The 110,478-nt window shown below is 39.2% G+C and overlaps 1 protein-coding gene and 1 long non-coding RNA gene across 2 annotated transcripts; one reads left to right on the top strand and one right to left on the bottom strand.

Annotated features, from left to right (window-relative positions):
* The first annotated feature begins 2,880 nt into the window (after positions 1–2,880).
* Positions 2,881–8,885, top strand: LOC113898720 (protein LEG1 homolog). The gene is made up of 5 exons (XM_027552130.1): positions 2,881–3,196; positions 4,537–4,623; positions 5,740–5,924; positions 6,409–6,545; positions 8,612–8,885. Exons 1-5 carry the CDS (start codon positions 2,881–2,883, stop codon positions 8,883–8,885), a joined length of 999 nt encoding a protein of 332 aa, XP_027407931.1.
* Positions 8,886–9,326: 441 nt separating this feature from the next.
* Positions 9,327–110,198, bottom strand: LOC113898405. The gene is made up of 3 exons (XR_003512636.1): positions 110,155–110,198; positions 109,277–109,369; positions 9,327–9,738 (listed from the first exon to the last, which is right to left on the bottom strand). It is a non-coding gene; the product is annotated as an uncharacterized LOC113898405 (long non-coding RNA).
* Between the last annotated feature and the right edge of the window lie 280 nt (positions 110,199–110,478).

The raw sequence follows: 110,478 nt of genomic DNA, 5'->3' as shown, positions 1-110,478 counted from the left end.
ACACTCAATGCAGAAAAGACAATGTCTTCAATAAATAGTATTGCAATAATTGAATAAATATAAGTGAAAGGATGAAACTGGACCTACCTTACACACTTATAAAAATTAACTCAAAATGAATCAAAGACTTAAATGCAATACTTGAAAACATGAAACTCCTTGAAGAAAATTCTAAAAAAAAATATAGGAACAAAGCACACCGTTATGAGTTTTGTCAATACTATTCTGAAATGATACAAAAAGCACAGGAAACAAATCCCAAAATAAACAAACAAGACAACATCAAACTAAAAAACAGAAGCAATCAGCAAAGTGAGAAGACAGTGTACATAATGGGAAAAAAATATTTGCAACCCATGTATCTGATAAGTGACTAATATCCAAAATATACAAACAACTCATATAATTCAGAAAAAAGATAGCCATTTCCCCAAAGAAGATGCACAAAAGATCAACACGTACATAAATAGATGCTCATTATTGCAATTTATTAGGAAAATGCAAATGTAAAACAAAATGAGTTATCACCTCACACTATTAGAATATGAACTGTCAAAAAGACAAGAGATAACAAATGGTGGCTTGAATATGAAGAAAATGAAACTCTGTGCACTGTGGGGAGCAGGGATTGTAAATTGGTACAACCACTAGGGAAAACATTATGGAAGGGCCTCAAAAAATAAAAAATAGAGCTACCATATGATCCAACAAATCTACCTCCAGAAGTATATCCAAAGGGAAACAAAAACACTAATGAAAAGATATCTAAAACCCCAACTTCATAGCAGCGGTGTTTACAATAGCCAAGACAGGGAAACCTAAATGTCCATGGAAGGATGAAAGGCTAACGAAGTTCTGGTAAATACATACAATGGAATATTATTTAACCTTAAAGTGCAAAGAAAAGCAAACATTTGCTACCACATGGATAGAGGATCTTTAAGGCATTATGCTAAGTGAAATAAGGCAGAGAAAGACAAATACTGTATGATCTCACTTATATCCAAAATCTGAAAAAAAAAAAAAAAAAACAACAATACTTGTAGAAAAAGTATTCATAGTACCTTTAGAGAGAGTTCCAGAAAAACCTCTACTACTGCTTTATTGACTATGCCAAAACCTTTGACTGTGTGGATCACAACAAACTGGAAAATTTGTAAAGAGATGGGAACACCAGACCACCTTACCTGCCTCTTGAGAAATCTGTATGCAGTCATGAAGCAACAGTTAGAACCGGACATGGATCAACAGACTGGTTACAAATTGGGAAAAGAGTACCTCAGGGCTATATATTATCCTGCTTATTTAACTTGTATGCAGAGTACATCATGCGAAATGCCAGACATTTTGTACAAGCTGGAATCAAGATTACCAGGAGAAATATCAATAACCTTAGATACGCAAATTATACCACTCTTATGGCAGAAAGTGAAGAGGATCTAAAGAGCTTCTTGATGAAAGGGGAAGAGGAGAGTGAAAAAGCTGGCTTAGAACTCAACATTCAGAAGACTAAGATCATGACATCTGGTCCCATCACTTAATGGCAAATAGATGAGGAAACAATGAAAATAGTGACAGACTTTATATTTGGGGCTCCAAAATCACTGCAGATGGTGACTGAAGCCATGAATAAAAGACACTTGCTCCTTGAAAGAAAAGCTATGACCAACTTAGACAGCATATCAAAAAGCAGAGACATTACTTCCCCAACAAAGGTCCACCTAGTCAAAGCTATGGTTTTTCCAGCAGTCATGTATGGATGTGAGAATTGGACCATAAACAAGGCTTAGCATCAAAGAATTGATGCTTTTGAACTGTGGTGTTGGAGAAGACTCTTGAGAGTCCCTTAGACTGAAAGGAAATCAAACCAGTCAATCCCAAAGGAGATCAGTCCTGGGTGTTCATTGGAAGGACTGATGCTGAAGCTGAAACTCCAATACTCTGGCCACCTGATGTAAAGAACTGACTCATTGGAAAAGACCCTGATGCTGGGAAAGATTGAAGGCAGGAGGAGAAGGGGATGACAGAAGATAAGGTTGCTGGATGGCATCCCCAACTCAATGGACATGAGTTTGAGCAAGCTCCAGGAGTTGGTGATGGACATGGAAGCCTGGCGTACTGCAGTTCATGGGGTTGGAAAGAGTTGGATATGATAGCAACTGAACTGACCAACTGTAGAAAAAGAGCTAATACTTGTGGTTACCAGAAGAGGCAGTTAGGAGGATAGAGAACAGAAGGAAACTGGACAGAAAGTACAAACTTCCAGTTACAAGATAAGTACTAGGGATGTAATGTTCAAGATAACTATAGCTAACACTGCTATATAATATATTTAAAAATTGTGAAGACAGTAAATCTTAACAGTTCTCATCACAAGAAAAGTGTTTTCCCTTTTTGTCTTCCTTTTCTTTTTATTGTATTTAGGTGGGAGGATGGATGATGGCTGAAACTATTGTGATAATCATTTTACAATATATGTAAATCAAACTGTAATGCTGTATGCTTAAATTTAGGCAATGATGTATGCCAGTTGTTTTTCAATAAAACTGGAAAACAATGAAAGAATTTGGGTTAAATTTAATACAATGTTTTAGGAAAACTGACAATGTTTAGGTAATTTAAGCCACAGGAAATAATTGTCTATCAGCAAAACATAATCTGTGCAAATGATCTATTTGAAGTGTTTTGTAACAGCCTCTAACAGTTTTAATCACTAAATCTATATTGGCAGATGCTCATTTATTTGCTCATTAATTCAGATTCTAGTTGAACCTGCTCAGGTATTCATAATTCTCTAGTTGGCCCAAGGACTTCCTCCCGTCTGCTATATAACTTGCTTTTGTTTGAGACTTATGCTTAAGTACAACAGGCAGTGAGAGGATGTGGTCTTCTTTGGTGATCCCCATTTTTCTCTTCCTGAGCTTTTCTTCTGTGGGATTGGCCCCAGATCCAGGGTCAACCACCCATGAAAATGACAACTACCCACCTTTTTGGGACCAAATTGATGGAGACATAGCAGAATTTCCAGTGCAGAATAACAAGATAATTGTTGATCCCTGGAAATATATGGATCGACTAAGAATATTTAAGATCCTTATAACAGAATCAAACAAATATTTTGCTTCATTTGGAAAAAACAATACAGGCAATGTGTTTTGGGCATTGACTTTATTATACGGAAGGCTATTTAAAACAGGTATGTACATTTGAATTATTCCCAAGGAAAATTGCTTTTCTCTTTCTTTGATGCTAGGAGTGGCATTACAGCTAATCTATTTAAGTGTTACTGTCTGAATGCTCATGCAATCAGTCAATATAACCAATGCAGTCAATATAATCGTTTAAGTACTCAGACTTTCGTAATACCTAATCAAATACTTCTCTTAATTAGTAAAGTTATTTGTCACACCTTTGTTTTACATTTTACAGACTTTCTGGTTTAAACATAAATTCCTGCAGCTTTTAAAATAAATTCCTGTAAACTGAAAAAGCTTATTGTTTGAAGAAGAAATGTCCCCTTCTAGATGAAAAAAATCTTGTTTTTTACAAAGCCTGACAGGCTACTCAGATAAATGTGATACTATAAATATCTCTGTTTCATGGGGTAAGCTTATTATAGGAAATAAGACAGAATTTCTTTTAGCTATGAAATCCAAAGTGAGGTTTCACACAAACTAAGGTAAGGAACATATTTTCCCTTAAAAGCCTGGGCTTTGCCTCATAAATATTAGTGGAAAGAGTAATAAGATATGGCCCTCACTGCACAGTCTCTTTCCTGTTAGTTGTTAGGTTCAAGCAGAAAAAAAGGGCTGAAAACAGGGAAGAACTGGTCCAGAATGCAGCACGCTCTTCCTGCACTTAAACAAGTAGGATGGGGAGTCAAGTGTGATGTTCAAAACTCAGCATCCTCTCTGAGAAAGGGAGAAAGCTTCTCTCTTTTCTGCCTCAATTGGGGTGAATTTCTGCATCTGTATTTTGCTCTCACTACTTCTTCAATCAATTATCTTATTATTGAGATTCTGGAACTGAATCAGCTTCCCATTCTCATGAAATTCTTTTTTAAATTGTCTTCTTTGGATGTTACTAGATGGAGTCTGGAATGAACCAAGGACTAGAAAGTGGTGCTTTCATATAGGAAAAAAAAAAAAAAAAACCTTTGCACATTTGAATTATTGCAATGAAGTCTTGATTGATTTAGGAAGAAAAGAAGGACCCACAGAGACTGCCTTGTGAAACACTCTGCAGGTCCAGCTTAGTCAAGAAGGAGTTGGTAAAGAAGATAAATATGGTATAAAGAAAATAATAAAGAAAAATAAAAAAATAGAAAAAAATTCAAGAAAGGGTATGTACAGGCTGGAATTTCTAAGAAGCTTTGAGCTCTCAAAGTGAGTGAAATGCTATTCATATGAATGGACCATATCATTAACAGGCATAACCCTCTTCTTACTCTTTGGGGGGGAGCATATGAGTCTTTTCCTCTCTTATGACTTTCTATTCAAGGTTTAACTCTTTTCACCTACTCTGTTTACTCTGTAGATAGATTTGCAGAGCCTCCCAATAGTTCGCGCTGTGCTTATGAGTCTGGAATCTCTAGCTGCATATCTATCAACAGTGGCTGGGGAGGTAAGTGTTATATTTCACCATGCTTCTTTATTGATCTGTGGTTGTGGGCCTTGCTACCTCTGCTTTTCTATAGGATAGGCTAAGTTGGGTTAAATCTCGATATTTCCTTTGTAAACATATACAATTTTCTGTGCAATCTCCCAGGAAATGATCAATTAAAAAAAAAAAAACATGAATGATAAATCTGCTATGGTGATATTTAAATTAATGATGTATAGCACATTATCATTTTGTGTCAGACATGTGGACATACGCTCAGTAGTGTCCAACTCTTTGAGACCTCATGGACTGTAGCCCAGCAGGCTTCTCTGTTCAAGCAAGAATACTGGAACGGATTTCCATTTCCTACTCCAGGGGATCTGCCTGATCCAGGGATTGAATCCCCATCTCTTGCCATCTCCTGCATTTGCAGGCGGATCCTTTGTCACTGCACCACCTGGGAAGCCACTGTTCATTTTAGATAGAAACTGGACTGTGAAGAAGGCTGAGCGCCGAAGAATTGATGCTTCTGAACTGTGGTGTTGGAGAAGACTCTTGAGAGTCCCTTGGACTGCAAGGAGATCCAACCAGTCCATTCTAAAGGAGATCAGCCCTGGGAGTTCTTTGGAAGGAATGATGCTAAAGCTGAAACTCCAGTCCTTTGGCCACCTCATGCGAAGAGTTGACTCATTGGAAAAGACTCTGATGCTGGGAGGGATTGAGGGCAGGAGGAGAAGGGGACGACAGAGGGTGAGATGGCTGGATGGCATCACTGACTCTCTGGACGTGAGTCTGAGTGAACTCTGGGAGTTGGTGATGGACAGGGAGGCCTGGCGTGCTGCAATTCATGGGGTCGCAAAGAGTCGGACATGACTGAGCAAGTGAACTGAACTGAACTGAAGTAAATTCATATACAACTTTCTGCACCCAGAATGTGCCCCTAATAGAAACTTTCCTGACTGTGTTTAACCCTAAGTTCTCATAATCATATGCATCTCCTAGAGCCAACAAATTCAACATGATAGTTCAGAGAATAAAGAAGATAAATAATATAGATTAAGCGTTAGTCATTTGGTTAACTCCTACTTTGTATATATAGTTAATGGCTCCAGATGTCTCCATCTTATTTTTTTACAGGCATTAGCTACTATGTGGTTATGATGTATTTCCTTGCTGCAATTGAATCTGAGTTTTTGGGTAGTTTGCCATATGAGGTAGAGTTACTATCTCGAGAGGAGTACAGATCTAACTTCTGTTACTCAATTGAGGAATGCCGTGCAGCGCATCCACAAATTATGGATATAGCCAACAGGTTTTATAAGGTAAAAGAATGCAATGATATTTTTATGAATGGAATGAATGAAAACACTGAATGAAGTTCTTCTGTTGGGATTTATGATTTAAAAATAGACTAAACTTCACATTTATAATTATTTGAAATTATGTTAGAGTTTTGTCCCTTCCCCCTGTAATCGTTCTACTTAGTATCCTGAAGTGTTCCTAATGGTTAATAGCAAATTGGCATAATTGTATTTATAAAAACATTTTTCAATAGAATTCAGGTAATAATCACCAAATTATGTTTGCCTTGGCAAATAGAACAGCATAAATCTTTCTACAAAGCAAACAAAGTTAAATGACATCTTTAAGTGTTAAAATCTATTCTGAAAATAAACTTCACTTCTAAACAATCAGCTAGATGAGGATGTCACATGTTCTTTCTCAGGAATTCATGATACTGGTAATTAAATGTATTTTAATTTACTTTAGAATCTTTTAATGACATAGATCTTATTCATTCTGCAGTATCTGCTGTCCAGAAAGATAGTTTCCACTACCAGCGGTATTCCTCAGTATGACACAGATGAGGACACAGCGATCTTTAAGATGTGGGCAGCCCATCAAGCTGCCATTGATGTGGCAAAACCGATGTTCAGTGATGTGTAAGACAATTGCTTTATGTGATGTAACTAAACTCTGTTTGTTTTTTTTTTCTGGCATAGTAAAACATAATGTTTAAGTTTTGGTTGCCTCAAATGTTCATTGCTCATATTTTCCATAATATCAGGAAACAGTTTTTCCATTTTTATTTGCAGTTCATCTAAGAGTCACATATCACATATCTTGAATGTAGCTTTTCTTAGTTTATACTTGTCAGTTCACTCTTTCAATGATGTCTCCTTAATTTGAAAAGTTTTCAGTGTAGACCAATTTCTTAATTGTTTTCCTTTAATATTTAATTCTTTTTCTGGTTTTAAAGAAAAAACCTACCCAGTGATTTTCAATGGCTTGGATTTTTTTTTGTATGTTTCTCTGTGTGTGTAGAGTCCTATTTATTAATAGTTCATCACTAACTGTGATGTTTCTTCTCTCACTCTACAATATTATCAAAGACTCTTCTCATCATGTCAACATTAGAGCAATACCTCTCAAAATCAATCATTGCCTTGAGTCTTCCCTTCTTATTAGGAACTTGGGCTGCCATCAGCAAATACTATAAATTAGTTGGTTTACATCACAGAAATTTATTTTCTCACAGTTCTGGAGGCTGCAAGTTCAGAACTAGGGTGCCAGCATGGTCAGCTTCAGCTGAGGGCCCTCTTTCTGGCTTGCAGATGACTGCCTTCTTGCATCATAGCATCTGTGGCTTCACATGGAGAAGAGAGAGAGAGAATCTGCACTCTAATCTCTCTTCCTCTTTAATATGAACTTCAACATGTAAATTTTCAAAATATCATACCTTTTTTCTTAAATTTTGAATTCATGATTTCTCAGTATTGTTGTCCACTCTGACATCATAGAACATGTTTTTAATATTTTATTCAGTTTTTATGGTTGTTTTCTGCAAGAGAGAATTGAGCATGCCATTTAAGTCTTTAAATTAAATGAACTCAAGAGAAACCATCTGTTGTTTGTTTGTCCCCTGGCCTTGGTCCCTGTTATGTCCTATTCAAGAAGGTGATTTGATTACTATGGCAAATTTCTAGTCCACTTCTTATTTCCTAGGAATTAGGAACAATTATCAGAGAAGGCAATGGCACCCAACTCTGGTAATCTTGCCTGGAAAATCCCATGGATGGAGGAGCCTGGTAGGCTGCAGTCCATGGGGTCGCTAAGAGTCAAGACACGGCTGAGCAACTTTATTTTCACTTTTCACTTTCATGCATTGGAGAAGGAAATGGCAACCCACTCCCGTGTTCTTGCCTGGAGAATCCCAGGGACAGAGGAGCCTGGTGGGTTGCTGTCTTTGGGGTCGCACAGAGTCGAACACGACTGAAGTGACTTAGCAGTAGCAGCATATAAGCATATACACACAATAAACATGAGTCAATGATGTATGTTGTTGAAGGATTTTCAGAAATTGCTATTAGATAACCTATCTTTTATACTGGCTTATAGTATCCAGCCCCTGAACTGTGTTTGTGGAAAACAAGTGACGTTAGACATTAGTGGCACAGAAATTAGATATAGGAGAAACACAACGAGAAAGCACCAAGAGTAAATCTAGTGGAAGTAAGAGTTGGTTAAGATGCTACAATTTTTTTAAAGTTGTGATTCAAAGTTTTGCTGTCTCTGCTGCTATGTAATAGATTCTTCCCTGTGGCTCAGAGGGTAAAACATCTTCCTGTATCCAGGAGACGAGGGTTCACCCGCTGGGTGGGAAAGATCCCCTGGAGAAGGAAGTGGCAACCCACTCCAGTAACCTTGCCTGGAAAATCCCATGGAGGAAGGAGCCTGGTAGGCTACAGTCTTTGGGGTAGCAAAGACTCGAACATTACCGAGTGACTTCACTTTCACTTAGATTCTTCAGCTAATGTAGGCACAATGTAGAAGATAGTGTGAGGATTAATTACAATATAATGAAACTGTAGGTTCAGTTCAGGCAACTATTTAATAAATAGCATAAAATTCCTAAGGAACATGGGAGAAAAGACACATTTAGAGTTTAATTTGCGTTTAAATGAAGTATTTTGTCACTCATGCAGCTAACTTTGTGTCCTTCCTTTAGCTCATTCTATTCTTCTGAAACTGAACGAGACTTCACCATGGACTTTCTACTGGCCGCAGAATTTTTTGAGGCAGCATTATATCGCCCATACTTTCAAAGTTCAGCAGAATTCCTAGTGGGTTTCCCACACAGGCTACTCACAGATCAGGATCGCAATGTTCTCATGAGTAACTTCAGCAGACGGGAAAAAGCATTGATTACTGTAGCAAAACTCACTACAAAAATAAACAAAAGCACAGGTATGATTATGAGTTATACGATCCATGAAGCCTAAGTGAACCAAAGTCATTTGAGAACAAAATATATTTAATAACTTGTTAAACAGGAATGATTATCTGCTATATTATAGATATATTGAGTAATATTACGACAGTTACTGAAAACTACCCTTCCAGGACCTCACATATCATGTAGCTTCTGAAATAGTGACAGTTTTAAAATCGACACTTTTATATGTCTCTTCCTAAAATTCCTATTGCTACCCCCAAGATATTCTGGATTCTTGCTTAGGATTCAAAATTGCTAGTCTGTGAAAATCTGGCTCTTCATTATTGTTGTGTCATTCTCCCTAGTGCAAAGTGTGCTCATCCACCAAGACAGAGAAGATAAGAAACAGAGATGGTTGGGCTGGAAGTAGGAAGACTGGGTGCAGACAGACAGTTATATAAAATTTTTGAGCATCAGTTAAATAATGGATATTAAGCTTTCTGTCTTCACACATCATTTTATTTGTTGTCCTTAGGTACAGTATGAATTTCATAACATTGTTTACATTTTTAAAGAAAAAGTTCATTTGACATTAAATAACATGTCCAAAATGATATACTTTGTAAGTAGCTGAAGCAAACTTAAACTACAGCTTGTTTAAATTCAGTTTTTGAGGTTTTCATTTTTCTTCACTATCTAATATAACCTGCGTTGAAAATATGAAAGTTTTGATGAACTAGTGAATCTTACACATTTAAATCTCAATCATTTAGGATTAGAACTGTGGAGTCTCTTCAGTACCAGCCCATTTTTTCATGGATTAATCCTAAGGATCAGGGAAGCTAAGTTGCAAATATCACTTAGTTTTAGGGACAGTTGAACAGCAACCAGGTCTCCTCCCTCGCAGGAAAAGGTTCATTCTAGAAACAAAACAGTACAAACAAGAGTAAGAAAGGAGTTATGATGGGTCTCAACAATTTGTGCTTAACTTATTCCATAAAATATTGTGGTTATTACATTGTGTGAGAATTTTTTGAATACATCTCATTCTCAAATAAGGGAAACAGCTCATCATTTATTATATATGCTGCCAAATGAGCAGAAGAGAAATAGCCCTTCTTTTATGCTGTTAGATTGTCCAACACAATGCATTTCCCTGTATCCTTTGACAAGCCTAATGGTCAGACAGTGTTACTAATATATTACAAATCCTGTAATTAGGATTTTTATCTTATTTTGTATATTTTTAGATTTCAAAGTTGCATTCATAATTTTACTAACTGGAAACATAAATGTTTTGATTTTCACAGGAGGTTTATTATTAACAATTTGGAAGAAGCTCATGACTTCAAAATTTGCTCGAGCTACGGGACGTTTCTTCATTAAAAGGCTACTCTTAATACCAATTGAGTAGCCTAAATTTATGTTATTATGTGTAGATTAGTTTAATTCTATGAATAAAAGCAATCAAATGTTATAATGACTGCGAAAAGTTTGTTATTCTTATTATCCCTGCTTCATCTTTGTATTTTCAAATTACCAGCCAATAATCCCCCTGCCAACCTCCCCTCAGAATTGAGCTACCAACCTGGTTGAAGCTAATTAGTTTCATAGAATGCCTGAGTTACACATGAATAGGTCAATATCTGTGCCAAAGACAGGTTACACTATTGATATTTAAGATTTTGATACTATCTTCAATGCTCGTTCATAGATTGCCAGGTAAGCAGGGAAAATTCTCCTCTGAGATATTATTCTTATAAGATACAACTTTGGGCATTGAAGACACATTTTAAGTAATTTATATGCTAGGACTGAACTCCAAGTACATTGCCATATGAGCACATTTTTCAATTCATGTAATGAATAAGGCTGCTGTTTTAGTATTTGAGCACATGGAGAAATCATTTCACCATCAAGTAGAAAATTTCTGAGCTACTCTAGTGTAAGACCCAGTTCCCCCCTCAGTCAGTCTCTCCAGTGAGGGAGCTTCCATAAGTCTCTTATCCTTCTCTATCAGAGGGCAGACATACTGAAAACCACAATCACAGAAAACTAACCAATTTGATCACATGGACCACAGCCTGTGTTAATGAAACTATGAGCCATGCTGCGGGGAGCCGGTGAGGCATTCTGCTCATGACAAAGGTCATGAGGAAGGAGGCTCGGCATACGCAAAGGCGGGATCGAGCCTCAGGAGTCCCCCCGGATATTCTCAAGCATTTTCCCCCAAAAAACCAGAGTCTGCCTACTTTATTGCTTTGTGCTCTCACCTCTGACTTTACTGGGGGCTGTCCCCTACCACCATCTCTCTCTCTCTGTCAAAGAGTTAACTTACAGCTCCAATTAATAAAGTTCCTGGGCAATTAGGAGTGTTTAAATCCAAACCCCTCAGATGGCTCTCTAACTCGCCTGACAAGTTTACCCGGACTCCTGCAGCTATGCATACGATTGTTTACAGTCTCCTAGCCTCCAGAGGCACGGGAAGCTTAAGATATTCAAATAGCTTAGAGCCTCTCAGAGAGTTAAAAACTGTCAGAATAAACTAGTAAAGGATTTCATTGATGAGTCAATGCTTGTTGCCAAGTTTTCACATCCCCTGAATTGTATCCTTGAATGTGTATTAATTAATAGTTGGTATATAGTAAAAAATAAGTAGTGGCCTTGGTGTTAGTAACTTTAGACCCTTAAGGTAATAAATTCTTTCTTTGTTGTAAACCCATTACACATCCGCCCTATAGGAATGCAATTTTATCTTTGGAAGATGGTGCCAAACCTTAAAATAATTACTCTTAGAGAAAATAAGTCTTTGTTGATAAGTCCTTGTCAAGAGTCATAAAATGTTAGTAGGCCTTCTGGCCAGAAGATGATGTAAATCACCTAAACCATTTGTATACGATAAATTTGCAGGAAAGAAACCCTGGTTTTTGATAAGAATCAAAGACTGCTGACTTTGCATCCCCTATTATCCTCTATGTGTAACTTAGGGTATAAAAGCCCCTGTTAAAAATAAAGCTACGGGCCTTGTTCACCAGCGCTTGGTCTCCCCATGTCATTCCTCCCTTTAACTTCCAGCTGAGTCTCCATCTGGAGCGCGGAACCCACCACGCTTACTAGTTATGCCTGGGCTTCTAAGACCCACTCGAGAAGGTGTCTAGGGTGAGGCACCTTCTGCTATTCGAGAGGGCGCCTGCGGCCTACGTAAGTGGTGCAAACTTCTTGTCTTGAAGTTTTATTGGTCTCCCGCGTAAACCAAGCTACTCAGCTTCTTTTCTCCACTGAATTTTCCTACTGAGCTATCCTCATTCTATTGTTCTCTATATCTCTAATTAGCATATAAATAGTCGCCTAGGCCGTCTCTCCTTCGAATACCCTGGATCAGCTGGGGCTGGTCCCCAGCACCATGCCATGTAGGGTCACCCAAGATGGATGGGTCATGGTGGAGACTTTTGAGAAAACATGGTCCGCTAGAGAAGGAATGGCAAACCCCTTCAGTAATCTTGCCTTGAGAACCCCATGAACAGAATGAAAAGGCAAAAACATAAAACACTGAAAGATGAACACCCAGGTCAGTACATGCCAAATATGCTATTGGAAATCAGTGGGAAAATAACTCCAGAAAGAATAAAGAGACAGATTCAAAGCAAAAACAACACCCAGCTGTGGATGTGACTGGTGATGGAAGTAAGGTCCAATGCTGCAAAGAGCAATATTAGGTCCATGAATCAAGGCAAATTGGAAGCGGTCAAACAGGAGATGGCAAGAGTGAACATCAACATTTTAGGAATCAGCGAACATGGACTGGAATGGGTGAATTTAACTCAGATAGTCATTATATGTACACTGTGGGCAAGAATCCCTTAGAAGAAATGGAGTAGCCATCATAGTCAACAAAAGAGCCTGAAATTCAGTACTTGGATGCAATCTAACAAACGACAGAACATCTCTGTTTGTTTCCAAGGCAAACCACTCAGTATCACAGTAATCCAAGTCTATGCTCCAAACAGTAATGCTGAAGACACTAGAGCTGAATGGTTCTATGAAGACCTATAAGACCTTCCAGAACTAATACTCCCCCCCGAAATATCCTTTTCATTATAGGGGACTGGAATGCAAAAGTAAGAAATCAAGAAATACCTGGCGTAACAGGCAAATTTGGCCTTGGAGTACAGAATGAAGCAGGGCAAAGGCTAATTAGAGTTTTGCCAAGAGTATGAACTGGTCATAACAAACACCCTCTTTCAACAGCACAAGAGAAGACTACACATGGACATCACCAGATGGTCAACACCGAAATCAGATTCATTATATTCTTTGCAGTCAAAGATGGAGAAGCTCTATACAGTCAGCAAAAATAAGACCAGGAGCTGACTGTGGCTCAGATCATGAAACCTATATTGCTGAATTCAGACTTAAGTTGAAGAAAGTAGGGAAAACCACTAGACCATTGAGGTATGACCTAAATCAAATCCATTATGATTATACAGTGGAAATGAGAGATAGATTCAAAGGATTACATCTGATAGACAGAGTGCCTGATGAACTATGGATGGAGGTTCATGGCATTGTATAGGAGGCAGGGATCAAGACCATCCCCAAGTTAAAGAAATCCAAAAAGGTAAAATGGTCATCTGAGGAGGTCTTGCAAATAGCTGTGAAGAGAAGAGAATTGAAAGGCAAAGGTGAAAAGGAAAGATATACCCATTTGAATGCAGCCTTCCAAAGTATAACAAGGAGAGATAAGAAAGCCTTTTTCAGTGATCAATGCAAAGAAATAGAGGAAAAGTATAGAATGGGAAAGACTAGAGATCTCTTCAAGAAAATTAGAGATACCAAGAGAACATTTCCTGCAAAAATGGGCACAATAAAGGACAGTAATGGTATGGACCTAACACAAGCAGAAGATATTAAAAAGAGGTGGCAAGGATACACAGAAGAACTGTACAAAAAAGATCTTCACGACCAAGATAATCACAATGGTGTGATCACTCACCTAGAGCCAGACGTCCTGGAATGTGAAATCAAGTGGACCTTAGGAAGCCTCACTACGAACAAAGATAGTGGAGGTGATGGAATTCCAGTGGAGCTATTTCAAATCCTGAAAGATGATGCTGTGAAAGTGCTGTGTTCAATATGCCAGCAAATCTGGAAAACTCAGCAGTGTTCACAGGACTAGAAAAGTTTAGATTTCATTCCAATCCCAAAGAAAGGCAATGCCAAAGAATGCACAAGTCCACTCATCTCACACACTAGTAAAGTAATGCTCAGAATTCTCCAAGCCAGGCTTCAACAGTACATGAACCATGAAATTCCAGATGTTCAGGCTGGATTTAGAAAAGGCAGAGGAACCAGAGATGAAATTGCCAACATCTGTTGGATCATCAAAAAACCAAGAGAGTTCCAGAAAAACATCTATTTCTGCTTTATTGACTATGCCAAAGCCTGTGACTATGTGGAATATAACAAACTTGAAAATTCTTAAAGAGAAAGAAACACAAGACCACCTGACCTGCCTCATGAGACACCTGTATGCAGGTCAGGAAGCAACAGTTAGAACTGGAAACGGAACAATAGACTGGTTTCAAATGCAAAAGGAGTACATCAAGGCTATAAATTGTCACCCTGATTATCAAACTGATATGCAGAATACATCATGAGAAATGCTGGGCTGGATGAAGCACAAGCTAGAGTCAAGATTGCAGGGAGAAATATCAATATGCAGATGACACCACCCTTACTGCAGAAATTGAAAAAGAACTAAAGAGCCTCTTGATGAAAGTGAAAGAGGAGAGTGGAAAAAGTTGGCTTAAAAATCAGCATTCAGAAAATGAAGATCATGGCATCTGGTCCCATCACTTCATGGCAAATAGATGGGGAAAGAGGGGAAACAGTGGCAGACTATTTTCTTTGGCTCCAAAATCACTGTAGATGGTGACTGAAACCATGAAATTAACAGATGCTTGCTCTTTGGAAGAAAAGCTATGACCACCTTAGCATATTAAAAAGCAGAGACATTACTTTGCCAACAAAGGTCCATCTAGTCAAACCTATGGTTTTTCCAGTAGTCATGTATGTATGTGAGATTTGGACAATAAAGAAAGCTGAGTGCTGAAGAATTGATGCTTTTAAACTGTGGTGTTGGAGAAGACTCTTGAGAGTCCCTTGGACTGCAAGGAGATCAAACCAGTTCATCCTGAAGGAAATCTGTCCTGAATATTCATTGGAAGGACTGATGCTGAAGCTGAAACTCCAATACTTTGGCCACCTGATGTGAAGAACTGACTCGTTGGAAAATACCCTAACGCTGGGAAAGATTGAAGGCAGGAGGAGAAGGGGTGACAGAGGATGAGATGATTAGATGGCATCACCAACTCAATGGACCTGAGTTGAGTTAAATCTGGGAGTTGATGATGGACAGGGAGGGCTGATGTGCTGCAGTCCATGGGGTCGCAAAGAGTTGGACACGACTGAGCAAATGAATTGAACTGAACTGAACTGATGCTGAGAAAGTTTGAATGCTGGAAGAGAAGGGAATGCCAGAGGATGAGATGGTTGGATGGCATCACCTACTCAATAGACATGAGTTTGAGTAAACTCCGGGAGTTGCTGATGGATAGGGAGGCTTGGTGTGCTGCAGTCCATGGGGTTGCAAAGAGTCAGACATGACTGAGCAACTGAACTGAACTGAACTCTAGTGTAAACTAAACAAAACTAAAAATTTCCTTTTAAATATAATTTTTGTTATAATTGGAGCCCTTAAATGAAAAATGCACATAATAAAAATGAGTTCAAATTATCTGAAACTCACCATATTTAAATCAATGCTAATGGCACTAATCAAACTATGTAAGCTAATTATCTTCTGGTATTTCTGACCACCTGTCACACCTTTTCCCAATATTGTGCCACTTTTTAATTTCCCTTCAAAACCCAGTATTCCTTAACTACCTCTCCACCAAAGCGGCCTCCTATGAAAATAAATGATGTTTTATATTATCTGTTGTTCCTGATGAGAAGGACATATTAAGCAAAAGCCACTTTTTGAAAGTCAAAATAGGTTTATTTTGTATTCAATGTCTCAATACAAGTGAGATATCTTTGAAAGTGAGAGTGAAAGTGAAGTCACTCAGTCGTGTCCTACTCTTAGCGACCCCATGGAGGTCACCAGGCTCACCAGGCCCTCAATCCATGGGATTTTCCAGGCAAGAGTACTGGAGTGGGGTGCCATTGCCTTCTCTGTTAACAGTGGCTAGGCACATTATATTTACTTGGAGCTGGTATACTTGGTGACAGCCTTAGTGCCCTCGGACACGGAGTGCTTAGCCAGCTCCCCAGGTAGCAGCAAGCGCACGGCAGTCTGGATCTCCCTGGGTGTGATAGTCGAGCGCTTGTTGTAATGCGCCAGGCACGATGCCTTGCCAGCTACGCGCTCGAAAGTGTCGTTGAGGAAGGAGTTCATGATTCCCATGGCCTTGGACGAGATGCCGGTGTCCAGATGGACTTGCTTCAGCACCTTGTACACGTACACGGAGTAGCTCTCCTTGCAGCTGCACTTGCACTTCTTGCCATCCTTCTTCTGGGCCTTGGTCACAGCTTTTTTTAGATATCTTTTTGTAAAAATAAAACTAATAACTGAAGTGACAAAATGTATCAAACCCTAAAAATACCCAAATCACCAAAACAAACTTGCGATAGAAGAAAAAGGTAGAAGTATCACACTTTCTAGTTTAAAACTATAAACTGAAATCAGTAGTGGCCACAGTACTGGAAAAGGGCAGTTTTCATTCCAATCCCAAAGAAGGACAATGCCAAAGAATGTTCAAACTACCATATAATCATGCTCTTTTCATATGCTGCTGCTAAGTCACTTCAGTCATGTCCGACTCTGTGCGACCCCATAGACAACAGCCCACCAGGCTCCCCTGTCCCTAGGATTCTCCAGGCAAGAATGCTGGAGTGGGTTGCCATTTCCTTCTCCAATGCATGAAAGTGAAAAGTGAAAGTGAAGTCGCTCAGTCCTGTCTGACCCTCAGTGACCCCATGGACTGCAGCCTTCCAGGCTCCTCCATCCATGGGATTTTCCAGGCAAGAGTACTGGAGTGGGGTGCCATTGCCTTCTCTGCATTTCATATGCTAGCAAGTCAATATTCAAAATCCTTCAAGATAGGCTTCAACAGTATATGAACTGAGAACTTCCAGGTGTATAAGCCAGGTTTACAAAAAACAGATGAACCAGAGATCAAATTGCCAACATTCATTGGATCCTGAAAAAAGCAAGGGAATTCCAGAAAAACATCTGCTTCTTCTTCATTGACTACACTAAAGCCTTTGATTGTGTGGATCACAACAATCTGTGGAAAATTCTTAAAGAGATAGGAATACCAGATAACCTTAACTGTCTTCTGACAAACCTATATGCAGGACAAGAAGCATCAGTTAGAACCAAACTTGGAACAACAAACTGGTTCAAAATTGGTAAAAGAGTATGACAAGGTTGTCTATTGTCAGCCTGCTTATTTAACTTCTATGCAGAGTGTAGCATGCGAAAAACCGACCTGGATAACACAAGCTGGAATCAAGATTGCCAAGAGGAATGTCAATAATCTCAGATATGCAGATAATACTACACTAATGGCAGAAAGTGAAGAGGAACCAAAGAGCCCTTGATGAGGGTGAAAGAGAAGAGTGAAAAAGTTGACTTGAAGCTCAACATTAGAAAAACTAAGATCATGGCATCCAGTCCAATCACTTCATGGCAAATAGAAGGGGAAACAGTGGAAGCAGTGGCAGATTTTATTTTCTTGGTCTCCAAAGTCATGGCAGACAGTAACTGCAGCCATGAAATTAAAAGACGCTTGCTCCTTGGAAGGAAAGCTACAAAAAACTTAGTGTATTCAAAAAGCAAAGACATCACTTTGCCAACATAGGTCTGTCTAGTCAAAGCTATGGTTTTTCCAGTAGTCATGTATGGATGTGAGAATTGTATCATAGAGAAGGCTAAGTGCCAAAGAATTGATGCTTCCTAACTGTGGTTCTGGAGAAGACTCTTGAGAGTCCTTTGGACAGGAAGGAGATCAAAACAGTCAATCCTAAAAGAAACCAACCCTGAATATTCACTGGAAGGACTGATGCTGAAGTTGAAGCTCTAATACTTTCACCACCTGATGCAAAGTGTTGACTCACTGGAAAAGATCCTGACGCTAGGAATGATTGTGGACAAGAGGAAAAGGAGACGACAGAGGATGAGATGGTTGGATGGCATCATGGACTCAATGGACCTGAGTTTGAGCAAACTCTGGGAGATAGTGAAGAACAGGGAAGCCTGGTGTGCTACAGGTCATAGGGTTCAGAGTCAGACAGGACTTCGTGACTGAACAATAACAACAAACCAAAAATGTATGGTATTGCCATACAAAGAGGCACATCAGATCAGATCAGACCGGTCGCTCAGTCGTGTCCGACTCTTTTCGACCCCATGAATCGCAGCACGCCAGGCCTCCCTGTCCATCACCAACTCCTTGAGTTCACTGAGACTCACATCCATCGAGTCAGTGATGCCATCCAGCCATCTCATCCTATGTCGTCACATAGATTAATGTAAATAGAGAGCCAGAAATAAACCCAAACAGATACAGTCAATCAATTTACAACAAAGGAGGCAAGAGTTACATGGGGAAAGGGCAGTTCTTTTCATATATGGAGTTGGGAAAACTGAAGACTCATGTGTCCAAAAAAAAAAAAAAAACAGACTGGATGACTATCTTACAATATACACAAAACTTAACTCAAAATTTAAGAAAGACTTGAGAATAACACCTGAGCTATAAAAGTCCTAAAACAAAATATACATTGCAAGTTCCTTGACATTGTAATAGATGCCCAATGCAGAGGCAACAAAAGCAAATTCAACAAGTGGAAACACATAATCAAAGTGTTAGTCGCTCAGTCATGTTCAACTCTTTGAGACCCTATGGCCTGTAGCCTGCCAGGCTCCTCTGTCTATGGGGATTCTCCAGACAAGAATACTGGAGTGGGTTCCATTTTCTACTCAAGGGGATCTTCCCGCAGGGATTGAACAGGGGTCTCCTGCATTGCAGGGAGATTCTTTACCATCTGAGCCACCAGAGAAGCACATAATACTGAAGTGGGCTGCATTTCCTTCTCCAGGGGATCTTCCTGATCTAGGGGTCGAACCCACATCTCCTGAGTCTCCTGCAATGAAGGCAAATTCTTTACCTCTGAGCCACCAAGGAAGCCCAGTCAAAGCTGAGTCAATAAATCATAAGCTTGGTATGCAAAATTTCTTCAGGACAAATTCTGTATAGGCTTGTACACATCTGGGACAGGGAATACTGGCGTGCTTCAGTCCCTGGGGTTGTGCAAAGTCAGACATGATTTGATGACTGAACAACAACACTTCTAAGGAAGAATGTAAAGAATGTAATTTTAACTACTACTTCCCTGTGAGATTCCCTGTAAAATTCAATGGTGGCTCAGACGGTAAAGCATCTGCCTACAATGCAGGAGACCTGGGTTCAATCCCTGGGTTGGGAAGATCTCCTGGAGAAGGAAATGGCAACCTACTCCAGTACTCTTGCCTGGAGAATCCCATGGATGGAGGAGCCTGGTGGGCTACAGTCCATGGGGTCGCAAAGAGTTGGACACGACTGAGTGACTCCACTTCATCCCTGTGAGAACAGAATAACACAGTCCTTGGCATGAGAAGACATTTTGTAAGTATGTACCAAATTATTGAAATTACTCAGAAAAATACTAAGTGTACAATTTCCTATGACTTTGCCTGATATAATAGCAAGAATTTGTGAAAAAATTCTTAAATAAGCATGAATGGGATGGGATTTCATAGTCAGAACTCTCTCACATAAATCTTGGATGTTTTTGTCTTGGCCATTCAAAAATGTGACCAGAATTATTTAAGGATTCTTTAAGCTTTCTTGGGAGATTCAGTCAGTTCAGTTCAGTTCAGTCGCTCAGTTGTGTCTGACTCTTTGCGACCCCATGAATTGCAGCACGCCAGGCCTCCCTGTCCATCACCAACTCCTGGAGTTCACTCAAACTCATGTCCATGGAGTAGGTGATGCCATCCAGCCATCTCATCCTCTGTCATCCCCTCTCCTCCTGCCCCTAATCCCTCCCAGCATCAGGGTCTTTTCCACTGAGTCAACTCTTCGCATGAGGTGGCCAAAGTATTGGAGTTTCAGCTTTAGCATCATTCCTTCCAAAGAACACCCAGGGCTGATCTCCTTTAGAATGGACTGGTTGGAACTCTTTGCAGTCCAAGGGACTCTCATTATTAGATTATTATTCTAATGTGACTCTTAGCCATATTGTTAATACTTCTTTGCAATATATTTCTCAAGGGTATGATCATAATTCTTATAAAGATAACTCCATAGTCTCTTGTGCACAAAAGATAACTGTGATTTATGTAGTCATTGGAACCTACATTATCTGAAAGAAAGCTTAGGTTTTCCTAAAATAGCACATTAGCCAATATCATAACACTCTGGATATCCTTATATTTCCTTGTTTTCTTATATTTTTTTTCCCTTACCATCCAACACCTTCTCAAGCTGTTGATGGAAATAGCTGTATATATTATCTTTCAAAGGTAAATTTATATATTTTCTTATATAATCAGTCTCTATTGTTGTTATATAAATTTGGATATTTTAGATTGTTCCCCAAGATACCTGGTGATGTTACAACAACAGGTTTTTCTACTTCCCAGTGGTGCGGTGGATAGGAACTCACCTGCCAATGTAGAGGTCACGGGTTTGATCCTTGGTCTGGGAAGATTTCACATGCCACAGAGAAGTTAAACCCAAGTGCCAAAATTATGTGGACTTATTAGGTGGTATTAGTGGTATATTGTCACCCTGCTTATTTAACTTTTATTCAGAGTTCATCATGAGAAACGCTAGGCTGGAGGAAGCACAAGCTGGAATCAAGATTGCCGGGAGAAATATCAATAACCTGAGATATGAGGATGACACCACCCTTATGGCAGAAAGTGAAGAGGAACTAAAAATCCTCTTGATGAAAGTGAAAGAGGAGAGTGAAAAAGTTGGCTTAAAACTCAACATTCAGAAAACAAAGATCATGGCATCTGGTCCCATCACTTCATGGCAGATAGATGGGGAAACAGTGGAAACAGTGTCAGACTTTATTTTTGGGGGCTCCAAAATCACTGCAGATGGTGATTGCAGCCATGAAATTAAAAGACACTCCTTGGAAGGAAAGTTATGACCAACCTAGATAGCATATTCAAAAGCAGAGACATTACTTTGCCAACAATGGTCCATCTAGTCAAGGCTATGGTTTTCCCAGTGGTCACATATGGATGTGAAAGTTGGACTGTGAAGAAAGCTGAGCACTGAAGAATTGATGCTTTGAACTGTGGTATTGGAAAAGACTCTTGAGAGTCCCTTGGACTGCAAGGAGATCCAATCAGTCCATTCTGAAGGAGATCAGCCCTGGGTGTTCATTGGAAGGACTAATGCTAAACCTGAAACTCCAGTACTTTGGCCACCTGATGCGAAGAGTTGACTCATTGGAAAAGACTCTGATGCTGGGATGGATTGGGGACAGGAGGAGAAGGGGACGACAGAGGATGAGATGGCTGGATGGCATCACTGACTTATGGACATGAGTTTGAGTGAACTCCAGGAGTTGGTGATAGACAGGGAGGTGTGGCGTGCTGCAATTAATGGAGTGGCAAAGACACGACTGACAGACTGAACTGAACTTATGGCAGAAAGTAAAGAAGAACTAAAGATCCTCTTGATAAAAGTGAAAGAAAAGAGTGAAAAAGTTGGCTTAAAGCTCAACACTCAGAAAACTAAGATCATGGCATCTGGTCCCATCACTTCATGGCAAATAGATGGGGAATCAGTGGAAACCGTGGCTGACTTTATATTTCTGGGCTTCAAAATCACTGCAGATGGTGATTGCAGACATGAAATTAAAAGTCACTTAGTCCTTGAAAGGAAAGTTATGACCAACCTAGGCAGCTTATTAAAAAGCAGAGGCATTACTTTGTCAAAGGTCCATCTAGTCAAGGTTATGGTTTTTCCAGTGGTCATGTATGGATGTGAGAGTTGGACTATAATTCTTTGGCATTCAACCTTCCTTATGGTCCAATGATCATATCCAGACATAACTACTGGAAAAACCATAGCTTTGACTAGATGGATCTTTGTTGGCAAAGTGGTGTCTCTGCTTTTCAATACACTGTCTAGGTTTTTCATAGTTTTACTTTCAAGCTACAAGTTGTCTTTTAGTTTCATGGCTGTAGTAACTGTCTGCAGTGATTTTGGAGCCCAAGGAAATAAAATCTGCCACTATTTCCATTGTTTCCCCATCTATTTGCCATGAAGTGATGGGACCAGATGACATGATCTTAGTTTTTGGAATGCTGAGTTTTAAGGCAGTTTTTTCACTCTCCTTTTTCACCCTCATCAAGAGGCTCTTTAGTTCCTTATCTAAGGTTGTTGATATTTCTCCTGGCCATCTTAATTCGAGTTTGTGAATCAGCCAGCCTGAAATTTTGTATGATGAACTATGCAAATAAATTAAATAAGTAGGGTGACAATATATAGCCTTGATATACTCCTCTCCCAGTTTTGAACCAGTTCGTTGTTCCATGTCCAGTGCTAACTGTTGCTTCTTGAACATGACATGCATAGAGGTTTCTCAGAAGGCAGGTAAGGTGGTCTGGTATTCCCAGACTTTTCCAGAGTTTGCTGTAATCTGCACAGTCAAAGGCTTTAGCATAATCAATGAAGCAGAAGAAGATGTTTTTCTGGAATTCTCTTGCTTTATCTATGGTACAGCAGAGGTTGACAATTTGATCTCTGGTTCCTCTGCTTTTTCTAAATCTAGCTTGTACATCTGCAAGTTTTTGGTTCATGTATTGTTGAAGCCTAGCTTGAAGGATTTTGAGCATTACTTTCCTAGCATGTGAAATGAGCTCAATTGTATGGTAGTTTTTACATTCTTTGGCATTGCCTTTCTCTGGAATTGGAATGAAAACTGACCTTTCCAGGTCATCTTATAGTGGTGACAGAAAGGTTAACATAATGTTTATAACACCTCATATCAGTTAGTCTCCTATTTTTTCCTAAGTCTCCTAACTCACCAAATCAATTTGCTCTATATACTAATTATATACCATTTATATCCTGTTATCAAGATAACCGCCAGAGGTACTGCTTAGTAAGTTCTGGTTCCATCTGACCTGGGAGGATAACAATAAGCTAGACCCTAAGCAATAAGTTTTCACAACACAGGTACTCATGTATCATTGTGAAGCACAAGCCATGGGCACAGCACATGGTTCTGGCTTAAAACTGTGGGACTTAGATACCACAGGGTACGTAGTTTCATTTTTAATTCATGATATCCTGGACATGACATAATAGCAATATAATAAACCCATTTTACAGTGATAGTATATTAAACTGAAGCTTGTACAATGTTTCTACATGCCAAGGAATGGCAGATTGCCAACAAATTACCAGGAGCTAGAGGAGAGGCATGAAACAGACTCTTCCTCACAGGCCTGGAAAGGAATCAATCCTAGCAGCACCTTGATCTTAGGTTTCTAGACTCTAGAATTGTGAGAAAATAAATTCTGTTGTTTAAGTCACTCAGTTGGTGGTATTTTGTTAAGACAGCCCTTGGAAAACTAATATTAATACAATATCCTAAACCCTGAACTTGAGAATATGTTACACTTCATGACAAAAGAGACTTAACAGATGTGATTAATTCAGGGATCTTGAGATGGGGTCATTAAGCTGAATTATCAGGTTCAGCCCAGTGGACTCACGAGATCCTTATAAAGAAGATGCCTGATGATCCGAGTGAGATGTGAGGACCAGACCACAGGTTGCAGTGATGAAAGGGAGGGATCGCAAGACATTTAAGTGGCCTCTAGAAACTGTAAAATGCAAGGAAATTGATTTTGCCTTCAGAAGCTTCAAAAAGAATCAGTCCTGTGAACACCTCGAATTAAGTTCAGTGAAGCCAATATTTGGGCTTTTGAAACCAGAAGTATAATATAATAAATCTGTGTCTCTTGAGTCACTAAGTTTGTAACTTTTTTTTTTTTTTTTTGCAGTGCAATAGGAAACTCTGTGTGTCCTGGCATAGACCTGATGGCAAGTGTGCTGCCTCAGTAACAAACAGTCCATTTGCTAACTACTTCTTTCTAGTAACCAAGTGCTAGCAGATGCTTGGAAGAAAATCCTTCCAGTGTCTGTGAGTTAATTAGGCCCTATTGTCTGACAGATCGTATCCATCTCCCAAGACCAGCAGTTCTCTTTTTTATACTGGGCAGAGTAGTGTTCAAACCCCCAAGAATACTGTTTTTACTGAATATTACATCTCCAGAAGACATTTCTTTTTTCTTCCTTCCACTACCCCACCTTCTCCCAGCAATACCTGGAAAAACACCTCTCTTATTTGTTCCAGGATTCTCTTATATGTTCTTCTGACAAGATAGGTAATTAAGATTGATGCAAGTTTGGGGCCAACTCATCAAAACAAGCCTAGGACAAGTCTCAGAGAAACCCACTTCCCCCAAACCATTGTGTTGAATCTCAGAACTTTTCTATGAAGCAAGATGATTAAGTGCATGAAATGATATTATGACAACACAATCTTTGTAGAAAACTGAATCACTTCACAGTGCAAACTAGTGAGGATATACAGTTGGAACAAGAAGAGATATGAGATGCAGGCAATTTTTAGAATTTAACATTATTTGATATAGTCTACAGATTAGAAGAAAAGTAAATGAAAGTGGTCAAATAATGTGTTTTCCTTTCCTTGTGGTTGACATCAAAGTGAGTTCACTAGTTCTTTTATTTTTCCATAAAATGATAGTCATTCTATCAAAGAATTCAAATATCATTGAGATGGTCATCATAAAAGTGTCAATACATTTTCTATTCTGCTACTGTATATGTCTGTTCTATTGAACGGATTTTACTCTTATGATGAGTTCTTTTATTCCTTAAAACTTTACAGAAAAATTGGAAGATAATTTACAGCTATGGTTAGCTCCAGAAAACTGTTGCATTGAAATGCATATCCAAAGATAGGCATCTATATATGGCTTTTGCTGGGGTAAACTGAGAACCCCTAAAATATCAAACTATATCTAAAAGACATAAAACAGATAAGAAATACCAAGAAAGTGAAATATAAATGGGGATAATGATGGTTTGTGGATAAGATTTTTACCATGAATATTTTAAAATTTATATTATATAAATATTATATAGTAGCAATATTGCTTGTTTGCTTAGCCAGTCAGGCTTAAAAATTGTACTGATGTTCATTAAGGGAGTTTGGACTATATTCGTGAGGGAGGAGACCAGAATCAGTTAGAGTCCTTATGCTTCCATTTTCAAGAATCCATTCCCTGGAACCACTATTAAGAAGAAATTTTTGCCCCAGAAAACTGTAAAAGGGGTGTAAAACAGTACATGAAGTGACAGAACTCAAAGGCCTCGTGTCCTTTAAGATGAAATTCACAAACGTACGGGCTTCCTCATTTGTAGCTAATTAACTAATATAGACTAGAGCACCAGGAACTATACAAAAAAATAAAAAGGCAACATAAAGATATAAGAATTCCTATTTATACAAGAATTTCCCATTCCACGTCATTTCAAAATTCACCTAATATTACTTTAAATATTTTGTACTAACCTACCCAGAATTCCTTCCCATCCTTGACACTTTTCTAGCAAGCACTTAGTTGCACTTAGTGTTCCAGGAATGTGTGCTCAATTGTTAGATAAAGGGATTTCATCTGCAACTTTAAGGGTATGCTGGTCAAAGGATAGAGGTTTCTTTTTTAAGTCACACTAACTTGCTTCTCATCTCACACGCTAGTAAAGTAATGCTTAGAATTCTCCAATCCAGGCTTTAGCAATATGTGAACTGTAAAATTCCAGATGTTCAAGATGGTTTTAGAAAAGGCAGAGGAACCAGAGATCAAATATGCCAACATCCACTGCATCATCAAAAAAGCAAGAGAGATCCAGAAAAACATTTATTTCTGCTTTATTGACCATCCCAAAGTCTTTGACTGTGTGGATCACAATAAACTGTAGAAAATTCTGAAAGAGATGGGAATACCAGACCACCTGACCTGCCTCTTGAGAAACTTGTATGCAGGTCAGGAAGCAACAGTTAGAACTGGACATGGAAGCACAGACTGTTTCCAAATAGGAAAAGGAGTACATCAAGGCTGTATATTGTCACCCTACTTAATTAACTTATATGCAGGTACATCATGAGAAATGCTGGGCTGGAGGAAGCACAAGCTGGAATCAAGATTGCCAGGAGAAACATCAATAAGCTCAGATATGCAGATGACACCACCCTTGTGGCAGAAAGTGAAGAACTAAAGAGCCTCTTGATGAAAGTGAAAGAGAAGAGTGAAAAAGTTGGCTTAAAGCTCAACATTCAGAAAACTAAGATCGTGGCATCTGGTCCCATCACTTCATGGCAAATAGATGGAAACAGTGTCAGACTTTATTTTGTGGGGCTCCAGAATCACTGCAGATGGTGACTGCAGCCATGAAATTAAAAAATGCTTACTCCTTGGAAGGAAAGTTATGACCAAACTAGACAGTATATTAAAAAGCAGAAACATTACTTTGTCAACAAAGGTCCATCTAGTCAAGGCTATGGTTTTTCCAGTGGTTATGTATGGATGTGAGAGTTGGACTATAAAGAAAGCTGAATGCCAAAAAATTGATGCTTTTGAACTGTGGTGTTGGAGAAGACTCTTGAGAGTCCCTTGGACTGCAAGGAGATCCAACCAGTCCATCCTAAAGGAGATCAGTCCTGGGTGTTCATTGGAAGGACTGATGTTGAAGCTGAAACTCCCATATTTTGGCCACCTGATTCAAAGAGATGACTCATTTGAAAAGACCCTGATGCTGGGAAAGATTGAGGGCAGGAGAAGAAGGGGACGACAGAGGATGAGATGGTTGGATGGCATCACCAACTCAATGGACATGAGTTTGGGTAAACTCCGGAAGTTGGTGATAGACAGGGAGGACTGGCGTGCTGCGGTTCATGGGAGTGCAAAGAGTCGGACACGACTGAGTGACTAAATTGAACTGAACTGAACTTGCTTCTGACATCAGATCTCTTTTTCTTAGATTTTTGAACTTCAACAATGTTTCTGGACTTGCAATTACTAGAGAATTTTAGATAATGTGGTCCATATTTAAAGCACTGAGAAAAAAGTCATCTCTTTCTTTATATATTTCTCTTCTAACCTTCAAGAATTTATACCATCCTCTTGATGTGTATCTAAAATATTTTTATGGGCAAAAGTCTTTTTAGTAAGGTTTAGTAAGGTTCAGAATATTTACTTTGTCTATGATATTTTTTTCTTAATGTCAGTAGTGTTCTGAGGAAGAAAAAATTGTCCTCCTGATTGTTCCTGCAGGAGTAACTGGTTTCAAGTCTAGGAAAAAAGAATTATCAGATTGGGCCTTTTGCTCTTGAATAGTTCAGAGCTGACTTCTAAGATAGAAATGCCACTGATAGGACCCAAACACTGAAACCTTGCCTCTTTTATGAATGTTATGCCAAGATCTGTCACTATTGTCCCTGAGGATAAAGAATTTGGAAACTCTATTCCAGATGCTCAAATCTTTTAGGTTTAAGAAATTCTGCTTCAGCCTATTACAAAGGTACTCCAACTGGAATTGCTGCTTGCATAAAAACTAAAAACCAGGATAAAATATATAAAATTTATTTCCAGACAGGAGAAAGCAATCAGGAGAGGGAAGTAATGGTTTAGAAAAAAGGAAACAAATCTAGTGAGTCCTAAAAGCCATAATTTTCTGCCATTTGCTAAGCTCAAGAGGCAAAAACCCAAGACTCCAGAGCTTATCCTGAATTGAGGAGAAAAAAGTTGGACTTTAGGGAAATTAAAGCTATCAGAATTTGCAAAGTATAATGCCAGGATAAAAAGGAAAGCATGCAAAGACAGAACTTCAGAAATTTGCTTAGAGTTCTCCTCCCCTCCAATCTTTTGTTTGAATAGCAATCGGCATAGGTATAGAATGAAACTCTACAAGACAAAAGGAAAAACATTTTCCGGGGGTGCATAAGCCTTCAAATTCCCTAAGTTCCTAGAAGGCCATCATTCATTCAAGTTTCCTCCAACCATATGGAGGAGTTTTTATTGAATAAGTACAACATTCAGTAAACACTCCATGAATGTCACTTTTTAGTAGTAAATAAAACTAGTCCCAGGCAAAGGTGACTCTAGAGTTGCTTCAGGAACATTCTTTATTTATTCTTGAAAATAGTTGACATACAATATTATGTTAGTCCCAAATGTATTACATAGTGTTTTGACATTTGTATACATTATGAAATAATCAGCACAATAAGTCTAGTAATCATCTGACCCCATACAGTTATTATAATATCATTGACCATATTTCTTGTGCTGTATATTACATCCTCATGGCTTATTTATTACGTATCTGGGAGATTGTGTCTCTAACTCCTCACCTATTTTCCCCACCCCACCCCCAGCAATAATCTGTTCCCTGTATTGTTGTTGTTGTTGTTTAGTCACTAAGTCCTGATGGATTCTTTCTGACTCCATGGACTGTAACCTGCCAGGATCCTCTGTCCATGGGATTTCCCAGGCAAGAATACAATATCTATGAGTCTGTGGAAAATAGTATAGAGGCTTCTCAAAAAATTAAAAGTAGAACTGCCATGTGATTCAGCAGTTTCACTTCTGGATATTTACCCTAAGAAAAAAATAATTCATAAGGATATTTGCATTTTAGAGTTTATTTTGGCATCATTTACAATAGCCAAAGTAAGGAAGCAAATGTATTGTCCATTGACAGATGAATAGACAAAAATCACACATAACTCATTGGAAAAGACCCCGATGATGAGAAAGACTGAAGGCAAAAGAAGAAGAGGGCAGCAGAGGATGAGATGCTTGGATAGTATCACCAGTTTGTGCATGCTAAGTCACTTCAGTCTTGTCTGACTCTTTGCCACCCTAGGGACTGTAGCCCACCAGGCTTCTCTGTTTATGGGATTCTCCAGGCATGAATACTGGAGTGGGTTGCCATGTTCTCCTCCAAAGGATCTTCCCAACCCTGGGATGGAACCCAACTCACCAACTCAGTGGACATGGATTTGAACAAACTCTGGGAGATAGTGAAGGACAAGGAAGCCTGGCATTCTGAAATCTGTGGGTATGCAGAGAGTCAGACATGACTTAGTGACTGTAAAACAATAACCTGGCCCAATCTGACCAGAACATCGGCAACAACTCCCTGAAGCTGTGTGGTCCAATAGCACTTGAGCTGAGAGAAGGGCAGACGGAGTTGATAGTTTGCAGAGCAAACCCAGTGGCCTTGTTTGTGGGGAGCGAGCTCCGCCCATGGCAAAGTCATGAGGAAGGAGGCTTGGCATACACAAAGGCGGGATCGAGCCTCAGGGTCCCCCTGGAAATTCTCGAGCATCTACCCCCAAAACCAGAGTCTGCCTACTTTCTGCTTTGTGCTCTCACCTACACCTCTGACTTTACAGGGGGCTGTCCCCCACTACCTTTCTCTGAAGAAAGAGTTAGGTTACAGCTCCAGTTAACAATTCCTGGGTGTGACAGTGTTCCAACCTACAAACTCCTTTGGAAGTCCTCTAGCCTGCCTGAATAGGTTTTTTCCGGCCACATGTGATTGTTCAGAGACTCCCAACTGTGAGAGGCAGGAGATGTTCTAAACTGTCTAAACACAGATTCTTTTGAGTAGTTAAAAGATTGATTAGAAATTGTATTGGTGAAGGGTTTTTCACTTGTTGGGCCAATGTTTGCTGCTAAGTCTCCATACCCCTTACCTACTGTGTCCTTGGCAGTGTATTGATTGATATAATGGGTGTATAGAAATGTAAGTAGTAGCCTCAATGTTTGTAACCTTGGACCCTTGAGTTAATTCTTTTCTTGACTGAGCCCACCTCACCTTTGTCCTATAGGAATGCAGCTTTGTCCAATGCTTTTTTGGAGGCTGGTGCCTGACTTTGGAATAATCACCTTTAGAGAAAGATAAGTTTCTTAAAATGTTAACAGGCCTCCTGGCCAGAAGATGATGTAAATCACCTGAACTTTTGCATATGATAAGTTTGAAAGCCTGGCTTCGATTAGAACCAGGAACTGCTGTCCTTGCATGACTCTACCCCTTCCCCCATTATCCTCTATGCACAACTTAAGGTATAAAACTACTTTGGAAAATAAAGTATGCCCCTTTTTTTTGTTCACCAAAATTTGGTCTCCCCATGTCGTTCTTTCTTTCACCTTCTGGCTGAATTTTTCCTCTGAGGCGGGGAAGCTCATCAAGCCTACTAATTTTGCCTGGGCTTCTAAGATCCGACCAGGGAGGCCTTAGTGTCTCCTCTCCTTCGGGAGAACGGGAGGACGCCTGCGGCCTTCGTAGGTGACGTTAATTCCCTGCTTTGGAATTTTATTCAGCCTCTTTTCTTCACTGAATTTTCCTACTGAGCTATCCTTATTTCAGCCGCTTTTCTCTACTGAATTTCCTCACTGAGCTATCCTCATTCTATTACTCTTTATATCCTTAATTAACGTTTAATTAAGCAGTTGTTTCCTGATCCTTGCCGACACCGTCTCTCCTTCGAATACCCTGGATCAGCTGGGGCTGGACCCCAGCACTTGTTCATCAGGAAAGTTGGAGGGCAGTACCACTTGACCAGAGGATAGCCCACGGCTCCCCGCAACTGCAGAGCAAAGCTGGTGGCCTCAGCAGAAAATTCAGCACACACTCAGGCTGAATCTGGACCAGAAAACAATGAGCTATACAATCCCTGTGTCCTGGTCTGCTGCCCTGCCAGAGTAGGGAAGCTAATTCATAGTCCCACCTACTACAGAATATACTACCTGGTCCTGACCAAAGAACTCATGCAGTCGTAGATTCCATTCTGCAACCTCATTTGGGTAGGAAACCAAGCCAGAAGTCCTAGCCAACTGTCCTCAGCCAGTGGTGCACCCCATCCCATCTCCATCCTCAAAGGTGGAACATGTGTCTTGCCCCAGAATAGACCATAATAGCAGGCTCCTCCTGCCTTAAAACATTACCAGCAGACACACCCAGAAACCCAAACTGAGCTGAACAGTAAAGAAAAATATCTGCAAGAACAAACTTATAAGGCCTGGAAAAGAAATCCTATTACTCAAATACACAGAAAAAATAATCAGATAAATATGACAAGACCAGTGGAATCTAATAAAGATCTAATAACTGACTCCAAATAAATGGGGAACTATAAACTGTCAGACAAAAAACTCAGACTAATTCTCTAAAAGAAGGTTTAGTGAACTATAAGAAAACACAGAAAGAGAACTTGACAAAATTAGGAAACCAACGCATGAGCAACAGAATGAGATGTTTGATAAAAAAATAAAAAAGGAGCAACTGTTAAAAAAAGAAACAGAAATCCTAGAGAAAACGAATACAATAACTGAATGAAGCATTTAATAGAGAGCAACAAAGCAGACTGACTGACTATGCAGAGAAATAGTCCATGAACTAAAGTGATAGGACAGTGGAAACTACTGAGACAGGAGAGAAAAAGAAAAAATAATAAAAGAGATTGAAGACAGCTATGGAATTATGGGGCACAATGAAACAAAACATTTGCAATATGAGAACTTCAAAAAGAGAAGAAAAGAAGAAAGGGAGAGAAAGTACATATAAAGCAAAAATGACTGAAAACTTCGGAAATCTGGAGAGAGAAATAAACATTCAGATTCGTGAGGCTAAAAGAATCTCCCGATAGGCTGAATTCATGTAGAGCTACACTGAAGCACTGTTAGATGCAAAAAACAAACAAACAAACTGAAAAAACCTGTTAGATCTATCCTGGGAATTCAGGAAAGTTGGAAAATTAACAAATTAACAAAATTTACATACACTAATCAGTAGCAACACTGTTCACTAACAAAATTCTTAAACAAAGTGAAGATTCAATTCCATTTATAACAATATAAATAAAACAAAATACACAGAAGTAAATTTATAAAGGTGCTAAAGATCTCTACTCTGAAAATCATAAGACACTGATGAAAGAAATCAAAGAAGACATAAATCAATGGAAAGATACATTATGCTCATGGATTGGAAAAAATAATGCTGTCAAAAAATTGATACTACCAAAACCACCTTTAAGTTCAAACTAATCCCTATCAAGATTTCAAAGGCATTTATACAGAAGTAAGAAAAAGCACTTCTGAAAATTATATGGAACCACAAAAGACTAAGAATAGCCAAAAAATATCCTGAGGAAAAAATAACAAGGCACTTATATAGCAAGGCACACTTTCTGGTTTCAAGCTATATTACAAAGCTCTAGGCATCAAAACACTAGGTTACCATCATAAAAACAGAAACATAGACCACTTAAACAGAATACAGAGCCCAGAAATAAACCAAAGCATAATCAATCAACTAGTATCTAACAAGGAAGCCAGGAATACTCAATGCAGAAAAGACAATCTTCAATAAATAGCACTGGGATAACTGAATAAAAACATGTGAAAGAATAAAACCAGACCCATATTTAACACACTTACAAAAATTAAATTAAAATGAATTGAACACTTACATTTAAGAACTGAACATATGAAACTCCTAGAAGAAAACATAGGAACAAAGCTCATCAATAGTCTCATTAATGTTTTTTTGAATATAATTCAAAAAACCACAAGTAACAAATTTAAAAATAAATCAGCAAGACTACATCAAACTAAAAAGAGGAAGAAACCATCAACAAAATGAAAAGACCACCGGGACAATGGGAAAAAATATTTGCAAAACTCTTATCTGTTAAGAGTTTCCCTGGTGCCTCAGACCGTAAGGCGTCTGCCTACAATGCGGGAGACCCGGGTTCAATCCCTGGGTCGGGAAGATCTCCTGGCGAAGGAAATGGCAACTCACGCCAGTATTCTTGCCTGGAAAATCCCATGGATGGAGGAGCCTGGTAGGCTACAGTCCATGGGGTCACAAAGAGTCGGAAACAACTGAACAACTTCACTTTTACTTTATCTGATAAGGGTTTAGTATACAAAACATACAAAAAACTCAAACAACTCAGGGTAAAAAACAAAGATATTTTTCCAAAGAAGAAATACAAAAGATCCATAGGTACATAAATAGATGCTCAACATCACAAGTTATTAGGAAAATGCAAATGAAAACCACTATGAGATACCACCTCACACAGTTATACCACCTCACAATGTCTATTATCAAAAAGACAACAGATAACAAATGCTAGCGGAGAAAGCAATGGCACCCTCCTACTCCAGTACTTTTGCCTGGAAAATCCCATGGACGGAGGAGCCTGGTAGGTAGGCTGCAGTTCATGGGGTCGCTAGAGTCGGACACAACTGAGCGACTTCACTTTCACTTTTCACTTTCATGCATTGGAGAAGGAAATGGCAACCCACTCCAGTGTTCTTACCGGAGAATCCCAGGGACAGGAAGCCTGGTGGGCTGCTGTCTATGGGGTCACACAGAGTTGGACACGACTAAAGTGATGTAGCAGCAGCAGCAGCAACAAATGCTAGCATGAATGTGCACGTTTGGTGGGATTGTAAACTGGTATAGTCATTATGGAAAACAGTATGGAGCCTCAAAAAATAAAAAATAAAACTACCATATGACCCAGCAATTGTACTTCTGGAATTATGGAAGTGTTAGAGTATGAAAGAGTCATGTCTGACTCTTTGAGACCCCATGGACTATAGCCCATCAGGTTCCTCTGTCCTTGGGATTCTCTAGGCAAGAATACTGGAGTGGGAAGCCCTTCCCTTCTTCAGGTGATCTTCCTGACCCAGGGATCAAACTGAGGTCGCCTGCATTTCAGGCAGATTCTTTACTGTCTGAGCTACCAGGGAGACCCACTGGGAGTATATCCAAATGGTAACAAAAACACTAAGAAAAGATATCTGCACCCCATATTCATAGCTGCTTTATTTACAAGAGCCAAGTCTTGAAAATCTAAGTGTCCACTGATGGATGAAAGGATAAAGAAGTTGTGGTAAACACATACAATGGAATATTATTCAGCCATAAAATGCAAGGAAATCCTGACATTTGCTGCAACATGGATGGACCTTTAAGGTATTATACTAAGTGAAGTAAGTCAGAGAAAGAAAAAAACTATATGATCTTACTCATATGCAGAATCTGAAAGGAAAAAAAAAAAAAAAGCGTGTAGAAAAAGAGATCATATTTGGGGTTACCAGAGGAGGTGGTCAGGAGGATAGGGAAATGAAGAAGCTGGTCAGAAAGTACAGACTTCCAGTTATAAGATAAATACTAGGGATGTAATGTACAACACGATGACTATAGCTAACCCTGCAGTGCCTGTGCATGCTCTGTCATGTACGACTTTTTGTGGACTATAGCCCGCCAGGCTCCCCTCTCCTTGGGATTTCTCAGGCAAGAATACTGCAGGGGGTTGCCATTTCTTTCTCCAGGGGACCTTCGCAACTCATAGATAAAACCCAGGTCTCCTGCCTTGGGAGTCAGATTCTTTACCACTGAGAAACCAGGAAAACCTAACACTGTTGTATTATATATTAAAAAGTTGTGAGGACAGGAAAACCTAAGAGTTCTCATCACAAGAAGAAAGTGCTTTTCCCTATTTTTTCTTTCTTTTCATTGTATTTAGATGAGAGGATGGATATTAGCTGAAACTTTTGTGGTAATCATTTTACAAAATATGTAAAGCAACCTTTCATGCTATATGCCTTAAACTTAGGCAATGGCATGTCAACTATTTCACAATAAAACAGGAAAACATGAAAGTATTCCTTTGGGTTAAATTTAATATGTTGTTTTAGAAAAACTGACAATGATTACATAGTTTAAACTATGGGAAATAATACCTATTTTCAATAAATTATCTGTGCAAATAATTTATTTGAAGCATTTTACAATTATCTGAAGCCTTTACAATTTTAGTTGCTAAATCCGTGTTGGCAGATGTTCATTATTTACTCATCAATTCAGGTGCTTGTTGGGCAGTTTATTTGTCATTTTCTAATTGGCCAGAAGACTACCTCCCATCTGCTATATAACTTGCTTTTGGTTGAGACTTACACTTAAGTACAACAGGCAGGGAGAGGATGTGGTCTTCCTTGCTGATCCCTGCTTTTCTCTTCCTGAACTTCTTTTCTGTGGGATTGGCCCCAGATCCAGGGCCAACCACCAATGCAAACAACAACTATCTCCCTTTCTGGGACCAGATTAATGGAGACATAGCAGAATTTCCAGTGCAGAATAACAAGATAATCATTGATCCCTGGAAATATATGGATCGACTAAGAATATGTAAGATCCTTATAACAGAATCAGACAAATATTTTGCTTCATTTGGCAAAAACAATACAGGGAATGTACATTGGGTGGTAACTTTAATGTATGGAGAGCTATTTAAAACAGGTATGTACATTTTAATTAAAGGCAAGGAAAGTTGTTTTTTTCTTTCATTGTTATTGAAAGTCATAATATCTAATCTGTTTTACTCTCTGAATGCTGATTGAGTATGCAGTCAATATAATCATTTATCTTCTAGTATTCAGGCTCTCTTAGGACCTATTAAACACTTCTTTTGATTAGTAAAAGTATACGGTATACCTTTTCTTTACATTTTATAGACTTTCTGGCTTAAAAATGCAGTTTTTATATAAATTCCTGTAAACTGAAAAAGCTTATTGTTTGGAAAAGCAAATATTTTTTGTTGTTGTCTTTGTCCCAAATTCTTTACTGCTGAGACTACTGAGAGCCTGGGCTTCCCATCTGGCTCAGTGGTAAAGAAGCTGCTTGCCGTGGCATGAGACACCAGAGACCCAGTTTCCATCCCTGGATCAGTAAGATCCCCTGGGGAAGGAAATGGCAACACACTTCAGTATTCTTCCCTGGAATATCCCATGGACAGGGGAGTTGGCCAGCTAGACTCATGGGTTCCCACAGAGTTGGACACGACTTAGCCACTGAGTAGACACAGCTTCTCAGGGCAAGGTGGTAACAAAATATCTCTGCTGCATGAGGTGAGATAATTAGAGGAAATATGACAAAATTTCTTTCAGCTATGAAACCCAGGGTGAGGTTTCACACAAACTAAAGTAAGGAACATACTTTTCCTTGAAAGCCTGAGTTTTGCCTCTTAAATATTAGTAGAAAGAGTAAATAAGATATGGCCCTCACTGCACAGTCTCTTTCCTGTAAGTTGTAAGGTTCAGGCACAAAAAAGGGCTGAAAACAAGGAGGCATGGGCCCAGAATACAGCAGTCTCTTCCTGCACTTAAACAAGTAGGATGGGGAAATGGAGTCAAGTGTGATGCTCGGAATTCTGTGCTTCCAGAATGCTCCTCTCTTTTCTGCTTCAGTTGGGGTGAATTTCTCCATCTGTATTTTGCTCTCACTACTTCTTAAATCAATTATCTTATTACTGAGATTCTGGAACTGAATTAGCTTCCCATTCTCATCAAATTCTTTTTTAAATTGTCTTCTTTGGATGTTACTAGATGGAGTCTAGAATGAAACAAGGACTAGAATGTGGTGCCTTCATATAGAAAAAAAAAAAAAACAAATTCTGCACACTTGAATTATTGCAATGAAGTTGATTGATTTAGGAAGAAAAGAAGGACACACAGAGACTGCTTGTGAAACACTCTGCAGGTCCAGCTTAGTCAAGAAGGAGTTAGTAAAGAAAATAAATATGGTATAAAGAAAATAATACAGAAAAAAAAAAAAAACAGAAAAAAATGCAAGAAAGGGTCTGTACAGGCTGGAATTTCTAAGAAGCTTTGAGCTCTCAAAGTGAATGAAATGCTATTCATATGAATACACTGTATCATTAGCAGGAATAACCCTCTTCTTACTCTTTGTGGGGGAGCATATGAGTCTTTTCCTCTCTTATGACTTTCTATTCAAGGTTTAACTCTTTTCACCTACTCTGTTTACTCTGTAGATAGATTTTCAGAGCCTCCCAATAGTTCACAGTGTGCTTATGAGTCTGGAGTCTCTGGCTGCATATCTATCAACAGTGGCTGGGGAGGTAAGTGTTATATTTTCACCATGCTTCTTTATTGATCTGTGGTTGTGGGGCTTGCTCACTCTGCTTTTCTATAGGGTAAGCTGCTGCTGCTGCTGCTGCTGCTGCTAAGTCACTTCAGTCATGTCCGACTCTGTGCAACCCCATAGATGGCAGCTAAGTTGGGTTAAATCTTGATATTTACTCTGTAAATATATACAGTTTTCTGTGCACTTCCCTGAGGTGGGGGCTAGTCAATTTAAAAAAACAAATATGAATGGTAACTCTTTCTATGGCTATGTCTATGTTAAGATCTACAGCACATCGTTCTTTTTAGATAGATACTGAAGAAGAAAATGATCCTTACATGTACCTAGTTTTTCAAACTTTCTGTTGCTTATTTCCCCTACTCCCAGTCCCTTTTCCAACTAGTCACTCTTTATTTCTCACTGCATCCCAGCCTCACGCTAGCCTTTTAGAGAGATAGTTTAATTCAACCCTTACCATGATCTTAAAATTAATATCCTCATAATACAGATAATCAAACAGAGTTGAGAGAAGTTGAGTAATTTCCCTTTTATTACAAAACTCATAAAGTGTCAACATTTATCTATCTCAAAAATTCATTTTCTTAATCACTGTTCTAGTTTAACTCCCTAAGCCACTAACGGAGAAGGCAATGGCACCCCACTCCAGTACTCTTGCCTGGAAAATCCCATGGATGGAGGAGCCTGGAAGGCTACAGTCCATGGGGTCGCTGAGGGTCAGACATGACTGAGTGACTTCACTTTCACTTTTCACTTTCATGCATTGGAGAAGGAAATGGCAACCCACTCCAGTGTTCTTGCCTGGAGAATCCCAGGGACGGGGGAGCCTGGTGGGCTGCCGTCTATGGGGTCACACAGAGTCGGACACGACTGAAGTGACACAGCAGCAAGCCACTAATATGCAAAAAAACCAAAAACTTGTCATGATTTCTTATTTTCAATTGCAATCTTATTTTAGGCCATAAAGATGAATTTCACTATAGGTAATATCAACATATATGCTTCTTCCAACATATCATGTGAAGAGTTGACTCATTGGAAAAGACTCTGATGTTGGGAGGGATTGGGGGCAGGAGGAGAAGGGGACAACAGAAGATGAGATGGCTGGATGGCATCACTGACTCGATGGACGTGAGTCTGAGTGAACTCCGGGGGTTGGTGATGGACAGGGAGGCCTGGCGTGCTGTGATTCATGGGGTGGCAAAGAGTCAGACACGACTGAGCAACTGAACTGAACTGAACTGAATGTTTTATTGAGAAATATAACTTCACTAGTTACAAAGTTTTGAAAAAGTGGATCTTGTAAATGTACATTTCAAAATAAAGATTGTACTGGGTAATTAACAAAATTCTTCTAGTCCTAGTATAGACAGTCCAAGGTAAAGTTTATATTGACAATCATACACTCAAATTTAAAAATTAAGGTTAAGAGTAGAAATAAGTGGAATGAGTTCAACTAGTGCACCAAATTTCAAATAGTAAGAAAATGATTTGTCATTAAAAGGCTTGAAAATATTCCTTCAAATACCTATCAATTGTGTCTTCTTCTCACGTTTTGTATCACTATTACCTTACCTTCTTTTTGACAGCTAGATTAACAATCAGAATAGTCCTCTGAATGTCAAGCATGATTGTGGGGGGATGTGTTTCAATAATAGAAGATGTAGATTCATTCCTATGATGGAAGCCAAGCTGAGGAGTACACCTAGGAATAACCCTGTCCTGGGAGCCATCAGAATCCTGGTGGACAAGATGAACCCAGGAATTGGAAGTAGATAAATAGTCCTAAGACAGAATATACTAGAGTGAGGACTTGGTTGAAATGAGTGAGTGCCAAGAAACAGAAGAAAGATTGTTATTGCTTAGTCCCTAAGTCATGCCCAACTCTCTTTGTGACCCCATGGACTGTCTTTCACCAAGTTCCTCTGTCCATGGGAGTTCCTAGGCAAGAATACTGGAATGAGTTGCCATTTCCTTCTCCAGGGTCTCTTTGAACCCAAGGATAGAACCTAAATCTCCTGCAATGGCAGGCGGATTCTTTACCACTGAGCCACCAGAAAGACCCAGAAGAAAAATAGCAAGTTACAACAGAAAATGTATTCAAGGTTGTGTGGAAAGAGAATTGGTTGGGCTTCAGAACCATCCCTAAGGTAGCTGAGAGGATAGAAGAAGATGGTTAAACCAAAATCTCTTCCACAATATAGGCAAAGAATCTCCACATGTGACATATACATGTATATTTAGCAGCATCTACATGTATACACCTGGGCTTCCCCAGTGGTTCAGATGATAAAGAATCTGCCCACAATGTGGAAGACCAGAGTTGAATACCTGGGTTGGGAAGATCCTCTTGAGAAGGGAATGGCAACGCACTTCAGTATTCTTGCCTGGAGGATTCCATGGACAGAGGAGCCTCACGAGCTGCAGTCCATGGTGTTGCAAAGAGTTGGACACGACTGAGTGACTAACACACACACACACACACATATATATATATATACCCAGAGCCTCCCTGGTGGTAAAGAATCCACCCGCCTAATCAGGAGACTCGGGTTCAATCCTGTGTCTGGAAGATCCCCTGGAGAAGGAAATGGCAACCCACTCCAGGATTCTTGCCTGGGAAATCCCATGGACAGTGGAGTCTGGTAGGTTACAGTCCATGGTGTTGCAAAGAGTTGGACAAGACTTAGGGACTAAACAGCTACAACATATATAACCAAACTGAAGGGAGTACTTTCCTGAGTCAAATCTTATTCTTTACTTCCTATGTGAGGGATAAATAAATATAGGACATAAATAATTTGGAACTGAATTGCATTAATTGTATGTGAATGTAGACCCATATACAAATAACTGCACCAAGAGTGTGTCCCCAGTGGAAACTTTCCTGACTGTGATGAGCCCTAAGTTTTCATAATCATGTGCATTTCCTAGAGCCAACAAATTCAACATGGTTTGTAGAATAAAGAAGATAAATTATATAGATTAAGCATTAGTCATTTGGTTAACTCCTACTTTCTATAGACAATTAATGGCTCCAGATACCTCCATCCTATTTTTTTTACAGGCTTTAACTACTATGTGGTTATTATGTATTTCCTTGCTTGCAATTGAATCAGAGTTTCTGGGGAATTTGCCATATGAGGTAGAGTTACTATCTTGAGAGTACAGATCTAACTTCTGTTATTCAATTGAAGAATGCCGTGCATCCTATCCACAAGTTATGGATGTAGCCAACAGGTTCTATAAGGTAAAAGAATGCAATGATATTTTTATGAATAGAATGAATGAAGACACTGAAGTTCTTCTGTTGGGATTTATGATTTAAAAATAGACTAAACTTCACATTAATATGCATATGAAATTTTAAGTTCAAAGTTTTGTCCCTACCTCCTTGTACTGTTCCTATTAGTAGCCTGAAATATTACTAGTTGATAGCAAATTGGTGTAATTGTATTTATAGAAAGGTTTTTCAGAAAATTAATGTAATAATTACCAACTTACTTCTGTCTCTGCAAATAAATTGGTATACATCCATCTGTAAAGCAAATAGGTTAAGCTAAATAACATCTCTAAGTGTTAAAATTTATTTTGAAAATAAATTTCATTGGTAAACAGTCAGCTAGATGAGTGTATTACAGTGTTCTTTTTCAGGACTTCATGACACTGGTAATTAAATTTATTTTAAAATCTGTTATTGAAGTAAATCACTTCTCATTCTGCAGTACCTGCTGTCCAGAAAGATAGTTTCCACTACCAGCAGTATTTCTCAGTATGACACAGATGAGGACACAGTGATCTTTAAGATGTGGGCAGCCCACCGAGCTGCCATTGATGTGGCAAAACCGAAGTTCAGTGATGTGTAAGAGAATTGCTTTATGTGATGCGATTAAACTCTGGCTTTCTTTCTGGAATTGTAAAATTTAACGTGTAAGATGTGGTTGCCTCAAATATTCATTACTCATAGTTTCAAAAGGTATCAAGAAATAGTTTTTCCATTATTATTTGCAATTCATCAGTCATCTGGTCTATCAAGGAAGATATACATGAAAAGATAGGTGGTTGCTTACAGGTTTTTTGAGAGGACGTTCCATACATTATTTGACAGTATATCTCATAGCAAAGTCATTCTTCATGTCCAATCATTATTTTTTAATTGATGCAATGTGCAATTAATTTCTACTTGTTTATATAAGGTAGCTATGAAATAGTGTGGTAAAAAATTCTCACTGGGTTTCAATTTGCAATGCCAACCTTCATCCTCCTAAAAAAAATGGTTTAAAATACATAGCATGTTGTTTGGTAATTTTATGGGGTTCATCTAGTTATCTGATTCTCGTAATAGTTTAAGTAATTTCTTAAAGAGAGGTCATTTTCTCTTTTTTTACAGATAAAAATGTAGTAAGATAAACTATGTGAAACTTACATGCTTAACATACACCTAGGTAAATATAGTAAATTTCATTTAATAATAGACAAAGACTACAATGAAGTCTGCTGCTAAGCATGGTCAGCTTTCTCTAGGTATTTGTAAAGTAAGGGCTTTTTGTGGGAGAAGTCCAGGATCCTGGTCCTGCTCTTGTTTCTCTTCTAGGCTTCTTGTCTCCCTGGTTCTAGGTCATCCTTGAATCCAATTGTCAACTTCTGTCCTCCTGCCTATTGTACTGTTCATCACCTCCTTCAGTTCAAAGAGTTATTTCTTAATATAAATGTGAGTTTAGATGCAGTGACTTCAATGATCTACATTCAGTCATTAACATGAGTTTTTGTCCCAAAACAGCCTTGAACAAAATTTTTGGTGTTTTTATACCTCTGCATGCTCAGGTGCTCAGTCATGTCTGACTCTGCAATCCCATGGACTGTAGCCTGCCAGGCTCCTCTGTCTGTGGAATTTTCCAGGCAAGAATACTGGAGTGGGTTTCCATTTTCTACTTCAGGAGATCAACCCAAACTAGGTATTGAATCTGTGTCTCCTGCAACTCTTGGCAGATGTGTTTGTTATCACTGAGCCACCTGGGAAGCCCTGAGAATTCCTCTATAACAGCACCTAGATATGGAATCTCAGAAAACCCTGAAGAGAGCCTTCTTTTCAATTGTGAATATCTCTGGGAACTTCCTTTTGTAAAGTTTTTTTTTTTATTGATTTTCTGAGTGAAATATCTTTGGATTCAAATGCAAAAAATTATATACTCAAAGGTGAATGGCCTTGGCAAAAAAATCTTCTCACCTATTCATAAAAACGCTTACTATTTTCCTCTTTAGGCTTCCCTGGTGACTCAGTAAAGAATCTGCCTGCAATGCAGGAGACCTGGGTTTGATCCTTGAGTTGGGAAGATACCCTGGAGGAGGGTATGGCAACCCACTCCAGTATTCTTGTCTGGAGAATCCCCAGGGACAGAGGAACCTGGCGGGTTACAGTCCATGGGGTCGCAAAGAGTCAGACACGACTGAGCGACTAAGCACATTTTCCTCTTTATCACTGCAGATTCTTTTTTTTCTCCATCCCTCATCACTCTATGCTTATTCCAATGTCTTTTAGTGTTAAAGTCGCCCATTTACAATAAACATTGACACTATGCACTTTTTTAGACTTAGTGATGCCATGCCTGTTGCATCAACATATTTTAAATCAACACCTCCAGACTTACTTTATAAACATCTTAACAGTACAATATATTAGCCCCTGCTGTCTCCTTTAGTCATTTACTTTTTTGAGTGCTTCTGTGAGTCAAGCGGTGTGTAGTACTTTGCATGCATTATTTCATTTAAGCTTTTCAAAAATCTTGTTTCAGAGAATTGAACAATTTTAGATTATGTGCATTTTGGTTTTTAAGCATTATAGTCAAAACAGGAATAGTGAGATTTTTGTAAATAATGAATCCATTAATTTAATTGAATTGATTCAGATTAGAAAAATATGTTTAGTGTTCCAAGTCCATTAACCATGTTTTCTATCACTGAGTTCCACATGTATAAAGAAATATTTCCGTCACTCTAACTCCTATGCCATAATAGAGAAGAAAGGTAATTATAATAGCTTTTTATTGACAGATTACAAGTATGCAGTGAAGTACACAGATCCTAAGTAATCAGTATAATGAGTTATCACAAAATAAAAGTCCCATGCTACCAATCCCAGGGCAAGAAACAGAATCTAACCATACTGCAGGACCAGCCCCTGTCCTCATTTCATTTGCTATTCTTTCCCTTCTACCCAAAAGGAACTACTATTCTAACACCATGGATTATTTTTGCTTGTTTTCAATCTTTGTATGGATGGAATAGCACAATACCAATTGATTTCTTCCACTGAAATTTTAATCGGTCATCTATCTTGTGTGCAGCAATAATTTTGTCTTTTTCATATCTGTGTAATGACAGATTAGTATATGATAGTTTAAATAGCCATTCTACCATAAAAGGACCAGCGTGTTATTTCTAATTCTTGACTCTCACAAATACTTGTTGCAAGCATTCTCATTCTGGTCTTTCAGCAAGCATATGTCTAAATGTCTGGTGAAGAGATTTTCTGCGTCAAAGAGGATATATACCAAATAATTTGTATTGAACACAAATTAATATTCATTCCAGCAGTGTTGATAGGTTCTTTTGCATCATATTCTATCTTATACTTGATAATGGTCACTTTCATGCTTTTATCCATTCTTTTGAGTAGTAGTATCTAAATGTGAAAATTGCTTACAAATCCTACATTACTAAATAAGGTGGCAATTTTTTTGATATTTAGCAAACTATACGGATGTCTTCTTTTGTGAAGTTCCCAGACTTAAACTTTTTAATTGAAATTCCTAGCTTTCACTTATCAATTTGGAGGAATTTACAGTGATTAAATATTAACACTTTGTCAGTTATATATCTTGAATGTACCTTTTCTCAGTTTATGCTTGTTGGCTCACTCCTTTAATGAAGTCTTCTTAACATGGAAAATGTTCAGTGTAGATCAATTTTTTCTTTGCTATTTAATCCCTTTTTCTGGTTTAAAAAAAATCTACTCCATAATCTTCAATGGCTTGATATTTTGTATGCTTGTGTGTGTATGTGTGTGTAGACTACCATTTAGTTATTCATTAACTCTGATGTTTCTTCTCTCAGTTGCACAATTTTGTCAAAGACTCTTCTTATCATGTAAACATTAGAGCAACAGCTTTCAAAAGCATCCATTCCCTTGGGTGGAAAAATCTCCTCGTATGTGATACTTACCACATGTTCTCCCTTCTTTTTTTAGTATAAATTTATTTAATTGGAGGCTAATTACTTTACAATATTGTATTGGTTTTACCATACATCAACATGAATCCGCCACGGGGGTACACGTGCTCCCCATCCTGAACCCCCCACCCACCTCCCTCCCCATCCCATCCCTCTGGGTCATCCCAGTGCACCAGCTCTGAACATCCTGTATCATGTTCTCCCTTCTTATTAGTGAACTTGGGCTGCCATAACCAAATTCCATAGACTGGGTGACTTAAATCACCAAAATTGATATTCTTGCAATTCTGGAGGCTATAACTTAGGAATTAAGGTGTCAGCATGGTCAACTTCTGGTGAGGGCCCTCTTTCTGACTTGCAGATGGCTGCCTTCTTCTGTCCTCATGTGGAGAAGACAGAAAGGAGAGGGAGAGAGAGAGTCTGCACTCTGGTATTTCTTCCTCTTTAATATAAATGTCAACATGTAAATTTTCAGTCCATCATACTTTTTTTCTTGGATTTTGATCTTACAATTTCTCAAAATCATTGTCCACTCTCTCATTAAAGAACATGTTTTTAATATTTTGTTCAGTTTTTATAGTTGTTCACTGAAAGAAAGAATTGAGTCTTCCATTTCAGTCTACAAATTAGATGAACTCAGATGTAACCCTGATCCTCTGTTTGATCTGTTTGTTTGTCCCTCGGCCTTGAGCCTCATTGTGTTTTATTCGAGAAGATTATTCGATTACTGTAGCAAAATCCTAGTCCATTTCTTATTTCCTATGAATTAAAAAATTATATAAGCATATACACACAATAAACATGAATCAATTATGTATGTTGTTGAATAATTTTCAGAAATCCCTGTTAAATAATCTTCTATTCATTAAACTGGCTCATACTACCCTGTCCCTGAACTGTGCTTGTGGAAAACAAGTGATGTTAGACATTAGTGGCACAGAAATTAGATACAGGAGAAATAGAATCAGAAATCACAAAGAATAAATCTGGTAGAAGTAAGAGAGCGGTTGCTTAGGATGCTACAGTTTTTAAAAATTGGGATTCAAAGTTTTGCCATCTCTGTTGCTATGTAGTAGATTCTTCAGCCAGGCACAATGTAGAAGATAGTGTGAGGATTAATAACAATATACTGAAATTGTAGGTTCACTTCAGTCAACTATGTAATATATAGCATAAAATCCCTAAGGAACACGGGAGAAAAGACACATTTAGACTTTAATTTGCATGTATAATGAAATATTTTGTAACTCATGCATCTAATTTTGTGTCATTTCTTTAGATCATTCTATTCTTCTGAAACTGAATGAGACTTCACCATGGACTTTCTGCTGGCCGTAGAATTTGTTGAAGCAGTATTATATCGCCCATACTTTGAAAGTTCAGCAGAATTCCTAGTGGGTTTCCCACACAGGCCACTCACAGATCAGGATCGTAATGTTCTCATGAGTAACTTCAGCAGATGGGAAAAGCACTTATGACTGCAGTAAAACTCATTCAAAAGATAAATAAAAGCACAGGTATGATTATGAGTTATACTGTCCATGAAACCTAAATGAACTAAAGTCATTTGAGAACTAAATATATTTAATGATCCATTCAACAGGAATGATTGAATACCTGCTATATTATAGATATATTGAATATAATTATAACAGTTAGTGAAAACTACCCTTCTAGGACCTCACATATCAGGCAGTTTCTGCAATAGTGACAGTTCTAAAATAAACACTTTCATATATTTCTTCTTAAAATACTTATTGCTACCCTAAAAATACTCTAAGTTTTAGATTACATTTCAAAAGTGCTAATCCATGATAAGCAGACCCTTCATTATTGGTGTATAATTCTCCCCTGTGTAAGGTGTGCTCATCCACCAAGACAGAGAATATAATAAGAAACAGATGGCTGGGGTGCAACTAGGAAGACAGAGTGCAGAGATACAGAGTTATATAAGATTTTTGAATATCAATTAAATAATAGATATTAGGTTTCATGTTTTCACACATCAGTTTATTTATTGTCCTTAAAAACAGTATGTTGATGACAGTGTTTACATTTTGGAGTAAAAAGATCCACTGAAGACAAATAACATGTCCTAAAGGATATTCTGAAGCAAAATAAAACTGCTGCTGCTGCTAAGTCGCTTTAGTCGTGTCCGACTCTGTGTGACCCCATAAATGGCAGCCCACCAGGCTCCCCCGTCCCTGGGATTCTCCAGGCAAGAACACTGGAGTGGGTTGCCATTTCCTTCTCCAATGCATGAAAGTAAAAGTGAAGTCGCTCAGTCAGGTCCGACTCCTAGCGACCCCACAGACTTCAGCCTACCAGGCTCCTCCGCCCATGGGATTTTCCAGGCAAGAATACCGGAGCGGGGTGCCATTGCCCTCTCCTGGGTTGTGTTTTACTACAATTTTTGTTGGTGTGTTTTTTTTTTTTTTACTATCCAGTATTGCCTGCCTTGAAAATACAGAAGTATTGATGAACTAACAAACACTTAAATATCAATGTTTTAAAATTAGGACTGTGGAGTCTCTGCTATCCTAGTCCATCTTTTCATGGACTAACCCTATAGTTCAGGGAGGCTAAGTTGGCAAATATCACTTAGTTTTAGTGCCAGTTGGACATCATGAGATCTCCTTCCTCCAGGGAAAACATTCACTCTAGAAAGAAAACATTGCAAACAAGAGTAAGAAAAGGGTTAACATGGGTCTCAACAATTTTATTTGTAACACAGTGATGATACATAGTAGGTGCATTTAATTTATTCCATAAAATATTGTGACTGTTACATTGTGTGAGAATTTTTGAATGCATCTCATTCTCAAATAAGGGAAATAGCACTTCATTTTACTGTTAGATTGCCCCAAACAATGCATTTTCTTTTATACTTTGACAAGGCTATTGTCTCACAGGACTACTAATATGTTACAAATCCTTTAATTAGAAATTTTACCTTACTCTGTATACTTTTGTATTTCTAAGTTCTTCATAATTTTATTAACAAAAACATAAATATTTCTATTTTCACAGGAGGTTTATTTTTAACAGTTTGGAAGAAGCTCATGACTTCAAAATTTGCTCGGGCTATGGGACGTTTCTTCATTGAAAAGCTCCTCTTAATACCAATTTAGTAGCCTAAATTTATGCTATTACAGGTTGATCAGTTTAATTCCATGAATAAAAGCAATCAAATTTTATAATGACTATGAGAAGTTTGTGGTCCTTATTATCCCTGCTTCATCTTTGTATTTTCAAAGTTATCAGCCAATAATCCCCTCAGCCAACCTCTCCTTAGAATTCAGTTACATGTCTGGTGGAACCCTAATTAATCTCAGAATGCTTGAGTTACATATGAATATGTCAATATCTGTGTCAAAGGAAGGTTGTTGTTGTTATTTAGTCATGAAGTCGTGTCCAACTCTTTTGTGACCCCATGGACTGTAGTCTTCCAAGCTCCTCTGTCCATGGGATTTTCCAAGTTTTGATATTTCTTTCAATGCTCATTTATATATTGCCAGATAAGCAATGCAAATTCTCCTGTAAGAGATTATTCTTACAAGATACAACTTTGGGCACTGAAGAGAGTTTTTAACTAATTTATATTCTAGGACTGAACTCAAAGTACTTTGCCTTATGAGCACAATTATCAATCCATGTAGTGAAAGAGGCTGCTTTCTTAGTGTCTGAGCACTTGGAGAAATCATTTCAACATCAAGTAGAAAATTTCTGAGCTATTCTGGTGTAAACTAAACAAAACTGTAATTTTCCTTTTAAATACAATTTTTCTTTCTATTGAAGGCGCTAAGTAAAAAAGCACATATTAAAAATGAATAAAAAAGTATCTGAAACTGTATTTAAACTACTGCTAATGGCATGAGGACTGATGCTGAAGCTGAAACTCCAGTACTTTGGCCACCTCATGCGAAGAGTTGATTGATTGGAAAAGACTGATGCTGGGAGGGATTGGGGGCAGGAGAAGGGGATGACAGAGGATGAGATGGCTGGATGACATCACCAACTCGATGGACATGAGTTTGGGTGAACTCCGGGAGTTCGTGATGGACAGGGAGGCCTGCTGCTACTGCTGCTAAGTCACTTAAGTCGTGTCCGACTCTGTGCGACCCCATAGACGGCAGCCCACCAGGCTCCCCCGTCCCTGGGATTCTCCAGGCAAGAACACTGGAGTGGGTTGCCATTTCCTTCTCCAGTACAGGGAGGCCTGGTGTGCTGCAATTCATGGGGTGGCAAAGAGTCAGACACAACTGAGCAACTGAACTGAACTGAACTGAATGGCATGAGTCAGACTAAATAAGTAGGCTAATTATCTTCTGATGGTTCTGGTCACCAGTTGTACTTTTCCCCTATATTATGTCACTTTTTCGTTTCCCCTGCAAACCCCAGTATTCTTTAACTACCTCTCAACCAAATGTGTCCCTTATGAAAATAAATGATTTTTTATGTTGTGTGCGTTTGCTAGGGGAAGGTCTTATTAAGGAAGATCTATTGTTCAAAAGTAGAAAACAGATTGGTCAATGTCTACATACAGGTGAGACATTTTTACATTACAAAAATAAAACTAATAAGTGAAGTCAAGTGACAAAGATATATCTAACCACAAAAATACCCAAATCACCAAAACAACCTTGAGACAGAATAAAAAGCTGGAAGGCTCACCCTCCCTGGTTTTAAACTGTGTAATAAATCTATAGTAACCAAAACAGTATGATATGGACATATAAAGAGGCACATAGATCAATGCAAAAAAAAAAAAATAGAGCCTAGGAAAAAACCTAAAAATATTTTGGTCAATTAATTTACAACAATGCAGATTAGAATATACATGGGGAAAGGGCAGTCTCTTTAATAAATGGTGTTGGGAAAACCAGAGACCCACATGCCAAAAAGCTGAGACTGGACCACTATCTTTTACCGTTCTAGTGCTCAGTCATGTGTGACTCTTTGTGGCCCCTTGAAATGTAGCCTGCCAGGCTCCTCTGTCCATGGAATTTTCCAGGCAAGAATACTGAAGTGAATTATCAATTCCTTCTGCAGGGGATCTTCCCAACCCGGGGACTGAACCTGAGTATCTTGTGTCTCCTGCGTTAACTGGCAGATTCTTTACCCCTGAAGCACCAGGGAAACAGTATAGGATTTCCTCAAAAAATTAAAAGTAGAACTGCCAGTGATTCAGCAGTTTCACTTCTAGGTATTTACCCAAGTAAAACAAAAACAATTCAAAAGGAGATTAGCACTTAACTGTTTATTTCCACATTATTTACAATAGCCAAGATGCGGAAGCAACTTTAGTGTCTATTATCATGAATAAACACAAAGGCACACACACAAACACACACGCAGAGGACTTTTGCTCAGTTATAAAAAAAATGAAATGCTGCTATTTGCAAAAACATGGATGGACTAGAAGTCATCATGTTAAGTGAAACAAGTCAGACATAAAGACAAATACTGTAATGTCCCACTTTTATGGGGATTCTAAAAAACATAACAAACAAACAAGCAAAACAAAATGAAAGCACATTCATAGATACAGAAAACAAATGGGTGGTTTCCAGAGAGGAGAGTGTGAGGGATTGTGTGAAATAGATGTCAACTGTAAACAGGGACTTGCCATCTACCTCTGCAAAGATTAAATCATGTGCTGCTGCAGCTGCTGATTTTTAACACCCCTTGAAAGGAGTTCGGAGTAGAGAGCAGAAATGAAGCACTCTGTGTTCATAGTTAAGATATTTTCTGAAGCCGATTTGTGAGTCCAATTCTCCTATCTCCTCATATCTAGAAAAGCTCTAAAATCCTTCATGGTGATAGCCACTCCTTGTGACAAGCAGAAACGTTCTGAAAGAAAATATGTGCTTGACCACATGTACCCTCTCTTCACTGAAATCACATATATACCAACCTTCCCCTCTACCTCTTAGCAGCAATTTCTCAGAGCTATCTGAGGTGCTGTCTCCTGGGCTGCAGTCCTCATTTTGCCCCAAATAAAACTTAACTTGCAACTCTGATACTGTGCATTTTTTTAAGTTGACACAGCTAAAGGAGATTAAGAGGTTCAGACTTCCCATTATGAAATAAATAAGTCAGAGGAATATAACATACAGCATAAGGAACATAGCCAATAATATTGTAATTACTTTGCATGGAAACAGATAATTACTAAGTTATGATGACCATTTCATAATGTTTTTATATGGTGCATCTCCTGTTGTACAGTGGAAACTAATATAATGTTGTAGATCCATTGTTTCATTAAAAAGAAAGAAATTTAAAAAGACTATCAAAACTGGTATCTGTTAAAGTCGCAAATATTTAGAAACAAAACAATAAAGGAACAAATAATTCATAAATAACAGAATATATGACAAAGAACACTTTTAAAAATTTACTGAATGAAAATAAAAATCTGACAGTCCAAAATCAGTGGAATGCTCCTAAAGCAGTGCTACAAAGGAAATTTATATTTTTAAAAAGTTAGATTGAAAAAAAAAATGGGGTCAAAAGTCAATAATCATCTTCCATGCTAAGAATCAAGAAATAGAAGACAAAAGTAGACTCAAGATACAATGAGAGGAAGAAAAGAATGAGTGGAAATCAAGGAAATAGAAAAAGAAGAAGAATGGATCAGCAAAACCAGTTTCAAGTTGTTCAAAAATGCAAGTAATGTTGATCGAGATAGAAAGATAAAGACATTAGATTAATGAAGGAACCTCACTACACATCCTATAGACATTTAAAAAATAATAAAGAAATAATATGAGCAAAATGGTGCTAATAAATTTGACCCCCAAAAAACAGATTCATGGAAAGACATCCTTTACCAAAACTGATTTGAGCAGACTTCCCTGGTGGTGTGGTGGTAAAGAATTCACCTGCCAATGGAGGAGATGCAAGAGATAAGAATTTGATCCCTGGGTCAGAAAGATCCCCTGGAGAAGGAAATGGCAACACACTCCGGTATTCTTGCCTGCAAAATTCCATGTACAGAGGAGCCTGTCAGATTACAGTTCATGGGGTAATAACAGTTCCAAAAGTCTTAATTCATTTCAACTTTAATTCTAAAGTCTAAGCCCAAAGTCTCATCTAAATCCTGTATGGATGAGACTCAAGGTATGATTCATCATGAGGCAACTTCTTCTCTAGCTATGAACCTATGAAACCAAAGAAAGTGTGTATCTCCCAAGATAGAACAGGCATAAAATAGGCATTCTGATTCCAAAAGGAAGAAATAAGAAAAAGACAGAGGTATCTGGTCCCACGGAGAAGGCAATGGCACCCCACTCCAGTACTCTTTCCTGGAAAATCCCATGGGCGGAGGAGCCTGGTAGGCTGCAGTTCATGGGGTCGCTAAGAGTCAGACACGACTGAGCAACTCCACTTTGACTTTTCACTTTCATGCATTGGAGAAGGAAATGGCAACCCACTCCAGTGTTCTTGCCTGGAGAATCCTAGGGATGGGGGAGCCTGGTAGGCTACTGTCTATTGGGTCACACAGAGTCAGACATGACTGAAGTGACTTAGCATAGCATAGCATAGCATCTGGTCCCAAGTTTGTCTAAAAGGGCAAACATGAAGTCTGAAGGCTTTTAGATTTGATTCTTTGTCATCTGCACCCTTCAGAGAATCAACATTACCCCAACAGCTCGGGAAGGAGGTCCTTGCAGCAGCTCTGCTTGTTTATCACTTATCACACATAAACAGAGAAATTTTAGATTTTTTGGGCAGAGCTGGTGATGGGATTTAATCTTGTAGGGTATTTTTAAGTCTGTGTAAGTATAAACTAGCATAAAACTGGGGAGCCCCCAAAGTAAAATAACTGCCTTCGAAAGCAGTGTATTTGCATACATTTTTCAGATGACATCTGTTAATCTGAATTCAAATTGCATATTACTGAAGTAGAATGAGACAAGCAGGGTGCAGTGTCTGAAGATTTCTTGCCCTTCAAAAATAAAATCTGTCTCCATCTGCTTCTTACTTATATCCTTAAAATCATTAATTAAGTTTGGGATTGGGAAAGATTTACAGTTCATGTGAATATGCTTTGACAGCGATATTCTTTGTCATAACACATTCATAATAAGAGAAATGCAAATTAAGCACATGCTGGAACACCAGTTCTCTACTCGCCTCTGAAATTAGCAAAGCTAATTTATGAAACATGAAATCTTTCATACCAGTGTGTGTCTGCTTAGTCGCTCAGGCATGTCCAATTCTTTGAGACACCATGCAGTGTAGCCCACCAGGCTACTCTGTCCATGGGAATTCTCCAGGCGGGAATTCTCCAGGCAAGAGTTCTGAGTGGGTTACCATGCCTTCCTTCAGGGGATCTTCCCAACCCAGGGATTGAACCCAGGGCTCCTACATTGCAAACAGATCCAGGGAAGCCCCCTCAAAATATGGAACGTCTCATGAATTTTTGTGTCATTATTATCAGTTCAGTTCAGTTCAGTTCAGTTCATTTGCTCAGTCGCATCTGACTCTTTGAGACCCCATGGACTGAAGCACATCAGGCTTCCCATCACCAACTCCTGGAGCTTGTTCAAATGCATGTCCATCGAGTCACTGATGCCACCTCATCCTCTGTCACCCACTTCTCCTCCTGCCTTCAGTCTTTCCCAGCAGCAGGGTCTTTTCCAATGAGTCAGTTCTTCACATCAGGTGGCCAAAGTATTGGACCACGGCAAAATAGTACAAGCACAAAATAGTACAAGACCAGGGCAAAATAGTACAGAAAGGATCTGGCCATGTATAGCAAGACCACATGCATTCTCACTTTTCAAAAGTATATTTTGCTACAACCATAAATTAATTGCTATTCAGTCACTCATTCAAGTCCAACTCTTTGCCACCCCATGAACTGCAGCATGCCAGGCTTCCCCTTCCTTCACTATCTCCTGAAGTTTGCTCAAACTCATGTCCATTAAGTCGATGGTGCTATCCAACCACCTCTTCCTCTGTCGCCCCTTCTCCTCCTGCCCTCATCTTTCCCAGCACCAAGGTCTTTTCTAATGAGTCGGCTCTTTGAATCAGGTGGCCAAAGAATTAGAGCTTCAGCATCAGTGCTTCCGATCAATATTCAAGGTTGATTTCCTTTAAGATTGACTGGTTTGATCTTCTTGCTGTCCAAGGAATTCTCAAGAGCCTTCTTCAGCACCACAGTTTAAAAGTATCAATAATTTGTTGGAAAGTGCAAAAAAATGTACAGGGAATTCTCCCAGGCACCCATTACCTAAATTCCCTCAATGTTAAGATTTTACATTATCAAAACCAGGATATTGATGTTGACATTGTTTCAATCCATACAACCTGTTCAGATTTCACTGGTTACAGCAGTACCCATGTGTGTACCTGTATGTACGTGTATCTCCGCAAATTTATCACATTTGTAGCTTTGTGAAATTATTACCATAATTAATACACATAACTGTACCATTAACACAAGGCTGGGACATCATTCTACCTCTTTACATGACTTTCCTGATGGCTCAGTGGTAAAGAATCTGCCTGACAATGCAAGAGACACAGATATCATTCCTAGGTCAGGAAGATACCCTGGAAAAGGAAATGACAACTCCCTCTAGTAGTCTCCCCTAGGAAATCCCATGGACAGAGGAGCCTGGCGGGCTACAGTCCATGGAGCCTCAAAAGAGTAGGCCATGACTTGGCAACTGAACAACTAATATTCTTTGCTATAGGTGTATGAATTTGTTTATTCATTTATCCACTAATGCTCTTCAGGCTTCTGGCTATTATAGCTTTTGGCTACTACAAAGTAAGCCACAAAAAATCTCTGTGTACAAATGTTTTGCATGGAAATAAGCTATCATTTCCTGGGGCTGTATATCTAAGAGTTTAATTGCTAAGTCATATGGTAAGTCCATTTTAATATTAAAAGGAACTGCCAGATTATTTTCCAAAGTGGTTTTGCCATTTTACATTTCTGTCAGAAACATATGAATGATCCAATTTCTTGCATCCTAACTAGCATTTGTATTATCTCTATTTATTTTTTAGCCATTCTAATAGGCATGTAATGACCATTCACTATGGGTTTTAATTTCCTCAATAGCTAATTTTGTTAACATCTTTTCATGTCCTTATTTAACATCCATATCTTTTCTTACCTAAAATGGTGTTTTGCTCATTTTTAAAATTTAAAAAAACTTATTTAAATTGAAGTATAGTTGATTTCCAATGGGGTTTGATTCTAAATGCAATTTCGTCCCTCCTACCATCTTGCTGGGACTTCTCCTTTGCCTTTGGATGTGGGGTATCTTTTTTTGGTGGGATCCAACATTCTCCTGTCAATGGTTGTTCAGCAGCAAGTTGTAATTTTGGAGTTCTCTCAGGAGAAGATGAGCGCAAGTCCTTCTACTCCGCCATCTTAAAATACATCCTAAAGGAAATCAGTCCTGAATATTATTGGAAGGACTAATACTGAAGCTGAAACTCCAATACTTTGGCCACGTGATAAGAAGCACTGACTCATTGGAAAAGACCCTGATGCTGGGAAAGATTGAAGGTAGGAGGAGAAGGGGATGACAGAGGATGAGGTGGTTGGATGGCATCACTGATTCAATGGACATGAGTTTGAGTAAGCTCTGGGAGTTGGTGATGGACATGGAAGCCTGGCATGGTGCAGTCCATGGGGTAGCAAAGAGTCATATATGACTGAGCAACTGAACTGAACTGATTTTCAATGGTGTGTTGGGCTCTGCTTAGTCACTCTGTCACATCTGACTCTTTGCAACCCATGGAATGTAGCCTGCCAGGCTCCTCTGCCCATGCAGATTCTCAGGCAAGAATACTGGGATGTGTTACAGTGCCCTCTTTCAGGGAATCTTCCCAGCTCAAGGATCAAACCCAGGTCTCCTGCACCGCAGAAGGAATCTTTCCATCTGAACCACCAGGGACGATCTCACCAATAAGCCTCAAAGATAAGATAAGGACGCTAAGTACAAGAATAGCTCAGAAAAGAGTGTCAACCATAGGCTGAGATTAACACATTATTGGCTGGAGATGTATCAATACTTTTTTAGAGAATGATAGAATAAACATCACCTTGTGAAGTTGTTACAGCTTAAAATTGATCAAAAGTTCATTATATAAGAGTACATTATACAATGTACAAGAATTCATTGCACATTTTACAATATACATTATGATTGGTGTTAGCGTTCACAATTCACTCCATTAGGCTTTTGTTCCAATCTCATGTATGTTAGACAGTCCATGGAATTCTCCAGGCCAGAATACTGGAGTGGGTAGCCTTTCCCTTTTCCAGGGGACCTTCCCAACCCAGGGATCAAACTCAGGTCTCCTACACTGCAGGTGGATTCTTTACCAGCTGAGCCACAAGGGAAGCCCAAGAATACTAGAGTGTTTAGCCTATCCATCTCCAGTGGATCTTCCCAGCCCAGTACTCACACCAGGGTCTCCTGCATTACAGGTGGATTCTTTACCAACTGAGCTATCAAGTGAAGTGAAGTGAAGTAGCTCAGTCGTGTCCAACTCTTTGTGATCCCATGGACTGTAGTCTACCAGGCTTCTCTGTCCATGGGATTTTCCAGGCCAGAGTACTGGAGTGGGTTGCCATTTCCTTCTCCAGGGGATCTTCCTGACTTAGGGATTGAACTCATGTCTCCTGCATTGCAGGCAGATGCTTTACCCTCTGAGCCACCAGGGAAGCCCTTCAATTCAGTTCAGTACAGTCACTCAGTCATATCTGACTCTCTGTGACCTCTAGGACTGCAGCACAACAGGCTGCCTTGTCCATCACCAACACCCAGAGCTTGCTCAAACTCATGTCCATCGAGTCAGTGATGTCATCCAACCATCTCCTCCTCTGTCGTCCCCTTCTCCTCCTGCCTTCCCTTCTTTCCCAGCATCAGGGTCTTTTCCAATGAGTCAGTTCTTCACATCAGGTGGCCAAAGTATTGGAGTGTCAGCTTCAGTCATTCCTTCTGATGAATAATCAGGACTGATTTCCTTTAGGACTGACTGATTTGATCTCCTTGCAGTCCAAGGGACTCTCAAGAGTCTTCTCCAACACCACAGGGTCTTCTCCAACACCACAGAGAATCCCCTACATAAGAAGAAAGTAGGGACCAAGGAACATGGTAAAGGCATAGCCAGAATATTACAGAAATGGCAATGACAGAAGGTTGTATCAGAAACAAGACTACCACGTTGGTGGGAGAACTGGAATGTAAAACAAGTAATGGATAGTAAATTTGGGAAGATCAGTTAGGGCCTGTTTAAGAAATATCTTTAAATTTAGACTGAGGCATTTTAATTGGGCTCTTAAGGTTTAATTTAACAACAAGGATATAATGCTTGTGCAATAGGACTTCTGAATGTTTCCTTCTTGCTTATTTAGTAGAGTTTTTAATCACTCTATTAATATATAATAAGCATACAAAAATTTCCACATTTAAAAGTGTATTTACTGATAAATCTGATATGTTTTGTGGCTTTGGACCAATCATCATAGATAATGACTGCATGCATTACTCTAAAAAATTTCTTTTCTCCTTTGTGTTCTTACCTTCAAGAACCTCCCTACTCTGATGTCCACTCTCTCCCTGACCCCCACATACCACTAACTCCTCACCCCACCCCACTCCCCAACTTCACAGGCACCACTGATCTGCTTTCTATCACTGCAGATTAGACATTAGCTAGAGATTTCAAGCTGTTGTGTGCTCTTTTTTGTCTGGTTTATTTCAGTTATAATTATTTTGAGATTCAGCAATCTACTTGTACATGTTAATATTCATTCATTCTTATTGCTTAGCAGGATTTTAATTGAAAAGGATGTTGGAATTGGAAAGAGACTATTGAAAGTCTGAGTCAGGATAATGCTTTCCCTTGAAGATCTTCCAATTGGTTAAGAAGAGTTAGAACTGATACAATCAGAGGACAATAAGAGGCTAAGGCATAAAATATTGGACAAAAGTGAGTGTGTTGTGAGCTGGAATAATCTGGGAATAGAATAAGATAGGAAATGAATCTTGAAAAAAGAGTAAATGTTGATGGACTGAAAAGAAAAATATCCATGAATAAAGAAATAGAATGAGTTAAAGGATGGAGTTTGAAATTAGTATGTACATGCTAAGTTGCTTCAGTCATGTCCAACTTTTTGCAATCCCGTGGACTGTATCCCACCAGGCTCCTCTGTACATAGGTTTTCTCCAAGTAAAAATAATGGAGTGGGTTGCCATGCCCTCCTCCAGGGGATCTTCCTAACCAAAGGATTGAACACACATCTCTTATGTCTCCTGAAGAAGTTAGTTTGAATAGTAAAAGATATAACATTAATTTTATTCTGGAAAAAATGGATACCAAAAAAAAAAAAAAGGAAATAACAGGTTTTGGTCAATGTTATTGGGAATGATGTAGTTCCTGCCGTCGAAGCCAAGAAAAATATTCTTCAGAGGAAAAATCAACAGGAAGTGAGAACAGTTTGGCTATAAAGAAGGAGGCACTTTTTGTGATCTTCTTAATGTTTCTTCACCAAAACTGATTCATGAAGTTTATCATTTTGACAATAGATCAGTAGTTTATTGCATGTTCAGTGGGGAGGACTGGGAATTTTAGAGTCTCCAGTATGACTAAGTTGTTGTTTGGTCAAATCAGAGCTTTCTCTTTTTAACAAATGAACAATTGTGAAATTTACAACCTTGTATTTCTTTTCCTGAGGCCAACTGTTGGGCTTCTCAAGTCATTTTTCTACGTTATCATTTGGGAAAATATCCCTTTGGACCATAATGGAGATTTGGCTGCTAATGGTACCTTTAAGGGCAGCATTCCTTGTGGAATTATTGACAGGGTGATTTTCTTTAGCTAACAGGATTTTGTGTGCAAGCCTGAATTTTGTTCCAATCAGTGTTTTGGAAAAACCCTAGAAATTGTTTGATGAAGTCACCTAGAGATTGCTCGAGACTGAGCATGTAGTAGGTTAGTGGGCTGATCTCCTAGAGATCTTTCAGGATTTCCCTATTAGCAGGTTTTATGCAATTATGGGCTCCCCCGGTGGCACTAGTGGTAAAGAACCGGCCTGCAAATTCAGGAGACAGTCTTCTCTGTTAGAAACAATATTAAATAATATTATTTTTAGCTGACAGGCAGGTGGATGGTAGGTGAATTGAAAGAGGAAACTGAAAGGTGGCTGTCAGGTGTTTGGTGTGGCTTGAGACACATGTGGGTTCCCAAGACCACATTCATCCAGTCATAGAGGAAAGGTTTAACTGTTTTCAGACTGATCCTTGGAATGGCAGCCACTTGCCCCTCTCCTCTTGAACTAAAGACTTTTTCCAACTTCAGTGTGTTTTTGCCTTGAGATAACTACAATAACTCAGAGTTCAATGCAACTCATCTTTGTACAAAGGTGGATTAATATTTATTACTCTTTTTTGACATGTTGCCAGTTCTAAGCTGCCAGGTCATTGAACCAACTTATTTATGTACAATTATGTTGATTCTCCTTTCTTTACTAGCCAAACAAAAATTTTTTTCAAGGTCTTCACGTCCTTTGTTGATCACAATCAACAGCTAGAGACATCACTCTGTCAGAAAAAAATGGGGAGGGGTAATTGTATCAAATATTCTCAAGCACAAATAGTTTCCTTCAAAATGCTTGAACCTTGGCTCACCTTTCTTCTGCTACACTGAATCTTCTTTGAGCTCTTTCCATTGTGTCCCCTGATTCATTTTAAATAATCAACAAATATAGTCCTCACTCCCTTCATGGACTGTCCCTCCTTTTCCATTGCTTTATCTTTCCTTCAACACTTTTTTCCATGGAGAATAGTTTCTGGGTAGACTTGTTCACTTACAGCTCATAAACTACAAAGCAGACTCCCCAAGATGGAAACTACCTCACTGAACACTGTTCATAAATTCCTACAACATCACCATTTCTATTTACTTTCATCTCTATTTCTCCATCATTAACAAGAATTGATTGCTGTACATTCTTAACAATAATTCTTCTTTTAAAATTATCTATTAAAAACCTTACTGCTGGTATTTCTCCTTATTTTCTGTCATTCGTTATCTCAAAATGAATTCTTAGAATTAGACACTCCAGTAGAAACAGAATATTTTCCTTGATAAGCTTGATACTCACCCTCTTGGGATTAAGCAGATCCATAATCCTATATGGATAATATCACTGTGCTAGATATAAAATGGCCACACGATCTGTGCAGCTCCGCCCATAAAGGGCTAGAGTCTACCTCTCTACTTCTTAAACTGGACTGGTAGGCGATTTGCTTTGACCATAGAATATAGTAAAAGCATTGCTGAGTGAATTCCCAGCCTAGACCTTAAGATGCCTTCTGCTCTTGCCCTTCAAGAAAGCACACGTCTTGTGAACAAGCTCCATCTACCCTGCTGAAGAGACACAAGGTAGAAAATTAGATTACAGAAGCCAATCACCAAAATTGAGGTTGTTCTATATCATCCATCTTCAATCCAGCCTCCAGATTACTAAAATCACATTAGTGAGCCAAGGCAAGATCAACAGAAAATCTGTCCAGCAGAGCCTAACACAAATTGCTGGCCCACAGACTGAGTTCACCATGAATGTTGTTATAAGCTGCTAAGTTTAGGGGCGATTTGTAGCATGGCAATACACAACAGATAGAAACACATTAGTAATTTAGAAAGCAAATATTTTTCAGGTTTTAGAAAGGTAAGTTCAAAAATATAAAAAAAATCAAGTACATTCTAAAAACTTGCAGATAGGAAAATCAAAATCACACACAATAATCAAACGACTTAGATATTTTACCAGTAATTGAAAAAAAGGACAATGGAGTAGAGTTTTCAAAGAATTGAAGGAAAAAGCCTTAAATCTTAGGATTTTATATCCTATCAAGTTGTCATTTACATTTCAGGATATAAAAAAATATATATGCATTCAGTTCAGTTCAGTTCAGTCGCTCACTCGTGTCTGACTCTTTGCGATTCCATGAATTGCAGCACGCCAGGCCTCCCTGTCCATCACCAACTCTCGGAGTTCACTCAGACTCACATCCATCGAGTCAGTGATGCCATCCAGCCATCTCATTCTCTGTCATCCCCTTCTCCTCCTGCCCCCAACCCCTCCCAGCATCACAGTCTTTTCCAATGAGTCAACTCTTCACATGAGGTGGCCAAAGTATTGGAGTTTAAACTTTAGCATCAGTCCTTCCAATGAACACCCTGGGCTGATCTCCTTTAGGATAGACTAGTTGGATCTCCTTGCAGTCCAAGGGACTCTCAAGAGTCTTCTCCAACACCACAGTTCAAAAGCATCAGTTCTTCGGCGCTCAGCTTTCTTTATAGTCCAACTCTCACATCCACACATGACCACTGGAAAAACCATACCCTTGACTAGACGGACCTTTGTTGGCAAAGTAATATCTCTGCTTTTCAATATACTATCTAGGTTGGTCATAACTTTCCTTCCAAAGAGTAATTGTCTTTTAATTTCATAGCTAAAATCACCATCTGCAGTGATCTTGGAGCCCCCAAAAATTAATACATCAGTTTTCCTTAAATGATGACTTAATGGCAAACTTTTTCATCCTTAATGCTTTAAAATTTCACTATAATAGATCTCTTGATTTCTTTCCTCTTGGGACTCTAATTAGATCTTTTGTTGCAACTCCATGTTTTAAGTTTTAAAGACCATTTCTTTATTCTTTTGCCAGAGAACTTCTTAGCTTACTTCCAGATCACTTGTTTGATTAGCTGTGTTTATTTGAATATTCAGCCCATTTGTTCACTTCAGTTTTTCCAAGATATATAGTTGGTTCCTTCTCATGATCATTTATCCTTGTTTCAAACAAGATTATTATAAGATTAAATGTATTAAGATTCTGGCTTAATTTCAGTGATTTGTTTTCTTACTGTCTGTGCTTCTGTTATGTACTGGCTTTCCATATGTTTAAGCAGTGACACCATTTATTGTACAAATAGCAGAATACATAATCTGAGCAGGCACTGTTTTTAGATACTTTATATAGTCCTTAATCCTTTTATTTGGACAGTTCAGTTCAGTGTCGGCCCCTTTTCCTCCTGTCCCCAATCCCTCCCAGTATCAGAGTCTTTTCCAATGAGTCAACTCTTCACATGAGGTGGCCAAAGTACTGGAGTTTCAGCCTTAGCATCATTACTTCCAAAGAAAACCCAGGGCTGATCTCCTTTAGAATGGACTGGTTGGATCTCCTTGCAGCCCAAGGGACTCTCAAGAGTCTTCTCCAACACCACAGTTCAAAAGCATCAATTCTTCGGTGCTCAGCTTTCTTCACAGTCCAACTCTCACATCCATATATGACTACTGGAAAAACCATAGCCTTGACTAGATGGACCTTTGTTGGCAAAGTAATGTCTCTGCTTTTTAATATGCTATCTAGGTTGGTCATAACTTTCCTTCCAAGGAGTAAGCATCTTTTAATTTCATGGCTGCAGTCACCATCTGCAGTGATTTTGGAGCCTAAAAAATAAAGTCTGACACTGTTTCCACTGTTTCCCCATCTATTTCCCATGAAGTGATGGGACCAGATGATATGATCTTAGTTTTCTGAATGTTGAGCTTTAAGCTAACTTTTTCACTCTCTACTTTCACTTTCATCAAGAGGCTTTTGAGTTCCTCTTCACTTTCTGGCATAAGGGTGGTGTCATCTGCATATCTGAGGTTATTGATATTCCTCCCGCCAATCTTGATTCCAGCTTGTGCTTCTTCCAGCCCAGCGTTTCTCACGATGTATTCTGCATATAAGTTAAATAAGCAGGGTAACAATATACAGCCTTGACGTACTCCTTTTCCCATATATGCATTATATAACTTTAAGTAGAGTCTGAGCCAAATCCTATAATCAAACACAAAGTTTCTGTAATGAAATCAAAGGCTTTAGATTTCAGAAGATTGAATGAGTTTTCAATGAGGCATTCTAGTGGTAAAGAACCATGCTAGTGGTAAAGAACCCAACTGACATTGCAGGAGACATAAGAGATCCCTGGGTCAATCCCTGGGTCAGGAAGATGCCCTGGAAGGAAGGTATAGAAACCCACTCCAGTATTCTTGCCTGGAGAATCCCCATGGACAGAGGAGCCTAGTGGGCAACAGTCCATGGGACATGACTGAAGAGACTTAGCATGCACACACTCACATCCTAAACAAGAGAAAGAAGAAGTTTAAGAGATGACACAATAGATCTATGAAGTTTATGCAGTCAAATGAATAAGACTAAACACCTTGGTAAAATTTATTTTTGTCTTAGAAAAATACCAAAGGTAAAGTATGTGAACCATAAAATTGAGGGTAGTCATCAATTAGATCCATTAAACTATGATTTACTTAACAAATAATGAACTGTAACTTGCTTTCAATGATCAAGCTCACTATTTTTTTTTTTCTTTTACAAAAACTTACATGTCCTCAAAGCCTCACACAGCCTAAACAGTAAGATGTTTGTTTAAGTTGTTTTTCGGAAACTTGGAGTCAGCTGTTTCCAGTTTGAACTTGAGTCTGTTAAGACAGGTTGACCACCAACCTTCCCACTGGGCAATTGTAGTTCCTCAGCCCTGGTAGTTTGAAAGAGGAAAGGCGAGGATGTGACTTCCAGAAGTTAATCCATCTCCTCCTGTTTTCCTTCAGTTCAGTTCAGTTCAGACTCTTTGCGACCCCATGAATTGCAGCACGCCAGGCCTCCCTGTCCATCACCAACTCCAGAGTTCACTCAGACTCACATCCATCGAGTCAGTGATGCCATCCAGCCATCTCATCCTCTGTCATCCCTTTCTCCTCCTGCCCCCAATCTCTCCCAGCATCAGAGTCTTTTCCAATGAGCCAACTCTTCACATGGCCTCGCATGAGGTGGCCTGTTTTCCTTAGCTACTTCTAAACAAGGGCTTTTGCACTGCTCTGATTTTCTTTCTTAAAAAGTGGCAGGAACTGACACTGTGTTTTGTTTTGTTTTTCCTCACCTCCAGGTTGGATCCTACTCCAGGTAAAAGCCACACCATCTTCATATAGTCACCTCAGGGATTTCTCCGATTTTCTATTTTTTCCTGATGTTTTTCCTATGGGCTAGCTAATCTTGGAGAAGGGAATCAGGAATTATCTGAAATCAGCATTTGGACAGGAAGAGAAAACAAAATTAAAATTCAATTACAACTTTCTCCAGCTTTTCTATGTGCCATTCTATATTGTCACTCTTGCTCCATTAGGTTTCTTAAACTTACTTCTCTTATTGAGATTTCTGGACACAAGGTTATGAACACATTTAAGGCTTTTGATACACACTGTCAAATTGCAATGAAATATTTAAATTTATAATATAGCTGTTAATGAAAGTGTTTATTTCCCCAGTCTAGGGCTAACATTGGACAGGTAGTATTTACATTTTTTTCTGATTTGATAAATCATAGTTTTAGTTTTTCCTTGTGATGACAAACACTTTTATAAGTTTATTGTTTAGTCACTAAGTCATTTTTGACTTTCACAACCCCATGGACTCTAGCCTGCCAGGAACTTCTGCCCGTGGGATTTCCTAGGTAAGAATACTGGAATGGGTTACCATTTCCTTCTCCAGGAGATATTCTCAACCCAGGGATTGAACCCACATCTCTTGTGTCTCCTGCATTGGCAGGTGGATGCTTAACCATTGAGCCAGTGTTGGAAAGCCCTATAAATTTATTGGCCATCTGTGTTCTTTATTATTGCATTTTCACATTATAAGTTTTGCCCACTCTTTCTTTGAGAATATTATCTTTTTCTTATTGAATTAGCAATACTAATTTATAAACTAATTAATATTAATATCTAATTAATAAATTAGAAAGTACTAACATTATCTCTTGAGAAACCTATATGCAGGTCAGGAAGCAACAGTTAGAACTGCACATGGAACAACAGACTGGTTCCAAATAGGAAAAGGAATACGTCAAGGCTGTATATTGTCACCCTGCTTGTTTAACTTATATGCAGAGTACATCATGAGAAAGGCTGGCTGGAAGAAGCACAAGCTGAAATCAAGATTGCTAGGAGAAATATCAATAACCTCGGATATGCAGATTACACCACCCTTATGGCAGAAAGTGAGGAAGAACTAAGAGCCTCTTGATGAAAGTGAAAGATAAGAGTGAAAATGTTGGCTTAAAGCTCAACATTCAGAAAACGAAGATCATGGCATCTGGTCCCATCACTTCATGGGAAATAGATGGGGAAAGAGTGGAAATAGTGTCAGACTTTATTGGGGGGGCTCTAAAATCACTGCAGATGGTGATTGCAGCCAGGATTAAAAGATGCTTACTCCTTGAAAGGAAAGTTATGACCAACCTAGGCAGCATATTAAAAAGCAGAGACATTACTTTGCCAAGAAAGGTCCATCTAGTCAAGGCTATGGTTTTTCCAGTGGTCATGTATGGATGTGAGACTTGGACTGTGAAGAAAGCTGAGCGCCAAAGAACTGATGCCTTTGAACTGTGGTGTTGGAGAAGACTCTTGAGAGTCCCTTGGACTGCAAGGAGATCCAACCAGTCCATCCTCAAGGAGATCAGTCCTGGTGTTCATTGGAAGAACTGATGTTGAAGCTGAAACTCCAATACTTTGGCCAACTGATGCCAAGAGTTGACTCACTGGAAAAGACCCTGATGTTGGGAAGGATTGAAGGCAGGAGGAAAGGGGATGACAGAGGATGAGATGGCTGGGTGGCATCACTGACTTGATGGACATGGGTTTGAGTGGACTCCAGGAGTTGGTGATGGACAGGGAGGCCTGGTGTGCTGCAGTTCATAGGGTCTCAAATTTGTCAGACACGACTGAGTGACTGAACTGAACTAAACTGAACATTACCTAGGAGAAGGCAATGGCACCCCACTCCAGTACTCTTGCCTGGAAAATCCCATGGATGGAGGAGCCTGGAAGGCTGCAGTCCATGGGGTCACTGAGCGTAGGACACGACTGAGCAACTTCACTTTCACTTTTCACTTTCATGCATTGGAGAAGGAGATGGCAACCCACTCCAGTGTTCTTCCCTGGAGAATCCCAGGGATGGGGGAGCCTGGTGGGCTGCCATCTATGGGGTCGCACAGAGTCGAACACAACTGAAGCAACTTAGCAGCAGTAGCAGCAGTAACATTACCTAGTGATAATTTCTTTGCTTCTTCTGGTTTCTCTCTACAACTCTCTAGCAACAAAAGGCACATGGTGACAACTGAGAATGTGTAATACTTTGAAATGTCCTTGATCTTAATTACAAATACATTTTTTAATATTTTCACTTTTTCAAGCATTTGTTCCTGTTCTGTAAATAGATTTTACCAATCACCCTATTAACTCTTTTTTTCAATAAAATATATGAATTGACGCATTTAAATTTATCTCCTTGATCTTTAAACTGAGCGTTTTTTTTCTCTTGCTTAAATTATTTGTAACTTTACCTTATGTTATTATGTTCTAACATCTTCTATACATCCTACTGTGCAGGCAACAGTGTTTCATTGTATTTTGCCTTCACTTGTCCTTGTGTCACAGGAAATGCTGTACTATTCATGGTTTCATAGCCTGAACTACCTGAAATATCTTGTTGATGTGAGGAACTGTTATATGAAGAACAATATAGTCTGCTCGTTTACTGATGGTTCAGGCATGGGGTAGTGGATGGCAGGTTTTCGGATCAGGATTTTTTAAATGTTATGGCAAACTTTGCAGATTTCTCACTGGTTATACCTGGGCTGCCATGTTACTCTTACTCCTCATCCTCGTGCATCCTCGTACCCCCACTTTCCATCACCCCTGATTATCAGTCGTCTTTCACCTATACTGTTCTTACTACAGTTAATATTTTTGGCACTTCTACTATAAGCAGGAACCACATGTAAACTCTCATTTTAAAATCTACCACTCTGTGTTTGTTTCTTTATTGTGTTGATGGTTTCCTTTTTAAAATTCATCCCACCTGTTCTTCAGCTTCAGTGGGGTTCAGTTTCATGTATAAAATCTTCAAAAAAAAAAAAAAAAAGAGCCATCTTTCTTTCTGGTTTATACCTTTGGTTTATTTCCTGGTTCTCTACAACCTTTGGTTTATTTTCTCATTTTTCCTACTGTCATTACTGCTGAAACTCAGAGGACTGTCTCCTGGGTCATGAATAATATTGATAGCTCAATGGCACTGATGTTTGGTAGAGGTCTGAATATGTGCATAAGATTATTTTAGAAGTGACTATTTTTAAGTTTATGCATCAAAAGAGTGTTCTATTTGTTCTAAATTAACCAAGATCTCAAAATAGTTTCAAACCACTCTATATGCAGAGGGTGCTTGAACTAAATCCTGCCCCAAATGCCTTTCTCATGCATAAGGCCTAAGTAAAAATGCGTTTATTTTTAAATTGTTACAGTTGTGAAACATTGTTTGGACGCTGTTACATCTACCTACTTATCAGATTAGATCAGTCGCTCAGTCGTGTCCGACTCTTTGTGACCCCATGAATCACAGCACGCCAGGCCTCCCTGTCCACCACCAACTCCCGGAGTTCACTCAGACTCATGTCCATCGAGTCAGTGATGCCATCCAGCCATCTCATCCTCTGTCGTCCCCTTCTCCTCTTGCCCCCAATCCCTCCCAGCATCAGAGTCTTTTCCAATGAGTCAACTCTTCACATGAGGTGGCCAAAGTACTGGAGTTTCAGCCTTAGCATCATTACTTCCAAAGAAACCCAGGGCTGATCTCCTTCAGAATGGACTGGTTGGATCTCCTTGCAGTCCAAGGGACTCTCAAGAGTCTTCTCCAACACCACAGTTCAAAAGCATCAATTCTTCAGCGCTCAGCCTTCTTCACAGTCCAACTCTCACATCCATACATGACCACAGGAAAAACCATAGCCTTGACTAGACGGACCTTTGTTGGCAAAGTAATGTCTCTGATTTTCAATATGCTATCTAGGTTGGTCATAACTTTCCTTCCAAGGAGTAAGTGTCTTTTAATTTCATGGCTGCAGTCACCATCTGCAGTGATTTTGGAGCCCAGAAAAATAAAGTCTGACACTGTTTCCACTGTTTCCCCATCTATTTTCCATGAAGTGATGGGACCATCGTTCCAGAAACGATGCCATGATCTTCGTTTTCTGAATGTTGAGCTTTAAGCCAACTTTTTCATTCTCCACTTTCACTTTCATCAAGAGGCTTTTGAGTTCCTCTTCACTTTCTGCCATAAGGGTGGTGTCATCTGCATATCTGAGGTTATTGATATTTCTCCCGGCAATCTTGATTCCAGCTTGTGTTTCTTCCAGTCCAGCGTTTCTCATGATGTACTCTGCGTAGAAATTAAATAAGCAGGGTGACAATATACAGCCTTGACATACTCCTTTTCCTATTTGGAACCAGTCTGTTGTTCCATGTCCAGTTCTAACTGTTGCTTCCTGACCTGCATACAAATTTCTCAAGAGGCAGATCAGGTGGTCTGGTATTCCCATCTCTTACAGAATTTTCCACAGTTTATTGTGATCCACACAGTCAAAGGCTTTGGCCTAGTCAATAAAGCAGAAATAGATGCTTTTCTGGAACTCTCTTGCTTTTTCGATGATCCAGTGGATGTTGGCAATTTGATCTCTGCTTCCTCTGCCTTTTCTAAAACCATCTTGAACATCAGGAAGTTCACAGTTCACATATTGCTGAAGCCTGGCTTGGAGAATTTTGAGCATTACTTTCCTAGCGTGTGAGATGAGTGCAATTGTGTGGTAGTTTGAGCATTCTTTGGCATTGCCTTTCTTTGGGATTGGAATGAAAACTGACCTTTTCCAGTCCTGTGGCCACTGTTGAGTTTTCCAAATTTGCTGGCGTATTGAGTCCAGCACTTTCACAGCATCATCTTTCAGGATTTGGAATAGCTCAACTGGAATTCCATCACCTCCACTAGCTTTGTTCGTAGTGATGCTTTCTAAGGCCCACTTAACTTCACATTCCAGGATGTCTGGCTCTAGGTCAGTGATCACACCATCCTGATTATCTGGGTCGTGAAGATCTTTTTTGTACAGTTCTTCTGTGTATTCTATTACGGTCTATTTGAAATGAAATTTTTCTTTCTTGAAGGAAGTAGGATGGCACGTCCTTCACTCCCTGCTTGCACAGAGAGAACCAGCATAGCCAGCAGGCTTTCCTTTCCATATCGGTAAATGTCGAGGAGCTGTCTGACATTTAGTAATTGTGCAATCCCTCACTACAGATGATTTATTGTATTGCCAGGTGTCTCCTCGTCCAGCAACTGTACTTTCTATTCCCAGTGGGAAGCATGGGAAGCATGATTGCTACCTCAGATTCATCTCTTTAGCCTTGTCCACACACATCATCTCTTTAGCCTTGTCCACACCACACCATATTAGAAGGGCCTTTGATGAGGTTTCCTCCAAAACCTGCAGTCAGTTTTCCCAATGGGCTAGAGAGGGCTATCCCTCTCATGTTCTTTATTGACCCAGATCTATCTGGAGGTTTCAGTAGACCTTAAAACATAAAGTGAAAGAAAATGCAAGTGAAAAGATTGAACCCAGGTCTCCTGCATTGCAGGCAGATGCTTTACCATCTGAGCCACCAGGGAAACTCCAAAAATAGAAAAGTTAGGGAAAACAAGATTTATGGCATATGACTTCCTGTTGCTATGCCTCCCTTTTCAAAACATATACTGGAGTAAGGAGAGAAAAAGGCTTTGAGATTTTTACTTTTTCTCTATTGTGTATTGTCATATCCCAGATAAAATGGCAAAAGAAGTGTCCTTTTTACGGTGGTGATCAAGGCATTTCATATATAAAAATGCAGGTGTGTGTGTGTATGTGTGTGTGTATGCGTGCATGCTAAGTCACTCAGTCATGTCCCACTCTTTGCAACCCTGTGGACTGTAGCCCACCAATCTCCTCTGTCCATGGGATTCTCAAGGCAAGAATACTGGAGTGGGTTGCCACGCCCTCCTTCAGGGGATCTTCCCTATTCAGGGAGCAAACCCCCATTTCTTATGTCTTCTGCATTGACAGATGGGTTCTTTACCACTAGCCCCACCTGGGAAGACTCCAAAATGCAGGAGTTCTGCTTCAGTAGAAGCCTTGTGAGAATATCACTCTTATACTGAGAAAAAAAAAAGTCTTGCAATATTCAAAATCATACATTTATTTCAGCTCGTTGGAGAAATGCAATCAAAAGCAATTGAGGTGAGCTGAATTCTAGAGATCATCAAGCCCTTCCAAGGAGAGATGAGACCTAAGAAATTCTGTTTTGCCAGAGCACAGGGCACTGAAGTGGCAGCCCTAGTGTGAGTAAGAGGAACACAACTGAAATTCTAACAAATTCGTAAAGGCTGTGTGTGGGCTAATATGACAGTTTAGAAATCCCTGGGATCCCAAGACATAAGAGACATACAGATTTATTCAGCAGATTGTCTCCTTGAGCTGCATCCTCTGACTTCTGAGAATGATTTGACATAGATTGCAACAATATTCTTTTAGAGCTGTCTCCTAGAGTAATGGAAATAAAAGCAATAATAAACAAATGGGACCTAATTAAACTTAAGAGCTTTTGCACAGTCAAGGAAACCATAAACAAAACAAAAAGATAAAATACAGAATGAGGGAAAATATTTGCAAACAATGCTACCAACAACGGATTCATTTTCAAAATATACAAATAACATATAAAGCTTAACATCAAAAAAGCAAATAACCCAACTAAGATAAAAAAGGACTGTTCTATACATCAGTGTCTCTTTTGCTGTCTCGTATACAGGGTTATTGTTACCATCTTTCTAAATTCCATATATATGCGTTAGTATACTGTATTGGTGTTTTTCTTTCTGGCTTACTTCACTCTGTATAATAGGCTCCAGTTTTATCCACCTCATTAGAACTGATTCAAATGTGTTCTTTTTAATGGCTGAGTAATACTCCATTGTGTATATGTACCACAGCTTCTTATCCATTATCTGCTGATGGACATCTAGGTTGCTTCCATGTCCTGGCTATTATAAACAGTGCTGCGATGAACATTGGGGTACATGTGTCTCTTTCACTCTGGTTTCCTCAGTGTGTATGCCCAGCAGTGGGATTGCTGGATCATAAGGCAGTTCTAGTTCCAGTTTTTTAAGGAATCTCCACACTGTTCTCCATAGTGGCTGTACTAGTTTGCATTCCCACCAACAGCGTAAAAGGGTTCCCTTTTCTCCACACCCTCTCCAGTATTTATTGCTTGTAGACTTTTGGATCGCAGCCATTCTGACTGGCGTGAAATGGTACCTCATCGTGGTTTTGATTTGCATTTCTCTGATAATGAATGATGCTGAGCATCTTTTCATGTGTTTGTTAGCCATCTGTATGTCTCCTTAGTCTTTTGGACTCTGTGGGAGAGGGAGAGGGTGGGATGATTTGGGAGAATGGCATTGAAATATGTATAATATCATATATGAAATGAGTCGCCAGTCCAGGTTCGATGCACAATACTGGATGCTTGGGGCTGGTGCACTGGGACGACCCAGAAGGATGGTATGGGGAGGGAGGAGGGAGGAGGGTTCAGGATGGGGAACACATGTATACCTGTGGCAGATTCATTTTGATATATGGCAAAACCAATACAATATTGTAAAGTTAAATAAAATAAAATTTTAAAAAAAGAAGAAAAAATAAATAAATAAATAAAGGACTGATGATCTAAATAGACATTTCTCCAAAGAAGACTTACACATGGCCAATAGGCACGCGAAAAGATACTCAACACTGCTAATTATTAGAAAAATGCAAGTCAAAATGTCCATGAGGTATCACCTCACACCAGTCAGAATACCCATTTTCAAAAAGGCTATGAATAATAAATGCTGGAGAGGGTGTGGAGAAAAAGGAACTCTTCCACACTGTTAGTGGGAATGTAAATTGTTCCAACCATTATGATGAACAGCATGGAGAGTCCTTAAAATACTAAAAATAAAACTATCATATAATCCAGTGACCCCATTCCTAGGTATGTATCTGGTGAGTGAAGTCGTTCATTTATGTCCGACTCTTTGGACTGTAGCCTAACAGGCTCCTCCTTCCATGGGATTTTCCAGGCAAGAATACTGGAGTGGGTTGTCCATTTCTGGAGAGAACAATAATTCAAAAAGATACATGGCCCCAGTGTTCATAGCAGCTAGCCAAGACATGGAAGCAACCTAATGTCCATCAACAGATGAATATGAATAAAGATGTGATACGTATACACAATGGAATATAATTCAACCATAAAAGAGAATGAAATAATGCTATTTGCAGCAACACGGATGGACCTAGAGATTATCATCCTAAGAGAAGTCAGATAGAGAAGACAAATATGATACTTCTTATATGTAAAATCCTAAAAAAGTGATACAAATGAATTTATTTAAAAAACAGAAATAGACTCCATTTGAAAACAAACTTGTGGTTACCAAAGGGGAAAGGGAGTGGGAGTTTGGGATTAAATTATTCATGCTACTACATATATGACCAACCTAGACAGCATATTAAAAAGCAGAGACATTGCTTTGTCAACAAAGTTCTGTCTGGTCAAAGCTATGGTTTTTCCAGTAGTCATGTATGGATATGAGAGTTGGACTATAAAGAAAGCTGAGCACTGAAGAATTGATGCTTTTGAACTATGGTCTCTTGGACTGCAAGGAAATCCAAGAAGTCCATCCTAAAAGAGATCAGTCCTGGGTGTTCATTGGAAGGCACTGATGTCAAGGCTGAAACTCCAATACTTTGGCCACCTGATGCAAAGAGCTGACTCATTTGAAAAGACCCTGATATTGGGAAAGATTGAAGCAGGAGAAGAAGGGGCCAACCGAGGATAAGATGGTTAGATGGCATCACCAAATGAGTTTGGATAAACTCCGGAGTTGGTAATGGACGGGGAGGCCTGGCGTGCTGTGGTTCATGGGGTCACAAAGAGTTGGATACAACTGAGCGACTGAACTGAACTACATATAAAATAGTTAAAATAGATAACCAACAAGGACCTACTGTATAGTGCAAGGAACTATACTTATAGTATCTTGCAATAACCTATAATAGAAGAGATTCTAAAAAACTATATATATATATGTAGAACTGAATCACTTTGCTGTATACTTGATGATAACACAACATCATAAATAAACAATATTTCAATTTAAAAAATTTCAAAAGTATACTTGCAATGAGAAACCTTTCCCTGCAAGTCAAAATAAATATAAATTTAAACATTAATTTAAACTAATACTTTTATTAATGTGCACATCCCAACAACTTTCAGCAGTGCTATTATGAATTGCTATAATTTTTGCCAATATAACTAAATAAATTTTTATCTTTCTTTTAGCAAGATTAAGAACATTTACCTAGTTCTTCCCTCTTAAATTAATTGCCTCTTCACTTTTTGTATTTTTGTTATTTCTTTTTCTTAATGATTTGCACACTGAATTATATAATAAGAACTGTATATTAATTTTTCTCTAACACAAGGCATATATTTCTCTAACATATATTTTTTCTAACACAAGGCATATATAACATATATTTCATATTTGATTATGTTGGCTTAAATAAATACAAAGATTATTAATTTTTTTCTGATACAATTTTGTCTTTATTGGATCTAATGTATGAGATGAGCATATAGATTTTTTAGAGTTAAGATGATCAGAAAATAACAGAAAAATTGCAAAATATTTTTTAAATATTTTAAAAATTACAAGATCAACCCCAGCCATTACGATTCAATTTCATCAAATATATTTGTTTATATGTTTGCAGTCCTGATAGTCTTCTAAAATAATTCAGCCTTTAGTGTCAGTTGTCTATAAAAATAGAACTCTATGTCTGCACAACTGAGACCTAAAACTATGCTTTATAATTTTATATTAACACTATTTTAAAACCACGATAAAATCAAGAATATCGTATCAACCTAGTCTAAGTTCTTAGTACTGACCAAATTTTAGGATATTACTTGAACTATTTTTGCATTTTTATCCCACTTACTAAAACATTTCCATTGTTTAAATTCCTATAGTTTCATTAGCAAGTCTTTTTTTCTTACATAAATTCTTGTATAGCAACATCATAAACATGGCCATTAACTTGATTAAAAGTTAAAGTCCTCTATTTGTATGATACACTTCAGCAGAAAATCTTTCCTTAAGGAAATGACATTTATTTGGGAATAATATTTTTTCTAGAAATCCTTCAATTCTATTTTTTCCAAAATGATATTGGCAACGGCTTAGTCGTTATATACAATGAGTACAGAAATTAAAATTCCAGTATGCATTGTTGTTAGGAATTGGGATTCAGCTCAAAGGACTGTTGACTTTCAAACTCAGGGAAACCTTGTTTAACATAAAGTCAAGAGGACTGAAGCAAAATATAACAAAGGTAATATACAAGGAATGACAAAGGGACAGAGTTTTGGTCTATGTTTTGGCCAGTGATAAGGTGGAGATAGGGAGAAGATCCAGAAAGCAAACAGACTAGGCACTAGTGATGTAGTCCAAATCCTGGGTGACAAACATAGCACTTCTCTTTGTAGAAACTTAGTGGACAAGCATATCACAAACCAAAGACAGGTGCTCCATCCACAAAGTCTAAATTCACAACACAGTGGCATAGTGCCACTCACAGAAGACTGCTCGCCAGGATGCAAACCAAAACTCAGTAAGGACATTAGATACTCTGCTGTCATAGTTACTTGCCGTTGTGCTCCCCAGGCTTCCCAGAAAGCTCAGTGCTAAAGAATCTGCCTGCCAATGCTGGAGGTCCAGGAGATGCAGGTTGGATCCCTGGGTCAGGAAGATCCCCTGGAGGAGGAAACGGCAACCCACTCCAGTATTTTGCTTGGACAATCCTATGGAGAGAGGAACCTGGAGAGCTACAGTCCATGGGGTCACAAAGTGAGACATGACTGAGTGACTGACCACATGAGCACATGCTCCCTGGGAACACAGACTCAAGAGGTCCAGTGGTGAACACTTTGGGCCCCCTGCTGTTCTAAATCAGTGGTTGGCAACTAGGTGCAATTTTGCCTTCTGGGGGACATTTGGCAATATCTGGAAACACTTTTGGTTGTCACACCTGGAAGACGGCATGCTACTGACATCTAGTGGGTAAAGGCCAGACATGCCTCTATGAATCCTACAATATATATGCCAGTCCCCTACCGTAAAGAATTATGTGGACAGAAAGGTCAATTAGTGCTGAGGTTAGAAACCCTCATCTAGATGAAGGAAAGCCAACAGGTTCACTGGTAACTCCAGGCCTTATTGTTCCCCTGCAGGAAAAATACGAAGAGGATCATCCTATGGTTCAAACATGCCAACCACCACCCAGAATTTGATGTTAGGAATCATGGCCTTTATTGTCCTAAGAAACTGAGGTCCAGTCCAGAGACATCAGGTTGCCCCAAATCACATGTTGCATCAAGAAGAGAAAGAGGCCTTGTACTGATGAACCTATCTGCAGGTAAAGGATGGAGATGCAGATGGAGAGAATGGACTTGTGGACACAGCAAGGAAAGGAGCTGATGCTGCTGTTAAGTCACTTCAGTCGTGTCCAACTCTGTGTTACCCCATAGACGGCAGCCCACCAGGCTCCCCCGTCCCTGGGATTCTCCAGGGAAGAACACTGGAGTGGGTTGCCACTTCCTTCTCCAATGCGTGAAAGTGAAAAGTGAAAGTGAAGTCGCTCAGTCGTGTCCGACTCTTCGCAACCCCATGGACTACAGCCTACCAGGCTCCTCCGTCCATGGGATTTTCCAGGCGAGAGTACTGGAGTGGGTGCCAAATCGAAAAAGTAGCATTGACATATATACACTACCGTGTGCAAAATAGCTAGCTAGTGGGAAGCTGCTGTATAACACAGGGAACCCAGCCGGGCGCTCTGTACCTACCCAGAGGAGTGGGCTGGTGGTTTAGGGGGTTGGGAGGTAGGCTCAAGAGGGAGGGGATATATAGTTATGACTGACTCCTCTTGTGTGACAGAAAACAATACAACTTTGTAAAACAATTATCTTCCAATTAAAAAAAAAAAAAGAAATAGGCCTAGAACTCAGATATTACAGTTCTTCCATCTGGCACTTTTATTTGCAAAATATGTGCCCTGCATTTAAAAGGCTGTTAAGAAATGGACAAGTCAAGAGAGCGACCTAGAGATGGTTCTGATCTCAGGGAAGATGAAACAGGACTAGGGAACAAATGAGCCTTTCCACCAGCGAGTTGCCTTACCAATGAGGCAGTCTACCAGCAGGGGGCGCACAGCTACCTTCTTGAAAAAAATTTTCAATCAGCCTGTTTGTTACCAGGAAGATAAATCTTAACAATCCACAGACCCTGTCATTGAAGACAACTTGTTTTGGAACTTCTTAGAACTTTAAGATGCTAATTTGCTTCAAGTTGACATCTGTATAAGAGGGAGATGACAGTCACAAACTTGTTTTTTTAAATGACACTTTATTCTGTATTAGCTTTAGTATGATTGAAAGCATGGGAATTGGGGTAAATATCCAGACTTTCGAGAGCAGAGAGTGGCCAAACCAAGTGTTCAGTTCCTGAAAAAATAACTCAAGCCCTTAATCCTATGGCATATTTAATAGAGCCACAATAATGAGTTAATATGAGATTACATCTTAGAGAAGATGAAGACGACTACGGCTAGATTTAGAATTATTTTGGCAGATAAACTAGTGGATAGATTTTAGACATCAGAGATCTAGCTCTGTTAAATAAAAAAAATCTGAAGAAATTTCAAGAGTGGAGCGCAGACAGAGAGAACAGGTTTGATCTGGGACCAAAGTGCTGTTTTCCACTGAAGAAAAAAAAAAAAGAGGCTATAAATTGTCTGGGTATGAGAATGGAAGTGATGTGCAATGCATAGACTGCAGGCAACATTAGCATTCATTTTGAATTTTGAACTAAGTTTAAAAGCATATAAACAACAGAGAAAATAGCTTCTTGATGTTATGTGGTATCCCTTTGTCATAAGAAACTTTTTAAATCAAGCATTACAGATGTTTTTTATTTTATTGAAATGTAGTTGATTTGTAATGTTGTGTTAATTTCTGCTGCACAGCAAACTGATTCAGTTATATACACATATATTCTTTTTCATATTCTTTACGTTATGGTTTATCATAGGATATTGAATATAGTTTCCTGTACTATTCAGTAGGACCTTGTTGCCTATCTATTCTATATATAATAGTCTGCATCTGCTAACCCCAAATTCTCAATCTTGCCTTCCCCAACCTGAAACCACTGTCTTTATGTCTTGTTAGTATGTTTCCATTTTGCACATATGTTCATTTGTGTTGGGGTTTTTTGTTTGTTTTGTTTCGTTTTGCTGTACTGGGTCTCCGTTGCTGTGAGGACTTTTCTCTAGCTGCAGCAAATAGGAGCTACTCTCTAGTTGCAGTGCATGAGCTTCTCATTGTGGTGGCTTCTCTTGTTGCAGAGCACAGGCTCTAGGGCCCACAGGCTTCAGTAGTTGTGGCTCCCCGGCTCTAGAGCACAGGCTCAATAGTTGTGGTGCACGGGCTTAGTTGCTCTGTGGCCTGTGGGATCTTCCCAAATCAGGGATCAAACTTGTGTTTTCTGCATTGGTAGGCAGATTCTTTACCACTGAGCCACCAGGGAAGCCCCCAAATCACTTGCTTCTTTAAATGTCTTTAAAATTGCAGGTGGACACAAATCATAGATTGTTGGGGGCCAGAGTGAGGTACTCCGCCCGTGACAAAGGTCATGAGGAAGGAGGCTCGACATACGCAAAGGTGGGATCGAGCCTCAGGAGTTCCCCTGGAAATCCTCGAGCGTCTACCCCCATAACCAGAGCCTGCTTACTTTACTTCTTTGTGCTCTCACCTACACCTCTGACTTTACAGGGGGCTGTCCCCCACCACCTCTTTCGGAAAAGGAGTTAACCTAGAGATCCAGTTAATAATAATTCCTGGGCGTGATAAGACTGTTTTAACCTACAAACTCCTCTGAAGGTTCTCTAGCCTGCCTGACAGGCTTGTCCGGCCACATGTGATTGCTCACAGCCTCCCAACCGTGAGAGGCACGAGATGCTTTAAACCTTCTAAAAACAGGTTCCTTAGAAAAGTTAGAAAACTATTAGTATAAGTATAATGGGCTAATTAGAAATTGTGTTGGTGAAGGGTTTTTCATTTGTTCAGCCAATGTTTGTTGCTAAGTCTCCACATCCCCTGCCCTTATACACATTAATGAATATATAGAATTAACCTTTGATATTAATCACGTTAGACCTTAGGCTAAGTAAATTCTTTCCTTAACTAAAACCCACTACACCCTCACCCTGTAGGAATGTAACTTTATTTGGGTGGCGTCTGTTTTGAGAATAATCAGCCCTGGAGAAATAAGTGTCCTGGTTGACTGACCGCTGTCACAAGGAGAGGGTCGTAAATTGTCAGCAGGCCCCCCTGGCCAGAAGATGATGTAACACCCCTAAGACCTCTGTATACATTTGTGTGAAGCACCTGACTTTAATAAAAGTCAGGACTGCTGTCCCCACGTGACTTTTGTATAACATCTCAGTGTATAAAAACAGACTCTGGAAAATAAAGAATTGGGATCAGTTTCTCGAAATACTGGTCTCCCCATGTCGCTCTCTCTCCCACTCTGGCTGAGTCTCCATCTGGAGCGCGGAACCCACCATGCTTACTAATTATGCCTGGGCTTCTAAGATCCGACCGGGGAGGCCTCAGTGTCTCCTCTCCTTCGGGAGAACGGAAGGACGCCTGCGGCCTACGTAAGTGGTGCAAACTTCTTGTCTTGAAGTTTTATTGGTCTCCCGCATAAACCAAGCTACTCAGCCTCTTTTCTCCACTGAATTTTCCTACTGAGCTATCCTTATTCTATTACTCTTTATATCTTTAATTAATATCTAATTGAAGCTATCGTATCCTGATCCTCGCCTATGCCGTCTCTCCTTCGAATACCCTGGATCAGCCGGGGCTGGTCCCCGGCAATCGATTACATTCTTTTATTCCCCAGCTGTATTGAAAGATACTTGGCTTGTGCTATACCCAAGATTCTTAGAGATATATTCACAGATCCTCTGTGGATAAGCTTGGGGGTTCATGGCAGAGTTCTGTTGCCCGAAGTAGGAGAATGTGGCCATCATTTTTTAAAATTCAGATATTAAATGGGACTTCCCTGGTATTTCAGTGGTTAAGAAGCTGTGCTTCCAAGGTATGGGGCTCAGGTTCAATCCCTGGTTAGGGAGCAAGAATCCCACATGCCATGAAAAGTGTTAGTCACTCATCTGTATCCGACTCTTTGCAACCCCGTGGGCTCCTTTCAGGCTCCTCCATTCATGGAATTCTCCAGGCAATAATACTGGAGTGGGTAGCCATTCCCTTCTCCAGGAGATTTTCCTGACCCAGGGATCAAACCTGGGTCTCCTGCACTGCAGGCAGATACTTTACTGTCTGGTCCACCAGGAAAGCCATCACATGCCATGCTGTTGCTGCTGCTGCTAAGTCGCTTCAGTCGTGTCCAACTCTGTGCGACCCCATAGACGGCCCACCAGGCTCCCCTGTCCCTGGGATTCTCCAGGCAAGAACACTGGAGTGGGTTGCCATTTCCTTCTCCAATGCATGAAAGTGAAAAGTGAAAGTGAAATCGCTCAGTCGTGTCCGACCCTCAGCCACCCCATGGACTGCACTCTTCCAGGCTCCTCCGCCCATGGGATTTTCCAGGCAAGAGTACTGGAGTGGGGTGCCATTGCTTTCTCCGGTCATATGCCATGAGGCACAGCCAAAAAAAAAAAAAAAAGTCATATATTGATGGGTGAACCTTGGAAATGCAGATCAATGAACTTGAGCTCAATACCCGGCAAAATTCTAGTATGGATCATTAAATAGATGGAGAGTGAAAATTTAGGAAAGCCCATCACCAGCCACTGCTAGTCAGAATGTTTAAAGCTTTTGACTGCTGCATCTGGGCTGCTAAGGACCATATACCCTTTAAAGGGCCAGTTACCTAGTAGCAAGTCCTCCCAACCTGTACTCAGTTCAGAGCATCCTAAAGGTGTTTTCATTTCTTAGTGTTAACAAAATCACATTTTGAATGAGAAAGAACTGAATCTTACTATGCTGTTAATTGTTTAAGATGCTGCCTCAGGGAAGCCCTAAGTTTTTCACAGCCACTGAGCACTAAGCACTGACAAAGAGAAAACACTTTTCCAGACATCACTGTAGGCAGAAAATGAATGTTGCAGAGGAAATCTTACCTGGCTACATGCTATTTTTTCCTGTAACTTAAATTAAGGATATTAAGAAATAGAATAACGTGCTTTCCTTAATTAATCACAGTGAATATGGCTTATCATTTTCAATATCATTTTTTTAATGAGAACTTACCCCAGATTAGTTACTCTTGGCAAGAATATACCAACTGCTGTAGTCCATATTTCTTGTCCTGGCAATCCTTCATTAGGAAAACTTCTTTAGAAGTTAGTGAAAGTGAAGTCGCTCAGTTGTGTCCAACTCTTTGTGACCCCATGGACTGTAGCCCACCAGGCTCCTCCATCTGTGGAATTTTTCCAGGCAAGAATACTGAAGTGGGTTGCCATTTCCTTCTCCAGGAGAACTTCCCAACCCAGGGATTGAACCCTGGTCTCCTGCATTGTAGGCAGATGCTTTACCATCTGAGCCACCAGGGAAGTCAAGTAGAAATTTATACATATATAAATTATATATGTTTTTCTTCTAACAGTTATATGGTCCATTTTTTTCTTAGGTAATCTTTCCTCAGGTTAAACTTCCAACCTGCTGTCACGCATTTGTCTCATCCTTGAATGTGTTCAAAGTTAGAAATAAAATGGATTTCACTTTCTCCAGAGGAAATCTCTTAAATTATATCACCTTTTCATTGGGTATTTTCTGCCATTTTGTGAACTTCCTGACTATGTGATCAATACTTTTTATAGAAATATATATTGTTGACTATTAGAAGGTGTTTATTAAGTTAAACAAACAACTGTTTTTCATAAATGCAGTTTCTCACCCACTGTTCTTCCGTCTAACTCCCACCTCTAATTTTGACACTTTATTAGTTAGAAATACTTTCAGTGGCAAATAATAGAAAACACACTAACTGTGGCTTGAGTAGACAGGATTTCATTTTTCTCACATATCAAGAGGTCCAGAGGATGGCAGTCCAGGGCATCTGGTAGCTCATTGATGTTATTGAGGAGCCAAGCTATTTTCTGCCATCTTCAGCCTCTCAGCTTCTATAATCATGGCAATTGTCTCATTTGGCTCCACCTTTGGGCAGACAGAGAGAGGAAGAGAGAACAGCAAAAGGCCAAAGGTCTATGCTAGTCAAGTCTGTCCATTAAAAAATTCTTTCACTTACTTAATTGACCCTGACTGGGTTACTCCGGCATCCTCACACCAATCATTGGAAGATGGCTAGAGAGAAAGCCTGTGGATGGGACAGACTCCACCAAGCAACCCCATCTGCCACATCTACTTATCTCCTCCTACTACACCCTCCATCCTAGTGAAATAGTAATTTCAGTGATTCTTAACATGTTTTGATTGTTCAGTACTGCCAAGTGTGATACAGAGTAAATTATATTCATTATTTTGTTTAAACCTGATAAAATCCCATTCAGTAATCATCAGTTCAGTTCAGTTCAGTCACTCAGTCGTGTCACTGTTACTATTAACATTCTTATTTTAATGTTGAAAACAGGGAGAGGTCATATGGCTAATAAGTGGCAGGGCCTATATCTGGCCCAATGAAATGTCGTGAACTTAATAAGCATTGATTTGGCCTCCCAGCTGTGAGCTACAGTATGAAAAGTGGACTTAGAGATTCTTTTTCTCCTTTTACATTTACAAAAACGTAAAATTCTTGAGTGTTAATGTTTCAGACCGCTCCGATACCTAAACTTCTGAAAAGAAAGTGAACCTGTAAGATGAAATGTGAGGAAAGAACCAAATTTTTGTCTACAATCAATGATCTTTGTCCTATTTTCTCTTTGAGAGGAGGGACAAGGGGTTTGAGAAGAATGCTAAGTTAGGCGTGCAGGATCTGATTTGTTTTTAAAGGTGCTTGAGGCAGGAGGGCGAGCTGCTTTCTTTATTTAATTTTTATTATTTTTTAATTTTTTTTTTGGCCTTGCCTCAAAGAATGTGGGATCTTAGTTCCTCAAACAGGGATTGAACCTGCACCCCTGCACTGCAGTATGGAGTTTTAATCACTTGACTGACAGGGAAGTCTCTAGGCTCTGATTTTAACACTCTTCAGCTGTGTGAACTTGAGCTGGGAAATGTTTAGCACCTGGTTCTCTGGGGATAGCTTTGACATGAATGTTGATTGATAATTGTACTTGTGTTACCAAGACTAAAGTGAGGCCATGAAGGATTTGTGTTAGATCTTCTCTTGTTTGTCAATGACGTGACTTCTTCACTAAGTCAGATAACAGCACTTAAATATTAGAAGGAGATTTTCTCAATTTTTCACAATGTAACAGCTATGGACTAAACACATTTTTAAGTTTAATCTGTTTTATTAACATTTTCTTCATTTTCTTTTGATAGACAGTCAACAGACTGAAAAATTGAACGCTGACTTCCACCATGTAAATATTTCCCTTATAGCCAGTTTCAAGCTACCAGTGTGATGTTGCTGAATGTGGGATTGGGAAAATGGGCAGTAAAGAGCACACCATTATACACTGTTTCCATTATACAGATACAATAGATATAAGTAACCTTAAGAGAACACAAAAATAATGGGTTGGCCAAAGAGTTCATTCAGGTTTTCCATAACATTTTATGGAAAAACCCCAACATACTCTTTGGCCAACCCAATAATTAGAAAGTGATGAGATGTGAGTATCTATTACTTTTATTTTTAATATATTTTATTTTTAATAATGACTGTGTTTAACAACTGGATCCCAAGACTCCTGAAACCTTAACATTGGACTGATTCTCAGGAGCTTGTTGGAGTGAGGCCCAGTACCTGATTTAATCTATTTGACTTAGTATTTCCTTAGTATAAAAGGGGTTGACTTACTATTTCCTTAGTATAAAAGGGAAATTAAAATGCTTGCCTTGTCTAACAATCTATGATTGTTGTGAGAGTTACATAAAATGATCCATTTGGTGAAAGAACTTCCTAACATCAAAGAAAGTAAAAGTGAAAGTTGCTCAGTCATGTCCAACTCTTTGCAACCCCATGCACTATATAGTCCATGGAATTCTCCAAGCCAGAATACTGGAGTTGGTAGCCTTTCCCTTTTCCAGGGGATCTTCCCAACTCAGGGATGGAACCCATGTCTCCCACATTGCAGGCAAATTCTTTACCAGCTGAGCCACAAGGGAAGCCCAAGTATACTAGAGTGGGTAGCCTATCCCTTCTCCAGTGGATCTTCCTGACCCAGAAATCAAATCAGGGTCTCCTGCATTGCAGGTGAATTCTTTACCAACTGAGCTACGAAGGAAGCCCCCCTAATGCCAAAGTACTATGTAAATATTATCTCAGGAAAAAATTTTTTTGAAAAGGAGAATGTAGGAAGACAAAGCAAAAAGCATGTCCTGGAGAAATGAGCACTGTTTCAAAGAGATAAAATTAAAAATAAATCTCAGGTCAATGCATCACTTTGACAGTAAAAACATTCTGCGAGGGTTCAGGAAAGAAAATGAACTCAGGGACGTGGTGAATGGTAAAACTGGCCAATTCTTTGCATCTCCTCCCACCAAGAGGTTAATGATGGGCTAACCTGGTAACTTGCTTTGGCCAGTAGAGTGTGGTATAGTCAATGTACCATTCGTTCTGGGCTTGGCACACTTCTAATTGCTGCTTTTTGAACCTAATGACTGCAATATGATGGGAATGGGGGGCAACTTCAGACTTAGGAGGGACCCCCCAGTAGAGATTAGCTAAGCCTGCCTAAGTCAGATGATTGCCGAGTTGAGCCTAGTCCAAATTATTGAACTTCAGCACCATGAACTGAATAAATGGCAGTTGTTTAAATCACTAAGACTTGAGGTAGTTTGTTACAGAGTAAAACCCAACATTGCAGTATTCAAGGGTTCAAGGGTTTATATCAGGTTCTTAGTTTGAGGTTGTATTAGAGTCTCCGTATTACTTATTGTCAATTTGTATAAGAACCTGTGAGTATGCATTTTTTTAAATTGAAGTATAGTTGATCCACAACGATGTGTTAGTTTTAGGTGTACAGCAAAGTGATTCAAATATACATTTGTGCATATATATTCTTTTTCAGATTCTATTCCATTACAGATTATTGTAAGACATTAAGTATAGTTTCTTGTGCTGTATAGTAAGTCCTTGGTGATTATCTATTTTACATGTGAAAAGTGAAAGTGTTGCTCAGTCATGTCTGACCATGACCCCATGTAACGTAGTCTGCCAGGCTCCTCTGTTCATGGAGACTCAGGTTCAATCTCTGGCTCAGGAAGATCCCCTGGAGTAGGAAATGGCAACCCACTCCAGTATTTTTGCCTGGAAAATTCCATGGATGGAAGAGCCTGGTGGTCTGCAGTCTCTGGGATCACAAAGAGTCAGACATGAAGTTTCAATACTATATATACAATAGATAATTAATAAGGACCTACTGTATAGTATAGGCACTCTTCTTAATACTCTGTAATGACCTATATAGGAAAAGAATCTAAAAAAGAGTAGATATATATGTGTATGTGTATTTATATATATATATATATATATATATATATATATATACACAACTGATTCACCTTGCTGTATAGGAGAAACTAACACAGCATCTTAAACCAACTATACTCTAATAAAAATTTTAAAAAATCAAACTCGTACCTTTTTCTCATCATTGTATCAGAACATAAAATAAATGCCTGTCAAACTCTTGGTGTAAGATTCTGTATGATGCCACATTCAAAAAAGTTCTCTGTTCTTATTTATTATCGACACAGAAATATTAACATGATTTTTATCTTTGAAAAATGTAACATCAGCATTCCCTGGAGCCAGCTCACTTGGTACAGAAGAGTTATAAATGCAGTAAAAATAAAATTTATGATCTTGTTCTTAATAATTTTCCAAGATACTATTTTTCAAAGTAAATATTTACTTAAGGGTTAGGACATCATTCCTGGATAGTTAGAGCAATTATTCCATTCTGAGGCTTTAAAAAAATTGTTAAATTAGCTTTTTGGATCATATGGTACAGACTATGGGGTCTGCTTGAATTACAAACTGTCCTGTTTCCAATGCTCCCACCATTTTTGGGAGGCTGGGGCATGACTAAAAATTCCACCCATCAATGCAGGAGATGCAAGAGACATGGGTTTAGTCCTTGAGTTGGGAAGATCCCCTGGAGTAGGAAATGGCAACCTACTCCAGTATTCTTGCCTGGAAAATTCCATGGACAGAGGAGCCTGGCGGGCTGCAGTCGATGGGGTCACAAGGAGCTGGACACGACTGAGTGACTGAGCACACACGCACTTGAAATGCTGAGAACAGAAGGAAGAAGGAAGGGGCATGACAAAGAGAGGCAGAAATTAATTGGAAATATACTAGGACATAATAATCATGATTAAAAAAAAATCTGGGAATGTTTTGAGTAAAAGAAGCATAGATTTGGAAAGGGTGTGATGTACAGTTCATGCCATTGCTTCTAATGAGCACTTTACCCAGGATAACCCAGGAGATAGATTTCTACCATAAACATATGTCTGAAGGAGAGAAGATGTGAATCATGCAACAGAACCATGTTTGTGTTCACTTTGAAAACGCATCAAACAGCATTATCATCAAATATTTGCAGAGCACGGCTTGTATACATGAATCTGTATTAGATGTTATGATCAGTTGCTCCTGTGCCGCTATGCATTAGTACTCTATAAATACTAACACTCCGCTGCATACAACTGTTTACAGGTCAAACCACGTTATTAGAAATGGAAATAGATCTCTTCTAGGAGAGGCCAAGACCCCACCATGGTGGGGAATAGCCATGTTCTAACGATCACTTCAGGAGGTCAGAGACAGTCTAGTATGGGAAATTACTAGTTTGCTCTCCTTTAAGATAGCACATGAGGAAACAATCTTTTAAGATGGGGAACAATCCTTTAAGATGGGAAAATAATGGAAACAGTGAGAGACTTTATTTTCACGGGCTCCAAAATCACTGCAGTTAGTGACTGTAGCCATGAAATTAAAAGACACTTGCTCCTTGGAAGAAAAGTTATGACCAACTTAGGCAGCATATTAAAAAGCAGAGACATTACTTTGCCAACATAGGTCTGTCTAGTCAAGGCTATGGTTTTTCCAGTAGTCATATATGGATGTGAGAGTTGGACCATAAAGAAGACTGAGCACCGAAGAATTGATGCTTTTGAACTGTGGTATCGGAGAAGAATCTGGAGAGTCTCTTGGACTGCAAGGAGATCCAACCAGTCAATCCTAAAGGAAATCAGTACTGAATATTCATTGGAAGGATTGATACTGAAGCTGAAACTACAATACTTTGGCCACCTGATGCAAGAACTGACTCATTGGAAAAGACCCTGATGCTGGGAGAGATTGAAGGCGGAGGAGAAAGGGATGACAGAGAGGGTTGGATGGCATCACCAACTTGATGGACATGAGTTTGAGTAAACGCCAGGAGTTGGTGATAGACAGAGAAGCCTAGCGTACTACAGTCCATGGGGTCACAAAGAGTTGGACATGACTGAGCAACTGAGTTGAGCTGATGATAATACACTTATATAACAGTTATAATACTTATATAACAGGCACAGTAATATTTAATTTGAAAGATCATTAGGAAGTTGAAATCACTGCTTGTCACAGTAAGTAGGCTATTATTTTGGTTCAAATCTATCCTCTACCCTCAAAAAACAAAACAATATAAACTGGGTACATCCTGAAGTTATTGTGGTTAGGATGGTAGGAGCTTAATAACACAAGATTAGTTTTAAAAGTGAACATACATTTATTGTTTTTTTTAAGTAATTTTCTTTTAATAAGGGGGTAATTCTTAACTAGTTTAGGCAGTAAGGTATATTGGAAAATGTGCAAGATTTTTTTTTTCTTTCTTTTTTTTTTGTATTTTTTAACTTTACAATATTGTATTGGTTTTGCCATATATCAAAATGAATCCGCCACAAGTATACATGTGTTCCCCATCCTGAACCCTCCTCCCACCTCCCTCCCCATACCATCCCTCTGGGTCGTCCCAGTGCACCAGCTCCAAGCATCCAGTATTGTGCATCGAACCTGGACTGGTGACTCGTTTCATATAAATGATATTATACATGTTTCAATGCCATTCTCCCAAATCATCACATACATTTAGAAGGAGAAAATAAATAAACCATAACAAGTTAGACATTTTTTAAGATGCTGATTTAAAAATCCAGATGAAACATCATATTCTTTGTTAGATTCCTCAAATAGCAGCATTTGTAATAGCATTTTTTTATATTGATAAAAGGAAAATAATTCAGATTTTCCTCTAACATGCTTGATGGACCTTGGTTTTTATTCTATTTAGTCTGAAAAAAATTTGGGAAGTGGTTCATAACTTGTTCTTGGGAAGTGCATGTTAAGTTTTGGAATTGATGCCAGTTTTAGAAGAGTCTGTCAAGCTTCTTTCCTATATGAGTTACAAGATTTAGGGGAATTTCAAGTTTTCACTAAATGACAAATTTTAAGTATTCTTTTAAAAGGATATAAACAACACTTGACCTATTTTTTTGTTGATGTCCTCATGTCATGATGTGGATAGAATAGGAAGAAGCTATATATACTCTTTCAATATAAGAATAGCTTATAATATATATCTGAAAGCTATTCTTATATCTGGTAAACAAGCAGTAATTTAACTATACCCAGATGTGACTTTTTATCCCATGATTCCAATAAATCCAAACTAAGTATATCTCCAATTCAACTTCCCCTTAATTTGTATCCCAGCATCCCATACTGAGGAGGGGAAATTTAAGTGGAAAGGAAATGGCCTTACAACAAACTGTAGGAAAAATATCTTTCTCTCGAGAAATACACAAAACCTACAATCAAATGCTAGTCCATTGCTAGTGTTCCTCTTAGGGCCTTGGAAGAGGTACATGTAACTATGAGGCAGTGAAGCTTATCTTAAGCTTCACCTAAAATTCACCTTTGCTTTTCACCTTTTTCCTTCCTTTCCTGCTCAAACACATCACATCTTTCTTAACATCCTTTCATTGCTTCAGCTCCCCATGTTCTGACATTTTGCTCCATCGTTATTGAAATTGTTCCCTCAAATTTAACAACATTCAACAGCTTTTCCTTGGTTTCCATTCTACTTGATCTTATAACATTTTAGGCTATTGATCACATGCTCCTTGAAACTCCCCCTTCTCTTTTGTTTTTTGCTGACTTTTGGGTCCCCAGTTGTCCTTCAGCCTTGCAAGTCTTCTTTTTCTGCTCTGTTCTGGCCTGTCTCTTCCTTAGCCTCCCACATCACATAGATCCATATGATCTCCTTATCTGCCTTCTGTACTCATCACTCTGTGGACTCCAGAGAGAACCCTCACCTCTTACAATTGCAGCTAGGACCTCCACAGGGAGTGATCTCTTAATCTCTATTCCCATCTTTCCCTTTCAGTTTGCTTCATTTTTCCACCCATCTGAAGGGCAGGCTGCTTCACAGTCACACCAGCACCTTAAAATGACATGTTAGAAATCTGCTTCATCCTCAAGCTTCCTCAACTGACTCCACATTGGTCTCAAGGATATAAATTTTGGAGTAATTTTGATGAGATCCTCTTTGAAATATTTTAAATCTCAGGTTATCTTCAAGGCAATTCACTGAAAAGGCCTCCTTAACTCTCTGTCAGTATAAATTACCATTTCCATCCATCTGTCTATGAGCTTTGAACTGAACCCTGAATAGTATGCTGTGAATATTCAAACCTTACCCATCTTTCAAAGTCTAGTTTATAAACCACATCTTCCTTTCAAGTGCCCCTGAATAGGCCCATTAACATTGACTTTCATCACTTGGCAAAGTCAGCAACAACTCCCTTCTCTGAACTGGGCTTAATTTGGATTCTTCCAAGTTAAGCAATGGAGAAGGAAGTTTGAAGACTCCAAGAAACTTCAAGGCCAGTTAATTTTTCCACCACGCCTTCATTTATTCTATACTAAGAATAATGTTATACATTTGGACATTACCCAGACAGGTTTTTGGTCCTCTGTTGGTGAGATTTTTTTTCCCAAATGCCCAACTACCTCTGAACCTCTATCTTAGGGGCTGAGGACCCAGAGTTATATGCACATCTAGGTTATCTAAGCTCATTATCCCAGACAAGCCCATTGTGATTTGTTTACTTTCAGGCTTCCCTGGTGGTGCAGCAGTAAAAGATCCGGCTGCCAATGCAGGAAACACAGAAGATGCTTCCATCCCTGGGTGGGGAAGATCCCCTGGGGGAGGAAATGGCAACCCACTCCAGTACTATTGCCTAGAGAATCCCCACAGACAGAGGAGCATCCATGGGGTCACAAAGAGTTGGACACGGCTGAGCACAAGCACGATCACCTGGTCACATTCCTGGTCTCCCTGCTGGAGCCACATCAATCTCTCCCTTCGCAGTTGGAGAACCAGTCCTGGAGAAATTAGCAGATGCTCCAAGGATGTGTGGGAGCTCACTGCACTTTCTGTTCAGTCATGCTATGAACCTAAAACACTAGGTTATTGCCTTACAGAAAGGAGTGGCATTCTGTCTTTCCAGACACTTATGTGACAAAAATGGTAATCACTGTAAAAGTCAAGTCACTCAGTCATGTCCGACTCTTAGCGACCCCATGGACTGCAGCCTACCAGGCTCCTCTGTCCATGGGATTTCCAGGCAGTAGTACCTGAGTGGATTGCCGTAACCACTGTGCTACACACTAACTCCATGTCTTCATTTGAGGACAGTTCAATCCAGAAGCCCCTCTAGTCTCTAAAAATGACCCAAAACAGCAGACAAACAGCTTGTTTGCAACTTGTTATGCATGCGTGTGTGTATGTGTGTGCTCAGTCATGTCCAACTCTCTGGGACCCCATGGACTATGTAGTTGCCATTTTCTACTCCAGGGGATCTTCCTGACCCAGAAATCGAACCCTCCTCTCCTGTGTCTCCTGCATTGCAGGCAGACTCTTTACCACTGAACCACCTGTGACCAGCTTGTTCCAGTTGTTCAGTTCAGTTCAGTTCAGTCGCTGAGTCATGTCCGACTCTTTGCGATCCCATGAACCACAGCACTCCAGGCCTCCCTGTCCATCACCAACTCCTGAGGTCCACCCAAACCCATGTCCATTGAGTCAGTGATGCCATGCAAACATCTCATCCTCTGTCGTCCCCTTATTTTCCTGGCCTCAATCCTTCCCAGCATCAGGGTCTTTTCAAATGAGTCAGTTCTTCTCATCAGGTGGCCGAAATATTGGAGTTTCAGCTTCAACATCTGTCCTACCAAAGAACACCCAGGACTGATCTCATTTAGCATGGACTGGTTGGATACCCTTGCAGTCCAAGGGACTCTCAAGAGTCTTCTCCAACACCACAGTTCAAAAGCATCATATCTTTGGCACTCAGCTTTCTTTATAGTTCAACTCTCATATCCATACATGACCACAGGAAAAACCATAGGCTTGACTAGACGGACCTTTGTTGGCAAAGTAATGTCTCTGCTTTTTAATATGCTGTCTAGGTTGGTCATAACTTTCCTTCCAAGGAGTAAGCATCTTTTAATTTCATGGCTGCAGTCACCATCTGCAGTGATTTTGGAGGCCCCAAAAATAGTCAGCCCCTGTTTTCACTGATTCCCCATCTATTTGCCATGAAGTGATGGGACTGGATGCCATGATCTTAGTTTTCTGAATGTTGAGCTTTAAGCCAACTTTTTCACTCTCTTCTTTCACTTTCATCAAGAGGCTCTTTAGTTCTTCTTCACTTTCTATCCGTAAGGGTGGTGTTATCTGCATATCTGAGGTTACTGAGATATTTCTCCTGGCAATCTTGTTCCATTTGTTACAGTTTGTGAAATCTACCTTCCCAAAAAAGCACCCATCAAACCTTATTGCAAGAAAGAGCAAACACAGTCAGCTAATCCCATTCATTTCCCGATAGGAAAAATCATCAGCTGTGCGGTTGACATGGTCTCAGGCCCATGCAGGAGAATTTGAGCATGCATCTTCCAAAATGCATTTCTATCATTCTTTTCTAAATTTCTACTTCACTCCTAGTCTGTATTTTGGGGAAGAGGGAAGAGGAAATGTGGGAGAAGTAATGACTTCTCACATTTTTTAGAGATTCAGTACTAGTATCAGAATTTTAAAACTGATTTCTTTATGGAGGCCTCACACATCAGCCCACAGATTAAGAGAAGGGGAAGACTCTTCATGATTTGAGTCCAGGCTTTTGTGGGAGCAGGAATTTACTTAATGTACTATTTACTTAATGTGCTAGGTACTTGTTTACCTCTAATTATCTATTATCTCCCCAAAGACTATAAATTTATGAAGGTTTAGAAATGTCTGCTCCCCTCCTCCTCCTCCGTTCTCCCTTCTCCTCCTTTTCTTCTTCTACTTTTTCTCCAGCTTCTCCTGCTTCTCCTTCCTTGAATTACCAGACAGTGCCAGTTACATAATTGCTACTCAGTTAATATGTGCAAATAAAAAATTAAAGGATTAATTTTAGAATACTGAGGAAAATTCTATACATCTGTTTCTTACCTTCAGTATTGTTTGCTTAAATTGACTTTACATGCATAATACCTATGATATTTCCAGGAAATCTTGGAACTTAGGGAAATAAGGGGAAACTCACTAAGATTTATGAAGACAATGACATGTACAACACCCTAATTGCATGGTCCTTCATTAGGATAAGAAAATCTGTCAGACACTATCATCTGCCAACCAAAAAATTATAAGATTAAAAAGCACAAGCAAATCAAGTCAATAGATGACTCACAAAAGGGATACATATTTGAAAGGCACCACATTGTACAATGAGTAACAAAGCTGAGTGCAGAAGAATTGATGCTTTTGAACTGTGGTGTTGGAAAAGACTCTTGAGAGTCCCTTGCACTGATGGACTCAACCAGTCCATCCTAAAGGAAATCGGTCCTGGGTGTTCACTGGAAGGATTGATGTTGAAGCTGAAACTCCAATATTTTGGCCGCCTGATGCAAAGATCTGACTCATTTGAAAAGACCCTGATATTGGGAAAGATTGAAGGCAGAAGGAGAAGGGGATGACAGAGGATGAGATGGTTAAATGACATCACCGACTCAATGGACATGAGTTTGGGTAAACTCTGGGAGTTGGTGATGGACAGGGAGGCCTGGCATGCTGCGGTTCATGGGGTCTCAAAGAGTCAGACACGACTGAGTGATTGAACTGAACTGAAAGTGTAAAACAGTGGAAAGACAGTGAAGTGGGAGGAGACGAGGAGGAAGGGGAGTTCTGACTATGATTATCCAGTTGCCATGTCACTGTCAAGCTACAAGACAAGAAGATGTAGGGTAGGGGGATGATGACGAAGTAAATTAACTACTCTCTTCCTGTACCATTCCTGCAGAGACTCAGGAAAGTACTGCATCTCAGGAAGACATCTTGTTGTGTTTTAATCATGATTGTCTTTCATTTCTTGGTTAAATCTGTGATCAAGGATGGAGAAAGAAGGGAAAGGATAGAGAACTTCAAATTTACTCACTGAAACACAGTTATCCTCTAAAAGAAGCATATTGATCCAGGGTCATTCACATTGTCTCAGGGTATGACCCAACTCTGAACAAGAAAAATGCTCCTGAAAGGAGCTGGAGACCGACATTATGTGGTCCAAATGTGAATAGCTGCCATGTTATTGAGTTCTTAGCATGGGCCAAGCACCTGGAAGTGCTCTACAATTAAAATTGCATCAATCCACACAGAATCTTTATATATTTGGGACAGTTATTATCCTGATTTCACAGATAAGCAAATGGAGGCACAGAAAGATTAAGTAAATTGACCAAGGTTACATAGTTTGAAAGTATCAGAATGAAGTTCTGATCCCAGGCAATCTTTAAATTTCATGTCTTCATGAAGAAACTTCATTTTTATCATATGCTGTTACATCACTGTATTTTAATGCATTTAGATCATTTTATTATTATTAAAAAGAATATATCAATAGATGAATTGTGTCATGAAAATATCAATTAAATTGAAAATTCTGTAAAAGTGGGTGGCAACTATTACAATTACTTCCCTTTTAATAAAAGAAACTGATGTACAAATGAACCAGAATTGAGAGCCAGTGTGAAATAATGAGATAATTATATATCAACTTTGTCTTCTGGGTGATGACAGATTGTATACAGTTTTACAACTAAGTTAAAAATCTTAATGTTGTTAAGGGATTTGTCCAGTTTAAAGTTTAACTCATTTAAAATCAAAAAGGAAAGAAAACATTGAAAGCATTTATCTTGCGCTCTTGCAGAAGATTCAAACATACACTTTTTATTGAATATCTCGACTCAGAAAGTTTTGAAAAGATTGGTAAGATTTATATCTCTACAGTGCTTAAGAACACCCAGCACAGATATTTTTACCTGTGGTGGATTCATTTTGATATTTGGCAAAACTAATACAATTATGTAAAGTTTAAAAATAAAATAAAATTTAAAACAAACAAACAAACAAAAAAAAAATCTAAAAAAAAAAAAGAAATTGTAATCATTTCTCAAAATCTTGAAATACCTAAAAAAAAAAAAAGACTTCCTTTTAAATAAAACTATGTATGATTAGCCAAATTTCCAATGACTTGTATCTTAGTTTGGTGTCCCACAGAAACAAACGCTGAGATAAGAACTAAACAGCAAATGTAACTGTCTGGGAAGAGAAGGCTGTAGCCAGAGGAGAGTGGTGAAGAGAGACAGGGAGGAGAGACCCAGTAAAGGGAAGCCTGCTATCTCCCATATGAGTGGGGCCTAATTTTCCTGGGGAAACCCTGAAAGCCAGTGGAGACCATGCACCCAGTAAGGGTGAGGGAGTGGGGACACTGACACACCAACTTCCACCGGTTGCTGTTTCAGTCATTGAATGAGGGCTGCTCGAGGGAGGGGCAATGATTCTGCCTGTGTCAGGCCTGCCCTATGGGAGGGGGTGTGGGCTCCAGTAGCAAGAGAAGGTCCTTGCTTGGCACAAATGTTGGCAGCTGGAAGCCTATTGAGGGTGGGGACACCAGCATCTGCTATACCTCTCCCCCATCCTACCTTTCATTATAAAGGACATTAATTTGTCTCTAAATCTTTACAACCAAACAGCATTTCCTCTTGATAATAATAAAAGGAAAGATCAAATTGTCCTATAAAGAGACTCCATCACATTAGTTTGTGTGAGCGTTTCCACCAAAGCAAATGCCCAGGAAGGGAATCCAAGCTCCCTGTTTCAAGCTGCTCTGATGAGCAAATACACAAGGTCTTGCATAGAAGGATGGATTATGAGTCAGTGGGAAAGACTTATGCAAGAAGCCAAGTCCACTGAGTATACATCACCGATCCAGGACATCAAGATGCCTCCTGACAAGTCTCTCTTTTCTTGCCCTCGAAGTAAAATATTGTTATTATTGGACCTCATGGTCATTCTTCTTACTCTCTCCTTTCACAAAGTCCTAAAGTTCTGCTGGTCTCCAAATCCTTAATTTACGAGGCAAGGAGATTTGCAATTCAGAGACAGATCAAGTGGTTTATCTTTGGTCATAAGATGAGTCAATGGTTCAATGAGAGCCAGCACTAATTCAACATGGTCAAGGAGATGACAGGATTTGAAGTTAAAAATCTTCCCCAGGTTACCCACTCTCCTCTAAGTGGTATATGTTTTCATCCTCCTTCTAATTGTCTCCTTCTTTCCTTCCTTTCACATAAAAGTTCCCAAATCGGCTGAATGGCCAAATAACTAGATAGATGTTTCTCCTTTCTAGTATTCTTGCTTCATTGTGGCTATAGGTTATGACCTGTACCCCTTTCTCAGGAATGAAAAATACGAGGTAATGAAATAAACTCTCATGTGATTAGAAGATGCAAAGTAATTTTCAGCCATTTCTTCCTGCCCTTGTAGCCTGTTTCTGTTCATCTACCTCTGAACCATATGCCCACATAGTTAGAAATAAAGATCTATTTGTGGGTGTTCTAGTCTGCCCCAGCTCTTCCTGTATGAAACTCTTTCTAAGAACAGTTCCTTGGTGCTTTGTCCTGAAAACCCCCCATTCATTACCCAAACAATAATAATAATCAAAATTACTTAACTTTAAAAAAATCAATTATAAAGATGACCCAAGTTGGGAGAAAGAGGCATTCAAGAAAGAAATTATTTCAACCAAAAAAAAAATGTAATGAAAAGTGGGGACTCATATGGAGTGATTTTCACCCTCTTATTGGATGCCTAGTAGGATTGCTTAGAAGAGGGAGAAAAAAGGATCAACTATGTAATTTATATCTGCACTTTGAAATTTGTCCTCAGTCTGAAATCAAATCTCCGTGTTTACTCAGCCATAGCATGGAATCATACTACTCCTCCAACTGATGACTCACAAGAAACTCTGGATGATTTTCAACAGAAAAATTAGCATAATGCTCCTTTTCAGAGCATTTTGAAAGATAGAGGAGTGAGAGAAAGATGGAAAATGTCTTCTGAGAGTCACCATTCAAAAATTCTTATCAAGTTCTGAAGAGAGCAGAAATACTGATGTTTTCCTCTGGTCTTGCAATGGAAAGTATGAAAAGCTGCTGTTACATTGTAAGTGGATTTACTGGAAGGTTTTCTTCCCAGCTAAAGGTCCAGGGTGTGTATGCACCTGTGAATGTGTGTGTGTGCTTATGTGTGTTTGCATGTAAAACAGAAAGGCATTGGCATAGGACCAGGGGCATAAAACTTATATATATTTATCCCAAGGCTTGCTATGCATTTCTATTTTATATCTTTGGAAAGAAACATCATAAAGTTCTGAAATATATAAGTGTATAGATGACGATTACAATGGAAAAGCAAAATACAGCAAAGTTATTAAAGTTGCAATTACAACTTTGCATGATCTGAGCATGACATTGAATCATCCTCAGCAGAATAGCATATATTCCTGTAAAAAAAAAAAAAGTACTACATGGAGGACAACATATGGACGCTACCGTGTTCCATTTACATCAAGAAGACTGGTGATCAGCCAACATTGATTGGATATAGGATTGATAAGAACATCCTGCCAATTGAGGGTTTATTTATCTACTCTACTTGATTATTTAGTTGAAGTTATATCCATTATTTATTTAATGCTCTTGTTAATTTGGTCTGCTCCACATGTCTTAGGCTATGGTCTAGTAGAAACTGGCTCTAAGGTACCTACTTAAGTCAGAGACTGTATTCTATTTATACCAGGGCATGCCATCCTTATGAAATGCTCTGTCATTCAAGTTGGACAAAAGGGTAACCACCAAATCTTGATTTCCTAGTGAACTCAGATTCTTCTCCTTTTACATCCTCAACTAGAGCTTGAGGCTCAAGGAATACATAGGGAATCCATATCCCTAACTATGAATTAAGAATTATGAAAAGGTAATAGCAATTTGATAGACATTCAAAACTGCAGGGAACATCTGGGAATTGTGGCAAATTACCTTAACTATGTCTAACAATGATTCACTTAGGCAGAAATTTTAATTAATGACAGGAGCAAAAGAACAGAAGTGTCAGATCATTCTGGCATTATGTAGAGACTTTCTGATCTTCAGATAGCACATACACCAAGTACTTATCCTGTAAAAATATAATCCCTTGAATCTATAAAACATAACTGTCCAACACAACTATCTGCGATGATGGAATGCTCTGTATATGCTCTGCCCAATGCAGTAGCCACTAACTACACGTGACACTTGAAATAGAGCTTGTGCTTTGGAGAAAATGTATTTTAAATTTGATTTAATTGTAATCAATTTAAATTAAAGTAGGAACTTTTCATTTATTGCTGATGAGATTGCAAAATGGTACAGTCACTTTGTAAGGCAGTTTAGTGGTTTCTTTTTTTTTAATTTTATTTTATTTAACTTTACAATATTGTATTGGTTTTGCCATATATCAAAATGAATCTGCCACAGGTATACATGTGTTCCCCATCCTGAACCCTCCTCCCACCTCCCTCCCCATACCATCCCTCTGGGTCATCCCAGTGCACCAGCCCCAAGCATCCAGTATCGTGCATTGAACCTGGACTGGTGACTCGTTTCATATATGATATTATACATATTTCAATGCCATTCTACCAAATCTTCCCACCCTCTCCCTCTCCCACAGAGTCCAAAAGACTGTTCTATACATCAGTGTCTCTTTTGCTGTCTCATATACAGGGTTATTGTTACCATCTTTTTAAATTCCATATATATGTGTTAGTATACTATATTGGTGTTTTTCTTTCTGGCTTACTTCACTCTGTATAATAGGCTCCAGTTTCATCCACCTCATTAGAACTTACTCAAATGTATTCTTTTTAATGGCTGAGTACCATATGATCCAGCAACTATACCCTTTGGTATTTACTCAAAGGAGTTGAAAACTTCTGTCCACACAAAAATCTGCAAATTGATATTTATAGCAGCTTTATTCATAATCTCCAAAACTTGGAAGCAACCAAAGATGTCCTACTTTGAATCAGGTTAAAAACTCTTTGAAACTCTCTTCCCTTCTTGAGTTCTTTGGCCCTGGTGTCCAGCTTCTCCTCCTCTTCTCTTCCTTCTCAGTCTCCATTTTGGTTCCTTGGTTTCTATGTACTTTCATGCCTCCTATTTGAGCTTTTGTCCCCTGAGCCCTTAAGATTCTTCTCTTGATATCTGCTTGCTTCACCCAGCCCAGTTCACTATTCACTCCCATGACTAGGTTTTTGACTCACAAACCAGTATCTTGAGGCCCCAGGCTTCATACTGGGCTGCTGCATCTACCTATTAACTCCCTAGAACCCTTCTGCCTGCATGTTCCATACAAACCCAACATAGGATTTGACTCAATAACCCTCTAATACGAATACCTTCTGACACTATTAGTCTACAGGTCTATCATTGCATATCCAGATTGATCTTATCATGGATCTCATCTTCTGTGGGTGGTAATACTAATACAGTACATCTTCTATGGGTGGTAATACAGAGTACTTCTCTGGAGACTGGAGATGTTGGTGTCTAGAACATTATCCTTTCATTCAATTCATCAACAATCCAATCTTCCTCTGTAAATGTCCTTCACATGCATCCTGCTTGCTCTTCCTGCAGAGTGAGCTGGAGGTCTGGGGCTCTAAGATCTAAGGCAGCCTGGGCATGGGAATGGGAAGGGGGTGGGCCGTGACCATGTGACCAGAGCACTGGACACTTGGGATTCATCACCCATCAACCCACCCACTGAGAGATCAAAGTAGCAAGTCCATTGGAGAGGACTGAGAACAGCAGTGAGAAATATGGGGAAGGTTTTGTAGCGTAGAACCTGAATGATGCAATAAGCAAGTTTGAGAGACAAGGTCCACAAGGGATTCTAGAAGCATAAATATTGGGCAAAGAGAACTTTATGAGCTTCTGTTGATGACTTTGGGGGCAAGAAGTATGCTATTAAGATTACAGAGCTTACTAGGCTCTCTTTTCTCTTATCCCTAATACATTAACCTAGCCTAAGCCCTCATGCCCATATTACTACTTAATTACTGTATTACTGCTTTGTCTAAACTTTTACCTTTGCTAAGTCTGGAAAACTCTCAGTGGCTCAGACCCTTATCTGTGAAAGTGTTCCTACCCATCTCACAGAGTCATTTGAGGATTAGATGGATTACTATATGGAGAGCATTTAGAATAGAGTCTGGCCTATAATAAAATCTATATAAGCATTTGTGTTTTGTTTTGGGTGTGTGTGCTCAGTCATGTTTGCCTCTTTGAGACCCCATGGACTGTAGCACACAAGGCTCCTCTGTCCATGGGATTCTGCAGGCAAGAATACTGGAGTGGGTTGCCATTTTCTTCTCCAGGGGATCTTCCTGACCCAGGGATCAAATCTTTGTCTTTTGTGTCTCCTGCATTGGAAGGCAGATTCTTAACCACTGAGCCATCTGGGAAGCCATGTAAGCATTAGCTGTTGTTATTATAATGTCCTATTAATATTATTATTTCTGTAACAGTTTTTTAACTGGCCCATCTATTCCCAGACTCTATCCCCTCCATTCCATTCTGCATGTAATTTTGCCATCATTTTCTTCACAGTCCTTCTTTGACCGTCATTATTTTTTTGATTACTTCATCAGGCCCAAACTCCTCTGACTATCATGACCTTCAGTAATCAAGCCTCATCCACCCAGCTTGACTTGTCTTTGCTCTCCAGTGCATCATCTCTCCATGCAGAAACCTGTTTACTGTCTCCAGAGGAAGTCAAGCCCTTTCACACCTCCCTACTTTTGTTCAGGTTACTTTTCTTCCCTGTAAAGATCTCCATTCTTATCTACTATCTGTGTCAATTCTAACCACTTTTCAGGGCCCAGATCAAGTTCTACGTTTTCTACTATAGCCGAGGTAATGCCTGTTATGCTTTTCCGATGAGTATGTCTAATAACATTAAGAAGAATATCTAGTACATAGTGTGTATTTGATAAATATTTCTGCTTTAATTATCCTTTCTCTAGTATTTAACATCACAGATTTTAGAACTATCTTTTACTTGACTGATAGTTTATGAATATAGGTTGTAACAGTTTAGAAAACCTTCAGTTACATGTCATAGAAGAGTATATTAATGGATTCTAAACCCTAAGGATATTTATTGTCTTCTTCCAAAATTTCATCAACAACCCATAAATGTCTTTCTGCGCCTTGGTTTCACCATTCTCAGCCTGTTGGATTTTCATCCATGTACTTTTTACCTCACCTCACAAGATTGGGGCTTCCTAGGTGGAGTAGTAGTAAAGGACCCGCCTGCCAATGCAGGGGACGTAAGAGACACAGCTTCAGTTCTTGGGTCAGGAAGACCCCCTGGAGGAGGGCATGGCAACCCACTCCAGTATTCTTGCCTGGAGACTCCCATGGACAGAGGAGCCTGGCGGGCTACAGTCTATAGGGTTGCAAAGAGTCGGACATGACTGAAGCCACTTTGCAGGAGCATGCATGAGCCCATCTGCCTGGCGTACTGCAGTCCATGTGGTCACAAAGTCAGACACGACTGGGCGACTGAACTGAACTGATACTGATTCCTGCAAAAGGTCAGAAACCAAACTACAAATTTTGAAAATTTTGTTGTTGTTGTTGTTACTTTCTGCTTGGTGTAAACATGTGCCTACCCAATCTGGGAGTCCTTTAGTTATCTTTTCAGGAAGCCTTGTTGATAGTGTAGATCCTAAAGCGACCAACCAGAGCAGTCTCCTGTTAGCCCATGCTCTAGAACAGGAGTCCACTCCAAATAACAATTCCCTCCTGAGCACATTATAGTATTTACCTGAATGAAAGGTAATTAATATCTCCAGCAAGTCAAATTTCTGATTGCATCATATGGTCTCAGCAACTCTCAGGCCACTCACCCATCTGGTTGCAGCACTGTAGCCATTTGCCAGCATGTGGGTTTGTGTGTGTAGAGTTGAGGGGAGCCAGGACTGTTGGGTGTTTGGAGTAACACGTTACCACATGTGCATAGACAGGATTGTAACCTGTCCCCAGTCACTGCATGCCTCTGCTCAAGTCAGAAAGGGACAGCTGCTCCTGGTCACACCACTCTTGAATTTAAATCCTGAAACATTCCCTGCTCACTGTCTCTGGAGAATATCACAGCATGGAAGAGATTAAGGTTTTACAGTTAACTGGATGAAAAACTATAGCCTTAGCTGTGAAAGGAAAAGCCTACAAGTCAAGAATACAGCAGCAGTTCTAGATAAAAGCCATATTGAATTTTTGATCCATTGAAGAGAATGATATAGAATGAAAAGTGATTGCTAAATCAACTTAGTCTACTTATGTCTTCCTAAATTATGCATATGCAGATTAATTGAAGGCACTATACAAACACTGGAGTGGAGAATGAAAAATTCCAAATATTACCAGATGAATTGGTTGTATGACATTCCACACACAGTTGTTTTGTATCCGAAGTCTTACTTTTCTTTCACCTGTGTTGAAAGCACATAAATGCAATACACAAATCTACACAGGTGTAAGGACAACTGGCCCAATGTATACAATAGTTAGTAGCAATGCTAAGAAATATTCAGCCCAGGTGTTTGGATTGTCTGAAGTTTGCTGGTCATTGGCTATCCTGAGAAGTCATTAAATAAACATAACTGGCATAGCTTATGTGTTACTGAAGCTCATGAATGGCTACTCGGTAAATATGTTGAAACAAAATAAAAGAAATAAAATGGGCTGTGGATATTCCACACAAGCTAAACATAGCGCTTGCAACAAATATCACCTGTGGCCAGATGGAATTGCAAGTTTCAATCACATTATTTCAAGACATCTTTCTGTTTAGTTTTCCACAGAGAGAGAATGCCAGCCCACCTGGAATGAGCACTTGATATGCTCTCCTCATAGTGGCTACGATGATCTTGCCTTGATATTAACAATTACTGCTTCCAGGCTCAGGTGGGAAATACAGGTGACTGTCAAGAGCAGAGAGGGAAATGACCAAAGTGGCCCTCCACCCCACAGTGTGTGGGATTGCTTCTTGCTACCGCTGGCTCTGACTCATACTCTAACGTCAATTCAGCACATGCTGATGTTCCCATGAACAGTGGAAGAGCGCGTGAGAATAGTCAGTGTAGTGGGTAGGGTGAAGGTTCTAGATGGATAAAGACCCAACTCTGTGAGGCTTTAATTTGGGCAAACTGCTCAACTTTTCTAAATCTCAGTGTCCTTTGTGTGTGTGTGTGTAGATTGAAGACAATGAATTTAATTATTTCATAGGATTATGAGCAGATTGAATCAAATAATCACATGTGTTGTTTAGCCCATGATAAGCTCTAAAAATGTTAACTCCTATTATTATTACTTTAGTTACATTGGTGATAAAAGAGAGGGTGTAGGAGACTTCCCTGGTAGTCCAGTGACTAAGACTGTGCTTCCAGTGCTGGACACCCAGGTTTGATATCTGATAACTAGATCCCACATGCCATGTGGCAAGGACAAAAAAAAAAGTTTAAAAAAAAGAGAAGGGGGCCTTTTAAAACCTATTTGAGACATCATTCATTCACTCATGACTTCATTCTAAAGAAACATCTTGGTTTTCATACTGGGTACCCGCTATATTGGGGTAGACATAATGATATGGAACACAAAATCTCAACTAAGTGAAATTTGTGTCTCAGATTTCTTTCCTCTCAGCTACCCTCCTCCACAGGTGTTTCCTCCCACTGCCCTGGTGGTTCAGAACTGCGCACTGAAGATCACCTTGGTAGGCCAAACTGTTACCTCACTCATCCCCTACCAAGGTCCCATGTCCTCAGATGTTTTCTTTGGTGACTGACTTAATTCACTAAGATGTTACATTTAATGCAATTATTAATTATTACATTTAATATAATTATTAACTATCTTCTAGATAATAAGCCTGCAGTTCAACAGTAGAGTCATAGTGCTTTACACATTAGAGTCCTGCTCGTGTGGAATTTCGGAGCTCAGAGCAAGTCCATGGGGTAAGGACCTTGGAACAAGTAAGACGTTCAGCATCTCTCAGATCAGTTCACACAGAAAGTTCTGTTTAGGCACAAGGATGGCTTGACGAAGGATAATGAAGTTTTATCCTTATCTGATAGAGCACGCAGTTCAGTTGGAGATAAGAAGTGTATCAGTTAGAAAGCAATAGAATGAAATCCAATGCATAATATTGTTAGATAATAACCATTAGATAATTTTATTCTGAGGACACTTAAAATGCCTAAAGTTATCTAGTAATAATAACTAATGTTTATGGAATGCTTACTATGCAACAACAAATTTTAATGTGATAAAGTACATGTAATATAAAATGTATCATTAGTAACATTTTAATATTCACAGTGTTGTACAACTATCCCCCCTATTTAGTCCCAGAACATTTTCATCACCCCAAAAAGAAACCCCACACCCCTTCCCAGCCTCCCCTCCTACCAGTCCCTGGCACCTACTAATGTGCTTTTTGTCTCTATGGATTTGCTTATTCTGAGTACTTCATATAAACTGATTCATTTAATAAGCAGCTGTTTAGATCTAGCTTCTTTTCCTGAGTGTATTATTTTTAAGATTTCATCCATGTTGCAGCATGCATCGGCACTTTGTTCCTTTTCATGGGTGAGTAATATTCCACTGTTTGGATGTACCACATTTGTTTATCCATTCATCGAGTGATGGACACTTGGGTTGTTTCTATGTTTTGCCTATTGGAAATAGTTGTGCTCTGAATATTCATGTTCACATTTTTGTTTGGGCACTTTTTTTCAGTTCTTTTGAGTATATATTCTAGTGTGGAATTACTGGGTCATATAGTCATTCTGTGCTTAACTTATTGAGAAACTTCCAGACTATTTTTCACAGTTTCCATTTTTCATTACCACCGGCCATATACAAGGGTTCTAGTTTCTCCACATCATCACCAACATTTACTGTTTTTCATTTTTTTTAATTCTAGCTTTCCTAGGAGGTGTGAAGTGATGTCTTGCTGTAGCTTTTGGTTTGCATCTCCTTTATAGTTAATGACATGGAGCATCTTTTCATGTGCTTTTTGGCCATCTGTATGTCTTTATGACAGCATTTTAAACACCTGTTTCAGTTGACTTACCCTAAACCTGAGGGGTATTTTACAGATAGGTAAACTGAGGCTTTGTAAGTGATTTCAATAAATTGTCCAAAGTCAGAGCAAAATTAGGTTCAAATTGATTTTGATGCTCTGGATCTAGGGGAAGCAAACAAGGCAAATGATGGTCTTGGGTAATTGAAGAGTATCTGGACCTCCCAAGTTAGGAAAAACTTCCAAGGATACTGCAGTTAACGATCAAGTCACAGTGAAGCAGCTCACCTGTGAAGCAGCTCAGTTCTAGAGGAAAACCACACACAGTGGGCCCCTGAGCCATTGGCTCATGTGTGGCTTGAGGCATTCAGTTTTCACAGTGGAAGTTTTGGGAAGCCTCTGTAGGCCACTGGAAACTTTTGTTTCCATTATGTTTCTCATTATTAAAAAGAAAAAGAAGCCGCCTGCCATAATTGCACCAAGATCTACTTTCCTTCACAAAATGCCCTTTTATTTAATTAACTAGAACACTGAGGTCAGAAGGTACAAGATGAAGAAGTTAGACTTACATAACCCAATAGGAACAGAATCCAGACTGTATTTCAAAGAGCTTGGGGTCACTCAGGATATTCAAAGGGTTTTGGAACAGGTCAGGTGAGTAAGGGAATGTGTGCTCCTTTAACCCTCAGGCTGACTCAACCACTCCAGAGAAGAGTGTCTGCGTTGACATACTGCACGGACCATGTGTGTGGATGTGCCGCAGGCTTCCAGGGGCCACCGGCAGCTGGTTAGACTTTATGTGCATCTTGGTTACCTACCCTGCCTCCTTTTTAGATTATTCTGGAATTCATTAAGTAATTTGGAAGCTAAATAATGCACATATAGAATGAGAGTCCCTACAGAGTGCCTTTGATATGGTTGTTTCTAGAAAGAAACTTCCTTTTGGACACTTGGGTTGTTTCTGTTTTGCCTATTGGAAATAGTGGTGCTCTGAATATTTATGGTCAAATTTTTGTTTGGGCATTTCTTTTCAATTCCTTTGAGTATATATTCTGGTGTGGAATTACTGGGCCATATGGCCTTGAGTTTCTCTTACTAGTCCTAGTGTCTATTTGACTCTCTCTGCTTCTGTTTTACAATGTCATGCCATACTTTAATACCCTCTCGCAGAAAGTGAAAGATTATTCAGTATTTAGGATAAAATAGACTATAACTTAAAATTCTATATTTCAAAGAGCTTTATTTCACACTGTTCTCTGGAACGGCTGAGTCAGTCCAAGAGTTAAAACAGCACACGTTCCTTATTCACCTGGCCTATTCTAAAGTCCTTTGAATATCTTGAGTGATCAGAAGCCCTTTGAAATACAGTCTGGATTCTGTTCCTATTGGGTTATGTAAGTCTAACTTCTTCATCTAGTACCTTCTGACCTCAGTGTTCTAGTTAATCAAATAAAGGTGCATATGATCAATAAATACCTAAAATACATGGAAATTAAGCCAAATGAAGGAGAATTTTAAGTTACAGTCTGTTTTATCCCAAACACTGAATAATCTTTCACTTTCTGTGAGAGGGTATTAAAGTATGGCATGACATTGTAAAACAGAATTAGAGAGAGACAAATAGACACTAGGACTAGTTAGAGAAACTCAAGTTTGAACATTGGTGCCTTTAAAGTATCAACAAATGACATGAATGGGACAAAGCTTGCCTCCTATGCTATGTGGAACATGGTCTTTTCTCGGGTACTTGTGTGAGTAACACTTGCCAGTCACAAACCACTTGGGCCATGTGGAGTGTTTTCATTAACACATAGAGTGATCTCCAGCCAAACCAGCGCTTTCTGTTTTCTTTAAAGGAAGTGCAAAGTATAGATGTTTACCAAATCTGGACTAGACTGCTTAGTCTCCAAAGAGTTTGGTTGTGGTTTCTGTGTTTTCTTAAATGTGTTTCAATATGGAAGAGAGCAATTTTGGACAGAAAAGAGTGAGATTCACTTGAATACTTTTTCTCCTATGATCTGGACCTTCCAAGGGAAGATGAGGAAATTGGCAGGAATATTCTTATCAAGGATGGTGACTATGTAATGTCACCCATATAAAGTATATAGATCATGTTTTTAAGAAATACCTATAAAGGTTAGTCATTAAAATGAATTTTTCCCCAAGAATCTTCTATGCTTGTATTAAAAAAAGAAAGTGTGTGTGTTAGTCTCTCAGTCATCCCCAACTCTTTGCAACCCCATAGACTGTAGCCTGCCAGGCTCCTCTGTCCATGGAATTCTCCAGGGAAGAACACAAGAGTGGGTTGTCATGCCCAGGGACTGAACTCGACTCTCCTGCATTACAGGCAGATACTTTACCCTGAGCCACTAGGAAAGCTCCTACCCCTCAAAAAAGAAAACCTCTCAGCGAAGGTTTACCTAAAGATGAGGCATTAGTGAGGCAACTGGGGAGGGAGCATTTGCTGGTGCCAGGCTGATATCTGGAGCATTTGTTTCCTGGAGAGTGTGATGAGATAAAGTGGGCTCTTTAATCCTCTGCATCCAAAATATAGATGCCTTAAATCCTGTTGCAGTGCAGAGCTTAATCAGAGTTGGAGTTTGACTGTGAAACCACAGATCCTTTGTAACAAGGTCTTTATGTGTTTGGCTGTACAGAGTGGGTACAATCCAGCCAAACTGATTTGAGTTCCCTGAATGTTGTAAAAATACTTAAGGATCTTTCAAAGCAGTTATATGTTTATTTGAACTATACAATTCCAAATTCATAAAACCAATATATTTGACATTAAAAGCTTATGGAGGATAATTGCTTTACAAAATTGTGTTGGTTTCTGCTGTATATCAACATGAATCAGCCTTAGGTTATGTGTAAAAAATTAAAAACAACACATATAAATCATGGCTATGTCCCTTCGCTGTTCACCTGAAACTGTTACAACATTGTTTGTTAATCAGTGATGCCCCAATACAAAAAAATTTATGCTTTCAAATTGTGGTGCTGGAGAAGACTCTTGAGAGTCCCTTGGACAGCAAGGAGATTAAAACAGTCTATCTTAAAAGAAATCAACCCTGAATATTCACTGGAAGGACTGATGCTGAAGCTGAAGGTCCAATATTTTGGCCACTTGATGCCAAGAGTCGACTCATTGGAAAAGACCCTGATGCTGGCAAAGATTGAGGATAGGAGGAGAAGGTTACCACCTTACCACAGAGGACGAGATTATTGGATGGCATCACCAACTCAATGAATCTGAGCAAACCCTAGGAGACAGTGAAGGACAGGGAAGCCTGGCGTGCTACAATCTGTGTGTGCATGCTTAGTCACTTCAGTCGTGTCTGACTCTTTGCAACCCTATGGATTGTAGCCTGCCAGGCTCCTCTGTCCATGGGATTTTTCCAGGCAAGAATACTGGAGTGGCTTGCCATACCCTCTGCCAGGGAGTCTTCCTGACCCAGGGATCAAACCTGCATCTCCTGCATTGCAGGAGGCTTTTTTACTTCTGAGCCACTGGGAAAGCCTGTGCTGCAGTCCATGGGGTCACAAAGAGTTGGACATGACTTGGCAACTAAACAACTGCAAAATAACTGGTCACTACTCTTGAAAAAAATGCCAAGGTCATGAAAGACAAAAAGACTAAGGGACTGTTACAGATTAAAGGGGACTAAGGAGGCATGCAAACTAAAATCAGTGTATATTCCTGGATTGGATGGATCCTTGATAGGAGAAAAGAAAAACAGGAATAAAGGGCATTATTAGGGTAATTGGTTGTATTTGAATATTTACTGGGGATTAGATAATAGTCATTGTATCAAGGTAGAATATCCTGGTTTTGTTAATTGCTCTGTGATTATTAAAGAAATTGTTCTTGATTAGAAGATATGCACACTAAAGTGTTTAGGAGTAAAGAGGTGTAATGACTGCAACTTATTCTCATATAATTGAGAAAAATGAGTGTGTGCGTGTATATATATATATATACATACATAGAGAGAGAGAAAGATACAAAGGGCAAAATGTTTAACAATTGGTGAACTTGGGTAAATGGCATATAGAGGCCCTTGCAACCTTTCTATAAGTTCAAGATTATACATATTAAAAATTATAAAAGATATACTCTAGCTAAAAGATTCCCTTCAAGATATAATCGTTTCAGGTGTCATTCGATGATTAAGGGTAATCCCAGTAGACCAATTTATCCTGTCTCACTTGTCCAAACTTAGAGAAATTTGCTTTCTAATCATACCTAGTGCTATGATCGAAGGCATGATAGCTCCAGACTCCCAGAGCCCGCTGAATCTATAAGTATGAAGTAGTGTGCATGCGTACTAAGTCACTTCAGTCATATCTGACTCTGTGCAACCCCATGGGCTGTAGCCCACCAGGCTCCTCTTGTCCACAGGATTCTCCAGGCAAGAACATTGGAGTGGGTTGTCATGCCCTTCCTGAGCGGATCTTTCCAACTCAGAGATCGAACCCTCATCTCTTACATCTCGTGCATTGACAAGCGGATTCTTTACCACCAGCATCACCTGGGAAGCCCCAAGTATGAAGTAGGGAATCAACTAATTTATGGATTATTCTGATAAAATTTCTTGCAGGTAGTTTTACATAATAACTGCTACATAACAGTGTGGCAGAGGCTGCTAGTTGCCATCTCAATATTCATTATTCCTTGGTAAAAATATCCCTGATTTTTAGGAAAGGAAAGGGCTGCTCCCAGTAAAGACTTTATTTCCCAATTCTCCTTACAGCTAGGTGTGGCTATTTGGCTAAATTCTGACCAAAGAAAATAAAAATGAAAGTTATATGGCAACTTCCAAAAACACCTTCTTAATATAATCAATCATAAGTCCTTTTACCCTTCTTCTTTGTCTCTTCTCCCAGAATACCCAGTGTGTACATGTGAGGCCTGGATCTCTAGCAGCTATCTAGGGCAACAAAGGCAGAGTCCATACCCTTGGGGTGGTAGAACAGAGAGAAGGAAACTCTGTGGGTCCCCGATTAAAAGTAGCTGTTATTCCAACCTTAGAATGTCTACTCATTAAACTATTTTTACTTTACAGGAGAAAAAGAAACTTTAATTTTGTTTGTCATTGCTAATTTGAGATTCTATTATGTATCATTAAAAAAATGGTACTTTTTAAAAAATATAAGGGGCTAAAGTCTGACTTAGACTCATAGTTTCTATAAAGTTTTCAGGTGATAAATCACTCCATGAGGGTGGATCCCATTGATATACCTTCTTAGAGTCTAGCAGAGTCTTCACATAGTTTTAGTAGATGAATATTTTTAGAATGAATGAAAACTATTTTGATAAAAACAACTCCAAAATGCTGCCTACATAATTAGAAATTCACCTCAATTTGGCATTGCTTTTTGATCATTATGATTTGCTTCAAAGATCACGTTAAATACATTTCTTTCCCTATAAACCTTTGGTCAAAAGCAAAATAACCCTTATCTAGACTTCTAGCTTGTTAAGATTATAGGAAGAATTTTATGATTATAGTGTTTGCTTCTATGGCATTCTTTATTAACAGATCAAAAGGTAAAATGAATCAGGCAGCACAGACTATGTCATATCAGGAACAAACAACTCCAAAATCTCACTAGTTAAAAACCGCAAAGTTTGCTTCTGGTGGGTGGGAGTTCCTCCATATCTTCCTTATTCAGACTGCCACAATCTCCTCCATCCAGACAAGGAGGAAAGGTACATGACAACTGCCCATTGGTTCTTAAGGCTTCCATTCAGAAATGAGACATATCACTTCCACCATGTATCACAAAGCCATACCTGACTTCAAGTGACAGGCAGGAAGAGCACCCTGCCATGTACCTAAGATGAGCCTCCCAGAATTCCTGGAGAAACCTAGTGACTACCAGATAAAGCATTTCACAACTGATTCTGAGCTCATGGCTTCTCCTCTTAGTCTCCTGAATTTTTTTTCAATAATTTTTAAAGATAAGTCAAATTTGGTTGGTTAACAGATGAGTCATTTATCATGATCATAGAGAGTGAAATTTTCCTTAAGGCAGAGAACTGGCTCTAATTCTTCTAATTTTTGCAAGTATTTGCTTGTGACTACCTGATGATGGAAAATGAAACAATATGGACCCTTAAAGTTTTGGTGTCGTCTGACCATATTAGATTAGTGGATTATGAAGTATGCAGGACTTCTGTGGAATCTCTAGAATGCATGTAAGGGTTAAAAAAAAATGCTTTCTTTTCCAAACATACTTGTTTGAGACCAGATTTCCTTCATGTACTTCGACCAGGATGACATACTGCAACAGATTGAATGCAGAGCAGACAAGAGAATCCAATCGTTTTCTATAAAGTTAAATATTAAAGAGATTTGCAAAAGAAATTAGTTTAGAAAAAAGTTATTTTTATAAAATACATATTTTATATTACTATGCAACAGGATATTGTTATTCTAAAGGAATAAATATACATAGCTTGAAATGTTCTCACTTTTAATTTTTAATACAGTAACTATTGACAGATATAACGCACATTAAGTAAAGGTCCTTGGGGCTCTTAACTTTTTATTTTGAAATCAGTTCAGTTCAGTCACTCAGTCATGTCTGACTCTTTGCGAAACCATGGACTGCAGCACACCAGGCTTTCCTGTCTATCACCCACTCCCAGAGCTTACTCAAACTCATGTCCATCACGTCGGTGATGCCATCCAACCATCTTATCCTCTGTCTTCCCCTTCTTCTCCTGCCTTCGATCTTTCCCAGCATCAGGGTCTTGCCCAATGAGTTGGTTCTTCGCATCAGGTGGCCAAAGTATTGGAGTTTCAGTTTCAACATCAGTCCCTCCAATGAATATTCAGGAATGATTTCCTTTAGGATTGACTGATTGGATCTCCTTGCAGTCCAAGGGACTCTCAAGAGTCTTCTCCAACACCACAGTTCAAATAATTATTCTCAATAATTTTTAGGAGTTTAAAGGGGTCCTGAGACTAAAAGTATTAAGAACCACCTTAGATAATATCTTGCTTGGTAAATTTCAATTTAGTCTTTCAAAAGAGAGAACTACTAAAAAACATTTTCTCTACCACAAAGATTTTAAGAATCAGTGAGATAACGATAACAATTTGAATATACCTATATGAGGAGCAGGCTTCCCCAGTGTCTCATTAGTGAAGCATCCACCTGCAATGCAGGAGCCACAGGAGATGTGGGTTCAATTCCTGGGCCATGAAGATCCCCTGGAGAAGGAAATGGCAACAGTATTCTTGCCTGGGAAAATTCCAGGGACAGAGGAGCCTGGTGGGCTACAGTCTTTGGGGTCACAAAGAGTCAGATACGACTCAGTACACACACATACAAGGAGCATTGCCTGGTGAATACTCATCCCATTGCTGAGAAGAGTATTTTGACCTTATCTATGTGAAATACTAAGTCAATTATATATTTAGATTATAAAAA

Source organism: Bos indicus x Bos taurus, chromosome 9, assembly GCF_003369695.1.
Source record: "Bos indicus x Bos taurus breed Angus x Brahman F1 hybrid chromosome 9, Bos_hybrid_MaternalHap_v2.0, whole genome shotgun sequence".
NCBI classification, from domain to species: Eukaryota; Metazoa; Chordata; class Mammalia; order Artiodactyla; family Bovidae; genus Bos; species Bos indicus x Bos taurus.
This window is presented reverse-complemented; position numbering and strand designations above follow the sequence as displayed.

Excerpts from the sequence above, each read along its gene's own strand:
- LOC113898720 (XM_027552130.1), top strand. The coding sequence starts at position 2,881 with ATGTGGTCTTCTTTGGTGATCCCCATTTTTCTCTTCCTGAGCTTTTCT. Across the intron at positions 3,197-4,536 it reads CGGAAGGCTATTTAAAACAG|ATAGATTTGCAGAGCCTCCC; the intron begins GTATGTACATTT and ends TTTACTCTGTAG. Across the intron at positions 6,546-8,611 it reads AAACCGATGTTCAGTGATGT|CTCATTCTATTCTTCTGAAA; the intron begins GTAAGACAATTG and ends TCCTTCCTTTAG.